Source organism: Sphaeramia orbicularis, chromosome 5 (assembly GCF_902148855.1).
Source record: "Sphaeramia orbicularis chromosome 5, fSphaOr1.1, whole genome shotgun sequence".
NCBI lineage: Eukaryota > Metazoa > Chordata > Actinopteri > Kurtiformes > Apogonidae > Sphaeramia > Sphaeramia orbicularis.
The window spans coordinates 25,660,401-25,787,417 of NC_043961.1; the positions used below are offsets into that span (position 1 = coordinate 25,660,401).

Genomic DNA, 127,017 nt, shown 5'->3' on the forward strand with positions numbered 1-127,017 from the left:
ATATCTATCTATCTATCCATCCATCTATCTATGAATTTAGAAACATTAAAGAACCAAATTATTTTACCACTTGAACATATTTTGGTAAGGACATAATTCAGACATATAACAAGTAGCAACCCCAGAGCAGAACTGGTTCAGTCTTACATAAAATTTAACTAATACTCAAGGAATTAAAATTGTTTCTTCACATGAGATAATAAATAGACAATTAAATTTACTTACAGTCGTAGCTCCTCAAAAGATTTAACGGAGTTAAAGCGGAGAGTTTGGATCCTTTGAAGAACTTCCACTTGATTAGTGGTATTGACAAGATTACTTCGAATCAATTTGTTCAACAGTGACTGTGCTGCTTTGTCCTCTGGAAAAAAACAACACAAGAAAAACAACATTTAAATAAACTAAAGAGACATTAAAGATTTTTTGAAAAAATACAGTCTGCAATGTCCAACACCTTAACCAGCAGGTGGTCTACAGTAAAGAGATGATACTTGCTCATATTGCTCACCTTTATCATCATCATCTGAGGTCTTGTTGTTTCCATCAACTTCTGACTTCGCAGCTGCACCACTTGAGTTTGTCCCTGCAAAATAAGTGTGGGAAACATAAATGGTGATAATAAAATAATATAATAAGCAGTAGCTACATGTTAAATTATAGAGTTTTACAAACGTACCGTTTTCCTCTGGTCTGTCTTTGATTTGCAGACTGCCAATCTGTAAGAAGGAGCACAGATTTACTGAACTGCTGTATTGTCATCACTTTAGGATCAGATTACAGAGGGATACTGGGGCTAAAATAAAGAACTGATCAACCCTAGAGCCATGTTGGAGCCTCATTTGCTTACAACCCGGCTAAGTGCTAAAGCTAGTGACTTACTAAGCACGCCAGTATCACGACTCAAGCTAAGTTAGCTCTGACGCCGAACCGGTATCTACTTTAATAAATAAATGAAAACACTATTGAGCCAGGCTGTCATATGCGCTAATTCATGCCCCCGTAGAACTGTCATCAAATAATTCCAACACTGTAAATGTAGACTAAGTAACTGATTATTGTTAACAATGTAGTTAGCAGAGAAGGCCATAGCATCCTCTAAACATGCTAACAAGACGTTAGCTTATGTTGCGTAAGTTAACATTTACCGATTCCGCCGCAGCTTCTTGCTCGTCCACCGCCTGGGCCCAGGAGTCTGTAGCCATTGTGGAAGGTTTTTTTCACGGTAGTTATCACACACTGAATGAACGAACTAAGAAAGCTGGCTCAAAGTGAGGAGGACTCAGTAATGTAAAAGTAACTACTTCCACAATGGCGTGCCCAAACCGACTCCGCGCACTTGTGCAACCCTTCACATGTCCGAGTCGAATACATGTTCCAAATGACATTAGTTCCTAAATTAAATAGTTCTCTTTCATTTAAAGACTCTGGTACCTAAATAAAAAAGCAGTGCAGGCAATTTAAAAGATATAACATGTTATTGAATTAAAAAAAAAAAAAATCTTAAAATTCCTTTTTTTACATGACATATCTAAGATTCAACAAAATGAGGGAAATGATGACATGTAACACCCGTATTAACCTGTAGGTGGCGGCAAAGAACCCTTGTGTTTGTCTATGCGTGTGGTTTACCGTTGCAGATCACACAAACGGAAAACAAAGGTGCTGCATTTTTCTGTTTTTTCTTTTTTATTTCGATCCAAGCAATAGACCGGGCACTGCACCTTCATGACAAAGAGTATAAACAGGATATGCAGGATTGAATTACCAAATAGGCAACTTAAACAACTAACCCAGAGTGTCAGACATTCAGGGACCTGATGGACCCAGAGAAACTGTGCCAAGGGTTTATAAAATTTAGACTGACTGCCAATTTTTGTGTAATATTCTTTGAAGAAATTTGTTAACTTTTAATTTCTTTTAAAGACTTGTGTTTGTGCCTAATCTTGAGGCCAGTCTTAAAGAAGGGATTGTGCTCTATTTCGAGGTCTTGTACAAGTACCTACCGATGATATTTGAAATAATATAATGAGAATATTCCAAAATATATTGCTGTGCAATCAAATGAAGACAAGCTAACTTTCAGGCTGGAACAGTATCCCCCATGTTTTGGGTTTATATAAGTTAAAATTTAATGATGTGTAAGATGTGAATGTTTTGCTATTGGAGTTATTGTGTTGTGCTATAAATGTTGTAAAGGTCTAAAGGCAATGACCTATCTGCATATCTGTATGTAGAGAATGCAACTGATTGCCTTAGACAAGACAAGATGCATGTGGAGGTGTAATGTCTTGAATAACATGCAAAAATGAATCTGCATGAAGTTTACTTCCAATTACCTCTTTCAGTAAATAAATTAAAAAACCAGTCATTTGCCACCCTTAAATTACCTTGAACTTCTGACTTAAATGAGTCACTTAGATTTGCTCATTGAGATAACTGTTGTTTACTTGTAGAAAGAAAACCTTTCTTCACTTTAATCACTACAAATTATTTTTTTTGTGTGTGTTTTCACAGTCCTGGTATGTGAAAAGGATTGGATAAATAGAATTCAGTGATTAGTGGGCCAAAATAATAAAACCCCCAAATTAAGGCAACTAGCGTATCATCATTATCATCATTAAACAGTATCAACCAGTACAGAAAAAGAGAAGCATAATCAAGAGTAAATAATCAAATCAAACAATCTGTGATACTTTCGCATTGGACACAAAATCCCATGAGTGTCTGCAATCTCTTTACTCAGTATTTGCGTCTGTGTCTTCTCCTGAAAGAGCCAAGTGGGATTAGCAGGATTGGTGTTGTGAGTGTGTCATAAGGAGCACAGCACTGAGAGCACAACTCTTCATTTGAAACCACAGCCTAGCTGAACTGTCTACTCATGTATCTCACTGTATTGGCACAGTTAGGTTTACTGTTGCAGTGGTGTTAACAACCAATGTTTCTAGCTTTGTTTGGTACTTTAGTCGAAAGCGGGCTATCAACCAGAGCCGGCCTCCACACCGGACCTTGGAGGATCACTCGGGGTCACCTCTGGAGCCAGACTTGCTGTGGCTGGCTGCTCCTTAATTGAATGCAGAATTGATTTCACACATTTCGCCTGTTCCACTGGGATAGATAGATAGATGATGACAGTGGCTTTGGATTGTGCTGAAGGAGATTACATTGATCTCTGTTCCGCTGTCATCAAACGGTCAACTCTGCTCTGTGTGTGTGTTGTGTGTGTTGTGTGTGTGTGTGTGTGGTGTGTGTGTGTGTGTGGGGTGTGTGTGTGGGTGAGGGTGTGGGTGTGTGTGTGTGCGTGTGTGTGTGTGTGTGTGCATCAGTCCGTCAGTCATCTTCATGTATGTGTGTGTAAGTAAGTATGTGAGCCTAAGGGGAGCGTCACGTGTGTGTTTGCGACAGAGAGGATCGAGGAGTATCTTAGATCGTCAGTTTGGAGACAAATTTGTCAAAGGCTTGAAAGAGTAGAGTTTATTGTTGCCTCCAATCAGCTGCCTTGCTGGAGGTATCCATGGCAACTGAAAGAGTAAAAGTAAGGTTTGAGGTCTCCAGAGAATTTGGAAGAGACAAAGAGAAGGACTTTGTATTGCCACATAAGGACTCATTTCAAGCACTGAATATGACAGAAAGGATATCAAAGTAGAACACTCAACCCACGAATACATAAGATTGTTCAAACATTAGTCTGTGTTCATAAATATTTCAGCCTGGTGCTGTGAAGGGGTAAGGGTGATCTGTTTCAAATAAACAAATAAAACAAATAAAAAATTAACACATCGTTAGATAAGAATAACAGAAGAATTAAGCGGTGGAAGGAATAAAGCTAAAGCCTTTCTATGAATATGCAGCACATATATCTGAACTGGTTTAATGTGAAAACAGTGGATATTCACAAGTAAAACCTCTTAGTAGTCATCCCTCATTTCATTTTGTGGATTCAAAGTTGTGTTATGATTATTGGTCCTAAAAGAGGGATGATATTTTATCTTTTTTTCTAGCAACTATATGTTTTATGGTATTGATAACCGAGATGATTTGAACAAGCTCTGTTTACAGTATATCACTGAGAAACTTTGCTTAATTACATAAAAAAAAACAGGGGAGGAAATCCTTGTTTACATATGTGAGCCCTAAAATATCTTTTAAAATTTTCTAAAATACTCCTTTACATTATTTTTCAGTCATATATTTAAGTAATGCTTAGATTATAAAGTAACTCTCTATTCATTTTGTGCAAAATGTTTTCTTTCTTGTTCTTTTCTATTGTTTCTTAGCCTTAGGATATTATATGCAGCAAATTCTTTGGCAGAGGAGTATTTTCACAACTGTATTTTGTCATCAAGGTATATAATGTTCTGGAAAATACAGACTGAAGAGGCGAGAAAGGTGTCATAAAAACTCTCTGTTCGCCTCTGTAAACTGTGTACTGGTGCTGAGGAGACACTGTATAGACAGATGAGTGCGCCTGGTGATGGACTGGAAAAAGAGACTCTTTAGTGACAACTGGTGGGCAGGTGAAAAAGCAGATCTAACACAAGAGATGTTAATATTCATGTAAGTCCAAGGGTTAACCGGGTAAACATCTCCATAAATGAAGTATCATCCACATAAATCACACAGTGAAAGTATTTGGGTACCCACGCAAAATATGCTGATAAACTACCATTAATCTGCTGCTTCAACAGCTCCAGGAAAACGTTCCACAAGATTTTAAAACCTGGCAGGAGAAATTTGTTCCCATTCAGCCACAAAAGCATGAATGGGGTTGATGTTGAGTGATAAGACCTGGCTTTCAGTCCAGCAAAAGTGTTGGACTAGGTTGAAATCAGAGCTCTGTGAAGGCCAGTAAACATCTTCCACACCAGAGTGGAAAGCCTATTTCATTAGGGACCTGGCTTGGTGCAAGTAGCTTTGGTAAAAGACAATTATTATCGGAGGCCAGTTTCCTCATCTGTTGTTTTTTAGCCCAGAAGTGGGACGCAAACATGTTCTGAATGGGTTGCAGAGACATATTTTAAAGCATATCTATCTGATGTCAGATGTTTGGCATACATACAGTTTTCTGGCAGTTGAAGTTGATTTTTTTTTTTTTTTTTTTTCAAAGGGACAGTGCATATTAATAATAGAATATGTGTCGATATGCACGACTATGGCCAACGATAATTTCCATTAATTAACCCTTTATAGGGCACTCATAGAAACACTCTGAAATTCAAATTTCAACCATGGTGTGTTATTGGAGGACATAACAAGACTATTACATTTGTGAAATTTTTCCAATTTTTTTATTGTCATGTACAAAATCCAAGTCAATGAAGTTACCATATTTGGTTCCTTGCCCATGAGTGGCAAAAAAAAGAAGGATATATATAACAAAAATACAAGAAAAACACATGTAAGGTGAAAGGAACATGTATTTTAGAACATTAGAATATCATAAGTGCTGATCCAGACACCTGTAAACATACACGTTATCACTTTGAACATCATTAGTACCATAAGTACCATTACTTCATGGTACCTAACAAAGCAGGTACACTCACTGTTCATGCAGAGGTGGACCTTGCAGACCCTGTAGACCACATTGGACCTGAGATTGTTAATGTGTGTGGAAATCACCAAAGATAGTTACTTTAAGATATTAACTGCAGTATTTGATTGAAGCCCTCAATGTTTACAATGTTATTTGTAAAACAGTGTTAAACAGCATCTGCAAGTCTGCTCAGTATGAATTTATATACATTTGTGATGATTTATAATCAGAGCAGCCTCCAAAACCATTCATTGAAATAATGTGTTTTACAGGCTCAACTTATATGTATGAACACAGTTTTCACGTTGAATAGTCATTTTCATAAAAATCAGCTGCACTTTATGATATTCACTCAGTTTATCATCAGAGCAAGGAATGCATGGATTAAAATGTCTGTTAAAAGAAAAAAAAACTTTGACTTATTGGCTAACTTTAAAAAAAAAAAGAAAAAACACTATTGACCATAAAGTTGGAATAATTTTGTTTTCAGACACGTTCCCCTTTTATTTATACACACCAGTAATCACCTTTGACCATTTACAATGATTACATACTGAGTTCCAGTTACAGTTTATGTATCAAGAATAAACCATATTGTAAAAATAATTTCAGGAGAAGAGGTAAAGAATATTTTATTCCAACTTTTGTGGGCCACAGTGTATATTTGCTTGTTTTGAATTCCATACAAGTAGGTCATAAGTTAATGAGCAGGTGAAAAAGTAGGTCCCAATGTGATGTGAGTAGAGGAAAAAGTGGTCTAAAGTACCACTGCAATAAGATTTATATTCAGTGGAAGTTAAGGACCCAAAGTATAACAAGCAGGCAGTAACAACATTATAAGAAACTAGGAGTTTACCATAACATAATAACACGTATCACGTATTCTGATGTCAAACTATGCAGCAGTGGACTGTCTCATCTGTGTGTGTGTGTGTGTGTGTGTGTGTGTGTGTGTGTGTGTGTGTGTGCGTGCGCGTGTGTGTGTGCACATGTGTATGTCTTTAACATGTCAGCACTGAGGTCGCTGGTTGTCCATCGTCAGCTAATTAATCAGAATCAAAGGGAGACAAATCCTGTAAACACAGACAGGCAGCATCCACGGGTCCATAGGTGAGACCGAGACACAGAGAGGGAGATTAAGGGCGGATTCTCCCCAGACTTCTTCTCCCACTTTCTTCTTGTAGAAGTCATTAAGATTCATACCCCTGATCTTCTGCTTTGGGCAGGCTCCTCACTGTTTGTTTCATGCATCTCTAGCAAGTAATGAAAAAAAAAAAAAAAAGAACCTGCACACCCACGCCAGAATTAAAGTGGTGATGCAGCACTTGTTTTCTGTCAACAAGAGAACATACAGAGAAAGAATGAGTGAGATAGCATAAAAGAGGGCAGAAGGAAAGGCAGAATGGGAGAGTAAAGGGCTGACAGCTGGTTGGTATTCCTGAGGCTTAGCCAGAGAGGCTGGTGGTGCAGAGTGGACATCACCAAGGAATTTCAATGTGGATAGAACGGCTCTGCTGTTGTCAGAGTCAGAGTTATAGCCTTTATATTCTAGGCCTCAGTGTGTTGTAAGCAGCAGCATATTTAATAATATCAAAGTCACTCAAAGCAGCAACATTACTAATGGAACCTTAAAGTTAATGTGTATTGATTCAGATTTTAACATGCAAAATGTAAAGTACCTCATTACGTCATTCTGACTAGAACAGAGAAAAGTGTTAATAAATGCATTTTCATTTAGAGAGTTTTGTTTACTTTATAAAAAGCACATTTACCTGTTTTATATACAGCAGTGGGTGGCAACCAATGTTAAGGTCCAGTCTAATCTGATAATCACTGTTGGAGTGCAGACCTCATTTCACCTTTACCACAATGCCCAGAACCGAGAAAACAAACAGAGCTCTGACAAGAGGTTCTCATGTTTCTTTATGGCCCCCATATGAGATGGTGGGAGAGTATTCAGTTGTTTGCAGTTGCAACTTTACATATATATGCACCTTTGAAGAAACCTTTAAAAAGGGATCTGTAAATTACTGCAACTGTTTTTAGTACTTTAATGAAAAGGTAACAAAAAGTATTGAAATGTTTTTAGAACTTTTTTAGTTTCAGAGAAATACTAGGTACCAGAAATAGCTTTGCCTTTACTTTGAATGCGTGACCATGGAAGCTGGGATGGCTTAGCTATCTAGAAAAGCTTATTAGTACAGGGAACATGATAAGTACAGTAATACCTCCTATCCTATGTAGCCAAGGATGGTAATGAGCCTCCTAAAGGGCTACTTTAAATTAGGTACAATATCTGACATGCACATCCTTCCATGTAGTTTGTGCCTGTGTTGTCCCAGAAACTGATTGTTTCTTGATGTAAATGGACTTCATTTCTAATGGTATCTAGTGTTGTACACAATTCCCGCAGTAGAGGAGTAGAACAGAAGCATTTAATGACCCAAAAGAAAGCCTAAATAACATCCTATGGACTTTTGAAGAAAATCTGCTCGTAGTTCCTTTACATAGAAATCACAGTACAGGTTCTTATTTTGAGATACATTATGTCTTGTTGCTGATCTAGAAATAAAGACATGGTTAACAGTAAATTGGTGATTTCAATTTTTATTTAATGGGAATGTGTAGGTGGGTTAGGGTGTAATTGACTGGGGTCAACTGTAAACCAGGTCCATGGGGTCAAACCAGTGATGACTTGCTTTCTGTTTTGGCTTCTGAATCTGTTACATATACAGGTGCTGATGTTTTTAACCAAACTGTTGGCATTTGGGTCATCATTGAAAGACTGTCCATTTAATAGAGAATTAGATCAAAGTAGGTTAGATAGAGTGTTGTGCTGTATCGTATTGTTTGTCCACTTCATTAAATGCTCAAACTAATTTGACAGTGGTTGATTTGAATATTTCACCTGTTGGATTTTGTTATAATTTCTAGTGTTGGAACAGCAACCATTTTAGGGAAATTTGAATTAAGGAAAGAATCATAAGGCGAATTATGTTGGGACTCTAAAGGACGACCACAAGCATCTGGTTCCAGCTTCCCTCCTTTCTCCAGGGGAGACCAACTCTAACTAAACCCAACCAATTCACTCAATAAACAGCTGGATTGTTACGTAACCTGCAGTGGAGGCTACATAGCCCTGAGTCCTTTGAAAAATCAGAGAAAAGATTAAGCCAAGTTCTTATTTGCTCTTACAGTTTGGAGCTCAACAGTCAGTGACAATCACGCGGCCCTATTCATTCATCTACTGGGGACCAAGGGTTTCAAGGCTGTCAAGCTGTGGCTCAATAATTTTCAATTCCTTAATAATTTATTGATGGCGAGCAGTCAAATTGCATATCAATAATGTAGAGGGGCTCAGTACAATGTTGATACAAAACACCCTTTCAGTCAGGCTCATTCATGCTCACAGACCTGCAGACATATGTACTATGTTTAGTCCCACGTGGTTCAGGCCTGGCACACTGCATGAATCCAATCTGCATCACTGAACTGTGTAATGCTAGTTGATGATGAAGCAACTAAAATGTCTCTCATGTTTTATTTCATGAATCTGCCTTTGAAAATATACACAGGATAAATTGCCTGAGGTAAAAAAAAAAAACAAAAAAAAAAAACAGGGTTTTTACAAGGAATGGTTTTGAGCAAACTATATGCACATTAGAGAAAATCACTAAAAGGGAACAAAGACAATATGTTCACCTGGTAAAATGACAGTTGGACATGTGATACATCAATACATGTAATATATATACTCAAATCCATGTCCCAAATGGTTCTTTTACTTTTTTCTGATGTCTATGATATTTTACATAATTTCAAACATGTAGCGCAAAGTTCAAGATATTTGAGCATCATGTGATCATACCCAGCAAGTAGAGGACCACCTCAACTTGTGGTCCATCACACAGCTATATTGTATGTTGGGCATGAGCCAATCATCATGTAGGACAAATTAAGTGACCAATGGCGAATTTCCATTTAGGTCAGCATCTTTTATTCAGAAGGCACGCGTACACAGTTACATGCCATCCCGCCCTGGGGGCCCTGTGGAGACCCACTCTACCACTGAGAGATGGCCCACCATTTTGTTCTTTTTTGAAAATGATCTCCATGCATGAGATTAGCTGGGGGGCCCACAAGCTCTTCCCTTTGTTGTGTATCCCAGTTTGGATATTTCCCGGCTGGTGTCTGTGCGACCGTGTCTGTGAGTGTGCGCTTTGCGTGCGTGCATGGTGCCAGGCTGCATTTGTGAGCCTGCATATGCTTGTGTGTGTTTAATGTGGGCTTTGCTTATTGCAGTGGTGAATACGATCTCGATGGAGACATCTGATGCCCGTTCGGTGTATGAAACTGTAGAGCGCTGCTGCTGAGCTTTAGGAGAATGCTTATAGCATCTCTGCAGTGTTTAAAGGAATGCACACTTGGCAGTGCAAACCCTATACATTTGTACAGACACAAAATATCTGTGTGTTTGTGTGTATATAAATGGTCAAAGGTATAATGTAGTATCTCTTAAGGCCACAAGGGACTCTTGCAGGTGCCATTTCCTTGAACTGTTCGTGACCTTGCAGTAGTGCACTGCGCTGTAATGCATGGTTAAACGTCCCTAACCCCTCAACAAACACAAGCTTTAACAGAGGAACTGTAGCATGAGGAGAAACCTCTGCATCGTAAGCCATGGATCTCACGACTCAAACACGCAACCAACAAGTAAGAATGTATACAGGTTGAAGTATTTAAGTATGTAAAGTTGGTTATGAGGCTTTATGATGCCACTGCACCAAAATGGAAAAAAATGTCTCTCAGCCGTTGGTTTCCCTCCACAGACTTAAAGCAGCAACAAAGCAACTAGGCAGGGGGAGAGAGAGAGAGAGAGAGAGAGAGAGAGAGAGAGAGAGAGAGTGAGTGTGAGAGTAAGAGAGAGAGAGAGAGAGAGAGAGAGAGAGACTGGGGATGGGGTTGCTATAGTAACCATCTGGTGGGTCTGAACTGTTTCTCCCTGGCATTCATTTCATCATATTGAGCCTCTGTCTCTCTTCCTCTCCTCCTCTACTTTCACTTTATTTATCCCTCTCTTTGCCTCCTTCTCTCCTGGCTCTCCATCTCTCTTATCTCCTCATCTCCCTCTCGTGCTGCTCTCCTACTCTCTTCCGATCTGCCTGCCGCCCTTCCTCCTCCTCCCTTCTCGTGTTTTCCTCACTTTCCTTGGAAATCAGCAAGTGTTTAATGTAATGCGGAATGGGCCCCCCTTCTCTGTCTTTCTGTGTCTTTCTGTCAGTCCTTTTCTTTTTTCAGTTTTCGCCCTGACAGTCCCATCTGTTAAACCTTGGTCCATTCAAACCAGAACAATGTATTAGGATATTGTCCCGCGTCATAGAATACGAGTGGGATTCAGCCTTGCTATGTTAAAGTAGATGAGTAAAAGCTGGATTGATATCTGAGAGGGAACTTGCTTGAAAGATTGACGTCATCTGGAATCACAATTTAGCTGCAAACAAAGTAGGTTTTACCATCGTATCATGGGCAGGGTTGCTTTTGGTCAAATGCTCTGATTCATCTCTGCTCAAAAAGAAAAAAAAAAAAGAAAAAACTAGACGTAAAACCCCACTCAGGAGCAGGCAAAATATTCTGGTGTGGTATCTAAGGGGATAGTTTTTTATTTATTTTTCCAACCAGGGCTGCATTTCCCTCTTATCAGCAGTCGTCCTTGTGAATTCCCAGCAGAGTCTCAATCAGCAAGAGAATACCTGATCCCAATGCCAATTGAGCTCACCCACCACACACAGACATGAACACACAGATAGGTGCATTCAATTATAAATCCATAAATAGAAAACATCTGAATAAACATACCAGCAACTGCACATGTGTGAGTACCTAGAAATATGTGCATACAGTGGAATAAAATGCAAATGCAGCCATTTGCATACCATACACATTGTATCACTGCATCATGAAAAGCCCTTTGATTCACGTCAGGAAAGAGAGGAGGTGATTTTCCCGGTGAGTAATTCAGAATAGGAGGTCACTGCAGGTATTTCCCCTGTGTTAAGCTGCATTAACAACACAAAGGTCAAACTCAGGACTCCAATAGAGAGGAGTATAACACTGGTCCAGGGAGAAACATGTGAGTATAATTGTGGGTAAGGTGTAAATACTCATCAGCAGTATCTTCTGTATGTCTGTATGTGTGCGTGCCACGTTAAGGGAGACTGTAAAGGTGTGGTTTTCAGCCTTCACACCATCAGCGTTCCCCTCATTCCTTCCCCTCTCCTAAATTTGGCTTTCTTCGTCACTGCTTCAAGATGCTCATCTGTTTTATTCCTCCACTTTCGCCACACCTGTCAGCACTTATGTAACCTAACAGCTATCCACATCTTGACTTCAGCCTGCCCCCTTTCACAGCACCAGTGATAAGCATCACCATCAGTCCTCACTACAAAGCCCATTTTCTGCCACAATATTATCCCAATAGCAATTGACGTAGTTAATAAAAAACCTTCTCATTACAGTAGTGGCAATAATGGAGGATCTTTTCATTGTGAAGTACAATTCCGAGTGTTTCCCCAAGTGATGTTGGCCACAAAGTCTGCAGCTGAATTTGAACTTATCTGTCCAGCCTGAGGTGAGCAACATCCGCTGTATCTCTGAGATAACGGCATTAGGATTTAACATTTATGCAGCTATGAGGCTTCGTGTGATAAACATATAATGTCTATGTGAGAGATGTCTGTTTGCTTATCTGGGAATATGTGCTACATGTGTAAGTGACGTAAGAACTACAATATCTAAACGGACTGAGTAATGCTAGTCTCTGTGATAACTGCTCATTTTGGCTTTTGGTAATAAATGAAGTGGTCTCAGAAGGACTACTGAATCCCCTCTTTCTTTTGGCAAAGCACATGATGATCATTAGCTCCATTTTGAGTATCATTAAGTCTTGTGTTTAGAAAAAGACTTAAATAGCTGTCAGTGAACTACTTCTCAAATCATATTGAAATATTTAAATATTAGTTTTTCATTCCATTTTATTTTATATTGCTCATCACCAAAACATGGGTTGAAGCACAAACACCATGTCGCGGAAAAAAGAATGATATACATTCAACATTAACAAAATTCATTGAAAAAAGGGTAAAACCCTTTTCAGAAAGGAGTCCAATTTATGTATTGTCTTTAGTTGTTCGGACTGGAGAACCATTATAAGTTTATGCAGTGATGGATGCTGCAACTATTATTTTGGTAAATACTTTTGCCTTAATTCAACAACATGTACATTAGTACATTCAAATAAAGCATGGAATTCATCTCCCACACAACCATTACAGCACAAATGACAGGCTCTCGGACTTCTTTCCAAACCTTTGTATCATCCGGTGACTTCAGGGATCCTTGTGTTGTTTGTCCTAAAGTTACAAATTGCTTGCCTGTAACCAAGGTTTTCACATAACAGATATTTTTCGATTTTATATTTAGATTTAACTTCAACATAAACCTCAAAGGAAGTCACATCCCTGATTTCACTCCACCCTTTTTGTGCATGCTGGTCTTTCAGGACCTGGAATTTATTGCTTCCAAGGCTGTCTATCTATCCTATTATTGCAGTTTAAAGAACATGTAATGAGTCGTAGTTAGGGATAATAAGACAATTATCATAGAGTGGGTCAAAAACTGTGATGGTGATCGGTACTCAAGCAACAGTACTCCAACTGTTGGGGCAGGGCAAGGAAGTTATCAAATGTTTCTTTATGATATATTTATGAGGTGCTATTGGAATAAAGTTTGAAATGGGAGTTTGGATGACATAATAAGTGATCAGTTTTTCCATAGTGGTCCATCAACAAGCGGTGAGGCCTACTGAGGTGAGTGTCCGATACTGAAGAAGACTGGAGGGAGAATGGGAGCAGCAAAATATTAGTACAGCAGCCAAACTTCTGATCTATTAGTGCACTAATATGATGTTTTGACTTATTATAGGAGGTAATTATTTGACAAAAATGCTGGATGTTTTAGTAGTTTTGTCACACTGTTTAAGGTCAAGATATTATTCTTTCTCCTTCTGTTTAAAATAAAAAATCTGTCAACATGAACTTCATCTTACAAAAATATTTCTGTGCACACTACAACTCAAAAATCCAGTGAAAATGCTCAGAGAAACCATTATTTCTGGGATTTTTTAACCTTATACTGTATGCCCTCAGGTAAAAGGGTAGTCTTTATATGATGTAGATTTTGTCCTAACATCTGTCTGTGCTGACTATGATCTGCTGATGGTTAGACTGACTTATACACTTATATGTAACTTACATTGTGGCAAGATGAGGAAACAGAGGAGCCAAAGGTGAGTTTGACCTTTAGTCTCAAACCGCCAAATCAACACTGACACAGGAAGAAGTGCACCAGAAAAACTGGGAGCGTAAAACTACACCACCGTACTCAAAGTCCTATTATTTGACATTTTTTAAAATAATTTTGTTTTGCCTGTCCAGATGCATATCTATGTGTGTAATCTTCACTATGAAAGGCATGTTAAAAAAAAAATCTCTGATTCAGTGAGCTAAAATATTGCGCATGTGTGTATGAGACGCACAAACACAGAAAAAAGTATCCATTTTAAATAATATTCAATATCAGTGCGGACAAGGCATTAGGAGCTTTTAATGTAATATAATTTTCTTGACTGTGTTTTCATTTGTGTATGATAAGATTAAAAAACAGAAACAGTTTCATTGTGTTTTCATTACCTCAGAATGAGCTGTTTGGAAAAAGGAAATGGAAAATGGAAAAAGGAGTATTCACTTGATTCACAAACACATTATTCAACTATTTTATGTTGCTTAAACCTATGAAGACTGATAATTTTGTCAATGTGTTTTTTTCAATGTTTAGACAATGTTGTGTATGAGTACAATTTAATAGTGAATTGTGGTGTCATATACAGTGTGCGTGAGTACATAGAGCAGGAGGAAACTAACAGCCGTGCCTTTGCAGCCTGTGTGACAATGAAGTAAACAAGAGTCGTCTTTATTACCTGTAACATTCTGTAGCATTCTGGGTTTCAGTAACACTCTACTTTAGGCCTAGGCTTGGTTGCAAAGTCATGTTCATTTTGCACAAAATTTTCATTAGCTGGTATCTCAGTCATTTGGTTGCTAGCTTAGCATGGTACGAACAAAACAGCATTCAGAGTGTGCAACAAACACAAAAATAATCCTTGCAAATTTCACTGCATGTAAGATCAATTTGATTTCTTTGAATCACAGATTGCTTGATCATGTTTTTAATTCTGATAGAATGTAAAGGATTTTACTGCCAGCATGTCTTTAATATGCCAAAATGTTTACCACTTTTCCATGAAATAAATATAGGGGAAACTGAGAGCACAAACATTCTCATCAGTCCCCACATTCAGGGCCAGTGTTATTATTTCCTGTTAAGATTTACTGTAAAAAAAAAAAAAAAAAATCATAATAATAACATAATGATATATAATATAAAAGAAGGCTTTAGATGACTGTATCTGAAAGTGTTTTATGAAATTAAGCTTTTTTGAAACTGTTAAAGGTATTTATTTAATTTGATGGCCATCTGTGGGTGTTAAATATTCAGTTAAGCATGTGTTTACATGTGACAGTTTTTGGAACAGGTTTTTGTGTACTTGGCACCTTGTCATCATGATTATGGAGATGATCCCACAGATAAATTTGCAGTGTTTATGACTGATGTACCTGCTATTCAGGAGGTGATTTTCAGGTCACAAGCTCAGCACAGTCTGTTATTTTGCTTTAAAAATATGCTCTTTCCTTCACTTACTAGAGCAGAGACACATGAATTAATATTCTGGATACTACGGTTTAAATGTGCCGCTGTCATCTTTGCTGTGATTTAACATAGGCACTGACAGCTACACTGCAATGTATGGAAAGATTGAAAAAGAAACAAACAGTGCACACTGAGTGAATCCTAGCACAAATTCAACAGCAAGTCTAACCAACACTTGACATTCACATCGAAACATTTAAGCTTCATTAAGAATATTGTATGTTTGTCCACATCTCTATAATCTTCCTATAGTCTACAGGTTGGATTGTACATGAATGGGTCTTGACCTTGTTTTATGACTAAGCAGAGCTGAGCTTGGTCTAATCACATCAAGCTTTTACTGCAACATTTTAGATGAAAGAATGCAGCACACAGAAAATCATAAACCATTAGTTTTTAAATGTAACATCCCCTCATCCCGAGTGAGTGCATTGGCTGTTACTGCAGTAGGCACCATTTTCATGGTTGACTGCCGTCTTGGAAGAGGGGACTATTTTGGCAGAATAATGTGGCCATGCCACTGAGTGAATAGGGGGTCTTGAGAGAAGAAGGCAGAGATAAGAGAATGGAGAACATTCCATTAAAGATAATGATGGTATCAAGCCGAGGCTCAGGGAAGACTATTCTGCACCAAACCCACCGCAGCACCCATTGAGTGTAAGGTGCATCTGTTACCATGGTACCCAGCCCAGGCAGCCCCTTTCATGTCTGTCAAGACTGGGGAGGGAGAGAGACTAGCAATGTGTTAGTCTAGCCAGCTGTAGGAGCTATGTGTACCTATGTGTGTGTGTTCCCTGCATGTATGTGTTCCTGGCAGTCCAGGTTTAAGATGCTGTATGCTGACAGAGGCTCGTCACACAACATGAATCATTTAGTCACCACAGCAGAGTTGGAAATGTCACGTCTCATCAGTGTTCCTCATGCCTCGGTGCCCATGCACCATTTACATCTATGGCAATGGAGTTAAAAGGAGAAGTTGATTAAAGAGAGGCGCCGAGATTTTAGATGCAAACAGACATTTATTGCATTGGGAAGCAGTGATGTACATTTTCCCCCCAAGAATCATTTGCAATACTGTAGGACTTCATGAGACTTTTTTGCACAGCTGTTCAAACTGAGTGCCATAACTGTCCTTTCAACAAATCAAGACAAAGTGTAGAATTTAAAATTCTTGCTGGGATTACCCATCTTTCTTCCCATTTCTCCACAATGGAAAATGCTGACTTGACCTTCCTTGGCAGCCATAGAGGCAATCCAATAACAGCAGGGGAAATTGTACAAGAAACATATCCAAAACTCAGCCAAGCTATTTGCTATTATTTTTATCTTTATGATACAAAACTATATTTTTGTGTTTTTTTGCTACAGTTTTAAAACATTTTAAAAAACAAATAGCAACATCAAATACATTATGTCTTTTTGTAAACCACAAACACTAAACAGTAAATAGTACTTTGTCATAATCTTTATTACAAGATATTAGGCCACTGTACAAATCAATGTGAATCGTACAGTACAACGCAGATTTAAGACTGTTTCTCGAGGTTTGTCATTCAAAGCTGTATACGAGGTGCTTCAAGAATACACAAGAGTTTCAGAACTTCTGTCGTGCATGCATGATTTTATACTTGCCATGCATGAGTTGGTATTTCAGTGTTTTAAGAAAGAGCCCTAAAAAATGGCAACCCAACAAAACAACTGAATTGTATGAGAAAATGTATAAAGCACAAAAAAGAACAAGTTGTTCGGTACAGTATATCCCTCATGAGATTTGGCACACACGATAATGCACAATGCAATATAAATAGTTTATCAATAGGGTGTGTACAGTCAAGTTACAGTATCAACCAATCCAGGTGAAAGCCTGGGAAGCTTACAAACAGGTGGGAGGTACATTGTATATAAATGACTTGTTAGCTGCAAAGTATGGTAACAAAAAACACTCAGGCAACATCAAGAATTTTAAGTGAAAAAAAAAATCTCTCATTCGCTCAAAGTTTTCTCAACATACAAAAAACACTCCCTCTGGCCTTAAGTCACTGCAAAACACATATTCCAAAGGATCAATAAATAAAGTCTTCAACACAGAGAACAAAACAGTTTACATATTCCCACTTTGTGCAAGAAAATATGGGCTACCCTTTCCATATTTACAAACTCTGTTATTCATTTGCCCCACTGTCAAAATGAAGAGCAGAAAGAATGGTACCATAGGCTTGATTGATAAGATATAGAAGAAGTGTGTGCTTTAGTTTTATATTAGATTTATCTCTGAATCCTGTCCCTGATATCTGCATTTCGACAGCGTCGCCTCCCTCCTTCTCCTCAGTCCCCCCCTCTTGTTGTCATCTTCTACTTTTGGATTTATGGCGAAACCCTGTAATCAAGGGTGTTTGCTTATGTGCATGTTTATGTGTGTGTTTGTGTGTGCTGGGGGGTCCACCTGGGGCTCTCGTTCGCTGCCATCTCCCACCCCTGCCAGTATGTGTCACCCGGATGGCCATGACTGACTGGGAGAGGAGGGTGTGGAAGTGCTGCTTGCTGCCACATGAGAGAAAGTGCTTATATACAGTGTCTTTGGATTAAAACTGGTAAATATCGCCATAAAAAATTTCAAGAGTGTCTTTTGGGGGGTGGTGAGCCGAGCGCTCTAAGCTTCTGCTGGGGTCTTCTCTGTTCCATTTTTCAGTGCTTCGTCGTCACCATTCTCATCCTCGATCACAACTGTGGATGACAGGGGAGAGAGTTAATGAGGGGGGCTCATCTTGGTGTGGCGTCTTGAAAATTCACCATCGACTGACAGGAGGGCATTAAAGCCTAGAACCATTAGCACTGCGCTGTATGAGAAAAAGTGGTGTGTGCATGTATGAGAGCATAAAAACATGCAAAAAAAAAGAGATAACCATGAGAATGAAAGCATGCATTTGCATGTGTGATGTACATTTGTGGATGTGCATTTCTGAATTTCAGCACATCTCCTTGCTCTGCACCTCCAGATACAATTTGCACATGCCTGCCTGCATGTTTGCGATGTTTGTCCATGTTGTGTCTGAGCACTATTGTACGTGCAACTATGTGCCTGTCTCTGCCACCACAAGTGAACCTCATTTTCAAGGACCATCAGGTTTTCATCAAACAAGACAAAGACAGACAAACACACAAAGTGCCTGAAAACATCATGCAAACACAAATCAGAATGGCACATCGTGTGTAAATCTATAACATACCAACCATATATTGGGGAGGGGACACTGAGCACAACTCTGTTGAGCAGCATTCAGAAGGTATTTAACAGCACGCACTGCGCATCCAAGTTGTGTTGCAATGCGAATAGAATATTTAAAAACCCATACATCCCACACACATGCAAAGATGAGGTTATGTCTCTGATCTTACACTCTACTTGAGACTTTATCTGGGAAATAGTTGACCATTTTGCTTCACGCAGACATCCTCAATTAGAGTCTACTGGTAACCAACAGTATGTGCGTATTCCACACAACACCATACAAATGAAAACGCCTTAATTATATAATTACCCCGTTTGCTCCTGCCTATTTGTCCGAGTTTCGGTGGACGTTTATTCTGTGATCCATTGAAGAAGTTGTTGGTGTCTTGAAGACGACAGGTGAAGGAAAGGTGTCCCTCGTCGCCCTCATTTCCATAATGACTCATTTTTTCTTCGTTGAAAGGCAACACTTCCGACATATCCAAATGCGTCTTTATCACCAAGGCGCACAAAGTGAAATGTATAGCGCGTCGCCAAGCTTGTACGCGGTCGTCTTTAACAAACAAAGGGGAAAAAACAATGCAATCTGCAGACACGATCTAGCCCTTTTTCTGTTTACCCCGAAGACACGTGTCTGTCTTCGTAGGTACGCAACAGAAATAACTGTAAATCAAAATGTATTCAGTTTCCCCGCTCGTGGAGCCTCGGCAACATAATTCAAAAATTTCCAGAGGTTTTTCTTTCCGTGCGTATTGCTTTGGAAATGGAGGCGCAAATACAATAGTGCCGTGGAGCGCCCGCTGGTTTCGAGCGGCTGAACCCGTCGCACGGAAAATCTGAGGAAGAAATGCAAATTGAGGAGCGATGCAAAACACGGATCCCGGGGAGACCTGGCGAGGGAGCTGTACGGGGGTTTTCTGGTGCAGCCCAGAGAAGCTTCCAGTTGGAGTCGTGGTGTTCCAATGCTCCACTCTCCGGGATCTAGATGCAATCAAACAAATGGCGATTTTATATTCAAAGATGGCACGTAAATGTGAACCAATTCAGATCTTTGGAAAACGTCGTTTACGCGCCACCACTCGACGAGTTGGAGATGTTAAACCGTCCAACGTGTTTTATAGCGGTAGGAATTTGGCGATTTACTTGGCCATGTAGGGGTTTAGAACATGATGTCTATCCAGCAGGTCGGTCATCACCAGAGGATGGCAGTATTTTCATAGGCTGGGATTTGACTTTTGGCCCCATGGCGCACTTCCAGTTCTGTCCTCAGGACCTGCGCTGTTTCAGTAAGGAAGCCTGGAATATGAGGAGAGTTGGACATTATTTGGGATTATTTGCTGCAGGTTGATAGAATTATGTGGATATTTCACCTTTACTGAATTATTACTTAGTATAAAGATACAAATGAGATGCGTTAAAGGCTTTGGAGCGCACACACAACTTTATTCCTAAAACGACCTCACATCATATATTTTTTTGATGATGATTCATAATTAATAATAATAAAAATGTCGAATCCATTTTGCTGTACTGATATACATAGTGCAGCAAGATCCCAGTACTGTTGTATGAAAACTCACCTCCATTGTTAAATGGTGTTCTCTCTTTAGTTTAGACTACATCCTAATCTGTTTCTATTGTTGCTTAAATGTTTACATAAAATGTCATCTATAGGCACAAACAGTAGCACAAAGGTACAGTCTATCTACCTGCAGGGGGAATTAAAATGTGTGTGCATCAAACCCTGATACCATCATTCCCTCATAATAACTTATCCAAATATGATAAGGACGATAATGCAGTGAAAGGGGATGAAACAAGATATATAAGCCTGCAGCGGAACTACTTTTAATATGCCGTCAACTATTCATAAAGAAGGTGCAGCCATGACACACCTATTCTCTGTGGACTGGATTTTATCAGAGGATCACCTTTCAGATAAGATAATATCAGATCTCTAGTACAAAAATGTGTCCTTTCATTTTTATTTTTTTTTTTACATTACGTGGAATGAATTAATGGAATTACATAATGTAATAATAAGTGGAGGCAAGATGTTTGATTATTAATTTTCTCATTCAGTGTATTAGTAGTCATATAAATAAAAGGTCTTTTTACATATTGCAAAGTAAATGTACTTTTTTAGGTAAACTGGTTGTGTTTTCTATTTAAATTCAAACTTTTTGGTGTAACATCTTCTGGAGAAAGCTCGGTGGAACGATAGCAACATTTATAATGACTAAGAAAGGACAAAACCTGTCAGGACAGACAATGGTCCATTGTGACATAACCTATTTCTAGGCACATGTCAAAAACGTGAGAAAACCAGGCACAATTAAACAAAGGAAACAAGTCATATTTATCAGATTTTGGAGGAAAATTAAGGACAAAAAAAATGTAAAAAGTCCATATCATAACTAGGTAAAAATTTACCCAATTTTCACGTGACACAAACTGCAAATTTTTTTTTACACATTTTACACATGGGAGGGAATATTTGTTGTGTTAATTTGACACGTGTTAACACAGAATCCAGAAGATGAAAAAATAATGTCTGAAAACCCTAAAACCATTCCAATAATGTTCCATTCATTAAAACCACAAAATGTGTAGACTAAATTGCCACACTACACACAATTTGTGTACATTTTCTACGCATTTCCTTCCAAGAGTCTTGACATTCATCACTTTAGTCAAACACAACTCAAGCTGAACAAAATTTAATTCTCTGTGAAACTATTTCATTTTAGAAGTGCACAGTGGATCCAACAATTAATGTAGCTGTGAGAATGCTATGTTTCTGAACAGATATTTTGCATAAATTCAGTATAAATACAACTTCACAGGTGGACACTGCATATTAATGTGCAATAAGACACAGATACATCTCAGCCAAAAAAAATCAGAGTAATGATCCTTTTAAGAATAAATAAATACTTTTTAGAAGCAGGAAGTAACTAAGTACAAATACCTTGAAAGTTTTCAGTCAACTATAGTTAAGTGTTTATTTTTCTGGCAACTTTTTACTTTTACTCTCAACATTTACATGCTTTCTACATCTCAAATTTTCAGAAAAAGATTTTTTACTTTAGTTTGCAATGCATCTGAGGGGAATTATCACTTATTTTGATTCCCATCCACTGGTGCATATTACACATAACAAAAAGTATAAAAACTAAAAAGATTAAAATGATGTAAAAGACAAAGCAAAATGAAATTGGTGTAAAAGGAAAAAAAAAACATGCTGAAAACAATGTGAAGTTTTCATGTTTTATATGTGGCAAAAACAGCGTAAGAGAAAAAACAGGAGGAAAATAACGTAATAGAATTAATAAAACAAAAATTCATAAAGGATGTTCAACAAAAAGACACATTCAGTTTCTGACTTTTTGATTCAATGGTAATTTTGAAAATAGTGGGTCAAAATAAAACACAGACTGCTTTCTTTCTCTTTTATTTCCTCTTATTCAACACAATGAAGACAGTACAAGCAAACAAGTAAAAATTATATAAAAGATGAAGTAAGACAGAAAGATTTATTTTATACTTAAAGCATCTATAAGGAATTGTAACATCTGCCATTTTCTTCAGTATCTTGAGCAGCGTAAGTAGGACCTATAGATGGTTTGATCTATCCACCGGCGGAACTTGGACACCGCCGTGTACACTCCGGGAAACTTTGCGTCACCGCAGCCATTGCCCCAGGAGACCACACCATAGACGCGCCCGCCACACACAAGTGGCCCACCAGAGTCTCCCTGCAAAGACAAGACAAGACCACACCCTTCAACAGCTAATGTGGCTGATGAAAAAGGAAATAAGGTGATTTTCCCATGAGTGTTTCTTTAAAGGAGCTTTTAACGTCATTATTTGGCGTTACAGGATACCATACCTATATATTATACTTTACAAAGAGTCTGAACAGTTCAACTTAATGCTTTAAAAGGCATTTACAGATTAAGTGACTCAGATGTCAGTGAGGCCAAGTTAGGTCTCATCTTTATTAAAGGTCAAACAAAATGTGAAAATTGGTTAAATCACAGGATGCAGCTTTAAAATCATCTCAAATGAAAGGTGTTGTATCATTGTGTTATTGCATCTTTACGGCACATTCATTAAATATGTTGTAAGAAGCTTTTTTGTGATCATGGAAGGGTCAGGTTTACTGATATGTTGACAACTAGAAAACCTTTGGGTTATGATATCCTTTAAATGCTTACCAACTCACTTCATAATGTCTTACTGCCATGTAGAAATGCCAACACACAAAGTTGCCTACTGCAGTGTTAAATATAGCACTCTTTAATTAGTCATTCTGCTCTTTACCTAAGGCAAAATATAACCTACTGGTATATCACACTTTGAATTTCATGTGATTTTTCTCTCACACTAGAGGATGGGGCAAATATTCTTTCATGAAACAAATAAACATGTCTCTCTTCAAGCTACTTGAACACAAATACCTGCAAATTACGGTCAGTTCTCAGTCCTGATGCTATTTCAGGTTTGCGTTTCTGTCTCCTCTACAAACTATCACAGCTAATACAAATCCTGAGGACAGAGCTGCCACATCCTCTTAATAAAAACTTGAAGCTGAACCAACAGTGAAATGAAATAACTGTATTCTCATCCTGTCACGGGATGAGTTTTACACAACTGTGTGAAAAGAGGATGGCCTCATATAAACTGAGAGCGAAGGTCAGGACCGTGGAGACTTTATTATATCAAAATGGATTTAATTGCCTTTCAAAGATCAACTGATCTTGTTTGTCAAAGTGGGGCAGATCGGAGAACTGGAAATGTGCTCAGATACTTTCCTGGTCTATTGAAACTGCTTAAAATAAATGACTTGATGTCAGTCAAAGAATATTAGATGACACATGTTCCCAGTCTCCTGTACCTTGCATGCATCTTTTCCTCCTGTCCTGTATCCAGCACAGATCATATTCGCTGTGATGTTGCCATTAAAGGATTCGCTGCTGTTACATCTAGCAGTTGAAACAATGGGCACAGTGACCGTCCTCAGAGTGAAGGGAGACTGGCCTGGGCCCAGACTGTTGTAGCCCCACCCAGACACCCGACACACCCGACCTTCGACCACACCTGTCCCCTGTCTGGGAAGAGGCGCCAGCGACACGTATTTGTTCAGCACAAAGGGGGCCCGCAACTGGACACAAAAGAAGAAACAGTGCTGAGTCATAATGTATGGATTATGTAGTTTATCATATAGTAGTGTCATGAGGAGGGGGAGGAGGAGGAAATAAAAGACCGTGTTAGTTCATGACATGGTAGGTTTGGTCTGCTTTTCCTCTTAACTACTTAAGTGAGTATGGAGGATTGAACCTGTCATATTGAAAAATATATACAGAAATCTAAAAATGGCTTGATAAATTAAGTTTCATACCATTTATTTATTTATTTTGTCCGTATTAGTATTTTTCCTTCTTTAATTTTGATCCCTGCATTAATTTTTGAATTGCTTTCTATTTACATTTCCTTTATCTCATTTCTTATTCATTTCTAGGTTTTATTTTCATCTGATATCTTATTAATTTATTGGCATTTTTAAAATTCATAGTCATATCTACCTCCCCAGTATTCCCCCTCTTGCATTTTCCTCCTCCATTTATTTATTTCTGCATTTCTATTTTACTTTTTTTTGTGTCCTTTTTCTATTTCTGTATGTATTTATGCCTCATTAGGCAAATGAGGGGGGCAGTCTTTAAAAGCGTGTTTCCTGGGGTCAGCTCCTCAAAGGGGGCTCGCAACTGGACACAAAAGAAGAAACAGTGCTGAGTCATAATGTAAGGACTATGTAGTTTATTATATAGTAGTGTCATGAGGAGGAGGAGGAAATAAAATACAGTGTTAGTTCATACCATAGTAGGTTTGGTCTGCTTTTCCTCTTAACTACTCAAGTGCATGAGTGACTTGTGCATATACTTATGTCACTCCTGCATAAAAGCAAAATTCACAGTTTTGTACCTGAAACAACCGTATTCAAGAAAGTCAATGTTCTGACAAGTGTATTGTTGCTGAATTGAGACTTTATTCTTTAGTGACAAGAGCTAAAAGAGACACTGACAGGTGGATTAAACTATTCAGGGCATCGTGTTTAATTGTGCTTGTAACAATATTTTAGCTAAACACAAAAGACAAGCCATAATTGTTTTGATCTTAAAGTGTAATTATGCAAATCACAAAAAAATGTGCATATTGAGTGTCCTCAGTACCTTTATGAGCATGATGTCAGCGTTGTTGGTGCTCCTGTTGTAGAGGGGATGGGTGATCAGTCTGTACGGTTTGGCATACTGCTCAGTTCCTTCAAAGGTATTTACAGTGTAGTCACCTGCCACTATCATCATGTGCTCTGCGCTAAAAGAAAATCCATGCACAGAATCAGTATCATAAAAATAGCGATGAATATTCTGTAAAATTACGTTCATATTACATGAAAATGGTGTGAATTGCATCCATAAGGCGCTATATCTGTATAGATGGGTTTGGGGTTTTTATAGAACTGACGTAGGTATTCTGACGTAATAAAGTGTAGCATAAGGGAGAGTGAGAACCCTTCAGCTTGCCACAAAATGCAGGAAGTGAAATCTGTGATGTCTTGATACTATAGCATCCTTGATATTCACAGTATTTATTTTGCTGTGATAAAGTGGATGGGGAGCGTTAGTTCTATAGTAAAGGATTTAAATGTAAATGAATGACTCATAAGCCATCTGCAGTTTCATGCAAGTTTTGCTTTTTTGCACAATTTAATCTAGTCTTCATTCTGTCTTCCCTAATTTATTTATTTTTTTGTTGAATCAGATGTGACAGGGCAGTGATTGCCATTGCCAGTCATGACCAGGATACAAAGCCAGTGTACTGGGAACACACGTCAGCGGTGGTCATGAATCTAGAAGTGTCTGTAGGGAACAATGGCTCACTGTGTACAGACAGGGCTGGGACAGTAGGTCAGAAATACAGCCAATTTCCTGGACCACACTTCACATACACACTGATGATGTGCCAAGGTCAGCTGACTGGACCGCGTGTGTGTGCAGTTGGACTTCCCAGTGGCCTGTATGCAGGTTTACTTTGTGTCATGATCAAGCGGCATCATTGTGACATTACTTTCCTATAGCAAAATTATAGCAAAATGGATGTTTGCTCTTAGGCATCTGTGGAGACCATCTGCTCATATATAAAACGCTGCCAAGTTAGCTTCAACACGGTGACTTCTACAGGGTCCACTGGAAGAACACCAGCAGAGTGTCATTGCTTGTGCATGTGAAAGTAAGAGAGTATGTCTCTTCACATTTTAGTTCAACCTGAAGGATTTTTAACACACAACATGTAATTCCTCACAGCTGAGGGGTTTTGCCCAACAATAAGACCAAAAAGGACTAGATATTTTTACCCGATGTTGCAGTGTGCTGCAGTCAGCACCCAGTACTTGTGAACCAGTGATCCACCGCAGAAGTGTTGGCCCCTGGTGCTCTGCAGGGACACGATGTATTTGATGGAGTTCGGTGCTGCAGTATAGCCGCCTACTATACGTCCCTGCATGACAACACGGCCTGTACAGAGATGAAAACACTGAGAAGGAGGAAAAAGGAGCTGTGGCAAATGAGTCTACAGCTCTGAATATTTGCATCAGATAACTACAAACAGTCAAAAGCTGTTGTACTTGCTGTAAATTCACCTCTGATATCATAGTACTTTAACCCATCAAGACCCAGGACTACTTTTGTAGCAGTTCCCTAATGATTTTTTTCTCTATATTTAACTTATCTTAAGTGTTTTAGAACCATTTATTGTAATATTGTCCTTTTCATTTTGAGTTTTTTCAGTGTAAATCATCTATTTTCCTATATTTAATTCACTGATCATGTAGATTTTCATAAAAGCTCAGATAAAATTCAAAGGCTATTATATCACAAACAGAGATTAAATGAAGAAATAGTGATGTTTTCAGTAAAATATATCATTAACTGAACATAAACCAAGTGTCTCTATCCACTGTCATTAATCCAACTCCATGGGTTTTAGTGGTGAATCAATGTTGTAGAAGATGATGGTGTTTCCACGGTAACTAAGGAGCCTCTGAATATCTGATGACCATGTAAGGTGACAAACTGCATTTTACACCAATTAGCCTACTTACATATATTGATAGAATTAATGGATTGACAGGTATTAAACAGTTTAGATCAGTAGAAGGTCTTGTTCGCCAGTGGCTGTTTGAGTCTTTAATACCTTCAGACGAAGTTGTTCAGGTGAAATTACAAGTTGTTCCAAAACAATGTGTACATACCACTTTCTTAAAACTACCCCCACTCCCATTTTACTCCCACTCAAAGCTGAAATTGTTCCCATACTCCAAACACCTTGTTCTGTCCTGGTATGGATTACACTCTGTCTATGTCATAAAACATAGAAAGACATCAGTGAACAAAAGTGAAACACGACAGGCACCCCCTCCACCCCCCCACTCAAGCTCATTGACCAGGCCTAACAATTAGCGGTTTTCTGTCACCTGGGAGCCCACAGCGTAATGAGCGTAATCCAATATAACCTGACCTTCTAATATCACCACCTTACTCTGAGCTTTGTAACTTTAGAGTGGGGACCTGCCTCAGTCGCCTTACGCAACGTCGCAGTTACCGTACATTAGCTTCAGGCTGTACATTAGGATGACAGTCAAGTCTATTTCCTTCAATGACTGGCAGAAACATTTGAGCATTTGCTGATGGCTGTTGAGGAGTAAGCACATATAAAAAGTTGACAAGTTCAAGAAGTAGAAGTTAATTTTAATTTAAAAAATAAGTTTGCTGGAAGGCGATATGCAAATTATTTTAAGGAAAAATAGATGTTTCACCCAAAATAACTGAAATGCAAAATATCTGATGCTGAAATCCAAACAGAATTTCTTGTAAATATTTTCTAAAAACAGAAAAAACATATACTCACAGTTTACTGTCATAAAATCCAGCAGCAAACCACAAAAACACATAAATTTGTTCATCATAGCTGTAAATATTTGGTGTCGTTACCCTGCTGTTAATCTACAGAACCACTGCAGCCTGTGTCTGGTGGTCAGGCCTAGACATACACCCCTTTCTGGAAACACAGGGAGTCAGTCACATCAACTGTCATCCTTGAGAAAAATGTGTGTATGTGTACATGTACGTGTGTGTGTTTTCATGATGACACGAAGCACCAGAGTCCACCAGTTGAGCACTGATTGAGGAGGAAAGTGAGAGGCAGTAACAGAGTGAAAAAGTTCACCTTCAAACGCTGCCCAGAACCCTCCCTGCCTTCACAGCACTATCACAAGTCTTTCTCCTGACCCTCCTGACTCGTCGAAAGGCCTTACATTGTTGTCATAGCAACAGAGGGTACTGTGCCGAGCGGGTTCATCTATACTGTATCAGCATGCTCCGTCTGTGTCATCATCCCGGCTTATCCGTGCTGAAATGTTTCAATGGCCCACTGTGTGTGCTGTTCGCGCGTCGTTCATGGGTCTGTGGCTGTGGGGAAATTCATGTCTGAGTCGAGACAGTTGAGACACACAAGGGTCCCTCTGTATGAGCATGAATCATCAGTCTTTATTGAATCAACGTCTGCAATGAGGAAAAACCCATTTTCATCAGCCTCATTATCATTATCATCATCATCATCATCAGCCTTCTGGCAAGTCAGCATCATCCACAGCATGGGAGGAGACTTGCCTGACCTCCTCTTGTCCCACATTTAGAGATCACTGAATAATTGATGCTTCACCCAGTAGAAAGGGAGAGACGTCTTTGTGTGGCCTCCCACTGTCAGGTGTTTCCTGGACGAACACTAACTCATTTTAACTGATATTCACCTTTAATCCAGTGTGGGGTTTTTTGTCTTTTCATACATAAATACAAAAGCACAAGGAGGATCACCATGTTATTTTGGAAATATTCCAAATATTCCAGACAGTCCATTGCAATATGAACATGATGATCGTTTTAAGTTCAGCTGAAACACATGTCTCTTTCATCCTGTCTGCAGGAAAGAGCTTTGATATGATTTGAGCTTTTATATTGATGTTATTTGGTCCGGGATATTTCTATCACTTTATCAACACAATGAAAGTCAAATTGGTTGCACTGAAATGAATCTTGACTTGTAACAGTAACATCGCTGTCCAGAAATCACGCCTCTGCTCATCTGGATCCAAACAGATTTTATAGTGTCTGGAAGCTGTGGAGAACCCTGCATGGCCTGCAGACTAACAGGGGTCCTGTTTCAGGAAAAAGATAGTAATGTGTTTGATTTTGCTTTTTTTTTTCTCAGTGCTGTAAACTAATCTGAATGTACCTTCACATCACAAAGCAATGTGATAGGGCTGTGAATTAGTCTTCATGGACATTTAGTCACCGTTATTTCAGTTGTTTATTGCTTGTCTATGTTGTGTCTGTGTCTGTATGTGTGTTACTGTTAGCCTCCTAACCTGATTTAGAGTGAGTGTGTTTGTTTATTTAAGTCTTTTTGCCTGTCATACTTGGATTCTGTATACATGTATGCTATATATAAATATGTATAGCTATACATCTGATGTATCTTCCATCTGAATGATTTTGTTACAGCATACAGAGTTTATTCACTCTTTAACACATAAAAGTTGCCATCAAATTACAGGACAAATCACCCAAGCTCTGCTCACAGCAAAATGTCTGCAAGTTATTGTTATTTCAACAGATGGCCTTTTCAAATTAACGAATGTTCTTTATTATAGAAATATCTCCTTTTTCATTAATTTTGTTAAATGGGAATAAGACACCTTGTTAGTTGTGCATGGGTGAATGAACTTTGCTGTGACTTATTCCTAATGGGAATTGACACAACAATGAATAAAGGCTGTGCAAACAACTTTCTTAGATTACTAACACAATACCTGGTTACATAAAATAGAGGATCAAAACATAATTCAATATGTATCCCAGCAATTCCAGCGCAATTTTGTCAAACCTTTAAAATAGACTTAAATTCCCTCAAAATAGTAGCAATTTCAGGTCCTTCCATATCAATCAATCAATCAATCAATCAATCAATCAATCAATCAATCAATCAACCAATCAACCAATCAATCAATCTATCTATCTATCTATCTATCTATCTATCTATCTATCTATCTATCTATCTATCTATCTATCTATCTATCTATCTATCTATCTATCTATCTATCTATCTATCTATCTATCTACAGGGGTTGGACAAAATAATGGAAACACCTTCACCTCAAGATGATAATGCCCCAATCCATACAGGTAGAATTGTTAAAGAATGGCATGAGGAACATTCTAATGAAGTTGAGCATCTCGTATGGCCGGCACAGTCCCCAGACCTCAACATTATTGAGCATTTATGGTCAGTTTTAGAGATTCAAGTAAGACGTCGATTTCCACCGCCATCGTCTCTAAAAGAGTTGGAGGGTATTCTAACTGAAGAATGGCTTAAAATTCCTTTGGAAACAATTCACAAGTTGTATGAATCAATACCTCGGAGAATTGAGGCTGTAATTGCCGCAAAAGGCGGACCTACACCATATTAAATTATATTTTGTTGATTTTTTAAGGTGTTTCCATTATTTTGTCCAACCCCTCTATCTATCTATCTATCTATCTATCTATCTATCTATCTATCTATCTATCTATCTATCTATCTATCTATCTATCTATCTATCTATCTATCTATCTATCTATCTATCTATCTATCTATCTATCTATCTATCTATCTATCTATCTATCTATCTATCTATCTATCTATCTAGCTATCTATCTATCTAATTTATCGCTGAAGAAGAAGAATCACTCTGGATGAAGCACATTGTGTATAAAATGGCTATAAAGGCAATAAATAATCTTGTTTTGCCTATTATAGTTTCTGATCATAATTATCCATAATACAGCTTGAATTTTACATAAACATCTCAATTTAATTTCCTCCATTTGTTTATAATTCAGCTGATTTTAACAAGCTTTCTGTTAATATGTTTTTAAATATACTAACAATATGTTGGTGTAATTTTTGAAGTAGTGCCTTAAGGTATAATGACTATTTAGTATTTTCAATAACACTATAACACAATATAATACAATGACTGATGATTACTTTTGATTGTGTCGATTTGGAAAAGTATACAGACAGGATGAAGGCATGCATTTTTTACTTCTCATGTGCTTGTTTGCATGTAACATCATCTATCATTTTAAAGCGCTAATATGAATCTTTAGTGTTGAGTTTAGTCCTCATGGGTTGAACAGGTTTGTCTGCACACATGACAGTATAGTGACACGTGCTCCTTATAGATTCAGCACTGATATGTCTGCAACGCACATGCACTTCTGCACAAGGCATCTCATGCTGCTCCCTGCCTCGCTATCTCTCCCTCAAAACAGACACACAAACACAGGCATCCTGTTTATCACCTCAGCTTTGCACCTGGGGAGAAAGGAGCACGCTATCACCTTTCACCTTCACAGCTGGGATGACACCTTGGGGAGTGAACACACTGCATGGATTCTATGAGTTATGTTCCAAAAAACGCCCCCATGTGTGGGAACTCAGAATTGGGGAGGGGATTTGCTGGGAACCAAAGTGAGAGTGACACCTGGGGGGGATGGATGAGCATGTGAGGGGAGAAGGAAAACACACATATCACACATATTACCACATTCAACGTGCAAACCCATCCTATGACGAAGCATTTTTTTTTACTCTGATGTACACCGCACTGAAAGCTATCCCTTTACCAAAGAATTTCTGAGAAAAAGTGTTTCCTTGTTCAATTATACTTAATGTTATATTCTCAAAGGTCTTTGGGCGGTTCTACACTTGGGGGCAAATATATCATACAACATCACTGGATACACTAACAACATGTCTGCAGAGTATATTATATCAACTTCTCTGGCTTGTTGGGTTTCATCTCTGTAAAGCTTCACTTTGTTTCCATTACTGAACAATATGTGAGAACAAAGACCTTAGAAATTGAGGCGTAAGAAAAGAGAATCCTGGTGTTTTCTGTGTGTGTGTGTGTTTTGTTTTTTTTTTTTTTTTACCTGTACTAGGTCAGACGCTCTACTTTCACTTAAGATATATGACGGACAATGGCAGCAAACAATGAAACTGACAGACATGGTTACAGTATAAAAGAGAGGCAACTGAGAGAACTCAAACTTTATGTCCAGGTATGAGAGGAGGAGTGTGCAAGGAGTGTGTACGCCAGTGTATGGACTGTTTAACAACTTAACTTTTAATCAGGTAAGGCAGCTTTGTACAGAAGTGATTTGCAATTGAATATGCATTAATATTATTTGTTAGATGCAGGATTGTGTTGGAAAATGCCATGTTAAAAATGTAGAGCACCAGTTGTTTATATGACGGAAGATGAAACTGTAAACTAGGCAGAATTGCAACGTGTCACGTCTGTATTTAATTTCTATGCACTGTAATTAACAACTGTAAACTACTATATAATGGTATATTTGATTGTATGAGTTCAAGTCTACATGCACAACAGCTTACATGAGTTTTATGAGTTTTCTTTAAGTTTTCTTGTTATGGTTTTTCAGTTTTTTCTGTCTCCAGAAATAAATCTATCTTTCCACTTTCTACCTTTTTAACTAAACATCTGAATACAAAAGTGTCTTCCATGTGAAATAATTTCAGCTCAGCATTCAAAATTTATTCACTCTTTAACACATAAAAGTTGACATCAACTTGCAGGACAATTGACTTAAGTTCTGCTGCACATCAAAACGTCTACATGTTATTGTTATTTCCACAGATGGCCTTTGCAAAAATAACCAATGTTCTTTATCACAGAAAAATCTCCTTTTTTATTAGTTTTGTCAAATGGTAATAAGACACCTGATTAGCTGTGCATGGGTGACTAAACTTTGTTGTGACTTAACTCTGCTCTGCTGGACTAAAACACATTTAAATACATAAAATATGACATGAGACCATTTCTTTATTCTGACCATATGTGTTTTTTTGCTTTTTTAGTAACAAATAAGATGAACCTGGCTAAATCCACTCTCCTATCAGTGCTCCTTCTACTTGTTGTAAGCCTAACTGGTGAGAAAAATGCATTTATATGACTAACACATCATTAAAGGCTCAAACAGGATTAAAATAATAATCTGTAGAGAGGAAATATAAAAAGCTATGAGTAAATGTTATAATTGTGAAGATTTTCATGTATAAGAAGCAGCCTGGACAGAAACCATCTCTTTGGATTTTAGGTGCTGAAGACACAGATAAAAGGATTATTGGAGGTAAGGAGGTAGATCCCGGGACCATAGCCTACCAAGCCTCACTCCGTTTCTTCGGAATACCCTTCTGTGGAGGAACCCTCATCCATCCATTGTGGGTGGTATCTGCTGCCCACTGCTGGAGGCCGTAAGTCACTGCAGATTTACAACATAACATTGATGCTGTAGGTTGATGTTAATCAGCCTTTAGGTGACTTTTATCTGATGAGTAGTGTTCAGACAGGCACATAAGAACTCAGCCGTTGCATCTGTTTCACTCTTGTAGGAGTCGTTTAGTCCAAGTGGCTTTGGGCAAACACAAAATCTTTGAGAAGGAGGAAAATGAGCAGATTTTTAATGTCACCTTAATCATCAAGCACCACAATTACAGACCCTGGACATTTGACAGTGACATCATGCTGCTCAAGGTAAGGTTTGGCTGTGAAATATGACATAACCGAGACACAAGCTGTAAAACCTGAGACTGGGGTGAATTAGTACTAAGTAAATAAATAAAAGCAACATTTGTCATTGAAATTGGCAAAAGTCACTTTTAACAAATATCATTGTAATGCATATATACAGAATGTATTGATAATTCATACTTAATTTTGCATTATTTTCATTTTGCATTTTTTATGTGTTTTTAAATTGTTTAAGTAATTACACTGTTGCCCATAAATTTGGAATAATTTTGTTTTTAGACACATTCCTATTTTTATTCCTATTTATACATATCAGTAATCACCTTTGACCAGTTACACTTTATCTGTCAAAAAGAAATCTTATTTTCACAATCACTTTATGAGAAGAGATAAAAATATTTTATTCCAACTTTATGGGCAACAGTGTATTTGGATTTAAGAATTAAGTAAGTGTGAAATACTTAGTAAATATTACTGAATTCAACAATTTGATAAATATTTACAAATACATTTAATTGTTGTAGAACTTTAAATCTGTCAATCATGGTATCACACCTTACTTTGTTGCCAAACATTTTAAAGAATATTTACCATGTAAATATAAAACAAATATTTATTTTATCCTCTAGTTTGGGCTGTGAGTTACAAGAGTTTTGTGTTTAAAACACTGATTCCAGGTGCAGATCTGTCATCTGCAACACAATTAATCAAAATTAATTTTCAGTATTTTCCTCATAAACAAACTGAAACTTTATTATTGACATTTACAAACAATGCAGGGCTTGCATAATGCACCTGCATAACATTGCAAATAAGATTATTAGAATACTTTACTTGAGTATTTCCATTTCATGAAACTCTGGGATTAACTGGAAAATGTCATAAAGGTGAAAACAGCAGAAAATCACAGGAAAAGTTGACAACAACACTAAGCATATGCTGATCTTATAGAATATGATACTTTAATTATTAAACTATCCAACAATATTTAAAATAGCTCAGATGAGCTCTTCCACCAGTGCATCATCAGTATACTTTTACGACAAACCACATTATTTCCACAGGTTTAGTAGTACACCCCGTGTCTCTGCTTTTATTGTTACTGGTTGTATTCGCTGCCTCTGCGTTACACTGCCCATGGCTGTGAAAAGGGTCTGTTAGAAGTCTACTTACATCACTTCCAGTCAGTGAAAATGCCAACTCATTGCTTTTCATTGTGGATATAGGGGGATTTACTATGCAAATTAAGTTCAGAGTGCTGTGTGAATTTCAATTTTGGACACAGTAGGAACTGTCCTCCTCCTTGGCTGTTTCACCATTAGACCTGTTTCAGTCATAATGAACATGTTTTGAAGAATGTAACTTACGTAAACGTTGCATCTGTCTGCATTTATTACTGTTAATTTTTATAAAACTCTTGTCATTAGCAAGCTTTAATTAATTTCCATGAATAAGTCTAGGAGCCCCTTTAATAATAATAATAATAATAATAATAATAATAATAATTATTATTATTATTATTATTATTATTATTATTATTATTATTATTATTAATAATAATAGTAATAATAATAATAATATAGATATAATTGTACAATGCTGTTTTACACTTGTCTTATTAAAGGACTGTTTTGGTGTCTCTCTGTTAGCTGAGCAGACCAGCTAACCTGACCAATGGTGTTGGGTTGGCCCCTTTGCCAGACCCCAGCGCCCCACTCGTGGCACCCTTTACCCGATGCACCGTCAGCGGCTGGGGTGTGACCAGGGTCTTCGGTTACAATTTGTCACCTGTGCTGAATGCGGTAGATGTGGACATCATTCCCAACTGCTGGAGGTACTACTACTTCAGAATCACAGGAAACATGATCTGTGCTGGCAAGCTCACAGGAGGGAAGGACGCTTGTCAGGTGAGACACTTGGGAAAGAGAGTGAAGAAGAGCTTTGTTTTCATGTTTAGCATCTGTGAAATGAAATATGTCAAACGGGCTAAATTAATATTAAAATGCTAGCAAAAAAGGAGGCCTTGCTACAATACAGTGTCAGATGTGATGACATAATATAATACAATATGATAAAGTTAACCATGCAATATGTTATTAGAACTGTGAAATAATGAGGCACAACCCAATATGCAATAAATTACAATACAATATAATACAATGTAATATGGTACACTATGTTACAATACATTATGATAGGACAGGATGAATAAAAAGAATAGGGTTTGTTACAGTACAGTGTCACATGTGATGACATAATATAATATGATAAAATTAAGTATAATATACAGCAATGTATTACAGTGCAATATGATATGAGTAAAAAGTGGATGGCTTGTTACAGTAGACTGTAGAAAACAATATTATGTGATACATTACAATACAGCACAACATAATACAACAAAATAGAGTATGATACAATAAGGAGTAAAAATGTCAGACTTGTTAGATGTCATGATATGATATGATATATGATATGACATTATATTATATTATATTATGTGATGTGATGCGATGCGATGCCATACGATACAATACGCTATGATATAATGCAATACAATACGAAGTGAAAAAAAAACTTTTACAGAGTAGATATAGTACGTTAAGATGCAACATGAAATGATACAATATGATACAATCCCATAAGATACAACATAACACAATGTCATATGCAATGTGATGCAATATGATACAATATGACAGAAAACAGTACAATAATATACAACATGATGTGACAAATTGTGATACAGAGTTTAAAAAAAAAAGAAACAATAAAGTGTGATGAAATATATGCTTCATCCCATGCATCCAAACATGTGCACATTAATAGATTAATTGGACACTAAATTGCATGTAGGTGTGAATGTAAGAGTGAATGGTTTGTCTCTATGTGTCAACCCTGTAGTAGAACTTGTTACTGACTGAATGAATGATGCACTACAGTATGACAAAATACAGTATGATACAATTCAACCTGATATTAAGTCCTGTTCAAACAGGCTTTTTAATTTCCCAACTGACTCAGGGCCACTACAAACTGATTGCACTTTATGTATTTATCATATTTTAATTGTTTTTAATTATATTTTATTGTGTTTTACTGGAATTCTAATTGTATTTTATTTGTAATGTTTTATTCATTTTTCGCACTGTAAAGCACTTTGTGACTGTCTGTGAAAAGTACTCTATAAATAAAAATTACTTACTTACTTTCTTACTTACTTATTTACTTACTTACTTAAAATATGAGAGTTTGTTACAGGACAGTGTCAGTCATAAAATAGACTATGCAGCTTTTTAATATCACATCTTCAGTTTCAATCATTTGTAAAAGCACAAGGTTCAGCTTTCATTTTTCAAACTGTTGCTATTAATAAAATGTGTCCTACTAACTGAAGAACTCATTCTAATTGTGTAATTGTTTTCTTTTCAACCTCCAGGGCGACTCAGGAGGACCTCTTGTTTGTAATGGTAAATTTGTGGGCATTGTGTCTTGGGGAATCGGCTGTGCCTATGCTTACTACCCTGGCGTTTACACCAATGTCAAAAACTACCTCGACTGGATCAGCTGGGTCACCAGATAATTAGACTCTAATGAGCACCTCATTTGACTCTACCGGGTCATTCACAGTTTAATGGATCCTAATGATGCCAAATATCTAAATGAACATGGAGTAGTTTTATTAAAAACTGCAATAGGTATTTGCTAAATTTTCTACTGTTTGTTGTCTGCTGTATTTGATGTTTTTTAATCTATTTTTAGGAAGTAATCCAAGGTAATGTTAGTCTTTGAGGTCTCCATTTCTTAAGAGCTCAAAGAGAAGTTGAACTTTAAAATAAAGATGCATATTTTCGCACACTGTCTCCTCTGTTATTGTCATCTGAACTGGAAAAGTCAACTTTTTTTCAAAGCAAGATATCACAGTAACAATTTTGCATTTTTTGGAAGGGGGTGGGGTTGTGAATGAAGAAATCAGGAAGGGACTGGAACTCAGGAAGTAATGAGGCACACACACTCACAGAGCAGAGATGATTTTTTTGGGTGTGTGCTTTATTAGTCAGCGATTGATTATACCAGTGGTGTACAAAGAGCACATCAAAAGTACAAAATGTATACTGAAAAAAATGAACAAGTTACTTGAAAAGTTGGAATAATTTTGTTTTCAGAAAAGAATAATCTTTATTATCACTGTAACATGTAAAGCAAAATTCAAGTCAACACTACTACTTCTTACAATGAGATCAAATTTTCATCAGTTTTTGTTAGATTTACCAGTTTAGAAGCGTATGATCAGTAATGAACTCATATGATACAAATGAAAGTGATTCACTGTTGTAATTAAATCTCAACCCTCATATAGAAACATCCATTCTACCATTGTTTCTAGTTTTATTCCTATTAATATACATCACTAATCACCTTTGGCCAGGTACAATTATGTACTGAATCCCAGTTACACTTGATCTATCGAGAATAAATCACATTGTTATAATGATTTTATGAAGAAGAGGTAAAAATACCTTATTCCAGCTTTATGGGAAGCAGTGTATTAGGTAATATTACTGAGCAGATTTAAACAATAAAGAAAATAAAAAGGGTAGTTAGATGTACTAAAGAAATTATTTTGCAAGAAGAGAGTGAGATTAGATTTGACATGTAGATTTTAGTGGAAATTTATTACAACACATTTAGAAAACAACACATCAGTGATTCATTTATTTCCACTTTATTCCAGAGCAAATCTTTTTTTTACAGCAATAACAACAACCAATGAGTTGTTGTTGTAAACAAATGTAAAATATCAATTAAAAAAGTACCAACATGAGGTGAAAATGGAAAATTATTGAAATTAGTGGCTTTAAAATTAATTAAAGCCTCAATGTTTAAGTGGTTTTTGTCCCTTGAGAAATTGGTTAAAAGTTAAATAAATTATCTTAATGTATTTCATCTAAATTAGACTTAATACAGCTGTTAAATAAATGTTGAATTAATTTAATTATTAGTATTTCAGCATGATTCTCAGTTTTAACAGTGTACAACAGATAACACAAATAACAAGAGATACGTGAAAAAAAAAAAAAATACTGTATTGCTGACCAAGTTCATAATTTCTGTTGAAGTTTAGGAAGTTTCTGATGTCTATATTATTACAAAAAAAATATGCGTATAAAAAACAAACAAATATAACACTTTGTTTATAAAGCATTTGCCATGAAAATTAATGAGCCTCATTGAAAAATTTTAATTCTTTCTGTCAACTTGTAATCACAAAAAGGTAAATATTCATATACAAAAAAAAAAAAACACACATAGATTAACATGTTTCCCAAATGTGCAGCTATACTCACAGTCTCCAAATCTACTGAACCTACTGAACTCTGCGCCTCCTTTGCACCGTGGTGGATAGAAAGGAACACTGAGGAATGCACTAACATGAGACATGAGAGCTGAAACAAATACACAGCTGACTGAATACACATTTAGCCCCTTCCAAGTAAATCTACACCCCTGTGCAGCAGTAAACAAAGGCCTACAACCACAGCACATGTCAGAAACCAGAACAAAGCATCACACAGGCAGGTGGCTTAAATATCCCTGACCTGTTCTGTCAGAGGACCCAAGTTCAAGGCGACTCACTTACACTCCCTATAATCCCCCTGAAAATGTCCTTTAATATCTTGTCTACACCAACATGTAGATGATGAATAATGGCAACAATAAAACTGCCTCCTGTTGCATAATGACAGCGTGGAGTGTTGACATCCTGGGCAGTGATTGGCTGTGACTGTGTCCTCTCCCCCCTCTCCTTCTCCCTTCATATTTAAAGCAGAGCAACAATGCAGTCATTCAGTGACTCAAACAGAACCTTACAACCCTCAAGAGCAACTATGGACAAAGTCAAGTTCGGCGCAGAGGTGATGCATATAAAGGACCTCAGTGGAGGACAGCTGACCCAGGACACAGTCAAAAAGCTGATCCTCCAGTCGCAGGAGGCAAAGAAACAGGCGTACTGCCCATACAGCAAATTCAGAGTGGGGGCTGCTCTCCTCACCCTCGACCACCGTGTATTTACAGGTAAAGTACAAGATGCACTGTGTTTTCAGACTTTGAGTACATACACTGTCGCCCATGAATTTAGAATAAAATATTTGTGCTTTTTCTCATGAAATGATTGTGACGATGTGATTTATTCTTGATAGATAAAGTGTAACCATATGTTATCATTGTACCAGGACAAAGGTTATTACCGATGTGTCTAAATAAAAATAAAAAGAGGAATGTGTCTGAAAACAAAATTATTCCACCTTCATTGGCAACAGTGTATAAAGGGTTGAGATTTAATAACAACATGTTCATGTAAGATCATTACTAATTATAAACTACAAACCTTGTAAATATAAAAATAAACAAAAATTGGGGAAAATTTGACCAAATTGTAACCAGAAATAGTACTGTTTACGTTAAAGAATAGTCGATTCTATTCTGTTGTTTTATTCAGGCCTGTTGTGATACACTGATCTTTACAATAGTCCAACATTTTGGACACAAGAAGGATTTTTTTTATTTTAGCCCTCAAAGACCTAAACAACCTAAAGTGACCAAAAGCATCTACTGATCTAAAATTATTAATAACAACTAATTCTATCAATACATTAAATAATTCAGGTAAAAGACAATTTGTCCACCTTTGGCAGCTTCAGATGTGTCTTTTTTTGGACATGAGGTTTTGCAGTGAACATGGAAGCACTGTCATCTTCTATAATTCTGAATCACTAATAGAATCTATATAGTTTGATAAATGACTATGGATGTAGACACTTGTTTTGTTAGTTAATGATGTATTTAGCTAGAAAAGTAACTTTTTCTTCAAGTTTCTCTGTTTTGATATAATGACTTGAATTTACTTTGAGCCTTTATGGACATCTACATTATCAGTAAATTAAATCATGGAAAATACTTGACTTTCACTGAAAAATGTAAGATGTAGAGAATAATTCTTTATTAAACGGTGATACATCACTTTGTAAAATGTATAGAAAAAATCATTATGAACTCACCACAAAAGTAGTTTTATGGTTGTTTTTTAAGTATCTAAGGGTCAATGTGTTATAAGCAGAAATATAGAGACATTTTTCCTTATCTTGATCAGTGGGTTATTTTGACCTAGCATGTTAATGATTATCTGACAACAGCTAAAATAACTAACATTAAGGGTTTTATTTTGGCATCTGTCCTGCAGTCATGGTCAAAAATCTAAGTCTTAACTTTCCACTGAACTAAGGTGACCTTTTGTGTCAAACAGTACTGTTTGTACTGGTGGGGTACGACAAATCATTGTCAACAGCTCGGCAAAGACAGACCTGTCCTGTCTGTCTGTCTGTCTGCGCTGTCAGACAGTCCAAAGCTTAGGAAGTCACGTGCCTCTGTACAGAAGTGTTTGGGGGGTAAATAGCTGGCAAAGAACTGTGAGTGCAAAGACCCCCAGAGTAATTATTTAGCCAGGACACAAGAAATAAACAGACGCTCCCTTTCATGGTGAAAAAGCCTCTTTTTACATATCCAGGCCTTTTGTACAACCTTATTTTCATTATGCACTGTGTCCTCATCAGGTTGCAATGTGGAAAATGCCTGTTACAACCTCGGTTTGTGTGCTGAGAGGAATGCAATCTCAAAGGCGGTGTCAGAGGGCTACAGAGCATTCAAGGCCATTGCAATCACCAGGTAATGTTGCATTTTGCGCAATACAGACTCAAAATCATGTCATTTCCTGTATTTCCTGCAAGATGCATTAAACGTGTTGTAAAGCATGTTCATCGTTCCTGTACTGCCTGTATCACCTGACGTGACTCACTTCACTGCACGTCATAAATCCACCCTCTTTTTGCTTTGACAAACTGTAAAACTTCCCCCTGACATCAACCAAACATGAGTCAGTCTTATGTCATCAAACAGCTCTGTAACATTTGGTCAAAAGTTAAACCAAAGTGAAGCAAGAGGCAAAGTACCAGATCTAAATAAACATAAACTGTTATATTTTACCTATACCTGTGTCAAAACTCCCTAATGTTTATCACCAAGACACTGTGAAGATGAATCAGTCCTATTAGTTTAATGATATTTATTTATTTGGCAAAGACAGAGCACATTAATCGACATCACTGTAAATGTGCCAGTGTTAGCCAAAAGATAATTTTTCACTTGTTATGCCCGGTTAGATTTGAGTTTACTGTGTCACTCTAAAAACAAAACAGTGAAGAAGATTAACGTTACAGTTATGTTGATCATTTACAAGCATGAATAAGCAATAACAAAAAACCACTACTGATTCTATTAAATGATTTTTAAATAGTCCTATTATGTATTTGTACATGTACTATTTAAAACATGCAAAACAGACACAAATGATTAAATTAAATTAAATTAAATTAAATTACATTACATTAAATTACATTAAATTACATTAAATAAAATTACATTAAATTAAGCTACTATACCAGTACAAGCACTATGCACAGACTAGAAGCACAGACCTCCGCCAAGGCAGATCAGTGGGCCCCCCCATGGGCCCCACTGTGCCCCCCTGTGCCCCCCCCCCGCCCGATCACCACCAACATTTTATCATTTGTTCCTTGTGCCAGTATCAACATTTCCTGAAATTTTCATCCAAATCCGCCCATAACTTTTTGAGTTATCTTGCACACAGACAGGCAGACAGACAAACCAACACCAGCAAAAACATAACCTCCTTGGCAGAGGTAATAGAAAAATTAATTAATTAATTAATTAATTAATTAATTAATTAATTAATTAATTAATTAATTAATTAATTAAAAAGAAAATACTTGCTACTAAACCACAATAACCACTATCCAAACATAAAAAATAAAACTAAACAAAAATAAATACTTGAATTAAATTAAATTAGTACATAGATAAATAGTAGTACAAAGCTTTAAAATGGAAAATTCAACAACCACATTTTTGCATTCAGTATAAACACAGATGGATAATACTTGTCTGATTCTCCACAGTTTTCCTTTAAACCTAATGATGCTTTCTTCTTCTTCTTCTTCTTCTTCTTCTTCTTCTTCTTCTTCTTCTTCTTCTTCTTCTTCTTCTTCTTCTTCTTCTTCTTCTTCTTCTTCTTCTTCTTCTTCTTCTTCTTCTTCTTCTTCTTCTTCTTCTTCTTCAGTGACCTCAGTGACCACTTCATCTCCCCATGTGGCGGCTGCAGACAGTTCATGAGAGAGGTATCGTCCATTTGCAAACACTGTCGATGTCTGTTCATTTGTGATGTACACTTGCCTTTACTGTAGGACAAAATGTTTTCATCTGGAGTGTTTGTTTTTATGTTTGCTTTAGGAGGCTTGTCCTAAGTTTTTATTTACACTGTCTTGCAGAAGCAACGGTAAATAAATAACAGAGGCTAGTTTCTCATTAACAAAGTGCAGTGACTGAACTTTTGTAAATGTCCTGTGAGGTGAGCCATTGGCAGCCTCAGAAACAACAGGTCCAACAGGGTCAACGGTCAGTACAGTGGCTCTGTGAGACAGTAGTGGTCACTGTGAACACCTCTGTTGGGTAACACAGAGTTTATCAGAGTTAAAAGTTCAGAGTTCACTTCATATTTAATAATAATAAAAGGGATTATCTCGGATGGGTCAGTCTAGGCAAAATCACCTGTGTCCTCCTGACTGACCATCTCCAGTCTGGTTCATACATGTAGAGGATAATGTTATCACTCATAGTACATGCCATGCAAATTTTCAGCCTTATTTTTATGTATTTATGTATTTATTTATTTTTTAGATATATGGGGCTTAAAGATGTTAAATTCAGTAAGAACTATTTATGAAGCATGACATTTTCAGGAGTTACTCCAAGACACAAGATGTTTTTGACTTCTGTAAATTGCATATTTGCCAAATTACAGCTGGAAAACAGTAAAAAATAAATCAGTAAATAAATACTTACACACATATTGTGCATGAGAGCATTTTTGCTCAGTGAATCTCCACTTTGAATCACAATCAGATCTTTCTTATTGAATATTCATTTGTTATGATATAGTACTAATGTAGTGACAAAGTATTTAACTAGAAGAAATACGTTTTTTTTTTTTTTAATTTATTTATCAGGCAAATTACTTCATATTAAATATTACTCATGTGTGACAAGGTTTACCATTAAAACAATTATAACACTAGAACGATCATGCCTGCATTGGTATCTTTAACCAAACTACATTTATTGGGGAATCAACCAAACAATATTTGTTTTTGTATCATATACTAGGATTAATAATATTTTTTGAGAGTATGACTTGATTAGGAGATGATCAGTTGAGAACATTTTCTGAAATCTAGTGATTTGAGGTGGCATTACCCTGATGTGTATGGTATTTGGATGTATTTCTCTGCAGCTTATACATGAGTGTAAAATGGTTTTAAAGGCCGTTGGTCAAAGGTAACCGAAAAAAGTGAAGAGCCTGAAGATGGCACCAAACTTTTCTTATAAAATCTCAAGTCAATCCATTGCATCATTGTTATGATCCTGGAGGTTGAACATGTGAACAGGCATAGGAGCTGACTAAATTCACTGACCTAAAGTCACGTTGGTCATATTATGTGTTTGTGCTATTAGCTATATGTAAATGTTGCCATTTCTCTCTCAGTTTGGGCCGAATTGGGACGTGTACCTGTCAAAGCCTGATGGATCATACCTGAAGATGACTGTGGACGAGCTGCTGCCGGTGTCCTTTGGCCCAGAGGACCTGTCCATGAGCAAAGTATTCAACATTCCAAATGAGTTCTGAGCCTGTGTTCAAACACAAAAAATGAGTGCTGCTTCTGAGCCACCATGACATGAACCTGTACTGTTTAATACACATGTTGAACATGCATTAATGTCAAAAGTAGTTATATTTATGGTTACTATTTGTTCTTGTATTAGATGCTGATTGTAAACTGTGTCACACAGTATTTAAATGTATTAAGTTTATTTTGTGTATACTGTTATGTTAATAGACATTGGTGTAATTGTTATGTTGTTGGTTGTAAAATTAAGTGAAAGTGTCTACAAGGTGCTCATATAGTCCATGAACTCATTTGATCATATTTTTGTTTTAAAAAATTAAAGCATGATTGAAAATTACAGTTACAGCAGGTCAAGTGTCTAATTAATAAAGTTTATTTTCACATACTGCTCTTTATACTGCATATGCAGTTGAATGTCCTATAGATGAAGTTCAAGTGACTTGAGTACTACAAATATTTGTTGCACAACAAATTACTTTGTAAAGGAAAAGACATGAGGGTAAACATTTACATTTTTACATTTGCTAATTCTACAACTATTCAGTGATTTTAGGTCAACCTCTTTCATGCATTAACTTTCATAAGTGCACAAATTTGAAAAAAATTAAGAATTAATATTAACTAGCGGTATTGTAACCATGGTGGCATTGTACAATAGCACCCTCCCGTGGTGCAACAGTGGCATTGCACCCGTACGCCCTCCCGTGCTGCAACATCGGGACATCAATCGGACACACACCCGCCAGGCACAAAAACATCCATTATAGTAGGATAAGCAACATAATGTTAAAATGGTTGGCCTACAATAAAAGAAACAAAAAAGCAGATTTCATCAATCTTGGTATAATGTTCAATATTATAATAAGCTTACCCTTATGAGTAATTGCTTGAAAACAGTTATGATGGTGTTATGTAAAAGGTTTGTGCCTTACAATTCTGGATGTCCTTATGCCTGCATTTACAAAAAAGCTGCATCATGTATAAGAGCAAAGGCCAGTAATGGTTAAAATAGTTAAGCCATAGACTACATGTAAACTGATCACTAATCAAGACTTTAATAAACCTGCATCTAAACAAAGCCCATAAAGATCTGATCACAAAAATATGTTATTTCAGTCTGAGTTCATTTGAAACATTATGTCGAGTGGCTGTAGTTTGAGTTACATATCACATATTATGAGGAAAGACAAGAATATATCAGACATGTTCCCATCTCAAGGTAAAAATTTAAAGTTTGTGGTATTTCCTGTTTCTTGTCCACCTTTTTCCTACCACACTTCTCTTTACCAGTCAGTTTCATATCAGTGATATTTGATAGCAATTTGGGAACAGTATTTCAGCCACAACCAAAGAAAGATCTTGCTATATTTGTGTGGGACAGGCCAAAATCACCCAGTGTATATTCAGCTTAATGATGGGTTCCCTGTCCAGACTGCAGGTTCTGTCTCTTGTAAGATTTTATGAGATTATGTGTAGTGGTGGATCATTCTGGTTGTCATTTCTCTACTGTTTATACAAAGGCTGAAATGTTATATAGCACAAAATGCAGTTGGACTGAGTGGGTATGTGTACTTGTGTCAAAGTTCAGTGGTTTGTACCTGAAAATTACTGCAGTTTATTTACCTATTTGAACACTGGAAACTTTAATTGTTGTAAAGAAAATATTTATTAAAGCATTATGGAAGACAAAAAATTACCTCAGTTCAAATGCGTCCACACAGTCATAAATAAAACAAATAAAAAGTTTATTTTCATAAATTGCACCTCATCTCATAGAGTTGGATATCAATATAGATGAAGTATTGACTGACATTCAAGAAAAACAAGTTTAGGACTGCAACTAGTGTTTGTTGAGCAGCAAATTATTCAGTTAAAGAGAAAAGGGAAAAGACAGAAGGATTTAAACAGTTAGGTTGTCAGTGCTAACTCTATACATATTTAGTGATTTTAGGTTGACCTATTCCATGCATTAACATTTACGGGCACAAACTTCATAAAAAGGAAGTGTGATGGGATAACAGTAAATGATAGAATGAGTCAAACATTAATGACAACATAAAAAGCAAATGTAAAGACAAAAAGGCAGATCAGCATCAATATGGGTACCACTTACCCAACAAACAATATTCAATATTATTAGTTTAAACTTGGCAAGCAGCATAATCTTATTTAAATCCCAAATAAAACAGCAGCAAAAGAAATGATGATATAGTCTGTGCAGCACGACAGCATGATTTGGAAAACCTCTTATGTAACAGCTATGTCTTAAAAACATACTGAAGTCTAGGTGATATTATATAAAAAAGTGTATTATTGCTGCTTACCATGCTGTGAGACTCTGCATGCCCTTATTCCTGGATTCACATAGAAGCTGTGTAATATATGCAAGAGCAATAATCTACTTTAACCTAACAGTTAAAAATAATTTATCTATAGACTGAGTGCAAAAGGCTCGATATTCATGCCTTTATTCATATGGAGATCTGATCACGTACAGAGGTCAAAGCTAACATTTGTACCGTCATATCTAGTGTCTGTGGTATGAGCTACATTTATATGATGTTTTAAGAACATGTCAGAAGACACTCTTCAAAACTGATTCATTCATAAAACAGTGTTCATAAAGATAGGAAAATACCAGACACATCTTCATCTCAGCATCCTTCTAGGTATACACATGGGGGGTTTGTGGAATACCTTTTCAACGGTTTTCACTTCCTGAATACCATTTAATGCACAAATTACAGTAGCTCATAGAAGTGAGTACACACTGTCCACTGTATAAAATCTCACCTCAGTACCTCTCGTGGAGCTGCTTGGAAAGTTACAGTGACATAATTCTAACAGTGCATATTCACTTCTGGGAGTAACTGTAACAAAACAGTGTAAACACACACAACAGTTCAGTGGCAATCTACCTGAATGAGAACGTAAGTAATAATTAGAAAACTGCAATGTTGTGTAGCTGCTGCCATTTCTTACTTTGACCTCAGCTTTCTGTTTCTTTCAGGGAAGGCCAGTCAGGGACCTGCAGTCTGGGCAGAGTCCCCTCCATCAGCCTCTCCATCCAGAGTCCCAGCTTGTCCAGCTTATGGTGAACGTCTATGTTGGTGGCCCTGCTAGAACCCCTCTTGGCACCCACCCTGTCCTCCCTAGAATGGGACCGGGATCGAGAATGGGAGCTGGACCTGGACCGAGACCGGGACTTTCTTCTGCTGTCAAAGGATAATGAGGTATCTGATGAGGAATCGCTGGGGTCGTCCCCGGTGAAGACTGGCCTGAACATGCAAAAGTATCTCTTGTGGCCATTGAGAGCCAGGACGTGGCCAGTGTAGTCTGAAGACTCCTCCTCTTCATCGGATATGTGAGTGGCACCAGAGGCCGAACGAAGTAGCGTTGGCATCCAGTGGCGGTGCTTATCAGCGTTGAGGAAGGAGAAGTGTAGTGTCTGGGTTCTGTGAGCAGAGAGACAACTGGATTAATAAATATTTTTCCTAAAAAAAATCTCCATAATTCCATTATTATTATGGGGAGGAAGCATAATGATGTCTTTCTTATAACCCTCAACACTAAGTCTTTAGATCACAAGTTCACATGCATGATTTTAAAGTCTTATTCTGAGCACTGCATACAAAGGAAAATAGGATCAGGAGCCCTGTAATCCAACAGCATATTTAGACATTAATTGACATTCGTTTGACCTTTCAAGGTCACTCAAGGTCAAAGGTCATGGCACCAAATGAAAGCCTCAAGCCTCAAACACAAAAATCAATATTTCTCAATTCTTTGAACAAACAAACTTGGTAAACCTTGCACCAAGGAACTTCTGCTATTAATTTCAATTGATTCTGCTTGACAGTTTTGGAGAAGAAGTTTGTAGATATCAGGACTTAAATGACCTTGGGTTTGACCTTTCAAGGTCACTCAAGGTCAAAGGTCATGGCACCAAATGAAAGCCCAAATGTGACTTCCTATCTATTGCCAATAGTAATTATATCAATACCTTCAACTGTTTTCAAATTATTGCACTTTGAAATCTGTCCCGTTATAAACCAATGGGAATTTTTTAACTTTCAAAAATTTGAACAAACTTTGTAGACCTTATCCCAAAAATATTCCACGACAAATATCAAGTCATTCTGACAGACAGTTTTGGAGAAGAAGATTCTTGAAAAATTGTTTATGGATGGACGTCAACTGATACCAATAGTCCATCAGACCCTTCGGGCTGTTGAACTAAAAACCAAACAATTGGGGTACTGCAGCCTCTAAAACCATCATAATACACATGCTGCTCAGCCTTACCCAGAGAACGTGTAGACTTCTTTCGCAAACTTCTTGAGCAGGGCATTTTTAGAAGCATCTGTGAGCACCAGTACAACATTGATGTGACCAGGTCTCAGCTTAACCAGGTTACTGATGTACGTCATGTCTGTGAGCTCTGTCACTTCCAAAAAGTCCTTTTTAGGAGGACGGCTGCACGGACCAAAGAGAAGAGAAAAGGGTTGACTTTAGTTTACAAACAATGTTAACTGTGGGTTACATTTCTGCTTTAAGGATTTATGTCCATTATTTGTTTGATTGACCTGTTGTGAAGGGACAAGGCAAAAGGTTCACTATGGAAGAACTTTGCTTGCTTACGTGTTGTGCTGGGAGCTACCTGACTACATTTCTAAGCTAATGACAGCTAATTACAGTTACAGCACTGACATCTATGAGAATCCAACTTGAGGCCTTTACAAAGAACTCTGTGCTTTGTGACTGTTATTAAGGATGCAGGCAACGGAAACTTTTGGTTATCTTGGGAATGCTAACGTTAAAAAAAAAAAATGACTGGCTGAGAGAACAAAATAGACTCCAACTTCATACCAGTCCTCCGTAAAATCTGTAAAATTATGAGTCAAAATAATACTATACTATATACTCTGGAATATTTGGTTGAAAACATTTGCTGATTAGTTGACTGAAGGTCCAGCTGGATAAACTACAAAATACACTTTGGAGGTATTGTACTTAAGAACAGGAACACTCTTTTAAGCTCTCCTGTGTTTTTTTGTCTATTGTTGCATCTGATGGTCAAAGTACTGTGTGTCCATATTGTGTGTTCTTCATCTCAGTACATTACCTTGAGGTATTTGCTCTACTTGACCCATCATCATCAGGTTGCGGTTGTTCCTTTGGCTTTGGTTTCTGAGGTTTGTTCTCACCTGGCTCACTGAAAACAAGAGCATAGAAAGGAAAACATCCAGGTGGTTGCTAAAAAAAAAACTGGGCAACCATCCTTAAGGATCTGACTTGAATGTGGATCAGCCAGGAACCATCGCAAAGAATACAAAGACAAATATGATACACATGCAGTACACAGTTTCTTTTTTCAAGCAAGTCAGCATAATACTGGTTAACACATTCAATACTTCGTTTAAGCAGCAGTAACAGGCTCTCTCACCTGAAGGCCTGGATGATGACAGTGCCAAAAAGAATGAAGAGGGCGGAGAAGATCAGTGACAGGATGGGCATCATCTCTCGCCTTTGGGAGAAACAATTAAAATGTCATAACCACAATAACTATTGAATATTCAATATGGCTGCATTTTATCATTTCATTTTACAAAAAAAGGACAATTATAGACTCAAGTAGGTGCAAAACTCTTCTAATGTTTGAGTCCCAGAGTTGAATGAATTCAAAAGTACAACAGATTTGAACCTTTACTAACACTTCAACTAGCTAACACTGGTTAAAATACCAGTCACACAGTAATACCAGCTAGCTAAATGACAGATTTAACTGTAGAATCACTGTTATCATTGGGAGAGTCTGGTTGGTTTGAGGATCACTTCAGGGCTTCAGTTAATGTAGGGAACAAAATCAATGTAGTGAACATAATGGTGATATCAATTTTTATATGTGTGCCGTCCTAAGGTGGTAAAGTAGAATAAATTCACAAATTAACCCTTTCTGACCCTCACATTTTCTTGCATAACTGTACTGTGATTGTACTGCATTTGTCCCTGAATTACTCCTGTCACACATCCACATATGGACATTCAGCTCCTCCTCGTCCCCCTCTCAACCTCTTACTAACTATTCAGAATAATGAAAAGGATGGTATCTGACTTAGAATGAAAGTAAAGATATAATTTAATAAAAGACATTTATGTCAATGGGCTGGACTGGTTTGGGTAAGGATCACGGGAGTTATAGTTGACAAAGTTTTTCATGTCGTAGATTTATCCAAAACAGTTGACTCTATGTCAGCATTAGAGTAGGAAGGATAAATATGATTTCAAAACAGATGAGTATGCTGAGCCATATTCATCTACAAAATACAGTTTTTTTTACTTACAGTACCACTAGCATGGATGAATATCATTAAAATTAAGCCCTATAACTTATTTTACAAGTTGAAAATCATATTTTAGTGCTCAGTATCACTTGAATTCAGTTTCAGTTACATTTTATAAATATCCTTACAAGTACATCACAGTCATCTCCATTTCCTGCTTTGCCGTACAGTAAATACTGCAGTCTTCCTGGGAAAGTGTCATCTTACCAGTTTGAGTAGAGAAGGTCGTCATATATTTGAAGGATGTAATCATACGCAGCATTCATCCACTGGATGATAAATATCTGAGATGCAACAATAAAAAAGAAAAACACATAGACATTAAAATCAGTTCCTGTCTACATGTCTGTGCAGAACCAGCATGATAATCCCACAGATACGCTGAATGGATCTTACCGGGGCCATCTCGTTGTTGAGTTCAGGCAGCGTGGTGTCTGAGGTCAGATAGGAGGGGTCCTTCTGAAGATGCTCCAGCTCTTCATGGAGGCGAAACTTGTCTTCATTGCTGCCGTTCCAGCCTCCGCTCACAGAGCGGTACAGGACCCTCCCAGCCTGGCTCCGCCTCTCGAGGATCACTACCTGTCAGGGTTTTACAAAGCACTTTTACTGTAAACTGAGGCGCTGCAGTGTTGCAGAATGTACATACTGTTCATTTGACACCTATCAAATCTATTGCTCATCTGATATCAGTTTCATTTCCATATTGTTTTCTATTTGCCTGCAAGTGCACTCTGTGCTCATTGTCATTAGGATAAAACAGAAAAGGTTTTTTGAGATTTGCCACATACATTCTATTTTAGGGAGGGTGTTCTTGATGTATTGCAATAAACAAACAAAGAATCACAGAATTGTATGGCGTGTGTTTTCTTGTAAGTGAAAAACTGCTGTGTTTGTGTGTGCATTGAGTGTACTGAATGTCTGCCACTGACCTGAGGTGAAAGTGCAGGCTGGTTAGGAAGCAGAGCCTGACAGAGCGGCTGCTGCTGACGCTGGTAGACGTATGCAAATCGTAGCACATCTTTTTTGTTGGCTGTGGCAAAGTCCAGGAAGGCTTTATTGCTTGATACAAAAGCCTGGTCCTCACCTGTGATCAGCAGGATACAGAACCTGCAAACAAGTCAATCGGTTAACTCAACTTAAAGTATTAATGTATTTACAAAATTGATGCTATAGTCTGCTTTCTATTTGGATTTCTCTAACTCACAATTGGCCTATGTTAAATGTTATTTTATTTTAACATGCATCAGGAACAACCAGGCTAAAGAGAGACCAGGATTATGACTGATCATAAAATGTCTTACTTTCTGCGTCTGTGGAACTGCTTGACAGGACACAGCTCATCAAAAAGTTGCTGGTTGACCAGTCGAGGCACCTGCAGGAACTTATTGTTGGAGACAAACTCATCCATGATCTGCCTTTTCATTCCCCTGGCCTGAAACAGGAAAGATGACATAGGCCAGGTGTAACAGGAATGCAAATAAAGTAACGTTCTGAGTAAGAGAAGCTATGCAAGAACACAGCAGCACCAACAAAATCTGTAAATACCAAACAAGAAAGAACATGAACTATGCAGGCTGCATGAACTACAGGCTGTACCTGGATGATGTCCACAGGCCTTTCAGTGTCCTCCTTAAACAGGAGCATGGTTGGGGCATATGTGTTTATGTTGAACTGTCGAAGTAGGCGAGTAATCTGTTTGTCTCCCTGGTCTACGTAGCCGAAACGCACATAGTCTCTGAAGGCAAAAGCTGTTAACTGCAGAGTGTGAGAGGACAAGAGTCTTAAATATAAACACAACATAAAGAGTAGAAAGTGTGAAAGAGGAGAGTTCCACATAGTCTTATACTGTATTTACATAAAATTATCATTTTATACAATGAATATTCATCTGATTAATTAAAACTGAACTTCAAACTATTAGGTTTAGTGGCAAAAACATCCAGAGCAATCTCATTTACTTTGTTTATTTGTAAATGAAAGACTAAAATGTCCAATTTTGTTTAAGGGTGTAAAGGAACTATTTATCCAAACGCTTTTTTACAAATTGAAAGAAATATCTTTACCGTTACAGCTCAGAATATTAACATTTTTGAAGAGACAGAAATAATCCTCTCATCTTTAGTTCACCATAATTCATCATAACTATTGTTCTTCTTTTGCTCATTGTTGCATGTGCACTGGTGTGAATACATCTCATACCTTGAAGAGAAATGGAACAACAGGGACTTGGTCAAACAAGAGAATACTGGGCTTATTTTCCACACGCCAGCTATCCAGAAATGATAGGTAGTTGTTGTCTGTGATCTGGGAAAAACAATGGAAATTAGTTCAAGAGGAATCTTAACTAAATAAGAATAAATTTAAACAACAATGATGACTGGAAATGACACTTTATAAGTAATACTGTAACTTCAACAAGATAATAAAAGAGATGAACTGAGAAGTGAAAATACATTTTTGAGTAAACAAAAATACAGGATGGCCAACATGGAATTACTGACAGAACCTACAGTATTATCTGCTCTGAGGATAGCACTTATATAATGTTTGCACCTTTTCCACCAGTTTGTGGGGCAGCAGGTCTTCAATGAACTGTCGCATGTGTTGCCGTACAATAGCCTGATGGAAGAAGGTCACCCTGCCGTTCACCAGCCCAATGATGGAGGGAGCACGATGAGCTCCCAGCTGGCTGGCCAGGCGACGCTCACTACCCAAGTCCACAATGCCAATGCCCACACCTGGTGTACAGGTAAAAATAAACTGCTACTGGACATCTTACAGTAAAGTGCAATAAAAAGTAGGTGTGTTGGACTGTAAAAACCAATACATGCAACACAGAAGTTCCTGTTTCACAACAGAGAGAGAGACATATAAATCCAGTCCACACAGCAGCACTTTTACTTAACTGTAACTATTGAGGGATCGTATTATAGATTAACTTCATAAAACACACGTACCTCTAGTTTTAGTATCTGGCTGCATTTTGTTTTTTCAGAAAATAGTGTCACATTGGACACATTGTGTCACAGAGGATTATCATAATATCTTACATAGCAAAGAAATGTATCCTACTCAACTGGAATCAGCAAAGACCCCATCCTTTAATTTGTTTAAACAAATCTTAAATGAAACTTTAAGACTGGAACAATGTACATATACCCTAAAGAATAAGAGGGATGCCTTCAGGAGGATATAGGAACCTCCTATGGACCTCTGACACTATCATATCATATTAAATGATATCATATTAAATGCTACTACCTTTAACATGGGCTACAAAACTTAACACTCTTCTTGTTGCATCAAATGTCACAGGTTGTTTTGATATAATAACCTGTGAGTTCACTCTGACTTCAGCAGAATATATACCGATTGTTAAGTAAAGTTATTGCAAACAAAATTAACAACTTTAAATTCAAACTAAGAACCCTGCAGTCATTAAATAGGACTCCCTTCCTCCCTTGGCTTCATGCTTTGTTCTGTGATCCCAAGAAAAACAAATAAACACCAATGAATAATTTAAGAAACTTCTGGCTCTCCAAAAAGCACCCTCTCTCTTCTTGCAATCTTGCCCTAATGGCCTGCAACTGAGCAAGCATCTAATTTATGTTCAAATGTTTTTAGGTTAGACCACAGCTGCTGAGAGAATGGGTGAAGGCCATTAGTAGTTTAACAACAGCTGCTCTTACCCAGTGGCTCCAGTTCCTGCACAGTCTCCTTCCACACAGGCTCAATGTGGATGCATCCAAAACACCAGTCAGAGGTCACTTTAATTAAATATGGCCTCTTATGGCTGTCTGGCAACACCTCGCTGTTAAACCTCACATGGTGAAGCAGGTACTTGCTGTCTGCAAAGTCCCGGGACCTGAGGGGTGGACCAGATGTAGCACAGTGAGCAAGTCTACAGAGTGATGATGATTCCAATTAATTGCCTCTTTCTGACTTTCTCAGTCTAGGTGATTAACAGTTCTTTTAACAAAGATCTAACCAACCGCCAGCACCCAAAAGCATCTACCGATATAAAAGTGATTAATAACTTTTTAACCACTAATCCTATCAATACACTTAAATAATTCAGGTAAAATGCAGTTCCTCAGGTTTTCAGCAGTATCAGATATAATACATTTGTACATTCAAAGGATCTATGGTGAACCTGGATACATCATCATCGCCTCCCAACACTGACTCACCAATAAAACCTATGTAGTTTAATAAAGGACAGTTGTTGTAAATGGCTATTTTGTGTTCAGTAAATTATGTATTTTGCAGCAAAAGTCACTTTTTTTAGTTTCTCTGTTTTGATATAATAATCTGTGAGTTCACTCTGAGCTTTTATGAACATCTGTGGGGTCTGTAAGTTACATATGGGAAAAAATCTGATTTTCACTGAAAAATATAGTAATAAACAGTGATAAATCACTCGGGAAAGGTTAAATGTAGGGGAAAAATTAATTTGGAAGGTGCCATAAAAATAGTTCAAGATCTTCAAGGGTTAACATGTTTTCTTATGTATATTCCATGTCATGGGTTGTTATACAGTTTTTGTTTTCCTAACTTATCAACACTCAAAAACAAACACAAGGAAATGCACATCCTTCTATACGTACATAAATAAAATAACAGGCTGGGAAATACATATTCAGGACCATGTATGCAAGGAAGAATGAAGATAATATAGAAGTTAAAATTGACAAACAGAAGATTTGAGTTATTTCAAGACTGAATACCTGGGAAAATGGAAAAAAGCCTCATCAAAGTAAAAGCTGTTGTGGAAGCTGCGGAAACCGTGATGCTGTGACTGTCCAAAGGGCTGGTTTTCATCCACCTGCCCATAGCGGTCAAAGTTGGCCCTACGCTCCTCATTAGACAGAATCTGTGTAAAGGATAACAGGAAAGACTAAAATACAATAGAAGGGCTTTCTTTTTTGTAGTTCCACTCTGAGAGAAGAAGTACTGTACTGAAAGTGAAACAGAATGAGTGAGACTATCTTTGGTATAATCTGCTGCTTGTATGAAATATTTACAAACATTCAGAATATCCAACCTCATAGGACTTTGAAATCTTGATGAACATGTCTTCAGCTGTGGGGTCCTTGTTCTTATCTGGATGCCTTAAAAAAATAACAAATCAACTGGGTAATAGCCTAATACAGGATTCTAAAAGGTTTTAAATTAGAGTGACATGTGATGCATTAGCTAATAACCACTTTGGAGGTTAAACTCCTCCACATGCACATACACACTGACTGTGTCCTTGGTACTAGCTGTCACTCACTCACCATTCTTTGGCCAGGTTCTTGTATGCCTTTTTAATTTCTGCTTGACTGGCACTCCTGCTAACACCCAGGATTTTATAGGGATCATACTCAGACGTTGTTTCAACTAGCTGACCTCCCAAAACGAGCAGAAAGATGGCCAGCGTAATCAGATCAGTCAGGGGATGTCGGCTGTGTCTTCTAACCGTCATAGCTGCCACTGTTCGACCAACGACGTTAGCACCAACCGGCCCGTTAAAGTACTGTCACTAGGCTTCTCTGTATCAGACAAATGACTAAAGGTACGACATTATATCATCGCATCTGACGACATATTGGATATAATAAAACGTAAAAGACACAGCATTATTTTACTCTAGTGGCTATCATTTTCCAGGCTAACGTTGGACATCTCCAACCCCCTGCGTCAAGTTAGAAACATAATCATACACTACTACCGGCTGTGTATTTCAAAATAAAATCCAAAACTGTCGCATCCTGTAATCATCTGTAAACTAATCTTTTACGGTAATTTCTTCAATATCCATGAATACCTATAAATAAATGTATAGAGTGACATGAGCGTTTATTTATTTTACATTGATGAGTATCTTGTTAAAGTCTAAATGACACAAACACTGTGTTATGATTTATTATGTTAATATCATCACTATTATAGCCACTGTTGTTAATGATAAGGATTTTTTCTTCTTTTTTTTTTATCATCTACTGTCGTTACCAAGTCCTTTGTCGTCCCCCCCCACACACACACACTCTCTCTCTCTCTCTCGCTCTCTCTCTCTCTCTCACACACACACACACACACACACACACACACACACACACACACACACAAACACCAATGTATGATGATGATAATGATGATTCTGTCTTATTTTGCCTTATTTGTTGTCATGTCTTTCACATGTTTTGCTATATACTGCTCACTTAAATAAAAATAAAAAATAAAAAATGAAACACTGTGTTTTAAATGAAACACAATCCGTATTCTTACATTTACAAACATGTATATTGCGTTTTATGCAGTTAATTTTAGTTTTGCTTACAATTATTCTAAAAATGATATTTTATTTTGAAGAGTTACAATTTAAAACTTTCTCTCTTTCCTGGCACTTGACTTTTATTAGTTTCCTTCTGCGCATGCTCCAGCCAACAGCTGTCATCCACATACCTGATTTCTTGTGCTGTTTCAAAGTACATTTTTGAAATACAAATGCCACATCTATCATAAATCATCAATGATATATTATCAAAAGAATGTAAAATGTTTCTCCTTTGCAGAGTTCGTTTTGGCTTATGTTAAATCCCTCAGTTCGGGGGCTTCACTTCCGGTTCCTCTTCGTCATGGCCACATAGATCCACTAAATTTGTTTCAGAGCGAGAGGAAAAAGTGACCATATCAGTGTATGGCTCAGTTTACTCAGCACTTGATTTGACTTCTGTACTGTAACCTTTGTGGCTGACGCTGCTGACCGGTTTTCTTTCGTGGACCAAAATGTGCAGCCTGTGTGTGTTTACATTCAGTGGAGTGATCTCTCAAAGTGCGCAGGGGGTTTTATCCCGATAGCTAACGTTATCGTTAGCTCTGCAGAGCTGCAATCTGTGGGCCGATCCAGCTATTGTTATCATCCACAGAACAGGTACTGTTCAATTCACAAAGGTAACGAACGACTCACATTAGTTCCATCACTGCTTTGGTATTGTAACACGTATGTATATAGTTTTATTCAGATACCAGCTGCAGCAAAGTAATAATACTGTATTGTAGCTGAGATTACTTTTGTCAAATAAATAGATACACCTGAAGTTAATTTACATATGGGATCGAAAACAACGAAAACAATTTTCCATCGCCTAAATGAAAAATAAATTAGCGATATTCATTGCTTCAGTTAGTTGACACTCGATAATGTACAGCAACTAAATCAGCAATTACATATAACTTTTCAGATATTCTTAGAGGTACCAAGTAATGTGGATATTTAGTTATGTGTCAGTTCCATCGAGGTTTTCTGATCTGATCATGCTTTCATACATTTTTTAAAAATGTTTTCTTGTTTTTTTTGTTCGTCACACTATATATAAGTAACATTTATAATTACTATTGCAGAATCAGAATTGTCTTTATTTGTCAAGTATGTAAACACATACAAGGAATTCTTTGCCATGATGTTGTCTCGCTAGAAAATGATAAATATAAGATATAATAGAAATATAAGGATAGTAAAATAAGAAAAAAAGAAGCTCAATAGACATATAAGCTCTGTATACAAAAGGATACAGTATCAACCTCTGTACAATTATGCAATTTTTTGTGTGAGTTAAAGTGATGTTTTCAATGAAATCAACCCTTCACCTCATGTGTTTGTCTTTACTCCAGCCTCAGCACCATGAATCTAATACGTCTAGTGTGCCGTCACAAGACAGCCCTGGTCATTGGCATCGTGTGCAGCTTTGCTGTTGTTCTTGTCTTCTTGGCCAAATGTACATCTGAAACCCTGAAACAGGGCCACGCCGACCCTCCAGGCTTTGCCCCCCGTGCCAGTTCTTTGCAGCTCCACCCAGACCAACAGAATCCTCCTTCCACATCCAAAGACTTGTCAGCATTCCTTGTTGTCCTCATCACAACAGGACCTAAATACACAGAGCGAAGGAGCATTATTCGCAGCACCTGGCTGGTCAAGCGGGACTCTGATGTTTTGGCCATGTTTGTGGTAGGAACTCAGGGGCTTTCCAGTGAGGATCTTCAAAACCTCAACACAGAGCAAGGGCGGCACAAAGACCTGCTGTTGTTGCCTGAATTGCGAGATTCTTATGAGAACTTAACACTCAAATTGCTACACATGTACTCCTGGCTGGACCAGAATGTGGAGTTCAAGTTTGTTCTCAAAGCAGATGATGACACATTTGCTCGCTTGGACCTCATCAAAGAGGAACTGAAGGGTAAGGAGTCTAACCGGCTGTACTGGGGCTTCTTCTCAGGGAGAGGGCGAGTGAAGACAGCTGGAAAGTGGCGAGAAAGCTCTTGGGAACTGTGCGATTACTACCTGCCCTACGCTCTGGGTGGAGGCTACGTCCTTTCGGCTGATCTAGTTCATTATGTGCATCTTAATGCAGGTTACTTCAAAACCTGGCAGAGTGAGGACGTGTCACTGGGTGCCTGGTTGGCGCCAGTAGATGTCCGGCGAACACACGACCCACGCTTTGACACAGAATATAAATCACGTGGGTGCAACAACAAATACTTGGTGACACATAAACAGAGCTTGGAGGACATGTTGGAGAAACACCAGACACTGCAGCGGGATGGCAGGCTCTGTAAGGAGGAAGTCAAGTTGCGTTTGTCGTATGTGTATGACTGGAGTGTGCCACCCTCACAGTGCTGCCAAAGGAAAGATGGCATTCCCTAGATACTGCCCTGCATAAGATTCAGTTGGCTTCTGATTCATTGCTTTTGAATCAGAAATGTAAAGGAATAGAATAACCTAGGCTGATGAGATGAGAAATGGAAAAGCCAACTTCAGCCTCGTTTCCTGTTTGACCTGTGAGCTCATTTGGCCTTGTTATTTGGATCAGTCCTCTCCTCACCGCCAGCCTGCTATGTCAGAAGCCTACTTCCCTCCTCTGTCTGTGCTTCTGCTGTACCTCTAGTCTAATGTTTCAAAATGCTATGTGATGTTACAGGGTATTTTTCTGTTGTAGATAGTACGGTGAAACACAGACGGGAGAATATTACCCTGCCATGATGTCTGTTTCTTTTTTTGTAAAAACAATTTCTTCTTGCTATGTATTTATTGTTAATTTATTCTGCAGCAAACACAACACACTGGTACTGAGGGAGGGACATATACACAGTGAATGTGGTTGCTGCTTGGAATTTAATTTGTATTTATAAACAGTGAAAACATGATTTACAGAATGAACAGACTCAAAATGTTCACTTTTTAAATGTAAAGCTTTTGTTTACGAGCGATGGTACACAAGGTTTGAGGTGTACACAGTGTGTACGCTTGAATGTGTTTTCATTCTGCAGGCCTTCTTGTTACTTAATCTTGTTATAATGGAATCTATGTGGGAGTCCAAGATGATATTTACATTTCCAAGGTGTCAGTCACACTTTACATACCATCACATCATCATTGTGCAGCACACCACAGATTCAGATGAAAACACTTCATTGAGACTACCAGCTGGCACTCAGTCACTTTCTTATAGTAGAAACATGATTCAAAGGTCCATGAATAATTTTCAGTAGCAGTTTGTTTTTATCTGGTGTTACTTACCTGAAATCACTCCTTGATGTTGCACCCCAAAACTCCAAAATAATGTATCTTCAAGATGCTTTGATTATATGGTATAATGCATTGGGATACTAATAACTGAAGAATGTTGCAAACTTCTAAGCACATTTTTATGTCTGCTGTAAGGTTTTTGTGACTAATGACATGACACTAGCACATTGACTCAAGGAAATGTTCAGTGTTTTTCCATTGTCAGTCTCCCTAGATGTTTTATTAAAATTTTAAATGTAACTTGTCGTGTGGTGTAAATATTTTATAATCTCAGACATTAGAGGTGAAACTGCTGTATGAATTTACATTACCAGTGTAAGGTGTGATTATTTAGACTTAGAGTTAAAGCAAATGTTGCATTACTGCTCCTTTTGGATATATTGCTCAGATCAGATAATGTGGTTACCAGAATCAGATTTCTTTGTGAACTGGTTACAGTCCTGAAAAGACCTGCCTCTGCAAAAGAAGAACAATAATATGTAAGATGTCCCATGGAGCTGTTATAATGAGATAGTGAGATGAGATGGAGCTAGATGGAGATAAAGGTCAACCAGTGGTAGATTTATAATAGTTTCTAACATGAAAAAGCATATAATTGATTAACTGAATATCACCAACCATCCCACGAAAAAGAATCAAAACTGAAATGCATTATTTATGGTTTATTGGAAAATATATAAATGCACCTAACAGCTAAGTTAACATAAGAAATACTGGAATTAATAAATATATCAATAAGACTGGAATATCAAAGGTATTGTCAAAAATATAGCTGCAATTTTAATTGTATTAGCTACTAAGTTACCTTAAAGTAAACAGTTCCAGTTAAGGAGCCTAATATCAGAGCCAAGTTCTGTTAATACTGATAGTAAAGGAAAACATCATCTGTACCTCTGTCTAGTCTACATGGAGCCCACTGAAGTCAGCATTTACAGTTTCATTCCTGATTTGCCATGGAAGGCAACAATTATATGAGCAGATAACAAAGATAAATAGAAAAGGAGCCATTTTTTTCTCCCACAAATATAGAAGTTTAACAGATGTGGGTCTAGAGAGACATAAGTTACATGAATTCCAAAATGATTGTTGATACTGAGGTCACACTGCAAAAAAAAAACAAAACAGTATCTGTATCTGATTTAGAACCACATATGGAAGCGACTCAAATTAGAATAAAAAACCTCAGATTCCATTTGAGTTGTGCTCACACTGCTGTTAAAACAGAAAACAGACTGAATCACACAAGAGTGAGAAAGTCAGACTGGAGCCACTTTTGTCCACAGTGTGAACAGAGGCTTAGAGATGGTTCGTCCGCAGATGCATAGGAGCCTGTGTTTCCTCCCCTGTGGTTTGTCAGTAGGAGAAAGCCTGGATTTGTTTCAGGGATCCTTTCACACGGACAAACTCTGGTACATCCTGCAGAGTCTCACTCCTCCTCTTCTCCTCTTGCTCACACTGCAAAGACAGTATGAAAACTGTGACTTTGAACATCCTCCTAAACATAAAGTATTTGCAAATGCATGCATACTTGTATCCCAAAGAAGGTAATAGATGCATGTAACAGGGCTCACTTACGATTTGTATTGTCTGCTGCCTTAAGCGTAGCTTCACCTCCAAGTCAGAAGGAGGAAGGAGGGCCAGCTCTCTCCTAATGTGCTGCTCTTTCTGTTTGTGTTCCAGCACACACTGCAGCTCTGTCTTTTTTTTAGGCAGAAGACCTCTGAGGACACACAAGCAAAACACTGACATAATATATATAGACCACTACATTTACCAGCCACCGACGACCAAAAACATCAACTAATGTGAAATGTTTAATACCTGTTGATCCACTAATCATTTCAATATGTGTAAATAATTGGTGTGAAATGCAGTTTGTCATCTTTTCATGGTCATCAGATATGACCCATTTGGATGTTCAGAGGCTCCGTAGTCAACATGGAAACACCGTCATCTTCTACAGCATTGATTCACCAATAAAGCCCATGGAGTTGGATCAGTGATAGTGGATGGAGACACTTGGATTGTGTTCAGTTAATGATATATTTTGCTGAAAAAGTCACTTTTTCTTCAGTTTTCTCTGTTTTTAATCTAATAACCCTCAACTTTAATCTGGGCTTTTATGAAGATCCACATGATCAGTAAATTAAATATAGGAAAATACCTGATGTTCACTGAAAAAATACAAAACACAGAGGATAATGTCACAATAAATAGTGATAAAGCACTTGAGAAAAGATAAATACTCTGGAACTGCCAAAAAAGTAGCACTGGGTCTTTATGGGTTAAGACTATGTTCACACTGTAGGGCTTAATGATCAGTTCTGAGTTTTTCCAGAAATTTTTTTGTGTGGTTGTTCACATTATAGTTTAAAAGCGACTGCAGCTGGACTCATGCATGAACAGTCTAAGGCCCACAGCACCCTGTGTTTATGGAAGTAATTATCAGTCTTGCTGGGTCCTACCTCCTTTAGTGCAGAAATGTAACATCTGATGCATTTCAGTGACATAAGAGCCTGATGAAATGCATCAAGACTATTCAGACTGAAGTCTCTTTGCCAAACATCATATATGTATCAGATTTAGGGTCATATATGAAAGTGACCAGGGTCTGATTTTAAAAAGATCAAATTTGTGCTGTTCACACTGTCATAAAAAATCATATATGGACCACATAAGGGCAGAAAGGGCAGATTCCGGCCACTTTTTTCTGCAGCGTGAATGTGGACCTTCATAGCACAAGTTCAACCTAAAACACAGAAATACTTTGCCTGTCTACAAGTTTGGTGTAAAAGTGTAGATGATGCCAAACGTGAATTATTTTGTATTAGTGTTTTACTTTTGCAGAGAGGGAACACTGGCCACCTGCTGAGAGATTAGCTGTGATCCCCATCAGGTGTGGCATCTTTGACTTTATCAGCGTTAAACAGTGACTAAGCATGTTGTTTATCCTCAGCACAGCACAAGTCAGCGGGGTCAGAAGTCTAAGAGGATTGTCAGAGCAGACAACTGAGGTGGAAATGTGGAGAAATATCATTGTTTGAGACTTTTACCATAAATCATCCCTAGAAGTTTTGTGATATCAGCTACCCACTGACAAGTGACCACTCAAGAGTATAGAGATACTTAAAAATACATGAAAAAACAAGGTCATTTTAATGCATCACTGGGCCTGAATTGATTGCAGATATAAAACTCATGGTAGTTGTTTCAGTACAGCAGTAAATCAGTGTGTATTCGTGTATACTTGGAACAGCATGTGGGCCTCCTTTTGTCACCTAATCGTAGGCAGCAGGTACAGAGCTCAGTGTGTATTCACCGTCTGTGGCAGAACAACAGCTCTTGGTGAAGGTTTCTGTGTGGGTGTGAAGCCAGGACAGGATTTGGCAGCTTTCTGGGCTCAATGAGGTCACCATCCTCCTGCTGCTGATTCTCTGTCACCTGGTTTAGCGAAAGCATCCAGCAGTGGTGTCTCTCTGACACACAAACACACATTTACATTTTAGTGAGATTGTTTTCATTAGAATCCTGTACACACGGTGTAGGTGGCTGATCAAATTGAGCTGCGTACGAGTGGCTATTAAGACAACGGGTTATTTCAGACCAAATATAAACACCATCCCTGATTAATTTATTGTCATTGTAGTGATATGAACTGGTTTATTCTCATCTCACCTCTTCGATTTCGAGAACCAAGTTTTTGCGATACCTATATGGAAAGCAGCAGGGAAACCAGTCAAATCCATTTGCAAAACTCACAGTGTACACTTAAAAATGTAAAATATCTCACCTTTAAACATACATAGGCATCTCAACTTTGCAAATGACCTAACCACCATGGCATGAATCAGCACTGACAATCAAATATAACCTGTAGTTGTAACATCAGAATAAACAAATGACCACTGGTTTGGGGTGTGTCTAGAAAGAAAGGAGCTGTGAATTACATTAAGACATGCACTAGTTAAAAATGTCTGCAGGACAGTAGTCTATGAACAGCGTGTGTTTTATTTAGCTGTGCTCACAACTAAACCAAAAACAAAGGCACATGAAGCCAATATTTTTAGTGTGATATATTTACAGTATAATTATTCCTGTAAATAAAGATGAATAAAGATGTGCAGTAGTGGTATAAAATAACATGCTGTATCAATGAATAATTGACTTTCCGGACTGTATTTATTCCTCAATAACCGCTGGTGTAGGTTTTGTGCAATATTTGCAGACCAGTAACTCTATCAAAAGTGACTTTTTATAGTGGAAGTACAATGTTATCTTAAATGGAGTCCAGTGTAGATCTATCATTCTTTATTAACTTTAAAAACCGTCTGTATATCATTAGTAGATATGAATAAACAAATGACTTACTTAATAATCAGTTACACCATAACCAAAAACAAACACTAAACCAACTGTAAGTGATTAAATAAATCTTACCTGTGGACAGTGATAGAGACGCATCACTGTAAAAGGGAGATGAGTTAAAGTCTGTCCTCCAGTACAGAAGAGAGTGGTTGTTGTGGTCCACAGTGTGAAGGTACAAAATGTACAGTGAAGCTGATCTGAGCAGGTGTGCCTCCATATCCTGTGATCAAATCTTATTAACTGTCTTTGTTCCACCCTCTTTACTTCTGGAGAGAAACTTCTGTTGTCCCTAGAGAACAACATATGGAGGGATTAGGATAATGTAATAAAAATAATGAGGACTCAGCGTGTACTGTGTAGAAGTAGTTTGACAAACAGGGTCTTTGTAGTTTATCTTGTTTGTTCTCTTCTGTGGATCCTGGTGTAATTATCACAGCGAGGGGTTTCAACTTCATCTCTGCCGCACATTAAATTCCACTTTTATGTTGAGTGTGCCTCCCACAAATTACACTGCGCACACAGTGAGAATCTTCTCCTCCTTATGGACAAATGCCAACAGTAACAAAGTGTTTAACAGTAACACATCTTTATTTGATATGACTCAGCTAAGTGTTGTATACTATTAGTTTGTTTACTTCCATGTGTATGCAGTATTACGAATAGACTCAGCTGAAAATGTAGGGATGCTTACCTATACATACAAAATAAAAACACAATGTAGGAGATATAAAGAGCAAAAAATACTACACGGTAGATTAGGGGTCTGCAACCCATGGCTCCTGGGCCAAATGTGGCTCTTTAGCCTCTCTCTATGGCTCCCATTGTCAAAAAACATAAGAAACATTTTGAAATTAACTGAATGAGTCATTACTGTTTAACATTATTATAGGTCTAAATCTATTCTAACTTTGTCCATCTGCAAAAATGCACAGGCTGTACATAGAATAAAATATTTTTTGACAGCATATAAACCAAAATGTATTATTTTCTTGCCAAATTCAAGATACAAGATACTCACTTTGTATTTGTTTGTAGTTAGTCTGTTTAAAAGTCAGCCTCTACATCGAAGTTGAGCTTTTTCTCAAGTACACAATGTAATTATGTTTTGGAAATACTGTCCATCATTAAAAAACGTACAAATTTTCAGTGTTTTCTTTATTATCGTCGTATAATTTCATAAATGCACCACGCATTGCTTTATTATAATGGAAAAACAAAGTTAAATAGCAAACTAATCTCAAATAGGCAACAGCAGAGCAGCCACCTCATGGTAAAATGTAGATGGGTTTAAATATTTTTTTCACGGCTCCAGTTAGATTTCTTTCTTCTTTTTTGAGACAAAAAGTAAAAATGGCTCTTTAGGTTGTAAAGCTTGCTGACTCCTGCTGTACATGTAGAGGATAGCTATAGAAGTATACTGAGACTATCATTTGTATCCAGTCTTAACGCTTGTAAGCAAGTATGAGTGCATTTCTGTTTAGGAGTGAAAATATGTTTGCCCCACAAAACATGTAGTCCTGATTTTATTTAGAATGCTTTGAGTTTATTTTGAATACATACTGCTCTACAGATAATACCTAAAGTGCAATATTTATTGAATCATACAAAAAAACCCAATGCATTTTCTAATATTGTCTAGAGCAAATTGTGAAAACTGCAAAGGAGTTTTACTGGAAGAGTGTGTTTTTCTCCTGAAGCTCATTGTGACAGAGAGCCCATGGGGAGTCTGAGGATGACAGCTCATCATCAGACTTGCACCATGGTGTACCTCAGGGAGCGGTGTGGGAGTGACGTGGCATGAGCTCAATTTAATCCCTCACTCTGCTATTCACTACAGTGTGTGTACAGGTCCAGAGACAGCATTTTTACAGATTTGCTAATCCTGCCTATGTCCCTCAGGAGCTGCCATCACTGCATTGCGCAACACAGAGTAATTAACTGGCCACAGTGTAGACATACATCTGCTGTTGTACATAATGACACACTTGTCTCAGCCTTCACTGTTGGCTGTGTGTTAGTGTCCCATCGGTATAACGTAATTTTTAAAAAAGTTCACATGTAATCAATCTTATTCTCTCAGGTCATGTCCTGGAAGTATGCAACATTCAACAAAAAGGAAGATACTGTTTAAAATGACGATGAATAAATCAGTACCCTTTTTTTTTCAAGGGCAGTGCTGAAACACAAATTTGAGGTACAGGCACTTTACTTAATTATTTTAATTTTATACAGATTTATGCTTCACTACTCACCCATCACATTTTATCTGACATATTTACTTATGCTTTCTTGAGACTAAAAAGCTTCAAACTTATAATTCTCTTGTTCTTGTACCCCTAAATGTGTTGACTAATTTGACTGTGTTGTACATCTCTAACATGTTGGTCCCATATGAACCATCTCAGACCCTGAGAAACTCAGGGACTGGTCTTTTGCAGTTGCCCAGAGTCAGGACTTAACATGGTGAAGTTGCATTTCAGTTCCAAGCAGATAAACTCTGGAACAGTCTTCCTGATGACGTGAGACAGGCCTCTACTCTGACAATGTTTAAGTCCAGGCTGAAAACGGCTCTGTTCAACTATGCATAGAACAACTGAAAGGGTTCTATCTGCACTCTTCTCTTTTACTTTATTTTAATTGATTGTTATTTATGTTTTATTGATTATGTTTTAATTGTAATTGTGTGTTTTTAACCTGTCTTTTTTCCATTTTTGTAAAGCACTGTGAATTGCCCTGTGTATGAATTGTGTTATGTAAATAAATTTGCCTTGCCTTGCCTTACCTTACCTTTTTTCCTCAAGTACTGTAGCCCACATTTTGTTCATATTGCTTAGATCGGGGGGTGTCTAACATATGGCCCACAGGCAAAACCGGCCCACCAGAGGTTTCAATCTGGCTGGGATGAATTTGCGAAGTTTAAGATATTAACATTCAAGGGTGGCAAACGCATTGTAGTTCCAAACGGCAAACTTTTAATAATATAATGCCTTTCACTGAATGTTTTATGCCTTTGTAGATCCAGTGTGATCTGTAATGCACATCTACAAATGATAAGGTGAGGCCTAATATTATTAAAATTGCACTTATTTTTCTCAAGAAATTTTAGATTGTTCAGGCTATTCACATTTTTTGTGAAAAGATAGTTTGTAAATATAATCTTTTCCATAATTTAATTAGATTTTTTTGCATTAAAAAAAGGGGGGGAAATGGGAGTTGTCATTATTTATGACTATTATGCTATTATTTTACTGGTCTGGCCTGCCAAGTCAAATTGGGCTGTATGTGGCCCAGGAGAAAAAATGAGTCTATTTCACTCTAGTACAGTGGTTTTGGATGCAGAACCTTCACATGCAGAGGAGTATTTTCACAGATTGGAGTTATTAGTGCAATACCCACATCCTCCACTTGGTGGTAGTCTGAGGACAGTATTGAACAGCTAATGGAGCTGTAACAAATACATTCCAGTAGATGGCAGTGGTGCTGATTTGACTACAAAGAAAAAAAGCGTAAAAGAAGATTCTAAAAACCCAGTGAAACCGGAAATGTCAACGAATGACTACGAAGCTGCGAAGTACATCTGCACTTTATAGTACATGATGGATTGCTAAATTTTATGAAGAAACAGTAGTATAAGGTCGTCAAAGAGAAAACTGCGAATATGACAAATGGTAGGTCTATGGAAGGGTGCAATCTGCGCGCGCTCTGAATCTTTACAGTGAAATAGGACACATAAGTTAGGCGACTTTTTGGTCGGTATGCTAACGCTAAGCTAACGCTGTGTTAGCTGTAGACGTGGCCCAGGACAGCACTGTCAGTGTCTCAGTCTAAAACTCATTATTGGATATTAATTGTTGACTCTGTAATGTTATCTGCTGTTTTCTATAAAATGATCGCACTGTTTGCAGTTCCTGTCAAAAAATGCTAGGCTTCAAACCTGCCTGGCTTCGTGATTTAGTACGTTACGGTAGCTAATGGTAAACATGTCAGTGAGACACTATAATGATACAAACAATGAGGAAACACATACCGACTTAACATTAGCGTGCAACTGTAGAATATCAGCTAGCTTACTGTCTTTTATATTTGACTATCAATGTAGGAACAACAAAGGTGTAATTGTAACATAACTCAAACCCTGAAATCAGTCAGCAGCAAATTTGTACAGTCTTCATCACATGAGACAAAAGACAATATTGTCAGACTTTAACAGGTGACATCTCTGCACTGTTCCTCTTCCTGCTTTTATTTTCCTCATTAAAACAGCAGTTTCTTTTATGCAAATTGAAACTAACCTGAATGGCATTAAAAGGTTATTTTTTTCCTATTAGAAGACTCTCTTTCTAGAATTGTGTACTGCTCTGATTTAATCCAGTTAACACGTTTTTGTGTTGAGGATGTAAAGTTGTCAAAAGGTAAACTCATTCAAGTAAGTGTCATATAGGTGCGTCATACTAAACTTGTTTGTCTTTCACAGTGTACTCTTTCGATGGCATCGTGGTGTTTGGGCTGCTGTTCATCTGCACTTGTGCGTACCTCAAAAAGGTGCCTCGTCTCAACAGCTGGCTGCTGTCAGAGAAGAAAGGCGTGTGGGGTGTTTTCTACAAAGGTAGATGTTCTGTGTAATGCACCAAAATTATATTAACTGTCTTTTATACATAAAATATCAATAAGCTTGAGACTAAGTAAGTATAAGATGTTAAAATCATCAGCCACAATTCACTGTCTCATGAAGTCTTTATAACATTGGTATAATCAATCAGTCTGTATTTCAGACTCAGAGGTCCATATATAAAGAACATAACAATAAACCAACCACACACAGTAAAAATTAAACCTACAGTACATATAAGCACTGTCTCCAGTGCCTCCAAAGTCCAGATGTGTACCTGACACTCTCCCCAGGTCTGACAACTGCATTTATAATTTTGTTCTGCAGCAGCTCCAGTCTGCCTATGAATATTACAGTAGAAGCTTCATACAATGTCAACACTTTGTATGATAGTGCTGTATGCCATCAAGTAAATTGCCGGTGATTGATCTTTCCCCTTACCTTTACAAAATAAAATAATATTTGTGATTGCAGGCAATTGCCACTAATGCATCGAACTAGTAGTAACCCATGCAGGTATTTTCTAGTGTTGCATTTTTCTGCCTCACAGGATGTACTCTTCTGGAAAAGTCTTGTTGTTGTGCAGCAACTTCATTTAACATTTTCCTTTTTTCCACTATTTGTATTTTACTGTATGAAACAAACCAACAACCTCCAAGCTGCTTAAAATAGCAAATTTAGCAAGGAAACTAGACTTTTTATGGAGTATCTTAGGTGTGGCTCTTGTTATTTTAGTATGACAGCTTTCTCCCCTGAGTGCACATGTTCAAACAGTTCACCTGACGGAATTTTGGAAAATTGTCCTCCAACAGTGTTGGTGTCTCCTGCACTTGGTGCTTTCCTTTTTTTTTTTTTTTTAATTTTATAAATTATAAACTAGACAAACAATCCAGACTGTGTCAACCCTACTCTAGGGTGTTGGTTCATTGAGCCAGAACTTTCTCTAGCACTGGCATAGCATTAACAAAGTGGTGAGCAGGTTTGGCTATGCAAGACTATTGAGTTTTGTCCTTATACATGTAGGGCTAGGAGGTTTGACCAAAAGATTCTGTGACAAGCTTTGGGGTAGAGTTATGATCCATGATAACAATTTTCCCACTTTGTAAGAAGGCAGGCTAATAACAATCAAACTATAAGAAATTTCTCTGCTTTCTGGAGGATGTGAGCTGAATGAAATGGCTTTTTGTTATTGTTGTTGTACAAACTCTTTAGTTTTGTATCATTGTGGGTCTTACTGTAATATTTTTACAACAGTCAATGAAGCAAACACTAGTCTACATTTTGTGTAACTTTTTTGCTACAGTTTTTCCCATTAATTACATAAACCGTGTCCCCAATTTAGTCTCACATAGAGAAGATCTGCATCTACACTTAATTAGCACTGCGCCAGCCCTCAAATAAGTCTGGCACCTTGTGCTATTGTTCTGGAATACAGATAAAGGCTATCTGGGTTGTTTGATGAGTTCTGTAGCAGAAACTGAGTGCAGGATTGTATGGCATTTAATTAAATAGTGTTGGGAGAGAAGGTGTTTTGGTGGAACATGAACTTTAGGAAGAGCTTTGTCATATTAAAATGATGAAATCCCTGCTAAAGAAAATGGCAAGAAATTAGTCCAGGTTGGACTTGCCGTTTAGACATTGTTCTTTCACATAGTAAGGAGAGTTACAAAGTGATAATGGCCAGATAACACAAGGAAGGATAATGATAATCCTGCCACTGTGCAACATGTATGTTGACCCATATTTCTACAGAGGACTGAGCCAAACCCTAATTTAACCCTAATTTGTGTGACTGAAGACTTAAAATTGTACTAAAAATGTTTTTTTTTACACACCCACATAAGTTCAAATCATGTATATAAATCAGAATTTCAGCATCTCAGAGTTTAGAACTGGGCTAGAGAATCATGGATTTACAATAATTCTTTGCTGTCTGAAATTATAATTTCATCAACAGCAGCAAATAATACATTGCACAAACTCTGAAAGTAAACAAAGACTTGAGAAACTAAAAGATCACCATACTCTCAGGTTAATAAACATGTTAGTCTAATACTGTTAATGCTATAGTACAGCGTTCTCTGTAAAATACTGTAAAACACTAGTACTCGTGCAGTTTAAGATGAATGGCAACTAGATGGATAGATTTGGACAGCACTGTTATATAATGACGCAACCTGTATAATCCCTCTGAAAAGGAAATTATTTGCTGAATTAAGATTGGTCAAGATATAAGGTCATGAGATTGCCCAGCCATGTCTACTCGTAAACTATTATGTGAGGAAGAAGGCCTTTTAAGCATGAATAAATCGTTGGAATGTATAGATGGATTTATGTACAGGGTGGGGAAGCAAAATTTACAATATTTTGAGGCAGGGATTGAAGGACAGTGTATGACCAATTAGTTTATTGAAAGTCATGAGAATTTATTTGCCACAAGAAAATTGACATAATAGAAAATGTTTTTATTCTATGTGTCCTCCTTCTTTCTCAATAACTGCCTTCACACGCTTCCTGAAACTTGTGCAAGTGTTCCTCAAATATTCAGGTGACAACTTCTCCCATTCTTCTTTAATAGTATCTTCCAGACTTTCTCGTAATAGTTTTGCTCATAGTCATTCTCTTCTTTACATTATAAACAGTCTTTATGGACACTCCAACTATTTTTGAAATCTCCTTTGGTGTGACGAGTGCATTCAGTAAATCACACACTCTTTGACGTTTGCTTTCCTGATTACTCATATGGGCAAAAGTTTCTGAAAAGGTATGGATAATAGTGTTAGGTATGATTATGACATCAATATATGTTTGGTTTCAAAACAATTGACGTAGTGCCTGCTGAGAAAAAACAACTAAATGTTCATTGTAAATTTTGCTTCCCCACCCTGTATATTATACCGATTTGTTGTTTCCTGTCAAAAACTCAGCTCAGTAATCTGGTTTTCTACTTAGCCTTCTCTATGTTTCCCAGTTTACCTGACTGAATTTGGATCTAATCTCTTTTGGTTTAATCTCTCTCTCTTCCCAGCTGCAGTAATTGGGACACGACTTCACATTGCCGTGGCGCTTTCCTGCCTGGCCATGGCTTTCTACGTGGTCTTCTTGAAATGATAGACCCAAACTGGACTGAAAAAGGGACTGGACGGGTGCAGGCTGAGTCGAACTCATCTAAGTGGTCATGTGTCAATCCTTGTTGTGGGACACCTCTTGGATTATATGACCGATGAAGTCCTGTTGCCCTGGGCACCTGTGTATAGGACATGCCAGTGCTGCACCCTCCTGGTGACGGGCAATATAACTCCTCCCTTAATAATGTGTGCACTACAGACATGAAGGGCATCCTGAATCTACTCCACAGTTATTACAGAGGAGAGAGCCTGTTGGGTCACATGGTTTCATTCTGTTGTTGAAATACACTGTTTGTTGTCTCCATCCACACCCCGTAATTCTCTATATTAAAGGATGCAGGATATGGAGGAACAGTGTATGAAAGGTGTAGGATAATGCATTTTACCTTGTACCTGTACACAAACATAAATTAGCCTAGCTGTGTATATTTGGAAAAATAAAACCAATAAAGGTTTCCCAGAGGTTATTTGTGATCAATCTGAACATGATCAAATCTGCTTGCTCCCAGAAATGTTTTTTCCTGTGTCAGAAGTAGAGGGGAAGAAAACAAAGCTAATATATATATATATATATAAAGGTGTTCTTCTGTACACTATATTTTACTTTATTGTATCTCTTATATTTTGTTAACAGTGCTGTTTATCATCTCTGAAAATGTTCACATTTGAGTCACACTTTGCACAGGTGTATATTTTATTTACTCTGAATCAAATCTTGTAATTGTATACTGGAAAACATGTTTTTACTGTCAAAAATTGTAAACTGTAAATCCCTTAAGAGTCAAAAATAATAACTGTAAAACAGGCATATCTTTGCATTTTTGGACAATTAGATAACTACAGCAGACTTGCCTATCGATAAATGCAATGCCAAATATGGATGGCGTGTTTTATGTCATCTTAATTAAATGCTGTTACTTTTAGTTTACTATTGCCACATCGCATTTTTTATTACTAGAAGAAATTGTTTTAAGAAGGGTTGCAATGCAATTTTGATTAAAATGTTGATCAGATATTTTCTGTGTCTTGACTTTAAAAACAAATGATAAACACTTATTAAACACAGCCTTTTTTGTAATGATTAATGGCACATAAATATCAAGAACAATGTCAATCAGTTTTAATTAAGGACTTCTGAAGTCACTGAATGCAGGCCTTCCACAATAATATTAAGAAGAGAAGATTTTAGTAGATACAGCTTTTACATACAGTTGTTCATCAGGCCACTGCTATTTTACATAAATTCAGATTTGATGTGATTACAAATAGGCATCGATATTTTGGCTTGGGTGGTGATTTCCCTAATTTTCACAATCCCTTTAGAGAGGGTTAATACTCTTAGACATCTACCACTGTTCCACATTTTGATTAGAACTTTTAATTTATTGTAGTGGTCTTCAAGTAAAATGTGTGCAGAAAAAAAGTAGTGAAACTTTAAGTTTGAGTGACTAATAAAGAAAATGTAAGTCAAAATGCCAGTTGGCTGTAGTTTCCAAAAGACAGTCTTAAGTCAAAATGTGAAATTCTGAGAAATAAAGAGAGAATGGGTTTTACTCAAGGAATGTTTATCATGAAGCTACCAGATGTACTTCAAAACACTGTCTGCACACTACAAAACAGTTTTCAGGTTCTTTTTAGTGGAAGATTTATTATTTCTTTTTTTTTTTTTTTTTTTAAATGTGCATAAACTACTATATATGAGTTATAATACTTTATCATATACATTGAAAACATCACCTAACCAACACTTTTGTCATTTGTTTTCCAATTGATCATATTAAAATATATAAGATTTAGCACATTTAATCTCTAAAGCAGATCATTAAAAAAAAAAAGTATATCAGTGTTATTACTGTAATTATGTAAAATTACTATTTTTGGAATCTTGTATTGTTTCCATTCTTTACATTAATTATTTGTACATATTATGTGGAGAGTAAAACCAGCACCTCTTAGTTTTAATAAGTTTTTGCTCCTTGCAATATGCAAGTAATTTCTATTCAACCAAGTGTGAGTCATGTAAAGGCAGATGGTTGCAGCTCCAATTTGTGTAGCCACAAAAGTTTCTAGTTGTGTCATCATGTATTTGTAAACTCCTTAGACATTTCGGTTTTCTTTTTCTATCTCTGTTGTTGCTGTTAAATGTAGTCAAGTGGATGAAAATTCTAGGCACTGTGGTATCTGTATCTGTATTACAGATCTGTTATTATTATGTGCATTATTGTGTTCCTATTTTCTCAGTACTTCCCTGGAAATTGCACATAGAACTTACACGCCTTTTACATCGTTATATTTGAGGCTCACGTGTTTTTTAAAGGTGCACAGTCACATCTAAAAGGTATTTGGTGACTGACAGAGGGAGATTCCCACTCATGTTCGCTGTTGCGATGGGATATCCCCTTGTTTCCCCACAACGGCTTACTTCTCGCGAGATTATCGCATCGGGGGCGCGCAGTAACGACGAGACGTACGCGTTCAGGGTTTCCGCGCGCACAGCAGTGAAAGAGCAGGGCGAAAAATCCAGCGAAAGCTAGTCCAGACTGAGCTTCCTGACCCGACAGCGTCTTGTAGAGGAAGTTGCCTCCAAGCTCCCCGACGTGCACGAAGAGGTGGGGATTTTTCTTGCACAATTGCACCGAATTTGCACAACCGGACGACTGAAGTTGTGTACCACCCAGGACCGGTTCAGTTTGTGAGTTTTACCGTGGAGCTGTACCCACACCACGTCGTGCCACACGGGAAGGAGAGGAGAGAGGGCAGAAGTTTCCGCTGGCTTGTTTTGTCACTGCGGGGCCAGTAAATCCGCAGGAATGTCGCAGAAGGAGAGACCCACTTTCTACAGACAGGAGCTCAACAAAACCGTGTGGGAGGTACCGGAGCGCTACCAGAACTTGTCTCCCGTGGGCTCCGGTGCATACGGATCCGTGTGGTAAGCAGTTGTTGCAGAAACTATGAAGAACACACAGCTCGATTGCACAACGGGCAAGCGGTTCCCACCACCCACAGAGGCCCCGTCGGAGCTAAGTCCCCACGGGAGGAGATAATATAGAAAAAAAGTGCACGGGAAGAAAATAAATAACTCCCTAACCGGGCCTTTCGTTTACATTTCTACTTTTGTTGTTACCGATTCGTGCACGTTTCGGCGCGGCTCGCATTTCTTCGGCGGGTGGGGATTATTTTTGTTTTTGTGCACATTTTTTTGCCGTCCCACAAGATCTCGTCCCGTAAACACCCGTTTTGTTCCGCTCATTTCCAGTAAGATCACTAGCGCTGAGGGAAAAAAAAGTTCACCCAGATTCACAGTGTATAATGTGCATGTCTGTGTTTTTATATATATTGTTAGTCTCCTTCTGACGAAAGCTCATCTGTGACATGTCGATGCTTGCATCATCTGACAAAGTGGTGCCTTCTGTGTTATAGATTTGCTGTTTTTACTCCGGTTTGACCAAAACGAAGGAAAAAAAAAACAATTGTCGTCCACTAGAACAGCATTGTAGTTTCACATGCACAACCTGGTACTTTGTACATCCGCACATTGCATGCATTATGCATTTTCCAGTTGGGTGCAGCCTGCAGAGTACCAGAAGGTCACGTGGTTTTCAGAAACTAGGCCCCCTCGTGCATAGTGAGAGCTTTCTATAGGAGCTCAATCCACGACGATGATGACTCTAGAATGATGTCACCCTTTCTCCCGTTGTGGTACACCCATGACTCACAGTCCCGAGGTTAGGTAGTGGCCTCAGCACTGACGCCCTTTAGTCACCACTAAGTCATGGATGGCATCGTACTGTAATTGGAACTTTTTTGTTAATTTAGGTGGTACTTTTCTATACATGAAACTGTTCTGTGAGTTTCTTACAGTTACTAGTGCAGAGTAAAGGGTTAATCATGACCTCATTTTCTTCACACAGACAATCACTGAAGAAACAGCCACAAAATGTAGATGTTTTCTCAAAGACAGTAATATAGAGTAATATTTAACCAGTTCCAGGGATCTGCTGATCTGGACCAATATGTATGAACCTCAACTGCAAAAGGAATGCTTTTAAATGCTGATTGAGGTTATAGGTCTTTCTCTTTGATTTATCGTTATATCTTGCTGACTCCAGGAGTTTTTCTTTCTCCTACCTGCATCTGCGCTGTTCTGCCTTTCAGGAAATTCCTCTGTGTTTAAATATATCTCTAACAAGAGCAACTTCTATCTCTTTGAGGAATCATATGGTCACAATGCTTTTGGGTGATTATAGCTTACAATAAATTTTCTGCGTGGTTTAAACTGCAGTGTGTCATTAAAAACCCTTCAGATGGTATCTGAAAAGTATAAATAACCTCACAAGACCTACTCCAGCATGTCACGGCTGTTGGACAGTTCAACACTCGCTCTCAGCATGTCAGCTGGGGAAGTCTTTGTTGCTGCTGCCATGACTTCCCTCTGCCTTTAAACACAAATTCTTCCCAGTTTCTAAATATGGAATGCATATAGGCCTGCTATAGATTTCTGAAATAATTTCCCCCTTAGGGTTTAGATGCAAGATTTATAAGAAAACTACCACCCCCTTCGCCTTAATAGTGACCTTGTTTCTATTTTTTGCATACCAGGGCTGGAAAAGAGCCAGGATGTGTATGAGGGGGGGCATATACGCTGAATTTACCTGGCAGGGATTTTGGTTGGAGCCATGTGCTGAAGTTTTGTTTTGGTCTTGAATACATTTCTTTGTAGAAAAAAACAAAACCCATATAGGTGTATAGGACGTGAGTGCATACCAAATCAACTGTTCATTGTGATGTATTAAAAATATATGACAAAATAGCTGCAGAAAATAATAGTTTGGCTAAAATATAAAATGAGGATAGAAAATGTCTTCCTTTTTTATATCATTCTCCATTGTTTGTATATTGAACTACAAATCAGACTTCTTTTAACCTTCATTTTGTGTCATTCAGGCACATTGAAAGCTGGAAGTTTACACAAAGGCAGCACCAACATGGAGGAGAATAAACATGACATGATTAGGCATCATTTTAAACAGGAATAGTTTGTTTTGGAAAATCAAAGTTAAAGAAGAAAGTAATCAAATGTGAATTATTACACGTGTCATTTAAAAAAAAAAAAAAAAAAAAAAAAGCATTCTAAGGTAACTAAGGTACTGCTCCAGTGACGTAAAGTTTCATATACTGTGGTAGAAGATCACAGCCATCATCAACCACCCCTAAAATGATGATACCAGTTAACATTTTGTTTTAGTATGTTTAGATATTGCTGTTCATTCTGAAAGTGTTGTAAGGGAAGTCTTATCAGGCAATGACGAGGTGTGACGTCATGATGGGTTCTGTGGCACAGATATGATTTTAAATTAGGAAATGTGAAGTGAGTTGTCAGCACTTCAGACAAACAGAAAGCTTACATTTAAAACCAGCAATTTTACATGACTTTGACTCCAACTTTCAGCCATGTGACGTCAGGCAAGTGGAGCCGCTCATTTTGGCATAAGCTCATGGATCAGGTGCTGGAGCCTCAAACATCTAGGCATGCAGATGTCACGTGCTAAGATGCTTAAAGAAAATAATTCTTTGCCAGTTCTTGTTGATCAGTACATTTCTGTTTACAAACCCTTGTAATATACAGATAATTAAGTATGCTTGTATGATAAAAAAAATAAAAACAATTTGCCTGTCAAGTTTAAAGCTTCTTAACCTTTTGAGCATATTTACATAATGTCTAGATCTGTGTGCTATTTACTTTCCACTAACTGCCTTTTCAGGGCTTATAACACGTAAAACTCAAGTGAGTGAGTTTGTTTCTATTCTAATCACAGCAGGTGGAAATATTGTTTTGCAGCTGTCACATAAGCCTTGACATTGTCAGTGATTTGTGAATGGCTTGTGACAATAAGTTGTGCTACAAATTACTACAGAGGACATGAATGATAAGCAGTTTCCAGTCGAAGGTTTAGTCTTCATTATACCGAGTGCATCATGTTGTCACCTGATGACCTGTATATCAGTACAAGAATGCTATGATGATAAAAGAGCAGGATTGTTTTACTGCAGGACGATCAAAAATGTGGTTATTTAATACTTTTCATGTTCTGTTTTCTTTTTACCTGTCTTTGCCCAGTGGTGTTAAGGTTTATCATTAGCTAAATGATTAAGTGCTGTTGTGCATCAGTCTTCCTCCTGCATATTTTTGCATACCATGTAATACAGACATAGTACAATTATATGCATCTACATACTAAGAAAAATCATCTTATATGATGGAAGATGTATTGTGAAGTATTATGCTAGATTAAACATTGACCAGTGTTTGTGTGCATGTTGATGCATTTAAAGACTTAAATGTTTACTGGAAAAACAACAGTAAAAGTGTCAAAAAGTATCCCCTCTGATTGGTGTGTATTGGTCTTCCTGTCAGACCAGACAGGTGACGACTTAAGACTGGGTAACGTGTTATATCAAAAGATGAAGAATTTAGGCTGGGGGGCTTATTGTTTCTTATTGACTTTCTGACAGGTATTAGCAATCACAGACTTGTTTAACAGGTTGTGGTTTTTTGTAACCATTTCAACATATGCAAATCATCTTCCCTGTTCATCTGAAGTACATACTTTTTCATGATGGAGAAAGAGTTGCACAATAAAATGCATTAACAAAATGGTACTTTTGGTACTCTGCTAGTTCGGTACAGATATTGTAATCTATATTTTCAAGACTTAGTGTGTGCTCCGTCATACTAATTGTCAGTTGTGTCGATATAAGTAATGTCATTATGAATCAGCATAACTAATTAAGTCATTCTGCAGACATGTAGATTTACACGTTCACTTTGCTTATATGTTTGGTCTTTATTAGTCAACATGCTGCTGACGACCACTGCTTCCCTGTGATGCTGGCCTCATCTCATGCTGTTCCCTTTACAGCCCACATTTTTTTATAGCTGTTTGTTATTGCCCTTCCATTTATTACACACTAATTGGATGGTGTATGCTTAGACTCGTTTTGTTTGCCCAGCAGATTAGCAGCAATTTTAAAGACTGTGTGCATGTTTCTTTCTTAAGTATTTGACTTTGCTGTTGTGCAGTGTCTACTGAATATGGGTTTTCCCTAACAAGTGTCATGCAAACAAATTGTCCCACAGGGCTGGTACAAAGAGTACACTGGGTGTGGGAGATTATCTCTGACTTTCTGTTGAAAACACTGCTTATCTTAATGTTCTACTGTGGATGTAACTTTGTCACAAGCACTGATTTATTTTTAAGGATATTCGTGGTTGAATTAGGTGTGTTGACTCAGGTGCTCAATATAAAGATCAACAGCTTAAATCTATCAGGTTGTGATTGTATGTCCAGAGGAAATGACTCTTGTCTCCTCTTGCGATTATTGACAGAGCAACAAACCAAACCCATATGAGTGGCTGTAGTGCAGCTTCCAACTCGGTGCAGCTTCCATCTAAGCAGTTACACCACTCCGTACAGTTCTTCCCCTGGATTATTTTGGCCATATAATGTAATTTGTTGCTCTTTGACAAACAAAGAAAAAGCCTCATTTAAATATTTCATGCCTATTTAGATGAAGTTACAGATGGAAAGAGTTCACAGGAAGTGGAAACAGTATTTGCTGGCAAATGGCACAAATCTACAAGGCTGATTTTGCAACCATCCATTTGTGATGCAGCTTAAGTGATTGATCTGGAAGGAATGTGGTTTATTGTAAGTGGATTGTGTTTCTCAAACAAGCAGGAAATGCAGCGATGTCACACTTCATAGAAAGGCCAAGCCCTTCTCCCTTTTTGTCTTTCACATTTTACTTATTTCTGTATCTGTATTGGCCTCCAATAGTTTTACAGCATTTATAGCTTTGATGAATCCTTGATCATAACAGAAAGATTGATTTATATCTCTACCTTTTAGAGTGGATTCTTTTCATTTTTGTAGCTTCACTTCATTTTGCCCCTAGAGAAGCAACTAGAGCACATGCATGTTAGCTTTTACTTGTCTCTTTAAATGTGCTTTTTTTTGCCACGCCTGCCATTGTTGCCATGTCTCTATAGTGACAATACAGTATTCTGTTACACCATTACATTGAGGTGAGTGAAATAAGCAGTAAAGGGTTGAATGAATGGATAAAAGGGTGAATGAAAACCAGAGGAAACACAGCCCTGCATACTCACGTGGACCACTTCAACACCATTTCAGGGCAGGTTCTTGTTAACCCGAGCCATGATATAATCTGTGGAATCCTTTTATTAGATATGGTGCACACCAAACTATTATGCTAAACTCAGATATTGCAAAACATTGTTTAGCCATCAGGGGGAAACTAGGCCACAAAGTCTAATCACCAGGTTGCTCTTATGGTAGTCATTTATGTTTGTTTCTGTATCATCAGTCATTTTGCCAAAACTCAATTATTATAATTTATCTTCTCAGGAAAAAAATGCTGCTAATCATGTTTTGATAGCCTGATTTTACAACCAGACATGTTGGAGCTAGTTGGATACATAAATTGGAACATAAATCCCTAAATTGAGCTGTAATAATAGACTGTTCGTGGCCTGTGTCAGGAAGTCGTGGACATTATGTGCCAAGTCAGACAGGTCAGGCTGTCTGCTTCTTTGAACATCCAAATTAGGTTTGTGTTAAGAAAGATCTAACTGTAAGATCTACAATTTGACTGACTTTCACACTTGTTTTGCTTTATGGCATTTTATTAGCATGAATGCTATTTCCCTTATAGCCTTAAGGTACAGAGTGTAATAAGAAGTGAAACCAGGAACTCACTGTTATGCAATTATTTGCTTTGTTTACTGGGTTAGTGCTGCCCACGCAGACAAGTAAAACATCTCCATCTCTGTTTAATAAAGGGAAATATTTCAGGTCTGTGATATGAAATTTGTTTCTGGCCCAAAGTGGTGCTTATACTTTTCACTATTAGTGTTATCAACCACTGTTGTTTCTTTCTTCCAGTTCAGCGTATGATGTGAAGACAGGCTTGAAGATAGCGGTGAAGAAGTTGTCTCGACCTTTCCAGTCTATCATCCACGCAAAGAGGACTTACAGAGAGCTGCGGCTGCTCAAACACATGAAGCACGAGAATGTAAGTCACCTACAGTGAGCTCATATCTCCAACTAAAGTGTGCCTCCACCTCCTTAGAGAACCTTACAAACAGCAGGTTTTCATGCACACCCTTCTTTTTGCCTGCAGCATTTCTAACATTTTTCAAAGTGCAACTTAGCAGCTCACCTGTCATTTTCTCTCTGTGTTATCGTTGTTTTCTGGCAGGAGTCTCATGTCACTGTTAAGACTTTTCATTGTAAATGAAGCTTCATGAGTGTGAGACATGTAGTACATTTACTAGCCCGACATGATATTTTACTCACTTGCCCAATTAAGGAGGTGGCAGAAAGACATAAATAAGCACATAATAGATGTAAGGAGTGAGCCACCTCACCACCTACATATTTTTGAGATTCAGATGCATAGTTAATTTTAGTTTTATTATTTTTTAGTTTTTTATTATTCAAGACTATTATAGCCATTTGGTCTTCATTGAAAATATAACATTACAAATTATTTTATTTGCTGATCATTAATAAAACATGGGCAAGTAGACTTCTGGCCCACTTTCCTGACTGAATAAGTTTTAAAAAAAAAAAGAAAAAAACAGAAAAGCAGGAGAGATTTGATAGTCCATACTTAAAGGCATCCATAAGCACACAGAGGTGAGGTAAAAACAAGATCATACATGACAACTGTGTCTTCCTAACTGACTGTTAAAGCCATCCTGCCCACACCAAAACACTAACTATGAAGATGGAGTTGTGGAATAACAATAGCATGTTAGGTACTGTAGCCTGGTTTCTTGTGTCGAATCGTAAACACATGTAGAAGCCCAGTAGCCTCAAGCAAGAGGGGGTAGTAGTTGATGTGGTTTCCTTAACGTAGATGTTTTTGCAGAGAGTGATCAAAGCCTGGTGTCCTGCTCTCTATAGGGAGCAGTGGATTTTGTGTCTTTTTCTTTCATCTCATTTCATCCCAGTTATGATTTATGGTATTTTACTTTTTTCCCTAAAGGCAGTTACTTTAGTTCCGCTCTGAAAATCACAGCCTCAGTTTTGTCTCTGTGTTATGCTGTACAGACAGTTGCCCACATACGCGATGCCAAACCACAGTTGGTATTTTCTACTGTAGAAAGGTACCAATACTCTGTCCAAAACATGTGGGTCTTTGTCTGTTATGTAATATTACTGGGTTTATTTCTTTTTTTTAAAGCTGAAGTACAGGTGATGGGTGTTGTGTGGGAGCAAGTCAACTGGTGAATAGTGTTTATAAGTATGAGAGCTCTACTGGTTGGTTCAGGGGTCTTTTCAGAGGCCAAGCAGGGCAAAGTGCAATGTAAAGAGTTTGTGTATTTGTTATTAGCAGAAATGACTTGTCGTGAGAGCTTGCTGATGACTGACAGGGTGGGCTGGTACATTCTTCAGAATCATCTGTCTGCCGCAGCAGCAGCGCAGCGCAGTTGTCTTAGATGACGCACACACAGAGGGAAAAAGAAACAGCAGCCTGAAGAAGTATGGAAAGTCTCAAAGGGGAAAACCCACCAACAGTTGAAGGCAATCAGCACAGCAGATCACATACTGAAATCCAATCTTTAGAGAGTTAATTGAATCTGATCTGAATATTGTCTCACAGTGCCAAATTGCCCTAAAGAACCCAGTGCACATGCTCATCTCAGATTTAATGCATCATCTCATCAGATACTCATGACGTCATCATAACACAGTATATGTTGTCACTAAGATTAAATTTTTACCGTCAAATCTGATTTAGTAATGCTACTGCAGAGAGTCTGCAGAAAAGCCTTTAAAAAATCAGGAGCTTCTCTGCAGGAGTTGGCCATATGTCACTAAAAACTGCTGAGAAATGTCCTGTGTGAATACATCAGACCAGCAAAGAAGAGCAAACATACACAAAATACATTACATGAAAGTCAGGCCAAACCATATTGAAAGGAGTCCAGCTCTCCTTATGTTGTGGAAAAAAAAAAAGCTTCCATATGAATCATTCTATCTTATGCCAAAACGTAATTTAAAGTAGCTGTGCCTCTGTCCATTTACCCACACTCACATAACTTGTTCATTGCAGGCCTGTACTCCAGCATCATAAAAGTCAACATTTTAGTTCAACAGTTTGGAAATGAGTGCTGCATGATGCTTTTGGTGAAACACTAAATTGGGGTTCACTTAGACAAGGATTAAATTGGGTCATCCTTAATGTGTGCTTATATCAGTGAACTTAATATAGGAATTTGGTCTTCTATAAAATGTCCAATAATCATTATCTTAAAAAGCTGCATTACTTAAAAAATACAAAAAAATATGTGAATTTGGTGCCTGTTATAAAGCAGTGTCGGCTGTTCTAATGGACAGTTAAAATAAAGAGTTTCATCAGCAGCAGTGATCATTAATTAACATCAAAGCCTGTTTCATCATAACAAAAAAAAAATTGCACAAAGCTTTTGTTTTTAATCTTTGATAAATACCTATGCTTTACATAGAGAGGGATTCTGTGATTCTGTGTTTTCCTCATGCTGTTGCCAGGAGACTCCCTGGGTTTTGATTTTGGAAAGCCTGAGTGGACCAATCAGCTGTTTGTTGTGGCTCTAGCCCACCAATCAGCTGTGGGCTGATGCCCTGTGTGGGCAGGCAGCTCATGTGCGTTTTACAATACCTACTGTATCCACCTCAGTTGGTCTCTTCAGGGGGTGGGGGCTGGGTTGGCATACAGGGCTGCTCGCTGCCAGTGTCCCTGTGTGCATGCATACACAAAGTTGGTCACAAAAACATCCTCTAAGATTTGTTCAGTTTGTTTTCATTCACTTTGTTCATTCAAATCTGACGAATGTAGAAAACAGATTTGCTGTGTGCGTGTTATATGTCTTACATTTACAGAAAACAGCCTGCCATATTCTGTCATTTTCACACATTTTTTTAGCCTTCCTGTGGTGCAGTCACACTTACAAAAGCACTTGAAAAATTGACAAAACATAGCAAAAGCATGCGTGCCAGCTGAAGCTGACTGTTTTTTAATGGTGATGCATTAACACTAGCATAATGCACTCAGAATTAAAATTTATCAGGAACAAATGGACATTGTTGCTGTATGCAAATAATTCTGTGAAACCTAATGTCATTAAACACTGCATATTTGTGCTTCGTTTTAATCTCCACTAGTTTCAGTTTTGTGTTCTTGGTGTATGAACTTTTCCGATAATGCTTGTTGCTTTCTCTGAAATCATATATTGAGGTTATCACCCTCATTTAGGTGATAAAACCAGGCAGGGGGAAAAAAGAAAAGTGCAAGGATAATCTAGGATGCATCACTAAACACAAAAACTAAGATGAGTCCATAAAAGTTAACTCTTTTTCTCATCCTGTTTGTTGACCTGGGCTGTTCCTTCTACTTTCAGGTGATTGGTCTATTAGATGTTTTCACACCAGCGACAAGCTTGGAGGAGTTCAATGATGTGTAAGTAAAACTCCATGTTGTTTATTCCAGTCTGAGTTTTCTGTTTGTATTTGGCTCCTGTGTGTACTTTATTCAGTTTTTTTTCTACGTTCCATCTGTCTCAGCTCTTCTTATAAATGTAGTTTGTCTCATTCTTACACAGTGAAACTATTGATGCAGTGGGTGTTTTTCGAAATTAATACAAGAGCAAAGCTAGAGCTTCAATCAGATCAGTCATGTACCTCCTAAATTTGTATATTTCAGCCATGTGGCAGTTGAACCAAGGTGAATGCAGGATGCACGTGCACATCACAGCCAGTCTCCATGGTAACAGCCATTGGGCTGTCTCTGGGGTACTGTATGTGTGTGTTTCGTGTATGTGTGTGTGTGCGCGCGCGCAGAATATTCAATCAGCGTCCTTGAATTCTCTACATGGCGTGTCGTCATCAGCATGTTGCACATTTGTGGAAATGTGATACGAAGCTACACAGATGCACACAAACGTAGCTGCAGCATCTGTTGCACAATAGTTTAAGAACTGACACCTCACTGTCCTTTTTAACTAGTAATCATCAGCAACACGGTGAAATGAATGAGTCTTAGCACAGACAGACAGATGCTGAATGCATGTACGTGTTCACAGACCTGCCAATAACTGTTTTCTCATTTCAATTGAGGTTGGACAGCAAATATGCCACGCTTACTCTGTACAATAATGAAATTCACACAAAATAGCCATTTGTCACCCTCTTAATTACATTTTTAACCATTTCTTCTTTTCTAAAGGACATGAATTGTGTTCACAAAGAGAAGAAAGTTACATCAACAGACACGGGCAGCTGAAATACTACTGTACATCTCATTGGCTGCTGTTTTGCAGGTATTTGGTGACACATCTAATGGGAGCAGACCTCAACAACATTGTCAAGTGTCAGAAGCTGACCGATGACCATGTCCAGTTCCTCATCTACCAGATTCTCAGAGGCTTAAAGGTCAGTGACGTGTCATCTTTAACACCTTACATCTTCTGAAAGTGGTTTAAGTTGAGCATTAAACTCCTCTTTTGTCCTTGCAAACTATTAAATTGGATTTGTAAAAGAATGCTGGTCTGATGTAATTTACCAGCACGATTTTATGTGAATATAAATATTGAAGTTTAATCATCGTGTTCATTTTTTCCTCGCAGTACATACATTCTGCTGATATCATCCACAGAGTAAGTTGTGACCTTGTTTCATTATCTTGAATTCTGATATGTACTGTATTGTTTAATTCTTATAAATGTCATTGTCTTGAAGTAGGGATAGTCACAAGGTCCTCTTGACCATGTAAAATGGCATCAAAAAGCCAAAACAATTGCCACATCAGCTTCCACGTATGGTATTCAGGGAAAGAAGCATAATATAATACCCCTCTAAAGTCATGTCTTGACTTTTTCCTCATATCTTTTTTTCTCCTCAGGACCTGAAGCCCAGTAATCTGGCTGTGAATGAAGACTGTGAACTAAAAGTGAGAAAATAGTTGATTCAAAGAACATGTTTGCTGTAAGTTACTTATTTTTTTCACACACAAAAACATCTTTGCCCCATCAGATCCTGGACTTTGGTTTGGCCCGACACACAGATGATGAAATGACAGGTTATGTAGCCACCCGGTGGTACCGAGCTCCAGAAATCATGCTCAACTGGATGCACTACAACATGACAGGTACACACCAACGCAATGCAACAGGACATAATGTAAAATTCAATTTCTCTCTAACTGTAAGGCCTCACTGACATAACTGCATTTAAGGATGAAGTGACTCTCAGGGTTCAGGATTCAGTTTTTGTGTCATTTTGTCGCTTCTTTGAAAAATAACATAATTTCACCAAACATGTAGTTTTTTTCTTTCTATTGTGTTTTGAGAGTTCAATACATTATAAATGATGGTAACAATTTTCAACAAAACTGGACAGCTCTTCCATTTTATTTGTTGTTTTACATTTTCTACATGGTCCAAGTCAGTTACCACACTAAAAACGCACTTTTTCATTGTTGAACAGCATGTGAATGTGTTCTTGGATTGTCAAATAAATTAGGTTTTTTGGCTTTTTGTTCACCAAGAGTTGCAAAGCAGTGTTCATAGTAACCATTTCAAAACCAGATGCATGCAAATGGCAGGTGTAGCATATCTTTCCATGCAGTTTTTGCTGCTTCTTAATGTCTTTTGAGCACATTTTGAAATGTTCATTCTGTTGCATCAGAGAATTGTAACCACAATGCATCCTAAATGTGTTAAATTGGTTTATATATTGGTCCATGTAATGTAGTTTGTATAGGCCTAGGTAAGCTTCAAAAGTCATACGTATTACACGTGTCCATCAGATGAATGAGCTTCATTGTAAAAGATGCTGAATAATATGTAAACTGAAGTACTCACTGTGCTGCATATTTCCCTTTTACATACAATAGTGGATATCTGGTCAGTGGGCTGCATCATGGCGGAACTACTTACTGGACGGACACTCTTCCCTGGCACAGACCGTATCCTTCCACCACTGTCATTTCCAATGCATAAATGAAATGCTTCTTGGAGTGATCTCATAGGTCTCTGATTGGTATTGAAGCAGTAGTACACGGACGTGACCTGTGCATGTGATTAGATTGCACAATAATTGCATGAGATCTGTTATTCCCTTCAAAGTCTTAAACAGGCTGTTGTTTTGTTGCTACATCAAGCTTACTCAAAGGGATTGCTTAGTATTGACGCTTGTGAGATGAATGTCAGAACAATCGAGGAAGTGTGTGTGTGTGTGTGTGTGTGTGATCGTGTGTGTGTGTATGCATGCCTGTGATAGGAGTTGGATTTGCCCGTGGTCTATGACTCAGCACTGCCCACTGTTGTCTCCGCCGCTTCTTCACAATACAGTACACCTTCCTGTTTCCCTCCCACAGCACTACTCACACACAGCAGCAGAGCGTTAAGCTGTTTTAGAACCAAAACACACAGCAAGACACTATGTAATTAGGAAGAACACCATGTCAAATGTAGGAAATGGCACATATTACTCAGGTCATGGTGCTTGTTGAGATCAAAAATATGTGTGGACTGTTTTATAATGTGTTTTGTTATGATCAGTCAAGCCATCCACTCCTTCACTGCATGCTCTGTGGGTGTGTGTGTGCCCGCCCACTACATCAACCAACTGGGGTATCAGAGCTATCCATCTGCAAAGCCTAGTAAACACAGATCTCAGTTGCCTAGTTGTCTAGGTTTACCAGGCTGAAAGAAAAGTGATCTTTGTGCACCCATATGTAGGCTGCAGCTGTGTAGAAGTGCATGATTAACATGAAATCTTACTATGCTTATATCACTATCACGATATAAGCATTTGCAGGTTAAATTATGATCCTCTGCTTTATTTTGCCAATTAATCTGAAACTCAACCGTAAGAAGCACACCTACATGAAATGCACTTTAGCATGCTGCTGTTACCCTAGGCACGTCTTTGATTTTAGTATTTTAAGTGTCACTGTATTAAATGGAGGAATATTTAGTTTTACCTGTGCTGAGTTTTCAACCTGCCTACTTAAGGGATAATGTGTTTACTAGCTTTTTGTCCCATATGTTTATCATTACTTTAAAGGTAGGGTAGGAGATGTTTTCCTGGAGCATTTTTTACTATACTGCTTAAAATCCCCTTCACACCCTGATTGTGACCAATTAATTAAGTGCTCTAATACAAAAATAAAAAAAATTTTGGTCACCTGTTGAACAGACAGGACTGAAAAAACACCATCCAATCAGTTTAACCGGCCCATCAAAATGGTTGAATGGTGATATGTCTATCAAACTCAACTGCCATTTGTCTCTTCCCCCTCCCCCCTCTGTGCGTACCCCTCTTTGTGCACGAATCGTGCATTCTCAGAAGCTTAGAGCACTTGTACAGGAAATGAAGCCAGAGCTTGGCTATATTAGGATGTAAGGTTCACTGGCAAGCTGTTTTGTCACTAACATAAATCACTAGGGAATGTAACGTTCGCCAGCTAGATATTAATTGGGGCTGCTCTGCTAACAAACATAATAGTGAAATCCACAGATTACAGCGTTCAAAGCAAACTTTAGTGGGCTGCTAGCCTGGCATCAGTCTTACTTCAATCAGCTGTTCTTACTACCGGAGGGGTTGATGCTGCGCAGCGCTCGTGAACCCTCAGGAACAAGCATTGTGCATTCCAGTATGCTGGAGGTGTGGCTTCAGAGGGAAGTCTGAAGAAAGGGGTTTGGACTTTTGAATTGTGTATTTTCAAAATGTAGGTTGTTCAAACCATTTTTCCAGGATCTTCTACCCCACCTTTAACGTTACTTATGAACAAATATACAGCTATTTGATTAATAAGTTGGAAGGCAACAATTAGTGACTATATTGATGATTGATTAACCATTTTTATGTTTTTCCTCAGCAAAAGGGTTTTGGTGTCTGTAGCTTTTAAATGAAATGTGAAGATTTAATGTTCTTTCTGATTCCTATTTGTAAACGGAATACTTTGTACTTTTCTCCTGTTGTTGGTCAAACAAAGAATGACATTTTAACTACGTCACCTTGGACTGAAGGGGAAAATAACCAGATTGTTGTACCTGTCACCCGTCTCGTCTGTCCCAACACCCTCCATCCCTCCTGTTTTCCTTTATGTGAGTGTGGTAGACATTGATCAGTTGAAGCTTATAATGATGCTCGTCGGAACCCCAGGGCCCGAGCTCTTGATGAAAATTTCTTCAGAGTCTGTGAGTGTCAAACACAACCCTGCCTGCTTGTGTTTGTGTTGCCTCTCTGCTGCCCTGGCAAGAGTTGGACAGTCTGTTTTTCTACTTTTATTGTTAATTCTACATCTAAACTGCACCTGTTTTGCCACAGAATGTCTTCTAAATGGCTTTACTTGCACTTTAGCACAAGGCTTTAATCCTTGCTTTAATCTGGCATGTACTGTGAACTCCTACACAAAATTCTTTTACTAGAAACTCCGCTAACCTCTTTACATGATAAAGCTGCTAGGCTCTGCCATATAATATCCATAGAAGCCTGGATACTTCATTAAGGGTTATAGCCTGTCAAGAGTGAATTCAGAGTTGTCTTCCTCCCTTTTTATATCTTCTTCATCCTCACCTGTGTGACATCCTTCCTCAATCACACACTCTTCTAACTACCATGGTCTTTGACGTGCTGACATCCATCTTATGATGCCCCTTGACTCAAAAGCCGTAGATATAAACCAGCTGCAGCAGATAATGCGCCTGACGGGGACGCCCCCAGCCTCCCTCATAAGCAGGATGCCCAGCCATGAGGTGAGACCTGAACCCCTGCTCTTCCCCATCCAACACAAGGGGGCCGAGTTTCAGCCATCCACCATCCGATGTACATCCCTCCTGACATTAGGATAGACGTTCGCCATTAAGACCTGGTGTATTGTTTACAAATGTTTCCAGCCAGCTCTTATTAGCATTTTCTGTGAATTGTCATCTGCTCTCATTTCACTCATTCTGTTTCCTTCCTGACTCACTGTGCTTGTCACATCAAGGCTTCCTTGGGTGCTTTGCCACTGCAGTGTGTTCTGATGAGCTGTGTGCAGTCTTTATAACAAATCTGTATGAAAACTCATACCATAATTTTGAATGCATGTAATGAGTTGTATTGAAAGTAACAGTGATTGAAGCATTATCTCCTAGAACAATGTGCAGTAATATTTATTCTTTAGTAAATCTATTATAAGAGCATTACCTAGTGTAGTAGTTTGCAACTGTTGTTTGATACATTCTTTTAACATTTTTGTCTATTTTGTCCCAAAGGCGAGAAACTACATAAACTCACTTGCCCACATGCCCAAGAGGAACTTTGCTGATGTTTTTATTGGTGCCAACCCACTTGGTGAGTTTTAGAATAAGTCCATGAGTCAACACTTTTGGCTCAATGAGTCCATCTAGTGGCATAAAAAAAATACATATGTATATATATTTTTCCTTTTTTTTTTTTTTTTTTTTTTTACTTTTTGCTGTTTTGCTCCAATGTGATTTGTGAATTTAAAATGTCATTTTCCAGCCCTAGAAATCTAATAAAGTAAGAAAAGTAATCTAGAGGCTATTAGACAAAGACATTGAGAAATTTCAGAATTAAGAAAATGAAGGCATAAACCTGATGATCGCACTGTCATCATTTGATATTTTTAGTTCATGAGGATATACCTAGAATCATGGTGCTCTATTTTCATTTAGCATTTCCATTACATTTCAACAATTTCTTTTTGGTAAATTAGCTCATGCAGAGTGCACAGTTTTGTGCCAAGTAGTTTCTGTCTCATCCATCTAATCTATCCTTTTTTATGTATCTGTCCCATCTATGTTTTTTTAATATATTCTAATTCATGTTGTTTTTTTTTTTTTCCTTAAGCGGTGGACTTGCTGGAGAAAATGCTGGTACTGGACACAGACAAACGGATCACAGCGTCTGAGGCCCTGGCCCACCCATACTTTGCCCAGTACCATGATCCAGATGACGAGCCTGAAGCAGAGCCTTATGACCAGAGCTTCGAAAGCCGTGAGCTGGAAATCGAGGAGTGGAAGAGTAAGCTGGAACAGTGTTATGCCTAACAATGAGAGCTGGATTGAAATAGGGTGTGTATGTTTTGCATGTAGTAGATTGTAAATACCCCTTTTTCTTGTTTCTCAGGGTTAACCTACGAAGAAGTACTCAGCTTTGTGCCACCATCGTTGGACGGAGATGAAATGGAATCTTGAGGAAGAAGCAACTTCTCCATCTTTTGTTTTCCAAAACAAAAAAAAACACTCTTCAAGGACTATCAGTCTCATTTGACTATCCATCACTCTCCTCACAACCATGACATTCAAGTGCCTGCGGTCATTCATCTCTAGGGGATGTTGCGATATCGGGGATAAAACGTCATCTTGTTCATCCCCTTCTCCCGTTGCTGTTTTTGTTTCCTTGCATCCCATTGTGCTGAGACTTAAGACTTAAATTCTCCTTTTACTTTTAGTGGGTTTTGACCTCAGACATTTATTGTTAATAGTGTCCCCTGTTTGACTCAAATTTAGGAATTACATTTCAGTATCAGAACTATGTAAATATCAGAGCCAACAGTATTTGTACATAAGTACTAAAAGCAAAAGTTACCTTATTTGTTTAACAGCTGAGACATACTTCAGCAGATCCCTTTCACAGTATCAAGTATATTGCTAGAATTTAGCCCAAAATTATATATAAAAAGAGCAGTTACTTGTAATACGATACAAGTATGTCAAGAATAGACTTATATATTAACCTCTTAATGTCACAGATCCAGGCCATCGTATTTTTTATTTTTTTCTATCCCCCTTTTTTGTAGACATGGCTCATGTAGCCATTAACTCATTACATATTATTTAGTTTTCACACCTTCCGTTAGCACTTAAATTGTGTAATTTAAGAGGAATGTTTTTTTCACAGTCACCATTATAACATTACCATTTTAGCATGAAAAAGCCAGATTTAGACTTATTCATTTTGGAAAATGTTTATTTTCCATCACGACATCAAGTGACAATGTACTTCAATCATTATACATTTATAAAACACGGTAATATTAATGTTTATTGAATGTTGGGGCACAAGGCAGCCCTGTATTTATGATCTTTTGTTATTTGTTTGTATATCAATGTAAAAGAGAATATTATTTGTCAGAATTTAAGGGTCTTTTTATTATTTATGGAGAGCTTAATGTATCAGAAACCAAATGTATCATCAATAATTTCATCTGTCAGTTGAGCCGTGGTGACTGCAGTTACAGCTTGTGTATTGGAGCCAGAAGAGGTCATGGCCAAAAATTTGTTTTATAAACTTCACAGGTTGCAGTTGTTTCAATTTAGTATTTCTGGGCTTCTATGGGTTTTGAGTTGGAAACTATTGTTATACATTTATTTATTACTTTATTTTGTTCCCTTAGGTACTATCCCCAGAAATTATACCACCTTCAAAAATTTCAGCTGAAAATATCCAGCATTTAAAGCAAATTGTGTTACGAGTGCATCAAATGATTTTGTATCGACCAACAACCACTAAACCATAGACTCCTGGTCCAGAAATGCGCATGTATTGATTAAATGTTTAGGTAGATTCCTAAAAATCACTTTTACAAGTGGCATACAAGCTATATCCACAGTTGCTCTGGCTAATGTCAACCAAACACCAGTGTCTTCACAGTTTCACAACAACTGCTTGTTTTCATGTAGTGCTTTTTCTAATATATTACTTTATTCTTTGCGTGTTAAATCAAGATTCAATGTTCTTCTGTGATTCTGTAAACTGATTGTTTTTTGTTTTTTTTTTTAGTAAGGTTAGAACCATGTTTGTCATCCTTTAAATAATTTAGTAAGGCACATTTTTGTGGGAAAGTGTGTATGTTTACTCACTGGATGCTGAAGGGCAATGCTGAAGACTTATTTGTCATTTTAAAACAACTGCATCAGTTATAGAGGATCTTGTTCATATCCCAATGTTTATAGTTAATTTGATTATTGGTTATGCTTTATTTGACTGAGATGTGTTCATATCTTTTTACTGTGTTATTTACCACATGTACCAAGACAGCAGGCCACGCCACCTGTAAATACCACCATTAGAAAATAAAGGCTACTATTTTTCAAAACTACAGCAGTGTACAGTGTTATGATGCGTTTACATGTCTGTAGGCTGCCACAGGACTAAACTGCAGTTGCCAGTAGGTGGCAGCATAAGACGTCATGTGAGAAGAGCTACAGACTAAGTGACTAAATCTGCAAGGAAAAAGAGAAGGCAGGACATAAAAAGAACTGAAGGCATTTACAGTTAAAGCTTAAATTAAGAAAAATAATAGTTGAAATTCAGGCATTCTTTCTGTGCCTCAAAAATACTGGGAAAAAAAACAAACAAAAAAAAAACAGGTTAGCAGGACCAGTCTACCCATATTGTGTTCAGGTAGAGCTGAAAATTATAAATTAAAAATCACAAAACAAGAGGGGGGGCATAGTAAGCTCGGGTCTAGGGTGTCTCCTCCAATTCAGGATAATTTAGTGCATTCTAGTGACATGTTTTGCACCAGTTTGTCTTTACTGCATTACTTTGTGGTCTAAAAGTCTTCATATGTAAAGAACATACACAGTTCAAGTGTCAAGAGACATTTAAAAACACAGCAGAATATAACACGTTAAGACATGGCTTTCTTGCTTTCAAAAATTTAGTCTCCTGTATACCAGCTTTTCTCATTTAACCCTCAGCTAACAAAGGCATGCTTGGATAAATAACCTCTTTAGGTCTAAGTTCCCTGACAAATGCCAAAGATTGTCAAAGACAGCACCCCTAGCAATTCTACAAAGAAGGAATCTACCCATGGAAACATAGATTGGCCGGATTTGGCCCCTGGGCCGCATGTTTGACACCTGTGGTTTAGAGTCTATTGGAGCTTATATAGAAAAATAAATTTATTTTGACAAATAAACTTTTTTACTACATTTGTCAGAGAACTTTTTGACCCTCCCACATATTTACATCCATGATAGCTTAATCAATTTTTAATTAATTCCTAAATTTGTAATTTATTAGTCAATATATGTTTTAACTGTTAAAGCCTCTATGTATATAATTCTATAACAAAAGATTCAGTGTGAATGAGTTCATAACTCATATTTGGTAAAAGGACAAACAGTGCTGAAGCTAAGATCCCGTTAGACACATTGGTGTGTGTATGAGTAACTTTAAGTCCTCTGCTTCTTTCGTGCTTTTACTGGGCGTGACTACTGCACATGTTAAGTATAGATGGGGAGGAAGCCCCTGATCCCCTCTGAAATCTACACCTATGGGTTTAAGTATATAAATGGATTATTATCCTTGGACTTTCTCCTGAGAGTTGCATTTGAACACGGCCGAGCTGCAGCTATTCAAACGCTAAAAAGAACACTGCTGTATCAAACTGGTAAATATTTTTGATTAGTTTTGCATTAGTTATAATATACCTCCATATACACTCCGCCTCCTTCAGCTCACACCACTATGTAGGTTCGCCTGTGGTAGTTCAGAGATCCGACATTTTCACCAGTCCTTGAACGCGGCTTATCTGTTGACTGGTTAACAGCATGGAAAGAAAAGGTAACGTTGCTAACAACTATAAAATCCTTTTTACACTCAGTAGATATAAGGTACACAGTTCTCTCCTGGACAGTTACTTGACCCATGTATTCTCATAACGGGCAGTTATAATTAATGTTTTAACTGTAAAAGTTACAGTTTATGAAAAGTAAAAGTGGACCATGCGCTTTTCTGTGTGTATGTGTGTAACGTATGCTAGCTATAGCCCGACTAGCATTTCAGATAAGTATCCGCCAAAACTTTTATTATTAACGTAGCGTAAAAGAAATAAGTAAATAAATAAATAAGCACCACTTGTTCCGGAGTGTTAACAGATTTACTGAGCAAACTACGAGTGATATTCGCAGTGAAGACCAGCAAGTCAGTATTAGCAGCTAACTTAAAATACTCTTTCACATGAAGCCACTCAATGCTAAGGCCGGTTTATTGACTAGCCTCCTATAGATGCTAATACGACTTCATTTTACACCTGCAACTCGGGCTACATTAGATAGTTTATCTCTGAAATCACAACTTATTTACACCTGCTTCACCAACAACACTGTTCAGTTTTACAAAAGAAATAAACATTTGACGACATTTAGGGTGTGTTACACTTTGATGTTTTTTCTCTGTTTTCTAGTACTCGTAATGCAAGCAAGGAAGAAGAGGACAAGGCCGAGAAAACCTGGCAAAAAGTAAGTCAAGAGGCAATAGAAAATAAGAAACCTTTTTTAATTACTGATTTGTAAAAAAAAAAAAAAAAAAAAAAAAAAAATGCCCCACCTGCAACTGAAGATGGTGAAAATGGCTTTGGTGGAAGCAGCTCTACAGGTTTACTTGTGATACAAAATGAAACAATTATCTGTAGGATGTATATGTAAAAAGCAACCACACAACACAGATCTTCAAGTGAGTTAATTCTGACTTATCCTCCTGATGTTAGGGGCCTTTATGATCATTTAAATACAGGACAATAATAGCAAAGGGATCACAGTGTATAGTTACAACACCTGTAAACCATCTATTTGCATTCTATGCTGTTACAACATGAACCCTGGTCAAAACAGTACAGCATCCCTCTCATCCAACCCACTGTGTGATATAAAAAATTTGCTTGTGCTGACTACTGATTTCACAAACAGCTTTGAATAAATGAAAATAATCAGCCTAACATAAACCCATTGTGGTTTATGTCCCAAAGTCAACTGCTTGTTCCACTTACAGATATTTGATTACAAATATGCAGATTATGAAGTGATATTGTATTACGAGAGTAGAAATTCTCATCCATTTTAATTCTGGTCTCCTCGTTTGTCCTCTTCATTTATTTTTAATTTCCATTTATTTTCCATTGTCATCTACGATGCGTATCACAATTTTTTTTAAGAATTAGGGAAGTAAGATTATTAATAGATAAATGTCATCCAAAAAAATCATTACAATCTTATAATTTCTCCATCCTCATTTTTTACATTGTGTTTTACTAATTAGATATACTAAATATATGCAGTACAGATATTATTTAGTGATGAATCATTAGTCAGTTCTTCTTTTCCTCTCCCAGCCTTTCAAGCAATGTCAAAATATGACCTCAGTTGAATTTTGTTTTAGATAACTGCAGTGCACAGCAGCCTCCTCGTATCCTAAATTAATAAGAGTTACAAGGTTAATCTCTGCTCATGCAGTTTCTCCTGTTTCAGTAATGTAGCAAAGGGATTTGTCAAAAATGGCAATGAACAGTCACAACATTTTCATTTGAATATGATGAACAGTGCTTATCCTCCTTTCCATTAAATACTCCTGTTATCATAATTTTCCGTGGCACTGTTTTCAGGTAACCAACTGTGAAGGTTTAGCTGTGCAGCATTTTTCAGAGGGGTATTCATTATTTCTGCCAATTACCACCACATAACTGGCAGCTATGCAAGTACAGTGTAACTCCTCAGTCCTTTCCATCTCTCTCTCTTGCACTCATCATGCTCCTTCCCTCCCACTTGTGTCAGTCGCTCTGTTGTGGCTGCTGTGCAGAGAGGATGCAGCAGCCACTGTTCAGTGCAAGAGCCAGGGGAGAGGAGAGGATAGAACAGGAGAGCTCAGAGCAGGTCACAGCAGATTTGAGCTTCCTTTAATGTGCATACAGCCTTTTTTAGCGATTAGTTAATATTACTCTGGTGTAATATAGTTTTAATCTAGTGTCCCATGGGTCATGTGGCTTCTGGATTGGATCTTCTCCATCAACACAGCTGTGGTGAAACTAGCCAGCGGTCTTACATGCAAGTGAGTAAGACAGTAAGGCTGTTTGTGTGAGAGACAGAGATGTAAAGTAAGAGCTTAGTCATATGTGTCCTTGTTGTGATTGTGGGAGTTTTTCAGGCTAGTAGTGTTATAATATGTCTCTGCCAGTCTGCACAAGTGATGGACTGATTCATAGATTATTAAGAAGTGGATAAGTTACTGTTTTTTGCTTTAAAAGACTACTTGCTTGTGTGTTTTGCTCATTACGTACAAGTTCAAAAACACAGCACTGATAATTTCCCTGGTGGGTTTTGCTGCCATCTTATTGTTCAAACCTTGATGTAACTTTCAATTTTCAATGTTTTTTTTTTCTTTTGTTTTCGTATGTTCCAGTGCCTCAGATGTAATTGGTAGGAGTAAAGGTTTGCACAGGGGACTGAACAGGGATAACAAGTATTGCAGAGTACCAGCACAAAGCCCTGCTTTCTGGCTTTCTGTTGTGTTTTGCTTTCATCTTTCTATGTCTCTGTATTCTCTCCAGCCATATCTGCAGTTTATTACATAACCCATCAAATCTTTTATCGTCTGTGGCCCAGTACAGCTCTGTATCTCTGTATTTTTCTCTCTTGCTCTTTGTCCTCATCTACTGCTAGCCTTCTTTACAAGTCAGTCAGTGGTAGAAATACATGAATATGTGTGTTGATTGCAGATGGCAGCCAGCTTCAGGTCATATAAACTGAGTTTTTAGCTTTTTTTGGAAAGACATTTGTTTTGTGAACTGAAAGAACTGCAGTGGTCTCACTGGTGCTGTAGTTTAGTCAGCTCTGGTGTCCCATTTCTCTCCAAGGTATGCAACCTTAATAAATAATAAATTACGAAACCACTGTTTTCATTTAGAAGCTATTGTATAAAATGAATCTGTGCGTTTAAAAAGTAAATGATATCACATGGAAATAAAGTCAACATCAGCTGATTTACAGGACCAAATAAAGAAGCACAACACAGACATTTGCAGCCTTTCAGCAAGTGTTGAATTGTTCGAGTGAAAGTGCTGCAGCACATTCATTTACACCTTCTGTGCATTGCACCCACAGCCTCTAAGTATAGTTACCCTGGGCTGCTGTTTAATTCTGCTGCCTAAGCACTTTGTTGATTTTATTTTAGGGAAGGGGAGGAGGAGAGGATACAAACTTTGGCCATATTCCATCCCACAGAGCTCCTGCCTTTTGTCTCATTTATGTAGCTGTAGAGATGTCTGAATGGATAAAACGTTACATCACAGAGAAACCAGAAGACACTGTACACACTGTCGTATGAGATCTGTGTGTAGCAGAGATGGTGATTCTGATTGATTGTGGTTTTGTATCAGATTTCAGGCCTCACTGGCACAATCACTGTAGTGCATAGGTGTTGTCCCATGGGGAAATGTGGTTTAGGCCACAGTTAAACTCAACATTCATTATACTCTTCACATACAAAAGACATGTGGCACCGTGTTATAAAATGCATTAGTTATAAATGTTCAACTACATTTCACAAAGAAAGATAAGAATTGTGTTAAAAAATTAAGGACAATACACTTCTAAAGTCTTTTTCTTTTTTTCACTAACTGTAAAATGAAATTCACATCCCACAGGGTCTTAATAGTCTTATTATGACATTTCACATGAGGAGTTAGGTTGTGGTCCCCTGAAGAAAGCAATTCATTTCACTGTTTTTTATTATACAAAACAGGCAAAGCAGCTTTGAAATGATAGTTTGACATGTCCTAGTGGAAAAACACGGGTGAAATTAATTGGTAATTTATTGCTGCATAACATTTTATAGCTTTGGAAATAATTATTAGGCCACCAATGATTTTCTGTAGAACTTCAATAAAACCCTTTCAATATGACTATTTCATAGTCCATTCTTATCATATTGGTGGTATTTATTTAGTTATATGTTCTTAATCGTTTCTTGTAGCTGAGAAAATTGTTTTTTCTAATCATTGATTTATGTACAGTTATCTTTTGTAAATTTGTAAAGCAAATGCCAGGTTTTTGCCTCACTTTTCCACATAAGAAAACCGTGATTGCTTTACAAGTCGCAGTTATGACAGATGCCTCACTACTTTGTTACAGTGGTTCAGGAATTAGCCTACGTCCAGAGCTGTAGAAGGGTCAGGACCAGGCCACTTACTGGTGTGGTTACTGGGATGCTTATTTATGGAGCAGAGTTGTTGCTAATGGCATTAGGTACACCTGAGCTTTTCTTGCTGTCTCAGAGGCTGCTCAGAGAAAAGGGCCTGTAACAGGATACTGAAAGTAGTTTAGATAGATTGCAAAGGTTATTGATATATTGATTTCCTCTGCACTTTTCTTGCTAAGTAATGTAAAATGTCTGCTGTGATGAAAGGCCTGTTGCCTTATTTAAGACAGAGTTACAAAGTATGTTATGAGGAGGACTGAGCTTCTGTGGCTGCTATGTATAGATAAGATTAATTAGACCTCTGTTACATATCGACTATGTTTAAATGAGCCAAGTATTCAGGTTGTTATCCTGATTCTGAAAACAATACAATTCTTAATAAGTCTTTTATGTGGTTGATGAAAATGACCATTCCAATCTAATTCCTCTTTACATGCAGCTGTACACACCCTGGATTAAAAATGGAGCTTCATCAAAGTTTTTCACAGGTGGCAGACATTCTACTTCCTGAACACAGATTTCATTCTTTGAAACACCTTGAAAAAGGCAGCTAAAAGCGTATTGATATCCTCTTTCGTGGTGTTTAAAAGCAGGTATGTATCTCTACCAGAGAGGATCTTAGTCTCTACCTCAGCTGACTGTAAACAAGGACTGTGTGTTGCAACTTGCGGTAGAAACTCCTGATGACATGCATGTCCCCATGTGCTACGTAATACTTATTATAGATCATCCAGATGTAATATGCTGTTTACATAGCAACTGGCAAATTCGGAATGATATTGCAATACTGGTGTGTTTGTCAGCTTTGCAAATTTTGCATGTTAAAGGAATAGACAGTGCCAAAATAAGAGCAGAAAGACATATTGATTCAGTTTCTCTATCTAATTTGATGTAGACCAAAATATTCAAGGTGTATATGGAGTAAGTTTACATTAGAAGATAAACAATACCGACATGATTCACTGGTGTATCCTAAAAAAATTGTTAGGGTGTTTATGCTCTCTTTAATATTGCTGATGAACGACTGTGGATTACTAACACTGGCACTCGACATCTGTCTTTGATCCACATAATCAAGTATCTGGTATTTGACACTATATCTGAAAGAGATCATCATTTACTAAGCCAACATTTAAGCACTGTTTAATCAGCAAAGTAAAGGAATATGAAAAAGGATTACATTGTAGATTGACCAATAGGAAAAATAAAATAGAGGTAAGTTGAGTCCAGCCTATGGTCAGAGATGAAAATCACCTGTAGCCATTAAAAGTCTTTGTAAACACCGAATTTCTGAGTGGAAAAAAAATTACTGTATAAATAAACCAATGAGTGACATGACATGACAAAATTAAGTGGACAGGGCGGTCAAACATTTGGGCACATGCCTCTGGTAGTGGACGGTTGTCCTCTGAAGCTTCTCTGATGTGCAGCTTAATTTGTCAGACAGGGAACTGCACAGATTGAAAAACAGAACTTATTATTTTAGCACTATTTTTTAACAAGGTGAATCAGTTTGCAAATACGAAACTGCACGTTTTTACTTTTTAAACCACTGTTGTCTTCAAGCAATACACTACAAATTTGCTAGATTTTATCAAATTTAGAGCTGAAACAAATATTTGATTAATCAGTTAGTAGTTAACAAAAATAAATGGCAATTATTTTGATAATTTATCACATTTGAGGAATATAAAAAGAAGAAAAGTAAGAGTTTCTGATTTCAGCTTTGGATAGGTTGTAAGAAAAAACTGATTTTTCTTACTTTTATTTATTGATTTTTTTTTTTTTTTTTTAACCTTTGACAGACTAAACAACTAGCCAGTCAATTGAGAAAAATAATCAACAGGTTGGGCAATAACTGTTCAATGACACTATGTTGAATTGTGTGAATAGATAAAACTGCAGTCCTGTATTCATGTTTCTGAATCCTAATCAGGCTAAAGTGTAATAGTCCCAAATATGGAGAGGTGTTGATCATTGTATTGGATCCACTCCTCTTCATTTCCACCTGCTACTTCCTTCACTGCATCTTGGTGTTTCACAACTTCATTAAGATTATGAAACCAGAACCCTACTTCAAAAAAAAAGAGCAAACACTGCAGTGACAGGGGCTTCAGAAGAGCACAACAAACTATTTCTGTTGTATTTCTGTACTTTGCAAAAATGAATGTGAGACATTGGTGGATTAGCAGATGTGTAAGACCAAGGAAATGATGATGGACGGACAGAGACAGAGAGGGGCATAGTGGTTGTGTTTTGGTCAAAAGAGGAGAGGGGGTGGCTGATGTCGTCCCTCACCTGCAATGCAGTGCTGGGCTGCATCACCCAATCATCTCCCAGCTGTCAGTGAAGAGGGGCTGGGCCAGAAGCTGACGGCAGCCAAGGAGAGTTCTCGGTCAGAGAGAGAGAGCGAGAGAGAGCGCAAGAGAGAGAGGCGGTTAATGTGTGAGAGAAAAGTGAGCGAGAGAGTCAGTGAGTGCGCAGTGGTGTGTCCTGCACTCCAGGACTCAGTGCTCTCAGCCTGCAGCACAGCCTCCACAATTCTCCTCTTCTTCCTCTCTACTCTGTGCTTTTCTTCTCCCACTCTGGTCCTTTCCATCTTCTTTTCTCTTCCCCTTTCCTTCCCCTCTTTTCTTTTTCTGTGACACTCTGTCAGTGCAATCTCTGCTTTTCATTCATCAGTGCTGATCAACCCTCTCCCTCTCCACTCTACTTCTCATTCTTCCTCTTTTGGTCCTGTAATCCCTCTTTTTTTTCTTCTCCTCACGGATGGACTGAGAGGATCTTATAACACCTGCACTCTCTCCTCTCCTGTCTTCCTTTTTCCATCACGTCCCATGGGCATCCGTGCATCTTGCAGGTAAGAATAGGATGTGTTTGTGTGTAGGCAGGCTTGACAGCTCTAGACATTTACATACTCGAGGTTGAGACAGATCGAGGTGTTTTGAGTGTTGCAGAAGTCCTGGAAGTATGCGGATTGTTGTCCATAGTCATGTCTGATGATCGCAGGGCATCAAAATGTCTCTGTCCAACTGTCCGTACTGCAGCGATTTAAAAAAAAAAAAAAAAAAAAAAAAAAAAAAACTTGCTCAGAAAGCACGATCTGCTGTTATGTGTTGAAATTAAATGTATGAACATTCTTATGCTATATCTGCTACATATTTTTGTTTCCCTCCTTCTTACCTCCAACCTTCTGTCCCTTCATCTCTCTTTTGGCACTCCATAAATGGAACGTGATGATACTGTCTGCAGATATATTTAGGTCTAGTTCTTGTCCTGTGATTCAAGGTCTATTATGTATTTAATTAATGTCATCTTTTATATATCATCTGACTAATTTAGCAGAATAAAACTGAAGAATTTAGTCTTAGTTAGCAAGACCTAAGATGTTTTAGTCTAGTCTGAGACAGTAAAATGCTTCATATTGTGTTGCTAGTTTTAGTAATAACTATATTACACAATAGCAACTTTAAACATTTGTTGTTAAAAAATCAGCATTCTCTTATGAGAGCCAGAGCATGAACATATTTATGTTGTATGCAGCAGCTTCTGTATTGTGTGCTGCAGGAGGCACAGACAGGAGGTCAGGTGTGATGGAGAAGGACAATGCAGTTTGAGGATTAAAAACACATAAAAAAACAAAAGATTAATGTAGAGGTTTTTTTAGGCTGTATATATCTCTTGAGTCAGTTTTTTCTGTTCCATGGAAAGAGAACTGACACACTGACAGCAAAATTAGAGTTATAGTCAGGTCCACTGTTTTAGTTTATGTGTTATGGGTTTGCATTTGAGAATTTGATGGCAAGGAGCAGTAGGAAGATTAGGAAAACCTCATGTCGATGGGTGAGCAGGAGTGAGCAATTAATGAAATTATTATTGAAATTCCAACATGGCCTAGTGTAATATCCAAATCCCAAAAATTGCAGTGTTTTTTTGTTAAAGGTGAATTTTTCCATAGACTATTAAAAATAAAGCACTGAGAGGTGACCGGGCTTACATATTCTTCACACACGAAGAAACATGCTTATTTGGTACCTCAACAATAATTATATCAGTTTGTCAGGAAAAAATGCAATACAGAATTAATTTGTGACCCACTTGGCACATTTCAAAAATCACCATTGTGTGTTTTTTTTATTTCACTTATTTGTATTTTTGCTCATTGGTCAGCTCCAGTGTCATATAAAGGTTGACCCAAACAGTGTTTGATTAAATGTTGAATAACACTTTGAGTAAGTCCACAAATGTGGTGTTGTTTTGCTATTCCAAAGCTACAGAGTGGGCGGCCAAAGTTCTTGCAAGTGCTGAAACTGTTTAAGCCATCATCACAGAGATGTTGGACACAGTAAAATATTCAGAACAAATGGACGAGATGTAAGTCTGCCTGCAGCAGTGACATCTTTTCCTCTGAAGAATCCAGAGGAAAGATGTAGAACCATTATTAAAGGATGAATAACAATCCAAATCTTTTGTCTGCACTGTCTCATGGGTGGACTCCTACACATGAGGGCTAATATATCAGCAGGCTAATGTAAGAGGGTGATATTTATATTACTGCTGGTAGAAGTTTAACAGTCAAATATAGTAGGCTCCTACCCCTTGTCAGACAAGTAGGGTGAATAATTTATGGACTAATCCCTGCACCCCTGGCTTCAGCTCAGCATTATAATTATATTTCTCCATTTGTAGGAACAGTGACAGACACATATGGGTTCAGCTGCCTGGCATCTAAATATGACACAGCTTTGTAAGCATCTTTTTGCTTAGAGACTTAAACCAATGAAGTGATTATCTAGGCTGGCAAATCCTAATGAGTTTTCATTGTTTGCATGCAGATCACAGCAAAGTACCCTCTGAATCTCAGGGTTTTTTTTTGCCTCTATCATATTACTAGTTTTACAAGCAGTGACTTGGCAGTAAACTTTTCTAAATGTTATATGGTGAAGTCATCTGCTTAGAGCCTCTGTGGCTGAAGTCATAAGTGACTTGCTTTAATTAACTCCAAATCCTCCTCACACCAGCCACTGTTTCACTCAGTAAATAGGCTGAAAAAGAATAGTGAGAAAACCCACATATGTAACACAGAGCTGAGAGAAAATTAGTCTTCTAACACATTATTAAATTTAAATAATTAAAATTCTGTTTGCAGAATACACTGTGTGTGTGTGTGTGTGTGTGTCTGTGTGTCTGTGTGTGTGTGTGTGTGTGTGTGTGTGTGTGTGTGTGTGTGTAAGGCTTACATGATGGAAAGGTGCAAGGATAATGTGTGCAGTTTTAGGGAAACATCTGTGAGTAGAGCAGACACATAGCAGGTTTCTTGCTTGAAGGTGTAGGTCATTCTCACGTCCACAATGTACCATGATCAGCCCTCTGCTTTAATGCACCACAACTTACTTGGGAGTCATAACTGCTCTGCATTTAGGTCCTTAATCATGCAATCACTGTTTATATTCCATGTGATATCCTACTTAAGCTTTGACTGCATTACTGTAAGGCTTTCAGCGAGGAAACAAGTCACAGATTGGTCAATGTGTTCTAGTGTTTGTTACTGGGTCATGTGGTGACAGAGTACTGTCTCTTCTTTCAGCACCATGGACAGTGTTTCAAGTTTGCAGTTGCTATAACAACACAAAGCCTACTGTTAATCCATAAAAGATTTTCAGTAATGTTTCCTTTTTTAAGAGTCTGTGGATCAGCTGGATCCTGTCCTCTGGAGGCATGTCTGTAGTGACATGCTACACCTTCACCATCTGTGTGTGTTTTGTGGCAGGGTTCTCTTTGTAAAGTCTTTGTAGAAACCGAAACACTTGTGTTAATCAATGATATCCTAAATGAGCAGTTACAGACATGCTTTTAATAATTTCTTCCATTATGTTAAGAGAGCACAACCTGCTCATGTAAGCACCATGGAATCCATCAGTTATTCAACAATACGGTTAATGTTTAATGCTATTACATCTTGGTCGAAGTTCTCTCATATTTTATTATTAGTTTACTTGTGGGGATGGTTCATCTACAGTAGGTGGATCGAAGAAAAATGAGTCACACCTCCTCCCCTCCTGTATCTTCTAGCCAGCCACTGTTAAGCGTTGTCTAGTTCATTGTAAACACATATTCTGAAGCTTCAAATTAGACTTTAAAATTCATTTATTGTCACTGTCTAACACTTTCAGAGCAGCAACAAACATCTTTTTGCTGTCAAGTGTTAGTATAGAGCCCTGTAGTTTTCATTTTCAGCCTGCAGCTACTTTTATGTACCTGAATTTAACCTGGAGTTAATGTGGAGGGAAAAATAATGGGACACAACTCAATAAGAGAGATGGTTATTGTTTGTATGAGTAGGAATATATTCATTTGTTAAAAAGAATGGTATTTTCTAGAGCAGCAGATTTGACTGAAACACTCAAGTCAAGTGAGAAGGAGAGGCGAGAAATGATGTGCAGTATGAGCTGAGAATGTCCAGCTCTGCAGCAACGCTCATATCCAGGCCACTAGTTACTCTGATCCACTTTTGTACTGCAGTGTTTCTGTGCCCTTTAACAATAACCAGTGTCTATGGTTGATGTCAACCTGCACACATCAGCAGTGTAACATGATTAGTGGATCAAAAACATAAAAAACATGACGCTTCAGTCAGGCATCTCTGCACCAACCAATATCAACCATTAATTGGCTGCATAATTCATACATTTCTACAGAGAGCTCCTCTGTACAGTAAGACACCCACTGCTTTCTCCTGTGTTGCCCATGTTATTTTCGGCATTAGAAACTCAGTGTGAAATGTTTAGTGATTCCTTTTCCTTGTTACATGGGGTCCTCCTTCCTTCAGATTTTGTCTGCCTCACCAATTCCTCTGCCCTGGCTTACTAGGATTTTTCTTTCACTTTGTCTTTTCCCCTCAGACCAGAGCCTCATGGTCGTGGAGGCAGCTCTCAGCCAGGCCAGGCTGACTCTCCCCTCCCAGAACAGGATGAGGAAATCCTGGGCTCTGACGATGATGAGCAAGAGGACCCCAACGACTACTGCAGGGGTAGGAAACCCAGCATTGTTGTCAATACTACAGATATCTGATGTGCATGTATGTACTATATAATCGATGTATGTGCACACATATATTAGACATGCATAATTAAAGATTTGACCATATTGTCATTCACTAATGTGTGTATGTCATTTACCAATCAGGTGGATATCACCATGTAAAGATAGGAGATCTGTTCAATGGGAGATACCATGTGATCCGTAAACTGGGGTGGGGGCACTTCTCCACCGTGTGGCTGGCCTGGGACATCCAGTAAGTTTGCTTCTCAACTGGACTGTGTTTCTACAGTGCTCAGTTTTGTATTGATGAGTTTGAGCCTGTGAGAGATTCTGAGGGTGTTCGGTCCATCAGAGGTGGATTTCATTGTCAGACAAGCTTTGTTGCTGTAAACATATAAATGCTCAAGAATCCTAAATCCCACTGAAGGAAGTAATAATTGGTAACTGCATCTTGGTAGAACACATAAAAATAGAGATTTATAAGATGAGTAGCACAGGCTGTACTTTGGACTCATTATATTTTTGTGCCCTTTTATTTTCAGGGAGAAACGTTTTGTGGCCATGAAAGTGGTGAAAAGTGCTGAGCATTACACAGAGACGGCTCTGGATGAGATCAAGCTGCTCAAATCTGTAAGGCACACAGTCATGATCATAATGTCAAACATGTTTAAGTGTGCCAGTGCCTAATCATCTTTTTATACTCCTGTCTTACAGGTAAGAAACACAGATCCCAGTGACCCCAACAGAGAGAAGGTGGTGCAGCTCCTAGATGACTTCAAAATTTCTGGCATGAACGGCACTCGTATCCTTTTAGGGAGCAACTTTTTGTTGTCTTTGTTTGTTTTCAGTGGCACATTTTTCCTGACAAATAATTACACAGCCCAAGTCTGAATGATGGATTCTGCAACACATTAAATGCACTTTTTGAGCACAAATTTAAGTGGGAGATTTAGTGAAGAAATGTCTGAAAACACACTGTGTTCTATAAACTCAGTGCCCTTAAATGCAGCACACTGATCAGTTCTCTGACTGAGCTAACCGGTAGTTAAAATGCTGGAGGCTTTACAGGACCTGTCATTATGTGTCATTTTGTGAGGGGAAAACAACGGTACAAGCAACAACTTTACTTACTTGACATCCCTCCATTTTTCCTCCCCTACAGTTCCTGTCTTTTTTGATGGCACACAGATCACACTCATTATGTCCAAATAGCTGTTGTGAACAACCAGGGAAGGCTGGAACCACAACACTTGAATTTACCTCATCCTTGTTATTGTCCTTGAAGATCACATTTGTCTGCATTACTTAAAAAATTAGCACATCTAAGCCATCTAAGTGTAACAAAATTAATGACTTTAAATAACAGTTAAAGTATACAATTTTAGTGCCAGTCCTGTGGCTGTCTTGTACAAAGTACACCCCCTCACTCTTCTGCTATTTGTGGTTCACAGATGCTTGCTTGGTGTTTGGCTGGGTGCATGTATTGGCACTTCTTTACTGATAGAGTCCTGATGTACTGACATGTCGTGCATCCTTGTATCTCCCATGCCATCCACTCTGCAGCTGTGTGTGCAGGCATTGTGCCCAGACATCCTCTGGAAAATTTGTAGTTAAGAGATTGTATTCATAACACTGCTCTACAATTTCTTAGAAAATATCTGCTTCAGACATTAAATGTGCTAAATTTTACATACTTTTGTAAGATGAATCAGAAAACAAATTACAAAAGTGCTGGTTAACTCATGTTTCCAATACACACACACACACACACACACACACACACACACACACACACACACACATATATACATATATATATATATATATATATATATATATATATATATATATATATATATATATATATATATATATATATATATATACATATATATATATATATATATATATATACATATATATATATATATATATATATATATATATATATATATATATATATGATGGTGTGTTATTACACATATATGTTGGTTTATGGGGCATCCAATAACCGAAGGGTTGGCGGTTCGAATCCCGCTCTGTCCATGTGCTGTTGTGTCCTTGGGCAAGACACTTTAACCTCCTTGCCTCCGGTGCTGCTACTCACACTGGTGTATGAATGTTTGGTGGTGGTTGGAGCGGCCGTAGGCGCAGATTGGCAGCCCCGCTTCCATCAGTCTGCCCCAGGGCAGCTGTGGCTACAAATGTAGTTTACCACCACCAGAGTGAGAATGTGGAAGCGAATGAATAATGGATCCTCTGTACGCGCTTTGAGTATGCGTTCATAGAAAAGTGCTATATAAATCTAATCCATTATTATTATGTACATTTATACAATGGATTTATAAATATTCCACTAGAAAGAACCTGAAAAGTGAATTTATTGCAATTTGCAGAGTGCAGACACTGTTTTGAGGTAGATTTGGTAGCTCCGAGACAAACATTCCTTTTGAATAAAACCCATTCTCTCATTAATTTTCAGAATTTCACATTTTGACCCAAGACTGTATCTTAGAAACTACAACCAACTAGCACTTTGGACTTACTTTTTCTTTATTAGAGACTCAAATTTGGTGAAGTTTATTTTTATTCTGGAAGCATTTTACTTGTAGGTCAGTGTAATCACAGAAGCAGTGTTTGTAGCAATACACAGACAGTGATGTGTATTTGAAAAAGACTTATCAAGATTATTTGTTGCTGAAAATCAACAATTTGATTGTAAATATCCCAATATAAAAGCAAAAATCAATATTGAAGTCCCCAATAAGCTAACACATTTATTTGGATTAAATGTCTTTTGAGAAGTGTGGTTACAGCTGTCCTTAACCCAGTATTTCTTCAGATGTCTGCATGGTGTTTGAGGTGCTGGGCTACCACTTACTGAAGTGGATCATCAAGTCAAATTATCAAGGCCTACCTTTGTCCTGTGTCAAAAGTATCATCCATCAGGTATAGTATAGATACATAGTCCAACCACAGCATGAAAAGTAAATCATTTCAAATATTTATTCATATGGAGCTCAATTCATCATTTCCCTTTACAACAAGCTTTGTGCTGATTCCTTTTCATTCTTTTCTGCAGGTCCTGCAGGGTTTAGACTACCTCCACACCAAATGTAAAATCATCCACACAGACATCAAACCAGAGAACATTCTGCTGACTGTCAACGAACCCTACATCAAGAAGATGGCTGCTGAAGCTACGCAGTGGCAGAAGACTGGTACCGCACCTCCCTCGGGTTCTGCAGGTCACAACCTTTCTCTCAGTTTGCACTCCACTAAGCAAGTTCTGAGGTTTGATCGGCATGTTGCTGACAACCAGGAGGTTTGCCTTTTAGGCTTATCAGCAGGTTCAGTGCCTATTAGTGTTTGACTGACATATTACTTAGTTGGTGGTTCACTTTAACAATCACCATCAATATTCATAAAAAATATTCTGACATCAGTTAAACAGTGAATTTAATTAGTACGCTGTCTGAAAATTGCATTATGAGTGAGCACAAGACTGTAATCAAGTTGGTATTAAGTTGATTTTAAATCTCTTGGGTATAATGATGTAAATGTTCAAAAATGTGTGGATTTGGACATGAAAGCATGAGAAAGTTTCTAATAAAAGACGAGCGCTAAGCTGTGTGTCAGTATGAGTCACCACTGGATTGGTTATGGAAATTACCAGTTTGCTCAGAGGAGTGTGTGACTCCGACTGTGTCTGGTGCCTCTGCAGAGACGATCTATTAGTACAGCTTGGTGTGAATCAACTCAGCCACCCGAGCAGAATGCTAATTATAAACAGGATGGATATGTCACATATGTCTCGCACCAATGTAATCCTCTGATTTTTGCTTTTCCCTGCAGTGAGCACAGCCCCAGCACCAAAACCAGTAAGTTTTGTTTTGTTTTTTTTTTTAACCACTTGGAGCGTTCCAGGGACTTTTTGCATTTTGATGTTATTTAGCCTACGGACTCCTCTCCCCTAAAGCTACTTTGTCTTCTCATCTCCTTCCAGTTGGCTAAAATGTCAAAGAACAAAAAGAAGAAGATGAAGAAGAAACAGAAGAAACAGGCGGAGCTGCTAGAGAAGAGGATCCAGGAGATGGAGGGAGGAGCAACAAATGACGTAGTGGACGACGAAGAGGATGAGGAAACAACAGAGACCACCGAAGATACAACTTCTTCAGCCACACTCTCCACATCTGCCACATTGCAAGATATCGTAAACCATGTTATCACAGGTAATTGATCAGACACAGGACAGTGGAAGAGATGAAAAAAATAACTGTTGTCAAGAGGAAAGGCTGTTTATATATTGTGTTTATACATCTGTATTGTCTATAATTAAAATGCAATAATAAGAATAAAACAAAATTTTTGCTTCCAGGGTTCTTAATGAAAACAAGACATAGTAGATGACATTGAGAAGGTGCATGGAATCATGGGAGTTTTGGTTTTCACTGCCAGTGTCAGTCATGAGTCATGTTTGCAGATGAGATCATCCTCATAATGACATTGCATTTAGTGATGTGCAGTATATTCACACATTGTCATGTTAACGACATTAGTAACATAAACATTAAGGGGATATGACGTCATTGACAACCAAATGAAACAGACTGTTACATTTATTAAATTACAGATTTCTCTTCACTTACACATTGATAAAATGTAAGTTCACGGGTCAAGAGAATATATGACATAGGCCTCTGCTCTTTTTTTTTTTTTTTTTGATGTAACTTATTGGACATATAATGACTTTAAATATATACTCTACTCATTTAATTGTCACTCCACTTTGTCACAGACTCTACCCCTGATGAACAGCCCCAACAGATGCCAGAAGGAAATGAACAGAGAGATGAGTCAGCCGAAGAGGAGAACCGGATGGAAGTGAACTGCAACGGCCGTGCCCCCACGCCGGAGAGTGAGGCTGTCGAGGAGATCCAAACACACGGGACCAAGCAGCTTTCAGAGGAACAAGAGGACCAACAGAACGCAAACCAGACAAACGCTAATACAGAAACCCATGACATACTAGGTAACAAAGACGACCATCAGACCTGCAATGGTTCACCTGCAGACCCACCACAGGACCTACAGCCGCTGCCCGCTTCCCTCAACCCAGACTCTGTCACTGTAGAACTTACAGAGGAAAACGATGAACAGAAAAAGAAGGAAGGGGAAATGGACATTCAAGGGGAGATCAAGACACAGGATGAAGAGCAGGACAGTGAGAATGGTCAGTTTAAAAGAAAGTTGTGATGATACAGCTGGGTGCAGTTATTACCATTCTGCCAGTTTAGATTTTATTAGTTTCCTCCCCTGTGTCTCATTTTTGTTCCTGTACCTTCCCTGCTTTTCTAACTCATCATCTTCTGTCCTCATCTTCCCTCCCCTCTTGCCCTCATTAACAGGAGCGTCAGGCAGTTTGTTAGTAAACCCCCTGGAGCCTCTCAATGCTGACAAGCTGCAGGTTAAGATTGCTGACCTTGGCAATGCCTGCTGGGTGGTAAGTGAAAAAAAAAAATGTTAGCATTTTTTATTTTTCAATGAAAGATTCTTAAATGAAACTCACAGGCCCCACAGTTGATGCCATGGTATTCATAATTTCTCCCTTGTTTCCTAGCATAAGCACTTCACAGACGACATCCAGACACGGCAGTATCGGTCCCTAGAGGTGCTGATGGGATCCGGGTACAGCACACCAGCAGACATCTGGAGCACAGCATGCATGGTACAACACAACACACATGTAGATCTGACAGCTACTGGTGTTATTTAAACTGTACCTTGTTTAATTTTCATTGATATCTCCTTAAGGGGGCTATAGTCAATATGCTTGATTAACTGTTCGATTGCCAATAGGGGTGAATCAAGCGAAATTCACCACCAACTCTGCTGAGCCGTAGAACAGCAGAACTGTATTGTAGCTCATTGCCCTGATTTAATGGCCCATAACTTAACTGTTTTCATTTGAAGTGGGCAGAACAATGATTTCTTTCACTTTTAAGAATCTACAGACTTACCCTCAGCATTTAGTCATCATGTCAACCTACATATTTGGAATCATCCTATGAACACAGTAATCAGATCTTTGTCATTTTAGCCCTCTTACTGTGAAGAGAAAACGGATACAGGAGAATGACAATAATTTGTTTTTTTTTCCCACAGGCATTTGAATTAGCTACAGGAGATTATTTGTTTGAACCCCACTCTGGAGAAGACTATTCCAGAGATGAAGGTTAGTATCTGCTTCCCCTGAGGTAGTTACCGCCTAAATAATTTAACTGGATAATGACTGAATTAGACAACAGGATTAAATGAAAACACATGCAGATTCACTTGGGGAATTGTGAAATGTAGTTCTACTTGACCATTCATTTAATTTGTTGTTTGGTTTGCTGCTTTATCAGCTGTGTTTGTGTTTTTTCCTCCTCCCTGTAGATCACATAGCGCTAATCATTGAACTGCTAGGAAAAGTTCCCCGCAAGCTGATCCTGTCAGGCAAATACTCCAAGGAGTTTTTCACCAAGAAAGGTAAACATACCTGCCCAGCCCCCAGCTGTCTGCCAACTTACATCAAGCACCTTCTTAGAATATTCTCAGGTATTTGGTACAAAAGTTACTATTTCAGCCTGAGCACCTGATGGCTCCAGGGGGCAGCCATCTGCTCAGTCTGAGGACACAACCTGCCAACCAGATTCAGTGCAGTTATTTTAAGATCATACAGGTGGTGCTGTTTATTTACTGAGGTCAAAATACCAGTTGACACTGAAGTTAACTTCTGATTTGGCAGTTAAGGAGAAACTGGAGGGAAGTTAACTTGTACTAATTCTGTGTTAGACATTTTAGGTAAAGCTTTGATACTGTTTGAAGGTCACTGACATTGTGGAACTTGTATTTGTGAAAACAGTAATGAGTTTTAACTGCTTTTTCCACACCTAGACCATAGTAGACCATGTTTAAATGTAAAACCACTTATTTTTAGACAGTTTAACTCGATTATCCTGTAGATGCTAGACATGATTGAAAGATTTGTTAAACTTCTATTCTGTTTGATTCATCTTTTTTTCACATCTTAACCACATCAGACCAGGTCTAGCTGTTCATTTCTCTCACCTTCCCCTTAACTGTCAAAATGAATACAAACTTGAGCATTTACTTTTATGACAGTTAACATTTTTATACTGAACAATAATATTGTATGTGCCTTTTCTTCAGGTGATCTGCGTCACATCACCAAGCTGAAGCCATGGGGTCTTTTTGATGTGTTGGTAGAAAAGTATGAGTGGTCCAAAGAGGAGGCGCACTCCTTCAGCAGCTTCCTGCTGCCCATGCTGGACCTGGTACCTGAAAGGAGGGCCACCGCGGCCCAGTGCCTCTCGCATCCATGGCTTGTATCCTAGAGGCAATCCATGCACATGGCCATACTCTCATTGTAAAAGGATAAATTAGTTTGAAGACTTGAAATCATTCACTAAAAAAGATTCATGTCTACAAGAGCTGGTGACTGCATCGTGCCTGCATCCTCCAGTCACCATTCAGAAGCTACCGACATACTTGCGTATACACAATATGCTGAGTCTTGTTAATGGTTACACTGGTTATAGAAGGAAGTCTTTTCCCTCAATATATGGCTCTTTTTTTTTTTACTGGCTGCATAGACTTATCTACTGGCTCTGTTATAATCCTATTTTTTTCCCTGACTCCAGCTTCTCCACTGTGCATTATATTGTCTGATCTTGTGGAATTTTTAGCTATAGATAACAGACTGGGTTGGATTTCAAAGAATGTTGCACTTGTCTAAAAAATGCAGAAGAAAGCAGGATGTTCACCGCCATGAAAATCACATACTGTTAACATTAGATCATTGACAAGTCTGTCTTGCTCCTTAATGTTGGCAGCTTTGATGCCTTTGGCTGTCAAATGTGTGTGAAGTTCTCAGAAATATAACTGCATAACGTTAACTGGCATGAAGCAAGACTAGAAATCTTCTTGGTACAGTTAAGTTCGCTTTCTCCTTCTAACCTTTGTACATTTGTATACAAGCATAACAGCAGGATGATGAGGCATAGATTTCATACACAGCATCATGTACCAGGTCTGAAAACAGACAGATATGATGTTCTATCATTTAGGAGAACCAAACTGTGAGCTCAGATTTTTCTTTTTACAGGTATTCTTAATGTAAACATTGTTTTATGTTATTTAAAAAAAGCACTTGGCACAAAATAACGTGAACAATATTCAGATTCCTTCTTTACTTCTTGCATGAGGCAACAGAAGAGAGGCAGTTTCATACCTTGATCATTCTCTCCTGTTAAGGTGTTAAAACGTCACTTTTAACAGTCTCTTAAGACCACATGTAGAGTCAGTGAACCAAAGAGTTGGCTTTTAATTTGTCCCTCTTTGCAGCACATATTTAGTTTCTATAAGAGACTCAGCAAAGTGAAGGAACAAGCTAATAGTTGAATATTTTTTTAGACTTTTTGGAAATGCCTTGAAAGACTGATTGAAATGTCTACGGTGGTGATTGATTTGAAGAAAAAAAAAGATTGTACTAAACAGATGCTGTAATCATGCTTTCAGTCCTTTCAAAAACATTTTACTTGTTTTTCTACAGGAATTCCACTTCTGTTAATGTCTTCCCTTTCATTGGATTATATTTTCTCTGTAGGTAATAAGAATAAACATTTTTCCAAACTTAATCTGGATTTTGTCACTCATTCTGTCATAACCATGAACAGAAGTTGAACAGTAATTTTATTTTTACTGTACACACACTGTTTTTTTGCCATTTAACTTTTTGCATTCTTAAAAATGGAAGACATCTCACTAAAACCACAAAAAAATTTTAAAAAACTTGAATATTAATACTGCAATAGACAGGTTTGTAAAATGTAAAACACAATTAAGTGACAAGTAGAAGTAGTTTTTGTAGAAAAAAAAAAAATCTTAACCTCCTGAGACCCAGGACAGCTTCTGTTTTTGTGGAAAAAGTTGTCTTGAGCAAAAATAGCATGACACGACATACGTTTTCAGACAGTTTTTGTTTTTTTTGTTTTTTTTTTTTCCCCCCAGTGAATGTCCCTTTCAGTGGGCAGCTTTATTACTTTTGCTCTTAACTATAATGTGTAATTCTTGTCCACAAATATGGACAAAACACCCATAGCTGGGTCTTAGGAGGTTAAGCAAAGTGCAAGGAATATTTTTTCCCACATTTCTATTAAACATACTAATTCCAAACTGTTGGTAGGAGCTGGAGATAATTCTGTTTAATGTGGTTTTGTGGTGAAGATAAAATCCTTGCAGGCAGTTAATTCTATATTTTAACACATCTGAATCCCTCCAGTCAGTGTTCCTCCTGATTCTTTTCTTCCCTTCGTTGTCCATGGGTGATCTAGGCATTATCTGTTATTCAAAGAAAAACAGCATTAGTGTCCAGAGTTGAGACAATCACATTTCTCCAATGTATCATAGACAATATCAGTACAAATTTAGTCTTTTCAAATGCTTTCAGGATGTACTCTTAAGACAGAAAATAAACATTTGTTACAATGGTTACACAGTGAACCCTGAAGTTATAAATCCAGACATTGCAGCTTCACTTCTTGTCTCTTCTTTCTTTTTTTTTGCTCTATAGATGTAGCACTTAACTTTGGCACCATTCCCACTGAAATCATAAATTCCCTCCAGCTGACTTCAGTCTTCTAAATTCCTGTCTCTTCTACCTCTTTTCTGCCTTGTTTTTAATGGATCCCCATCCCTTACTATCCCCCTTTCTTCTCCCCCGAGCCTTTAACCCCTCCCCCCTCATCATTTTCCACCCTGCCATCACTCTGGTACCTTTTCCCTCCACCTGAAAGTCCTCTGGCAGCAGTTTGTCCTGGCGGCTGCCCAGGCTGAAGGCCAGGAAGGAGAGGATGAGTGAGTCCATGATGCTGATAATGGCCAGGATGTAGGCCCAGCGCACTGTGCAGTTGCCCAGGGTGTATTTGTCGGTCCGCTGGCCACACATGCGCTTCACCTCATCAGAGTCCCAGCCGTCAGGATAGATCATACAACCAATCACCATGCATGTACCTGAGACAGAGAGCAGGATGTGAAGATCCTAATCTGTCAATCTGTCTGTCTTAGCTACAATCAATGAGAGTGTTTCCTATATGAGACATAGTAAAATTAAAGAAGCTCAAGATGATTTTTACCCATAAAGCCCCAGTGCTACACTTCTGTTCTCTCTATTTTAACCTCTCTTAATTGATTTAACACCATTTATTCTAATATTATCCTCTGTATTTTGCTTTTTTCAGTGAAAATCAGGGTTTTTTACTATTTATAATTCACTGATCATGTAGATAAAAAAATAAAAAGCTCAAATAAAGTTGAGGTTTATCATGACATAAACAGAGAAAACTGAAGAAAAAATGACTTTTTCAGCAAAATATATCATTAACTGAATATAAACCAAGTGTGTCCATTCACTGTCATTGATCCAACTCCATAGGTTTTACTGGTGAATCAATGTTGTAGAAAATGATGGTGTTTCCACGTTCACTACAGAGCCTCTGAACGTCCAAATGGGTCATATCTGATGACCATGAAAAGATGTCAAACTGTATTTTATGCCAATTATTTACATGTATTGATAGGATTAGTAGATCAACAGGCATTAAACAGTTTAGATCAGTAGATGGTTTTGGTCGGTGGCTGCTGTTTGGGTCCTCACAGGTTAAGTTGACTATAGGGCATGTGAAGATCAATAGTCAGACTGATTTTGTTCAACCTCAATAATCCATCCTCTGTTTTGCATGCATTTTACAACATTGTTTTTCCTACTAAATGTCATACATGAAGCAGAAGGAAAACTGCACTTAATGGAATCCATATCATTAAAATTACATGTTACCTAGAAGAGATCTTCCTACACAAACCTTCTCAGCCTCTGAGGCTGAAACCACAAACAGAAATGGACAAAGTCACCACAGAAACTAAGTCATTCACATCATTCTTCTGGGGTCACACGTATGTGCACAGGAGAGTTACCTAGCAACACCAGATCATCTTAACAACAGCAACATTCACCTGTTCATCCATTATTGACTCTCCTGACACACAGCCCACTGTTGTCCCACCTCCTCCGCTGGAGTCCTGAAGACTATCAGGTGATGAGGTGAAACATTAGCCATACATCTCACTTTCATTTTCTGGGCCTCAAACACGCTTTCACCTCCAGGGACCCCGGGAATTCCCTGTCTTAATTTTTTTGAGTGTCTCTAATTTCAGGTAATCATGAAACTGCAATATCCTAATGAGTAACAATAACTTTACCTAAACCTATGAGGAGGCGTGCAGTTTAGAGAACATCACAAGAACAAGCAGATAGTCATCGTAAACCTTTGCCTCAAATTAAAAACTGTGGTTCAGGTAATTCTTAAGCAGTTGTGTGAAACTGTGAAAATAATAAAAATATATAAATAAATAAAAAAAAACTATTCCACCATAGGGTCCAATCTGGCTTATGGGATGAATTTGTGAAATGCAGGAACTGCACTGAAATACTAACAGTCAAGGATGTCAAAATCATTTTAGTTCAGGGGCCCCATAACAGACCAAACTGATCTCAAGTGGGTCTGACCAGTAAAATACTATCAAAATAACCTATAAAGAATGACAGCTCTAAATTTTATCTTTGTTTCAATGTGAAAAAAAAAAAAAAAAAAAAAAAGTAAAATTACATAAATATGTTTACATTTACAAACTGTCATTTCACAAAAAATATGAATGCCTCAACACATGTGAACAACATGAAATGTCTTAAGAAAAAAAGGACAGTTTTAACAATATTATGCTGTCGCTAAATGTTTTGTGTCTTTGTAAATCCACTTTGTTCTGTAAGTTGTAATAGACATGTGTAAATGATAAGCTGAGGCATAACATTGTTAAAATTGCACTTATTTTTGTAAGAAATTGCAGGTTGTTCATATTTGTTCATGTTACTCACATTTTTTAAAGGATAGTTTGTAGGTGCAAACATTTTTATAATGTAACTTTTCACTTTTTATTTTACTGGTCCGGCCCACTTGACATCATATTAGGCTGCTGGACACCCCTGCTCTGGAAGATGTAATGCTCAAGCAAAGTTTTAAACTTTACAGATGAATAAATTACCAGGTAAAAAGAAGAAATGTTTAGGCTATTAATATTAATACGCACAAACAAAGTACTTCTGTCTCAGTAAATGTTTTCTTTGTATGTATGTTTTCTTTTTTTATATTGATTTTTCTTGTTGTATTGGTTTTAAATATTGATATTCGAATCAATCAACCAACCAATCAACCAACCAATCAATCAATCAATCAATCAGTCAGTCAGTCAGTCAGTCAGTTACAAATGTTAATCCAAAGTGTGTTTGCGCTCACTGGAGGCCAGCTGCAGCCAGGCGCAGATCTTGTAGACACTGCCTGCGTTACAGAAGAAGAAAAGACTGAAGCAGACGATGCAGGCCACCACCAGGAGCGTGGAGATACCCACGAAGAACATGGCCGTTTTGAAGGCGCCGGACGGGATAGATCCAAAATCCAGCGCGCTCCCCTTACAGGTGAGCTCCGAGGTGAGCGCGTTCCCGATGCAGTAGTGGAAGAGGCCGAAGTACCCGGCCTGCGGCGTGTGAACACTGTCCCCGATCCAGTAGGGTTGGATGAACACCACCATGGTGATGACGGCGAAGGTGATGGTGAACACCGTCCACAGCACGCCCATGGCGCGCGCATTACGCACGTAGTTGGTGTGGTAGATTTTGGCAGCTTCCTGCGCGGGCAGCATGGTGACAGGAGGGTCTGTCCACTGTCTAAGGATGGGTGGATTAAAAAGACTAAAAGTACAGGCTCTGTTATGCAATGTTCTCAAAATGGAACTCTGTCAAAAACCTCTTCGTCTGACGCATCAGAAGTTCCTCAGGTGTTGTTGCTCTCCAAAAAAAAACAAAAAAAAAACCCTGTCACTTTCACTGCTTTGGAATTTTCCTCTTTAAAAGTTACACATGTTTGCACTCTGTGGTTTGTCTCCAGTGCCTTCAATGGGTCGATGGCTGTTTGTCCTCTGTATCAGCTGCCAGTGCGTTTCCTCTCTAAGGGCTTCACATGATTAATGATTAATGGTCAAATGATCCCTAGAATAGAGTATCTAATCCACTGTGATCCTCTCCAGATGGTAAACAGATCCATTGTACTTTCACTTATAAGATTATTTAATGACTTTCCTTTATTCAGATTTGTTTGACTTCAATTTAGACCGAGTCAATACATATAATGGAGACAACACAGATGTAAGACCCACTTAAAATCTAATCTGTGCACACCAGGGAATTAATAGGGGATCATTGTGTATTTTTTGAGAAGGCCAGAGTCAATGATGGAGTGACCTTGCAAATAATTTCATTAATCGTGTTGTATGTACTACAGTATAACACTAGAGGGAGCTACTGAACCACAGTGTAACTACAATGGTTTTCAAACCATTTGTCTCAAACAAAAATCTAATTGAGATTATGTCACTAGTTTACCATGGGAATGTAAATGTCAAATTAAACTGGTAGAGTATGCATATTATGAAGTTATTACTATGGATACATCATTATGGAAAGAGCATTCATAAAGGTGATTGTTTATTTTGCAGTCAGAAAAAGCAGTGCATTCCTTTTGTGTTGTGGTTTTGTTTTTAAGTAACAGTAAAAGGATATTATAATTCCTATTTTCTAATATATGTATTTAATATAAATAGAAAATTATGTCTGGTGTCAAAGTCTACAAAGAAAAACACTCTTAATTTCATATCTGTTGTTCAACTGTGTATTTTTTTCCATTTGCCTGAGTTGTCTCTTCTTCGTACTTTGACCGATTTAACTTTAGTGTCAATTTTAAGTGAAACAAAGGTGCAGTTATTCTATTCCTATAATATACTATTCCTGACAAGTTTTATTACATGTTCATTTAACCCATAAAGACACAGTGCTACTTTTGTGGCAGTTCCCAAATTTATTTTTCTCTATTTCCACTTTTCTTAACTGATTTATTGCCTTTTTTTTTTTTTTTTTTGATAATATTATCCTCTGTATTTTGCATTTCTTGGTGTAAATCATGTATTTTCCTATATTTCATTCACAGATCATGTAGATGTTCATAAAAACTCAGAGTAAATTCAAAATTAATTAAATCAAAACAGAGAAAATTTTGCAAAAAGGGACTTTTTCAGTCAAATACATAATTAACTGAACATAAACCCAGTGTTTCCATCCACTGTCATTGATCCAACTCCATGGGTTCTACTGGTGAATCAATGTTATGGAAGATGATGGTGTTTCCATGTTCACTATGGAGCCTCTGAACGTCTAAGTGGATCATATCTGATGACCATAAAGAGAAAACAAACTGTATTTTACACCAATTATTTACATGGATTGATAGAATTAGTCGATCAACAGTTATTAAACATTTTAGATCTGTGGATGGTTTGTGTCACTGGTGGCTGCTTGGGTCTTTATGGGTTAAAGAAGCATGAAAGACTATGCTGTATGTTGATTTGTTTCAGTCACATGTAAGCTATAAATACAGTAATTTCTATACTGACTTTCTACAACAAAAGTTCTGCTTTCATTCATCTAACATATTCCATCATCATATAGTGTTTTTCCATGCTGCTTTGTTCACAGTTTAGTCCACATATTACGCAGTTGTGTCAATACATACATGCAATCACTTAAAGAAGCCCTTCACATTTGACACATTTGACCTTCTACGATCATTAAATCCTGATCACCTAACAGGTAAATAGACAATACACTTTGCAATGTGAGTGATGGGTTCTTTGCAGGTGAGTTTTGACCTGTGATCCATCATTATAACTGAGATTTCTGTGTGATGTTTATTCAGTCATTGTTTAGTTCCAGTAAATATTTTTACATCGTCAGTCCTTCAATAAGACTGACACACGTAATAGGTTGATATATGTCTGCTGCGATGCGTGTGTGCATGTGTTTTTGCGGGCACTAGCGTGTCAATGCACTTAGCTTTATTAAGTGAAACCACCCCAGTGTGAGAGGGAGGCTGTTCATAATCAAGTTATTCAGGAGAAGCAATCCAATTTTCCAATGCAGAATGGAGTGAGGTTTTATGTGCGTGTATGTGTGTCTTGTGTGATGTTTGCAGATGAGAAAGCATTTGGGATTTAGTACTGTATATATTTTATTGTGCGTGTGTGTGTACGTGTGTGTGTGTGTATGTGTGCCACTTTTGTTCTATGAATGCATTATGTGATCAAACAATTATTTTTCTTGGCACTCTGTTGCAACAGAATGCAATAAGTGGATACATCAGCTCTAATGGTCTATAACAGTCAGTCTGCAGCAAATCATGACTAAGACCTCATGCAATGACTTCCCTATGAATATCCAAAAGTTGAACCCTGCAGCAAGGTCCCTTTGACTTTGTTTTTACGAAATTACGTAAGCAGATTTCATAAAGTTTTGAGATGAACGACAAACAAACCATTCATCATTTTTAGTCTTAATTTTGTCTAGAACTCTGTGCATTTGTCAAAGTTGTGTGTAGAGCTCTGGTGGTTCTGCCTCAAGGAGAATTTCAGGAGTCTGGTGACGCTCCTCATCCCTGATAAGTGTGTGAGTGTGTGTGTGTAGGTGTGTGTGTAGGTGTGTGTGTGTGTGTGTGTATGTGTGTGTGTGTGTGTGCGTGCGTGTGTGTGTGTGTGTGTGTGTGTGTGTGCAATTAACCCCTCATACTCTCTTCAGTCCTCTTTGCTCCGAGGGGTTCTGAGAGCACAAAGAGGCTTTTCTGCCATTTCAGCATCTCCTCCTGTCCCTTTCTGCCTGCCTACTTTAGAGGCTGTTTCCATAGAAACGAGGAGCAGGATGCTCTCAGAAAGATGAGAGGGTAGATGATGGGGTAAAATGACAAAGATATTTGAGCATGTTAAATGAAACTGATCTTTCCTTAAGCTTAAGGCTGGATTAAAAAATGTTGTGTTTTCATTCATTTATTCATTCATCCATCCATTGCTTTGTGTATCATTACAAATATTTCCAGACACATTTAACCTCCTAAGACCCAGGAAATGTCAGCAAAGTACAAGCTTTTTTTGTTTTTTATTAAATAAGTGCCTATATTGGAAACATCATGATGCAACAGTTTTTTCAGATGCAGTTTTTAAAATTTTTATGGAATATCCTTTGTGGTGGGTGGACAGTTTTCTTTGTTTTTTGTTTTTTTGTTTTTTTTTTTTTTGTATAAAGTTGTGAAACTCTTTTCCACAAATGTGGACAGAAAACCCATAGCTGGGTCTTAGGAGGATATAAGTAAACCCAACTGTATTGTCTGTGAATGGAAATTTGTCTTGGAAACAGCGCTTCTGTTACAGTTAAAAGAAATGAACTACAAACTATCAAAAGTGCATTTCACCTTTTATTCACCTTAATGCAACTCTCAGTTGTTTTTGGAACCATAATGTTTCCAGAATTATTTTTTCCAGCTGAATCAGACTTTAAAACTGTTAAAGTCTGCATGTATGTGTCTATCTGTGTTCATATTTTTGTATGATTGTATGGACACAGTTTTTCATTCTATGGTTATTTTGGTCAGTTATTCCACACTTAATTGGGATGGTTGTTATTATAGTGAGTATCCTCCTGAAGATAGAGAAAAATGGCTATATGTGATTGTGTAACACATGTAATAAGCTTGGGGCACAAGACCAAAGAACAGCCATTCCTTGCTGACCTCCTCCTGTCTTTACACACTCTCCCATGCACAGTCAGCCTCATGCCCTGTGATGCAGCATTAACTCAGTCAATGGGAGTTACTACCTCTCTGAAACGCTGTAGGCTAGCATCAACTATGAGCTACCCTCCAGCCTCCATCCCAGCAGTGGCCGGGTCACAGACCCAGCAGGAAGCAGCAGAGCTGGGACTGAGATGGAAGTATGGGTCAACATGTGCCCTGAGGATAGATGGAGGCTGGAATGTAGGTCTGCTCCACTGTGGATACTAGCTCTGCACCCAGGTTACTCTTATGCACATGCCTCCTTAAAATACAATATATTACCATTTATGAACAGGATAAATTCAACCACTTTAAGTGTGTCTGTGTGAGTTGAGTACACATACATGTTAAAAGAAACTGCTGCTTTTTATTAACAACAAATCCTTAACACCTCAAGCAGATCACATAGAACATAAATCAATCTGTAAAATCAAGACACTCTTTAAAATAAGTTAATGAATATGCAGTGGGATACACTTGGTAATGAAAAAGTATTTATAAAATGGTATATGTTGAATTACAAAAAATAAACTGCAGAAACCATGAGTGGGATAAACTTTATTGATCCCTTCAGGAAAATTCAATCACCCTAAAGCTCACAATAAAATAAGATAAAAATAAGTAACTGGTAAGACTTAGCATGTCTTTACTATGTCTGTGTCTTTGTCTAAATTACTTATAGCGCTGGAAAAAATTAAGAGACCACTGCAATTTCCTGTGAAATCAGCATGTCTGCATGTATGACAGCTATTCCATTCCTGTGTCTGTTGAATTCCAACACAAGCACACCTTATTCTACTGAATAAACACCTGATCCATGTCTTATCTATGAAGGAGGTGTAAAAACCTCTTCTGTGGCCATCACTATTGTCTTACAGTAGGGCACTAGCTGGGTGGCAAAAACATTACTATTAGTACGGCAAATGTAACTGGAATCCAAAAATAACTATTGAAAATGACTGGACTTCCGCTCTGATGATGTTCCCAAACTCTGAGGACTGGTTTTTCTATCAGGACAATGCTCCTGGCCTCAGCTAGGTCAATCAAGGTGTGGATGACAGACCACCAGATGAAGACCCTGTCATGGCCGGCCCAGTCTCCAGACCTGAACCCACTTTGAAAACATCTGGAATATTATCAAGAGGAAGATGGATGGTCACAAGCCATCGAACATTGCTGAGCTTCTTTAATTTCTCTGCCAGGAGCTGCATAATTTCATCCAGCAGCAATGGTGGAGAGCCAAGACACGCAAAAGCTGTCATTGAAAATCAGGGTTATTCCACCAAATATTGAGTTCTGAACTTTTCCCAAGTTACAACATTAGTATTGTGTTGTTTAGAAATGAATATGAACTGGTTTTCTTTGCATTATTTTAGGTCTGCATCTTTTTGTTATTTTGACCATGTGTCGTGTTCTGCAAATACATGCTCTAAATAACAATATTTTTATTTGGAATTTGGGAGAAATGTTGTTGATAGTTTAGAGAATAAAACAAAAGTGTTCATTTTACTCAAACACATACCTATAAATGGTCAAATCAAAGAAAGTGATCACTTTGCAGTGGTCTCTTATTTTTTCCAGAGCTGTACATGTTTCTCAGTTTACAGAGTAAATCAAGTTGTAAAGAAACAAGAAATTTACATCGTACCTGCATTGTAAGTCGAAATACACATAGTGAGTCAAGTTGTATTAGTAGTAAAGTAGTCCTAACAGGGACCAGTTGAAGAACCAAATCAATGTTCACTTTACAGATGTTAACTGAGTGACGCTGACGCGTGGACTCTCAGAAATCCATCGTCATTTCTTTTATTTTGGAAGTTGTTCAACATAGGAGGCAGTTTTTGCTTTTGAAAACCATACCTGAAACACACAACAAAGCAGAATACTTATGGGAATGTTGAATTTAATCAAGTAATATATACCTCGTTGTGGTTTTTGGATATTACCAGATGTGTCAGGTAAAGAGTTAAAAAGTAAAAATAGGGTTTAGCTATATAGACAAACTTCTTTCTTCTTTTCTTTTAATCTTTATTTCGAACATGTAGACAGTGAAATCAAAACAAAAATCAACCAACAAAATATAAGTACTGGTACATAAAAGGTTGATAAGCAAACAAAAGGGAAAAAAAAGAAAAAAAAAAGAGAAATAAAATAAATGAAATGAAATCATACATGCTTGAAAAGGAGTAGGAAGAAGTAAAAACTTATATACTCCTACCCCCAAACTCTGTTGTCACCCTTCATTATCGTTAGTTTTGTCTTCAAGTCAGGTAAACTAAACAATATCACCAACAGGAGTGTTTTTCTAGTCCCAAAAACAACAAATACGCAATAAAATATCACATTTGTTTTCCTCCTATTCACCACTTGATGCCACAAGTTTATTTCTTCTTTTTTTTTTTTACTCTTTTTACTGTGTACTGCTCTACTGAGACACACAGTTTAATGGAAGAGATCACATCATGTTGGTGTGAAATATGGGAGATTATCAATAAAATCTAGAAACAAAAGCAGACTGACTACTTATAACCTGGATGACATGTAATATAAATGTATTTTGAAACGCCAGTGAATGTCTTATTTTTAATGGCCATATCGCTATAAATAACTGTAGGATTTTAAGGCAGAAAATCCCAACTCTGAGAGGAGGTGCTCAAAGAAGAAATGCTGTGTTTATTTTAAGGCCTTATTTGTGCACAGACATGAACTTGCACGGCAACCAAGGACAGTAAGATTGTGAGGAGAAATCTCTACCGACCGTCCAAAAGGAAGACACTGCTATATCAGGCACTTACTGCATGCATTAGACACATGATAACATAACAGTTTACACCCAGGATGACATCTGAGGACGAGAATATCATCTTCTTGATACATAAAAACAATCACATTACAGGACATAACAAGGACCATAACAGATTAGGACACTTATATAGCATTAATCAGTAATAACAGGAACACACAGTAATTCCTATATCAATAACATAATGTATTGAAGTTTTTAAACAAATAATCCCTTTCAACGTATCATATCCAACAGACTGTGGTATTTTTAGGCATAGAAGTTTAAAGATATGCTTGTGCTACTTTCAGCATAAGCCATGAGGCTGAGCTTTGTGAGGCGATGGGACAAAGCACTACAGGGGGTCTAGTACTGCCGAGAACTGGCAAGCACCTACTGTACGCCACAGCAGCTGACGCACATAAATCTGAAACACATAAGCAGCTCCTCTGTCAAACACATGCAAACATAAAACTTAGACGCCATCAAACTCAGCCACATACTCCTGCTGAGAGGGAAATGGAAGGAAGCGCAAAAATAAACGTGAAACAACTGTGTATAATTCATGTCACTGATTTTTCATTTGAGTGGTGCACTTCTTTCTGTGCCAGCCTGTGAGGTGTTAGATGTGTGTCAAATCCAGTCCAATTCCAGCAGTTTTGTTACGGTAAAGAATGGAGGATTAGCTTATGGAGCTTCAAAGCCAAATATAGAAAATGCATGTGATGGATTATAGACACTTCAAAGCATAAGATGAGAATACATTAGACTGCAGCTTCATCTTCCATCTCCTCTTTTTCTTCTTTTTCTTTACTATGATGCGTCAGCTGGTGCAATGAAATACTGTAGAACATTGGACTTTAGAGGTATCAGATGCATTTTACTATGCTTCAATGCAGAAAGCTGACATGAGGTTTATGCAACATACAGGTATACGGTGTAGGTGCTTGTGCTGCAGACTGAAGCAGCAGATGACTGGAAAACAGTCTTATTTCAAAGTGAGATAGAGCTTGAAAACATGAACCAATGAGTCATTTTAATTTTTGAAGTCAGGATTTAATCACATGCATGAAAAATGTGGCAGGCCATAAAGTGAGAGTCATGAATTGGATTTATTTGCATGTGTAAGCCACTGAAAGTCGCAAAGTGTCAAATCTGGGCTGGGAAATGAAATG

The 127,017-nt window shown here is 37.8% G+C and overlaps 12 protein-coding genes across 17 annotated transcripts in view; 6 read left to right on the forward strand and 6 right to left on the reverse strand.

The window, feature by feature from the left end:
- The window catches only part of ddx19b (DEAD-box helicase 19b), a 7,970-nt gene extending 6,624 nt beyond the window's left edge, over nt 1–1,346 (reverse strand). The window contains exons 1-4 of the mRNA XM_030134264.1: nt 1,146–1,346; nt 677–716; nt 509–583; nt 226–361 (exon numbers count right to left, since the gene is read on the reverse strand). Of these exons, the coding sequence (XP_029990124.1) occupies nt 226–361; nt 509–583; nt 677–716; nt 1,146–1,202 (308 nt within the window). The 5' untranslated portion in view covers nt 1,203–1,346. The remainder of the gene's footprint in view (nt 1–225; nt 362–508; nt 584–676; nt 717–1,145) is intronic.
- Nucleotides 1,347–16,357: 15,011 nt separating this feature from the next.
- Nucleotides 16,358–19,750, reverse strand: camk2n1a (calcium/calmodulin dependent protein kinase II inhibitor 1a). Its single transcript, XM_030135033.1, has 2 exons — nt 18,898–19,750; nt 16,358–18,082 (listed from the first exon to the last, which is right to left on the reverse strand). The coding sequence occupies exons 1-2, from the start codon at nt 19,064–19,066 to the stop codon at nt 18,009–18,011; spliced, it is 243 nt and encodes an 80-aa protein (XP_029990893.1). The 5' UTR covers nt 19,067–19,750; the 3' UTR covers nt 16,358–18,008.
- Nucleotides 19,751–22,011: 2,261 nt separating this feature from the next.
- LOC115419816 (trypsin) lies at nt 22,012–27,688 on the reverse strand. The gene is made up of 5 exons (XM_030134842.1): nt 27,555–27,688; nt 26,002–26,161; nt 24,821–24,962; nt 23,488–23,754; nt 22,012–22,345 (listed from the first exon to the last, which is right to left on the reverse strand). The coding sequence occupies exons 1-5, from the start codon at nt 27,610–27,612 to the stop codon at nt 22,175–22,177; spliced, it is 798 nt and encodes a 265-aa protein (XP_029990702.1). The 5' UTR covers nt 27,613–27,688; the 3' UTR covers nt 22,012–22,174.
- Nucleotides 27,689–32,641: 4,953 nt separating this feature from the next.
- LOC115418978 (anionic trypsin-2) lies at nt 32,642–37,073 on the forward strand. The gene is made up of 5 exons (XM_030133547.1): nt 32,642–32,702; nt 32,870–33,026; nt 33,165–33,306; nt 34,953–35,210; nt 36,743–37,073. The coding sequence occupies exons 1-5, from the start codon at nt 32,642–32,644 to the stop codon at nt 36,884–36,886; spliced, it is 762 nt and encodes a 253-aa protein (XP_029989407.1). The 3' UTR covers nt 36,887–37,073.
- A 2,087-nt stretch (nt 37,074–39,160) lies between these two features.
- On the forward strand, nt 39,161–44,505 carry cdab (cytidine deaminase b). The gene is made up of 4 exons (XM_030133548.1): nt 39,161–39,378; nt 40,914–41,025; nt 42,497–42,554; nt 43,979–44,505. The coding sequence occupies exons 1-4, from the start codon at nt 39,192–39,194 to the stop codon at nt 44,117–44,119; spliced, it is 498 nt and encodes a 165-aa protein (XP_029989408.1). The 5' UTR covers nt 39,161–39,191; the 3' UTR covers nt 44,120–44,505.
- A 1,262-nt stretch (nt 44,506–45,767) lies between these two features.
- Nucleotides 45,768–56,154, reverse strand: LOC115418976 (dnaJ homolog subfamily C member 16-like). The gene is made up of 15 exons (XM_030133543.1): nt 55,744–56,154; nt 55,509–55,575; nt 55,192–55,337; nt 54,154–54,329; nt 53,018–53,202; nt 52,664–52,768; nt 52,061–52,219; nt 51,766–51,896; nt 51,394–51,571; nt 50,861–51,043; nt 50,672–50,748; nt 49,567–49,647; nt 49,246–49,335; nt 48,426–48,596; nt 45,768–47,575 (listed from the first exon to the last, which is right to left on the reverse strand). The coding sequence occupies exons 1-15, from the start codon at nt 55,929–55,931 to the stop codon at nt 47,110–47,112; spliced, it is 2,403 nt and encodes an 800-aa protein (XP_029989403.1). The 5' UTR covers nt 55,932–56,154; the 3' UTR covers nt 45,768–47,109.
- A 788-nt stretch (nt 56,155–56,942) lies between these two features.
- On the forward strand, nt 56,943–60,272 carry b3galt6 (UDP-Gal:betaGal beta 1,3-galactosyltransferase polypeptide 6). 2 transcript variants are annotated; one of them, XM_030133545.1, is made up of 2 exons: nt 56,943–57,400; nt 58,121–60,272. In XM_030133545.1, the coding sequence occupies exon 2, from the start codon at nt 58,131–58,133 to the stop codon at nt 59,148–59,150; it is 1,020 nt and encodes a 339-aa protein (XP_029989405.1). In that variant the 5' UTR covers nt 56,943–57,400; nt 58,121–58,130; the 3' UTR covers nt 59,151–60,272. The 2 variants fall into 2 exon arrangements, with proteins under 2 accessions (XP_029989405.1, XP_029989406.1); XM_030133546.1 differs by having other exon boundaries at nt 56,944–57,380.
- Nucleotides 60,273–60,674: 402 nt separating this feature from the next.
- LOC115418980 (protein FAM107B) lies at nt 60,675–64,649 on the reverse strand. Its single transcript, XM_030133549.1, has 5 exons — nt 64,470–64,649; nt 63,708–63,741; nt 63,352–63,508; nt 61,608–61,752; nt 60,675–61,487 (listed from the first exon to the last, which is right to left on the reverse strand). Exons 1-5 carry the CDS (start codon nt 64,491–64,493, stop codon nt 61,386–61,388), a joined length of 462 nt encoding a protein of 153 aa, XP_029989409.1. The 5' UTR covers nt 64,494–64,649; the 3' UTR covers nt 60,675–61,385.
- Nucleotides 64,650–67,915: 3,266 nt separating this feature from the next.
- On the forward strand, nt 67,916–73,196 carry tmem167b (transmembrane protein 167B). The gene is made up of 3 exons (XM_030134980.1): nt 67,916–68,065; nt 68,872–69,003; nt 72,035–73,196. The coding sequence occupies exons 1-3, from the start codon at nt 68,056–68,058 to the stop codon at nt 72,115–72,117; spliced, it is 225 nt and encodes a 74-aa protein (XP_029990840.1). The 5' UTR covers nt 67,916–68,055; the 3' UTR covers nt 72,118–73,196.
- A 1,417-nt stretch (nt 73,197–74,613) lies between these two features.
- mapk14b (mitogen-activated protein kinase 14b) lies at nt 74,614–93,317 on the forward strand. 2 transcript variants are annotated; one of them, XM_030134256.1, is made up of 12 exons: nt 74,614–75,063; nt 81,101–81,230; nt 84,604–84,662; nt 85,522–85,633; nt 85,828–85,857; nt 86,103–86,150; nt 86,234–86,348; nt 87,096–87,167; nt 89,327–89,406; nt 90,466–90,544; nt 91,064–91,237; nt 91,343–93,317. In XM_030134256.1, the coding sequence occupies exons 1-12, from the start codon at nt 74,945–74,947 to the stop codon at nt 91,408–91,410; spliced, it is 1,086 nt and encodes a 361-aa protein (XP_029990116.1). In that variant the 5' UTR covers nt 74,614–74,944; the 3' UTR covers nt 91,411–93,317. The 2 variants fall into 2 exon arrangements, with proteins under 2 accessions (XP_029990116.1, XP_029990115.1); XM_030134255.1 differs by lacking the exon at nt 89,327–89,406 and adding an exon at nt 89,885–89,964 and having other exon boundaries at nt 74,615–75,063.
- A 1,203-nt stretch (nt 93,318–94,520) lies between these two features.
- Nucleotides 94,521–114,939, forward strand: srpk1b (SRSF protein kinase 1b). 4 transcript variants are annotated; one of them, XM_030134357.1, is made up of 16 exons: nt 94,521–94,616; nt 95,412–95,466; nt 106,099–106,226; nt 106,382–106,490; nt 106,780–106,867; nt 106,952–107,039; nt 109,080–109,186; nt 109,320–109,485; nt 110,093–110,118; nt 110,244–110,469; nt 111,036–111,470; nt 111,646–111,740; nt 111,858–111,965; nt 112,403–112,472; nt 112,676–112,768; nt 113,453–114,939. In XM_030134357.1, exons 2-16 carry the CDS (start codon nt 95,420–95,422, stop codon nt 113,635–113,637), a joined length of 1,971 nt encoding a protein of 656 aa, XP_029990217.1. In that variant the 5' UTR covers nt 94,521–94,616; nt 95,412–95,419; the 3' UTR covers nt 113,638–114,939. The 4 variants fall into 4 exon arrangements, with proteins under 4 accessions (XP_029990217.1, XP_029990216.1, XP_029990215.1 ...); XM_030134356.1 differs by lacking the exon at nt 94,521–94,616 and adding an exon at nt 94,702–94,789; XM_030134355.1 differs by lacking the exons at nt 94,521–94,616; nt 95,412–95,466 and adding an exon at nt 96,384–97,048.
- Nucleotides 114,940–115,315: 376 nt separating this feature from the next.
- Nucleotides 115,316–119,330, reverse strand: lhfpl5a (LHFPL tetraspan subfamily member 5a). Its single transcript, XM_030134864.1, has 3 exons — nt 118,651–119,330; nt 116,078–116,314; nt 115,316–115,642 (listed from the first exon to the last, which is right to left on the reverse strand). The coding sequence occupies exons 1-3, from the start codon at nt 119,051–119,053 to the stop codon at nt 115,632–115,634; spliced, it is 651 nt and encodes a 216-aa protein (XP_029990724.1). The 5' UTR covers nt 119,054–119,330; the 3' UTR covers nt 115,316–115,631.
- Between the last annotated feature and the right edge of the window lie 7,687 nt (nt 119,331–127,017).

Excerpts from the sequence above, each read along its gene's own strand:
- cdab (XM_030133548.1), top strand. The coding sequence starts at position 39,192 with ATGGACAAAGTCAAGTTCGGCGCAGAGGTGATGCATATAAAGGACCTC. Across the intron at positions 41,026-42,496 it reads AAGGCCATTGCAATCACCAG|TGACCTCAGTGACCACTTCA; the intron begins GTAATGTTGCAT and ends CTTCTTCTTCAG. Across the intron at positions 42,555-43,978 it reads GCAGACAGTTCATGAGAGAG|TTTGGGCCGAATTGGGACGT; the intron begins GTATCGTCCATT and ends TTTCTCTCTCAG.
- LOC115418980 (XM_030133549.1), bottom strand. The coding sequence starts at position 64,493 with ATGCGTCTCTATCACTGTCCACAG. Across the intron at positions 63,742-64,469 it reads GTCTCTATCACTGTCCACAG|GTATCGCAAAAACTTGGTTC; the intron begins GTAAGATTTATT and ends CTTTCCATATAG. Across the intron at positions 61,488-61,607 it reads GGCAGCAGACAATACAAATC|TGTGAGCAAGAGGAGAAGAG; the intron begins GTAAGTGAGCCC and ends CTGTCTTTGCAG.
- tmem167b (XM_030134980.1), top strand. Across the intron at positions 69,004-72,034 it reads GTGGGGTGTTTTCTACAAAG|CTGCAGTAATTGGGACACGA; the intron begins GTAGATGTTCTG and ends CTCTCTTCCCAG.
- mapk14b (XM_030134256.1), top strand. The coding sequence starts at position 74,945 with ATGTCGCAGAAGGAGAGACCCACTTTCTACAGACAGGAGCTCAACAAA. Across the intron at positions 75,064-81,100 it reads GGTGCATACGGATCCGTGTG|TTCAGCGTATGATGTGAAGA; the intron begins GTAAGCAGTTGT and ends TCTTTCTTCCAG. Across the intron at positions 86,151-86,233 it reads ATGAAGACTGTGAACTAAAA|ATCCTGGACTTTGGTTTGGC; the intron begins GTGAGAAAATAG and ends TTGCCCCATCAG.
- LOC115418976 (XM_030133543.1), bottom strand. The coding sequence starts at position 55,931 with ATGACGGTTAGAAGACACAGCCGACATCCCCTGACTGATCTGATTACG. Across the intron at positions 54,330-55,191 it reads GCTTTTTTCCATTTTCCCAG|GTCCCGGGACTTTGCAGACA; the intron begins GTATTCAGTCTT and ends TCCACCCCTCAG. Across the intron at positions 51,572-51,765 it reads CAGTTCCACAGACGCAGAAA|GTTCTGTATCCTGCTGATCA; the intron begins GTAAGACATTTT and ends ACTTGTTTGCAG.
- camk2n1a (XM_030135033.1), bottom strand. The coding sequence starts at position 19,066 with ATGTCGGAAGTGTTGCCTTTCAACGAAGAAAAAATGAGTCATTATGGA. Across the intron at positions 18,083-18,897 it reads AATAGGCAGGAGCAAACGGG|TTGTGATCGAGGATGAGAAT; the intron begins GTAATTATATAA and ends TGTCATCCACAG.
- srpk1b (XM_030134355.1), top strand. The coding sequence starts at position 96,978 with ATGTGGCTTCTGGATTGGATCTTCTCCATCAACACAGCTGTGGTGAAA. Across the intron at positions 109,486-110,092 it reads ACCTCCCTCGGGTTCTGCAG|TGAGCACAGCCCCAGCACCA; the intron begins GTCACAACCTTT and ends TTTTCCCTGCAG. Across the intron at positions 110,470-111,035 it reads CGTAAACCATGTTATCACAG|ACTCTACCCCTGATGAACAG; the intron begins GTAATTGATCAG and ends ACTTTGTCACAG.
- lhfpl5a (XM_030134864.1), bottom strand. The coding sequence starts at position 119,053 with ATGCTGCCCGCGCAGGAAGCTGCCAAAATCTACCACACCAACTACGTG. Across the intron at positions 116,315-118,650 it reads CTGGCTGCAGCTGGCCTCCA|GTACATGCATGGTGATTGGT; the intron begins GTGAGCGCAAAC and ends TCTCTGTCTCAG.
- b3galt6 (XM_030133545.1), top strand. The coding sequence starts at position 58,131 with ATGAATCTAATACGTCTAGTGTGCCGTCACAAGACAGCCCTGGTCATT.
- LOC115418978 (XM_030133547.1), top strand. The coding sequence starts at position 32,642 with ATGAACCTGGCTAAATCCACTCTCCTATCAGTGCTCCTTCTACTTGTT. Across the intron at positions 33,027-33,164 it reads GCTGCCCACTGCTGGAGGCC|GAGTCGTTTAGTCCAAGTGG; the intron begins GTAAGTCACTGC and ends TCACTCTTGTAG. Across the intron at positions 35,211-36,742 it reads GAGGGAAGGACGCTTGTCAG|GGCGACTCAGGAGGACCTCT; the intron begins GTGAGACACTTG and ends TTCAACCTCCAG.
- LOC115419816 (XM_030134842.1), bottom strand. The coding sequence starts at position 27,612 with ATGATGAACAAATTTATGTGTTTTTGTGGTTTGCTGCTGGATTTTATG. Across the intron at positions 26,162-27,554 it reads GGATTTTATGACAGTAAACT|GCCGTGTTGTCATGCAGGGA; the intron begins GTGAGTATATGT and ends ATCTCTGTACAG. Across the intron at positions 23,755-24,820 it reads CTGACATCATGCTCATAAAG|TTGCGGGCCCCCTTTGTGCT; the intron begins GTACTGAGGACA and ends TTTTGTGTCCAG.